Below are 144,179 nucleotides of genomic sequence, written 5' to 3' on the forward strand. Positions count from 1 at the left end.
AGGTGGGGCAGCGGCAGCCTTGGCCCTGAAACCTGTGTTAGCCACCGTGGGAAAGGAAAGGACCCCCCCACCGCACTGCACTATGGACGTTGAGAAAAATCAGACTCAGGTCCATTTCTGAGCAGTGTGGGTTGTCTGCATTTGCAGTAGGGCAGTTCCGGACCAGGAGGGCCCAGTGGTTCCTACTCTGCTTCTTCAAGGCTCCCCGGCTCGCCCAGCAGCCCCGAGGAACAAGGAACGTTGAGGGCCGGGCTGCGCAAGTGGCACTGATGGGGACGTGGACAGACTGGCCCCGCTCTGGCAGCTTCGGCCTGGGCTGGAGACGCTTCTGCAGCAGTGGGGACTCTGGCTGGGGGCGTGAGGGGGAGACTAGATCTGACACTTGGCATTCATCCGCACCTGTTGAGGTAACTGCCCTGCACTCTCGGTAACGTGATCCCCGCTCCACGGTGTTGACGATCAGTCATCCTCAAAAGCTTTTCTTGTCTCTTTAATCTGAGACTAATCACTCTGGGATAAAATTAGCTCCAATTTAATCCCAAATCAGCTCAAGACATCTCTTGTTACTTCAACTTCTCTGTACTTTTAATTCAATTTTACTGTCTCTCCAGGGGAAAGGGTAATGGATCGCATTGTTAGGCCAAAGTGAATCCGAACACAGCTCTTTTGTAAAGAACTTGAGTTTGTAAGCTGACCTTTCGGGGTCCTAGAGAATACCATACATTTACAAGCTTATTCATACATCACTAATTCTCTTTTCCCTGGGATGAATCGTGACTTCATTCCTCCTGAAGTTGCTGGTGCTATTTCGGCTCAGGAATTCGCCATCTGGGAAATGAGTTCCGCATGGAGACCTCCCTACTAAAGGGCAGACCATGTGCATGAGCTCTGCTAGTGCTTACACACGAGCGTGTGTCACAGTTAGTTTAAAATCTGCCTACAGGCTCTTCGGGTTACATCCAGGTCCACTCAGAATTCAGCTGTTACTATAGGTAAGCCACATATGAATACTTAATTCCTCCCCTTATCTTAAACAATTTCAAGTTTAAGGTCAATTCATACTTTAAAATTTCTGAGGTTTTGCTGAATGACTGTAGTAACAACTTGCAATGAAATTTTGATACGTTCCTCGAATCTCCAGAAATGTTATCTGGAGATTATCTTCATAGGAAATAAATGAAAAGCAATGGTTGAAGGACCAGTATTTATTTTATAAAGTTACATTCTCACTCTTTGATTATTTTTGTGCTAACTTCCCTGGTAACTAGAATAGAGATTTAATGGAACATATGAAAGGTTATGCCAATGGCATAGCAATAAAAGCATTAAAAATTTAGTTTCATTTTTCAGTGTCTGACCGCCGCAGCTCTCGTGGGATGGAACCAAAAGTATTACCAACACAGCAGAAGCCACTTCTCCTGACTGCCAACACTGGAAAGAAAAAACAAACAACAATGCCCGTATTCATCAGTGTGAGTTGTAAGAAAATATATTTATTTTTTCCATGACAATACTACGATAAAACTGTTAAATACATGCATGTTTTAAAAACAGACATAAGGAACATCTTTAGGAAGGAGTTAACAGCCAAGCATACTAGTTTTACATTTAAGGTTTCTTAGTGACAGGTTATTTATACTCTATATTCTTGCTATAAACATGTTTTCCAAAAGATATGGAAACTAATTTCTGAAATTATACAATGATATGAAATGACCAAATTTTCCACTGTAGTGCAACGTACTCTCCAAATTTTTGCAAGGCAGAAAATACTTGTCATCTGTGTAAATTGAGTTGTTTTATTCCATATATTAAACTCAGAATTCTGCAAATCAGACCAAATCACACAAATACCCTACATCCTATGGTTTGCTTCCTATATATGTGTTTAAATGTTTTCTTATATGATTAAGCATGATTTTTAGATACGGAACATCGAGACTGATCACTCGGGTCAGAAAAGAGGTCTGCAGTGACACCACCGCGAGAAATGAGAACGGGGACAGTCGTAGGTCTGCAGTTTCTCCCTGTCTTTCAGCTACATTTGCACACGCCTGACCAAACAAAAAGTAGTAAACAGCTGCTAGTATTTATTATAAAATTGAAAATATTCAACATACAACATCCCCTTTGAAAATAACAATCATTCTACAAACAACCTCATAAAAAACCAAAAACTTGTATCTGTTCACAGTATGCATATTTTGTAAACAGGAATTCACTATAATGCGATTTTGAAAGTAAAATGTGATTTCCTAGCATTGTAAGAACTTATGACCAGCTAAAAAGTAATACATTCCCACTAAAAGAAAGTCGAGTATTTGAAAATGATTTGGCCTATGGACATACTTTCTTCAGGTGGCACCGTCTCAACTTGAGGATGTCTTTCCAGGCCGAGCTTGTCAAGCAATTCTGAAGGGAAATGTTTTTTTTTTTTAAAGGCCGTGTCCATACTTTTCCAAAACGTGATGTTGGAAGACAAAAAATTAAATGGAAGGCTATATCATAAATGGGGAGAGGTATTTGGAATCAAACTGGGGGTACAATATTTGAAAAAAATACATGAAAATTATTGTTCAGTATTGTTTCCTTTGATCAAATGCAAAAACACCAACACCAAACCCAACAGCTAACTTGCCCGTGTTTTAATAATAATGGTGTTACCACCAGTAAATCTTTGGATGTTTTATGATACACCACTGGAATGCGTAGAGAAAACGTGAGTTCAGAAATTGGAAGTTACTCATTTGAAATGGAGTAACTCCAAAGAGAAGCACATTTTCAGTGTGTACGAGGGAACTCAATACTCCTAAGTGAGCTATCCAATCAGGTGCACAAAGTGTTTCTGGCTTATGTGCCGTGCGAGGTCTACACTGTTACCACTTTATTTTTAAAAAGTCCTGACTGGCTACTGCAAAGGTAATCTCAGCAGAGATATGTAAATATCATAAAATCAACTTCCTTTTTAATTAAATATTTATTTTTTTACTCATTCACATCTCTTAGTTTTTAGGGTGAGTTACTGCAACCAAAAAGTAATGTAAATAAATCACTACTGGTTTGTATTGGTTAACATTCAATAGGTTAAAATTTTAAATTAAAATTTAACTTAGAGGTTCTGATTTTTTTGTTTCTATGGTTCGTCAGCTAGGCACTTACACATAAAAACATTTGGAGGATTTTCTTCTTAAAATACTACTTTTAATTTTCATGAAAGTGTTGCGCAGTTAGAATGTGTCTTGCATAGGTAAATGGTGTATAACCAGGACACCTGTAATCCAAAATATTAACATTCTTAATGGAGAGACAAATAAACATGACTTGTGGTTAAAAATAACAGAACCCTGTCATGACTCAGTGTAGTAGCTACACAGACTTGGATATATTCTAGACCAAAGCGCATCCCCTAAAACGTCGCCATCCACAACAAAGCTGGGCACGTGACCTGAATGCCGCCCGTAATCCTCCAGACCGGCCTGGGTAACAGCCCTGGTACACAGTCCACCAAGACAGAAAGAGAGCAAAATCAAACCGAGTAATTTTCCATGATATTCTAAGGTCGTGCCTAAAAGGTGCATGTCCAGTAAGTCTGGCCACAGGTCCTTTTCTGGTGTGGGAAAGTTCTTTTGAATATAAAAGATGGGCACGGCACTGCGGAACCGACACAAGGGCCTCAGAGGGAAGGGTGCGCGCCTGCGTGCTGCTGGGTTGCTAGGACACAGGCTGCTGGGCACGGACACGCCCCAAGTGCACACCCACCAGATACGTCAAATCGGGGAGAAACAGGAAACCCAGTGATGCTGTCACGGGAGTCTTTCTCACGCGTTTGCTCGACCTGCGGTGCCAACTCTTCCAGCCACCAGTCTCAGGTCGCACGAGTTACGTCCTGACCGGTAGGACCCTGGGGAAACTCTGCTGCCTGTGCGCAGTCTGGGAGGGGATGCAGCCAACAAAAAACTACGCAGGGAACTTGCACGATGTGCCTATGCTTGGTAATCAGCCAATGACCCCACGTTACTCTTGAGATGTCCGATTTTACACTTTCAGAATAAAGAAGACTGAGTAAAAGATACACAGATTTTAACAGAAAACAGCAAAAACCACTTTAAAGAAACAAGCAAAAAGTCTTCTCAGATCACATGCTGGAGCACTAGATTTTGAGATAACCTTTTCTGCATATTGACATGTTAGGGAGTACTTCAATTTCAAAACAGCAACAAGTTGCTTTCCCATCTGTTCTGGGAGAAAATATGCCACAGTCTCCTTTACTAAACCACCTCTATTCAAATGCAGACAGGACAACAATGCTCTTTACGTATGGGTGGTATGAAGACAAGAAGTTATGGGACTAATTACCCACAAGAACACAAGTTGCATGGAAGTGCTAAGAATGTGACTTGGGCCGTGGTGTTTAGGACAGGCTGTTCTCAATGCCACCCTCCTCAGATCCATGAGACGTGACGGCGAGGTTGGCGGGAATACGAGGCTGGTGTTTCTGCCCTGGAATGTGCCGGTGAATGGGTCAGAGCTGCAGAACACAGCACGCCCACCCCAAGCCCTGAAACGCACCCGGCTCTGCTGTCCAGGCCTCAGGGCCGCAGCCTCAAACCCAGGCTCAACACACCGAAGGCCTTTGTTGTACACGGGCCCACGCCATGCAACATGTAACGTAAAGAGTATCTAGTGTCAAAAGCCTACCCAAGTCTTCTCAGACACTTGTATATTAGGCAGCGTCTGTTTAAGAGGGCCACTCACAAGAGAAGCAGTTGTAGGGACCGCCAGGACCTGCCTTCCTCACCAGGGAAGCCTGACTTGGCGCTGGCTGTGAGATACATGAAAATGTGTTCAGTGTGTAACACTGTGCAACAGACACAGTGGACGTAATTCTTGGACAGGGAGGAAGGGTTCAAGAGCCAAAGTGAGGTCACCATTAGCCAAACAGATGAATCATTATGTAGAAGGACACTGGGTTCAGATGTCGCGGCTGAATGCATCAATCACTCAGCCACCTCCCGTCTTTTCCCATTATCGCAGTTTAGTGGCGTTCAGACCAATACACTCTCGCCTTCGCCAGCACTTATCCTGTCTCTGAGAGATGAGGTTGAGGGCCTACCTGTTCCAATGGCGCACAAGGCATGAGTTGGGGACAAGAGGTGTGGTGATGACAAGCTTCAGCAGGGACAGATGGCGGCCTCAGGTCTCAGTGTCTTGGGTAAAAAGCTACGGGAAGGAGCCCAAGGGGAGAAGTTGAGGGGGTGAACTCTGTTAGGGGTGGCTCTGGTTTGATACCTGTTTCATTGTTGAAAATTTCTATGAGCTATTATATGGTTTTAATACATTGTGTGGGTATATAATTCTATTTCATTTTACATGTCCATATATCATGAAGCTCAGGAATTTAGCTGACTCTTAGCAGTTAAAAATCAGGGTTTATGACACAGTACCTATACAGACTTTGTCCTTTGTCATCCTGTGGCTTTTTTTCACAACATGGTTTTTACAAAGATAGCTACATTACCAAGTGGGAGGAAAACTGATCCGTTATGTACAAACACATTACAGAACCTCCGGTAATTTTAAAAGAAAAAAAAAAACAGGCATATTTTGACTTACTCAGCTATTTCAAAATTTTAAGTACTCTTAAGTATCCAAAGACAAAATGCATAGACAACCTGAGGGCAGGCGCACTGTAAGGTACACTTTGTAGTTTTACACCTGCTTTTCTAAGGACCCTGTTCCATCCAGACATCACTCGCAAACACCAAGGGTGGGCAGAGGGTGCTGGGAAGACACCTGACTCTGGATGGCCTACGAAGCAACTGTGACGGAGGCGTGCCTGTCCATTCAAATGGGCTCTCTGACATTTCATATAAAGTAGCCCTTGAGTAACTGTTCCTATAAGAAGCATTTTTCTTTCTAGTTTATATATTTTTTAAAAACAGCCGAGGTCGGATAGAGTAGTCTGGACTGATGATCATGTGAGAGACAGGAGAGGCTAAGAGGCACAATCGAGGAGCGACACCTGCCAGGAGGCGTCACAGCCCCTGCTGGGACACCGGGCTCCAGGGCGCGGTCTTCTCAGCAGAAAGGGAAGCCAGTCAGAACCGCACAGGCAGCTGATGCCGCCAGATATTGCTTAGTTGGCTCAAACAGTGAGTCACTAGAATTGACTGTTCATGAGTTATGTTGGTTTTGCTCACATATTTATATAACTGACACTGTAGAACAACAACAACGAAAAAAAACAACCCGGATTGAGAAAAAAATGCAAAACCCTAGATCTATAGTCTTAGGCATTTAAGATTGAAATATTAGGGCAACCCGGCACTGAGCATGGAAGTTATGAGAACAACAGTGAGGTCCGAGAAACCTACCGAGGGCGGGCAGGACGGTTCGGGGGAGCTGCCCGGAGCCGCGCTTGTGTTCCGAGTTTGTACCCCTGAGAAAACTGTTTGACGACCATTGTACAGTAGGCACAGAAGTCAGCACACTTGATCAAACACAACAGTAAAGAGCTGTCGCTACGCCAAAAACTGTATTAACCTTAGTGACGTGGAGAGAGGAGAACAACATTAAGAGGTTTCAAGTCTGTGCTTGGTTTCCATCCAGAAGGAGTGGTGCCAGGCAGGTCCACGCCATCCACCGCACCGGCATTTTCGCCCCCGCCTGCCGGTCGATCCCCTTGCAAAGTGCACACGTGAGAAGACCACAATGACAGAACCGGACACGGTGGCTGCGCATTCGCTTTGCCCATGTGGGCCAGACAGTGTCAGGCTCGAAGTGCTTCTCGAAGGTGGAGAAGTGGGAATTCTTTGGCTCCAACGACAAAAAGCTCCGAGTGTTGAGTTGGGTGCACTGATTTCCGCATCACTGTACTTTGGCTTTCAGACTGCGTTAGGAGCACAGGGACACCCTCAGTGTAACCTGCACACAGTGAAGTCCACCTCACTGACAATGTGTCACAGGATCCCGCCCCCCGCCCCCCAGGACGCCTGGTGCTCGCGCGGCAGCACCGGCCATGACAGCTTACTGAGACAGCAGACAGAAGGGACGCTGTTAGTCGTTTGGTTTGTTCTGAAAGAAGTTTGTGAAGGACCACCCGCCGCCTTCAGATTGCGGGGAGTCTCCGTCCTTAGGAGGAATTAGGAACTGCCGGGAGTTGATGGAGCAGGGGCTGCCGAAGGACCCAACCTCGCTGTTGCTGCCCGTCGACCTGGGCGAGTCTGGGGACACTAAGCTCCACGCACGCACACTGGCCTGCGGCCTGTAGCCTGCAGTTTTGTCCGCATCATCCTCTGCGGCTGTGTCCTCCACGTCGGAAGTGACGGGCAGGTGCATCTGGGGCTTGTAGCCTGCCCCCGCCACAGCGTCGGTCTCTGGCTCCTCCTCTGGCTTTGCCTGGGGCTGGTACATGGACTGGACGTCGATGTAGATGACCTGGGAGGTGCCCCCGGCTTCATCCGCTCCAGGGTTCGGCACCTCTTCCTCGATGACTGGTGGGCAGTAGGACACAGCCACCTGGCTCTCGGGCTCTGCCTCGGGGCTGTCCTCTGGACGCTCGGCAACTGGAGAGATTATCTCCGTGTCTTCTACTTTAGGAACCGCCACTCGAGTTTCCAGAACCTCGACGTTATTTGGGGTACAAGGGTTCATTTCCAGTGTCTTCAGAGCATTGTTTCCCTAGAAACCAGTTCGAAGACAGATTACAGAGAGCACCAAAGCCGTCGCAACGCCCCTCCTACACCAGGGGCATCACTGTATCTATCCTTTCCGTCTGCTTGTGGAAATCTGTCTCGCTGTTCTGTGGGGTACACTGGAGCCAAACGACTCTTGTCCCCTACACATCAATATCACTCTTGCTACGAATAGTAGTGGGGGAAAGATTTGATACAAATAATTAAAATGAATAATTTTAGAAAATCACATGTTAGAGCACTTTTGTTTTTTCAAATGGGTGACATCTGCACGTTAAAACCTTCTCACAGGAGACAAAAAATAAAAGAACAAAAGAGGAAAGCCAGTACTTCAAAGATAAATGTAAACAAAACAAAGGATTACCTCACAGACGCCCTTCTCAAACTGTAATGCTTTACAATTTTCTGGGTTTGGAATATCAGGGTAGAAGGTTTCTTTTATCCTTTAAATAAAGAATAATTAAGTACATTTAATAATTATAAGATTAGCAGTTAGACAACAAACAGTTAATAAATCACGAGGCTTACTCTGATATTTCATAAGAACACTGAAATGAGCGTGAGATGAAAATGCAAGGTCATTTTCAGTGTGATCACTAATTAGAACATTCTACACCACGCAGAGAGGTTCCAATCTTAAAACTATGACCACCACTTTCACTTCTAGGACTGCAACGTCTCACGTATCTTACGTAAGTGGAAAGCAAGAATTAAAAGGGTGATTGTCCTGTCGAGTTCAAAATAGAACGCAGGCCTTGCCCCTGTAAACAAAACGTGGGCGCCGCAAACTGCAGGAAGCCGGGCGGGTAACCGAGGGGCGTATTCGCACGAGGCAGTTCTCTGCTGCTCGGAACAGGCGCCGGGCTACCAGAAAAGGAGGGGCTGCTGGTCTTCAGCAAAAAAGAAACACAAACAAAAGCGAGGTTTGCTCAGTGCTGAACCATGCTTACCGCTACTCAAAAGAACACTATTCGAAATTCCTGCAGGAAAAAAGCTTTGTTAATGAAGTCTGAAATGCTCTAACTTCAAACTCTGTCCTTACTTATATATCTGTTTTTCATATTAAAATCAGTTTTAACCTGTGATTTTGGGTAATGAGAATATAGTTACCATGACAGGGAATTCTGTAGTTCTCAATTATGACCGTTTTGATTGATAAACCAGAATGGCAAGGACACATCCTCGTCTTTGTCATGAACGGCGGTATTTTTGAGGCTGGGAGGACTGTCTGCATGAACACAGCCTTGTGCTCCAGCTCCGTCCACAGCAGACCCTGCCAGAGGACCTCAGGGCACTCCATCCAGCTGACCCTCGCTCGGACACACAGTACTTCCCAGTTCCTCCGGACCATCAACCTATTTCCAATTTCTGGGTTCTCAGAAAAGTTGTCTTCTCTGTGTGGAACTTTCTTTGCCCACTCCTTATCCTTTGGGACCCTGCTCAACAGAACTGCCCCAGGGAGGCCTCAGCGGGCCACCCCCAGTGCCAGGGCTCTCCCCCTGTGCTCCTGGTGCTCGGGCTCCTGCCCACTGTGGGAGCACATGCCTACTGGATGGCTGTGGGCTTAAGGCCCAGCCCCGCTCTGCGCTGTGAGTCCCTAAGGACCAGGCTTGTTTCGTCACCACTGTAGATGCCCCTCTTCACCTGAGAGGGGCCGTTCATCTCTGTTCACTAAATGAATAAATGTCCAGACTTTCTAAATAGGGTACCAAGATGAGTGACACTTTAATCATTAAACTACACTTAATCCTGCATACAGCTATGGTCATGTTTACGCCTGCAAATATTTTTGAGTAAAAATGCTATTTTGTTAAATTATTAGCAGAGTAAGGAAAACATTTCTACTTTTCCTTTATTAATTTTTAAACCTTTAAATAATATGCCACCTTCTTGTCTAACATTAAATCCAACACTAATTCTGACTAAAACAAATATTTTTTTACTAACTAGCTTCAACCAATAACATGTACTTATTTGTTAAACATAAACTAAATAACCATCCCTGCACAAACAAAACAGCAAGAGTAAACTCGGGCACCATTACCATTCCCGTTTCCGGTAACAAAGGATGCTCGTCACCACGCCAACCACGACAGCCACTGCGACCGGGATGAGGATGGCGACGATTAACCCCACGGCTGAAATGAGAGCGGTGCCGAGACTGAACCACAGCTGTCAGTACGGAGAGCAGAATAAACTGATACTGGCCAATAGTTCAGTGGGCAGGTGAGAAGAAAAAAATCCTAACTGCTCCAGGGTTACTGAAGCACTATTCAAATAACACCTTCAAGTGTTTCAACAAATTTTACACAAGCACTGAAAGCTGCCGGAGCAGGTTTCTCAGGCTCAGTACTGCCAACTCCGAGGGCCAGACAGGGTCCGCGTGTGCGGGGGAGGTGTCATGAACACTGTAGGAAGGTGGGCAGCATCCCTGGGGCCCCGGCCACTGGATCCCAGCAGCACCCGCCAGTTACGACAACCAAGAAGTCACCAGACTCTGCCAACACCCCAAGGGGGCAACATCACCCCTGGCTGGGAACCACATTGTCTTGGCCATTTATGCAAAAGTGTGCGTGAGTTCCAGCTGTGAAGTAACACGTTGCAGTTCTTCGCTGCTGACAAAGAGTGAAGTTCATCACTCTTCCCTACTTTCCATCTCAAATTTGCAAGTTGTGCTTAACACTTTTTAAAAAAAAAAAATTTCTTTCACTCCTCTCTGGATATGATAAAAGCCACAGAACAGGGCAAAAAAATTTAAGCTGATTGGCCCTTATGTATATTCAACATGAATTTAGATCTCCAGACTTCAGATGTATCCTTAATTCATTAATTTCTCAGGAACTCATTAGGAAATAGCTTCAAATAACAAGAATAAATGGCCCTTTAACACTGCCTTATACTCACTATAAAAACGCAACAAAATGTGAAATTAGGAAAAGGGGATCCCTACACACACAGAAATTGCTAGAAACACTGTGCACTTCAGCACGGGGAGCATCTCCGGGGAACGCGACTCACAGTTCTCCTTCGTCACCACGAACATGCTCTTCCCCGGACCCAGGCCCGCGCTTGTGTAGGCACGCAAGACCAGGTGGTAGCTTGTCTTGCTCTGCAGGTCGGCGATTCTCAGTGTCTTCTGGGATATGTCGGTGATGTTCTTAACTTTCACGTCGGGACGGCCTGGTTGGAAAGTGGGGAGCGTCACTGTTACTGGTGGCCACAGTGATTTCAACTCGTGGTTACTCACAGCTGTCACCCCATGTCCCTGAGGCCTGCAGGGCCAGCCAGTGACAGCTCTGCCAGTGAGGGGCCCCGTGAGCTGGGCCTTTTATTTCAACCTCCCTGAACCTGAGTGTCTAACTAATGTGAAATAGGACATCAGAACCTTATCTCACGGGGCTTTAGGTGTATGTTTGTTTGTTTTTAAACTCTAATTGTAGTGACCTATCCACCATGTCTCACTGGAAGTCTAGGTGCTGGGTCAAGTGTAACATTCTCGAGCATTTGAAGAAAGTTACACTAGGCCCTGGAAGGCTGTGGAATTGGATCTGTAAGGCTTCGCTCCTCCCCAAGCCACTGGGAAGATTCAGGAAATGCAGATGCATGAATCTGGGTGGGAGGGGGCACACAGGTAAAGCAGCCCCATTTGGAAAGGGGCTTAGCTGATGCCCATCAGCTTCCCCACGCAGGGACACGCTCTGTGCTCATTCCACTGGCGTGTAGTCATCACAGTGGTTTCATTCTGAGGGGAGGTCGTCAAGGGAACTGAAAGCTCTCAAACTGATATGGTGATATGCTTGTGTTTATGTGGCACCATGGATAAGAAACATCTGACTGGGACAGAAATATAATTTAGGGAAAAGCCAGAAGTCTGCACACACGTCTCTGTATTTGCGAACTGGAGAACTCTCTAAAGACTCTGGGTGTACACTCACCAGTCAGGGACCAGCTGTACTTTCTAAGGTCTAACTTGTCCCCAGTTGAGTCAATTAAGTTTCTCGGCTCCTCAAGGCCGTGGCTAACCGTACAGGTGGCGTTTTGTCAGGTGACAGGGGAGGCTCCGGAGCCGTTCTCTGGGCTCCTGAGCTCCCACCCCCATTACTGAAAGTATGGGGAGACTTTGCTTTTAAAGTAACCTTCGCAAGATGCTGTGCCAGGGGTCATGCCAGACTAGGAAGAGGTGGCCCCTGCGCTGTAAGCTGAGAACCAAAGGCTTCAGAATAACCAGTTTACGTAACTTCTGAAATAGTGCCCTTCACTTATCACGTACTTAAAATCTTAAAATGCTCATATTCATAAAATGACAACATTTTCGCTGCCTTGTTTTTCAGACAGTTTTGGAAACCAGAATTAAAGCAACAAGCAGCACTTTTTTCTTCTTCTCGAGGGGGTGGGGGTGGATTAATGGAGAACTCCTAGGACGCACTATTCTAGTCACTGTGGTGAGTGACTTACCTGATTCCAAACCTTGCATCTTAGAGGTGTCTCTCTCTCCCTTTTCGAAGTAAAATAAATAGCCTCTTAAAAAGCCTCTAAGCTCCTCCACAGGGATATCTTCCCATTTCACCAGTATCGAGTCTGCGGATGTATCCTCAACAGTAAAATTTGGCGCAACGATCGGAGCTGTGAGGGAAAAAGCCAACAGTGGAGGAGAGTTTACTAACACAGAGCAAGACACCAACGGGTGGGGAGGGTTCTAGCCTCAGGAAACAGCTAGGCTCGGAAGCACAACTTTATTTTCCATTCAGTCACAAACTTCCCCAGATACTGCTGTGAACTCTTTTGCTGCAAAGCTACTAACCAGACACACAAACTTACCATCTACGGAAGCAACCTATGCAAAATTGTTAAATGGCTACTCATTTGTACTTCCCTTTTTTATTGATAGTCTGGAATAAGTGCAAAATAAGTATTTTGATTTGACATCCAAATCAAGATTTTGTTAATGAGCATACATTTGTGAAATACAAACATTAAACAAATGAAGAGTAAGTAATCATAACTAACTTTAAATTTATCATACAAATTATTTTTCCTTTCTTGAACCGAATAACCCAATTTGCTCTATTCTCAGAATCCAATGCTGTCAATTTATAATTTCTCATGTCACCTTGAACTCTAAGGAAACTTATCCACTGAACTTACCCAATTCCTCTACGTATCCAATCACGGAGCGTAACAGTTGATATCCTTGATTCCTGCACCCGTACAGGAAGAAATTGTATCTTACCCCCGGTCGAAACTGATCTACAGGATGGACACAATCAGTAAAATTTTGTAAGTGCACATTACTATGAATATCTGTTTCAGAAATATCAACTTTATAGTAACTTACTCAGAAATTGTCAAAGCTAATTTTAAACAGGTGCTTTCCTGTAAAAACACATCTGTATTTCCAAAATTGGTAAAGAGTCTGAGTGGAAAACTGATGAAACCAAATTCATTTTTTACTATAATAAAGAGTTTAGTGTCATAACATGGTGTCGTCACCTTCAAGAGGGGAGGAACGTGACTAAGGCTTTGATTTTGTTTTTTAAACCAGCAGTGACGCCTCTGTCCTGGTTCTGGTCCAGGCCCAGGACTGTGTCACCACGCTCCGAAAAGGCCCCTGACCAGTGTCAGTTCTGCGTGCGGGGGGCGCCGCTGCGATTCCCCTCCTGCACTGACAGGCAGGCACTGCAGTGGCCACTCCCTTCTGAGGCTCTGCACGAAGGGAACCAGGTTGGTCCTCGGCAACCAGGTTGGTCCTCGGCGTCTGCTCCTCCTTGCACATCACCACTCAGGCCCTCGAGTCCACTCCAAACAGGAGCAGCACCTTCACTTCACTGTGAAGCCCCTGGCAGCACAGTGCCAGGCGGGAGAGGTGGGGACCCAGAGGGGGACAGGCTGGAGACAGGTGGGGGGACAGATGAAAAGGACAAAAGGGGGAATCATAACACACTGCTCGACGAAAGGGACCTGTCGTGGGCTGTGGCACCTTCAAGGAGGGAAAATGCCACCAAGACATGACACTGAAGGGTGATCGGGAGCTCATCAGCCGTGGGCCAGGAAGAAGGTTCTGCCTGGGGGAGAAGGCCAGTTGGCTGTGCGCGGTTCTGCAGCCTGCCTCCTGAGCACTGCCCCACACTGTTCTGCCTTCCACACAAGGGCTGCTTACACCTCCGTTTCAGAGAGGTGCCCCCACTGACCTGTCCTCCTGTACGCTGCTTTCTATCATGAGGACCATGAACGACGCTGTGGTGACCATTCTCAGACAAGAATCTGGGGTGCTCATTGTTTCTTAGAATGAATTCCGAGGCAAGTAACTAGGATCAAAGGATCGGAGTCCCTTCCGGCACATACTGTCCCAACCCCCTTCCAGAAGAGCCACACCAATCCACACCTGGCCCCAGGGGTGGGGGAGCAGTCACTCCACTGCAACCAGCCACCCCGCACGCTGCTCTGTTTACGAACCCGTGTGAAGCCCTCGGAGAAACACTCACCAGATTCTACGACAGTCGCAGTGCTGTTTGCCGGGACTTTCTTCCAGTCCATGAGGCAGGGCTCCGCTCGAGAAGAGTTGCACCATTTAACGACGTAGTCGCAAGTCATGTTGGGGTCGTAATTCCATGTGAGGAGAACCCCTTTTCCCACTCCCACAGTCTGCTCTGTTTCGAGATCATCTTCAACAAGAAAGAAGGACACTTTGATGTTAAAACTAGTCATGTGAGGCAAACCTCATGAAAATGGGCGAGAGTCACACAAATCACTTCACTCTACAGAAGTGTTAAAAATGGTGCTCAAACTAGATAAACCTTTAGTAGAGTTTGGAAGTGTTGCTGTGACTATGCAGTTACCTGTACCTACAGGTCAACCCAACCGCTGGGATGAGGTGATCAGAAAGCACACAGGACCGGGTGGTGACGTGGGGGGGCCAGAAAGGCTCCAGTGTAGGGTGTAAGGGCACTGGAGGGGGCGTGGCAGCTGGGGGGCGGCAGAACACTCACGGGCAGACTGCACCCCTCCTCTGGTCACCGTCAGGGTGCGAGCCCCGGGGCAGCAGGGGCCATGTGAGCAGCCCCAGCCGGGCAGAGCGTGCAGAGCGTGCAGAGCAGGAGCACCATGGCACGAGGCGCGGGCGGGGGGGGGGGGGGGGGGGGCGCCCCNGGGGGGAGAGGGGGGGGGGGGGGGGGGGGGGCGCTGCAGCAGCCCCTCCTCCACTGCTGGAATATGACCCCCTCCCAAATGGGCTTTGGGGATTCGGGAGACAGGGCAGGGAGAGGAGGAATCTGCTCCAACAGTTTGGGAAGGAGAGCTGAGGGACAGGACAGCCGGTGTGGGCCCACAAGGAAGAGCCTGAACTGGGCCCGTGGGGGACACAGCAGGGAGGTGCAGAAGCTGGTGGGAAAGGGGCCAGCGTGGGGTCATGTCAGGTGTTGGCCTAGGTGACAGGGAGGCCCAAGGTGGGGGGTGAGACATTAGCATGGATGAGGGCGGCATGGCCAAAAGGGAGCGGGAAGCCAGAACCAATCTGTCCTGTAAAAGAGGCTGGGAGAGGAGGGCGCACTTGGGCAGAGGGGCAAGGCGGGGAGGCGGGGCCTGAGGGGAGGAGCTATCGGGGAGGAAAAGAGGCCGGAGCAGCTGCTGAAGACGCACAGCTTGAGGGGCTGCCTGCCAAGGCAGTTTAGGGGGACGGACTCCTGGCTGGGCACCCAGAGAATGCAGAGGCAGGCAGTCATTTTAAAGTCACACCATTTTTGCAAGTTTATGCTGAAAGTCTAATTCAGACTTTGAGAAGAATTTCTGATCAATAAAGGATTCCTACTGAAAGAATGCCCTTTCAACAAAGCCGCCATGTAAACCGAGTGTCCTTCCCTGCCAGGCAGGCTGAACACAGCCTAGCTGACCTAGCTGCCTCGCGTGGTGTCTGTCGAATCATTTCTTCCTAAGAGTAACATCCACCACCACAGCCCCCAACAGTGCGCATTAAAGTGACTGGGAACAGCGACTGTCCCGTCCACCAGGGCAGATGCTGCCAGTCGGGACCAAGGACCGCCGTCTTGGGGTGCAGCTGACACTCTCCCCCCTGTTTCTCCATCGGTGCCGGCTCAGCAGCAGCAGCAGCAGCAGCGGGCAGGGGACAGAAGGCAGCGGAGGTGCACGAGAGCACGCAACACCCTCAGAGCATGTCCCTCCAAAGTCCCGTTCTCCCGTTCACCTCCCCAACCACTCACCGTTCGGAATCTCCATGCTCGCTATCTTGGACGGGGGAGAAGGGCCGGCGGAGTTTTTTGCCACCACACTGATAATGTAGTCATTTCTATCAAGCTGTATCTCTGCTTTGTGCTGAGGGTCAGGGATCTCAGAGAGGGACTGCGTCCTCTCATCTGACGAGCAGGACACGTTATAGAAGAGTATCTTTCCATTAGCTTCACTGACAGGTAAAGGCTGTGAAAGACAGAAAGACACATTCGGTTACGAAAACCTGCAAAAGTGACAATGTGGTGGAGCGAGGCTGTCAGGTCTGGAGTGGACACCACCCTCATCATAAAGATGCCACCAAAGGAGATGAAGCTTCTCAGACTCGGAGAGACCTGAGCAAACAGGGACGGTGACTCTGAGGAAGAACAGTGTGTGCTGTGAGCACACAAAAACATACACACGCAGTCAATAAAAAGCCGCATTTAGCCTCTCATTTCCTCGTAACAAAAAGTTACGGGAAGCACTGTTCTATATAAACAGAAACGAAACGTTAAAAGTATGGCATCATCGTTTCTTTTTTAACATTTACTGCGTTCTCATTTTAAAGTAGTGCCTGCTCATCACAGAACATTTGTGTTATTTTCTGCTGGTCAACGGGCTCCTCGGGCCTTCCCAGTCTCACCCTCTGGCTCCTCCTCCTTTGCCGGCCCCTCATATGCAGCTCCCTCCCAAAGCCCAGCCCAGCCTCCTCCTCCCTGCACACTCCTGGAGGGACCCCCCCCGCCACGGGGGTGGGCAGGGCAGGGTCACCATTGTGAGTGCACGAAGCACGGGGCTTATTCTGGTACCACCGTCTACTAGCTGTTGCTTTATTTTCCCCACGAACAACTGCAGTCCTGCTTTTGCCCCACCCTGGAAGCCCCCCAAAGCTCTGTCTCTGGCTCCAGTCTCATTCCTGTGTGCCTACACCCCTTATCCAACCCCCCAGCTATGGACTCTGCTCGGGTACCCCAGTGACATGTGTTCAAAAACCTCAACACGTCCAAAACAACTTCATTTTCTACCCAAATAGGGCAGAAGTAATTAAGTCCCTTCCTTGGGACTGCAGTTGGACTCTGAATCACTTCAATAGTTTCAATCCCTGGTTAAACAGTCATCTACTTGGAACAACAGTCCCAACTCCTTCCACAGGGAAGTGATTTGTGTAATCGTCACGATGTTACTGTGAAATCTGACTGACAGCTCGGGGCAGCGGGGGATTTCCAAGCAGGAGGAAGAGGGGCTGCTACCGTCCCCTCAGACGACTTCAAAGCAAGGGAGCTCCTACGGAACATGCACTTGGACTTCACTTGACTCAAAGCTGTACTGACATCAAGGTTTTGTAAAAATATTATATTGTTTACTCTCTACAACAAAACCCACCATTTAAAGGAATCTGGTTATGACTGCTCTTATGAAATCGGAGGTAGAAAACAACTGTTGGTGTTTTTAATATTCATAAATCATATAAAAAACACAGCAACAAACATGTCTGCTCTACTAGGGAAAAACGGTAAAATAGAGCGTGATTCATGCATTATCTAAAATTTTACAAAACTATCATTGCATTGTATAATACAATTTATTTAAGGGAAACAAATTATACATAAAATACATAGAAAGTTGGTTTCCTATTCATCAAAGAGAAAAATGCAACATAAATAGCAGAATTGTAACTTGCAGCTTCTGGCTGCGTTTTTAAAGCTAGAGGGACTGAGTTCATGAAATCCCCCGGGGCCCTTCAGAGGCCTCATAAAATCAGAACACAGAGTGCTGAGGCCCCAGACCAAGCTCAACCAGCTGCCTGGGCCGCAGCTGCGGTTAGGAGGAGCCCGGGGGTGTCTGGGGCCAGGTCGCACTCTCAGCAGTTCCGCCCCTCTCGGGACCCCCAACTCCTCGATAACCCACGGACCCTCTGAGAGTTAGGTAGTTTATCAAATCAAGCCATTTCAATACTCAAGCAAACATGAGGTGTTTACCTTCCAATATATTATTAAGTTTTTCCCATCGGAGCGCCACTCTCTCCACGTGTCTGGTCCCTTTGAGGGAACTAGGGAAGAGAGATGAAAGTTAGTACCTGAAGTTGTGTGCTAGGTCAGTTGGTAAAGTCAATGATCGAGATGGTGGTGTTCGAAAATGTTTCGTGGTCTCTCCCCCACCACACCAGGGTTGGCCTGTGTGACCAATAGGGTCTGGCAGAATGAAGGTGTGTCCCTTCTGAGGCCAGGTCGTGAAAAACACTAGGTGGGCCGCCCCGTTCTCTCTGTGATCCCAAGTCCAGGAGGAGCCGGCTGCCATGCTCTGAGGACACTCCAGCAGCCACGTGAGGGGACCCATGGGACGCAGACCCGCTGCCCCAGGCAAGCCTGCAGCTCCCACCCCCGCGGTGACTGGTCTCAGCAGAGACTCTAGGCCAGAGCCACGCCACCAAGCTGCTCCTGGGTTTCTGACCCACAGACACTGTGAGACCACAAATGCTCGCTGTTTTAAGGTGCTGAGTTTTGGGGTAATTGGTTACGCGGCAATAGGTAACGAATGCACTCTTACTCTGGACTCACGCACTGGATTCGCATCTGATAACCCAGGTAATTCCTGCACACATTGCAAAGCTCCGCCCCTCCCCCAGGCTTCACGTGGGGAGACATCATCGCATTAGCACGCGTCACTTTTTATTTGACTGTTTGTTAGATGTGCTGGCAGAAGCTTTATATTCCCTACATCACATAATGCAAATAAAGAATTGGCTGTGTTTTGGTGAGTGAGTCCCGAAATTCACCTATTTCTACTTTCTGTTTTAAAGCTGACATCCAGTTAACCAAGGATAGTCTTGGTTCTGTTTGGAAATTGTACTCAGAAAACCAGTTACCTGATTTGCTGGCTATTCTGACCTAGGTATACCATGGAGACTGAAGTTCAAGATCTCAGCCCCATCTATGACTCAGCCTTAGGTCAGAAATAAAAACTCCAACAACCTCATTTTTAACGAAAAGGCAATCTAACTAGATTTTTGTGAAAAGTCCAGGCAAAAGAGGGAAGAGTGTGAAAAAAAACTGCCCCATCATCTCACCACGGCTGTGCCACATCACTCTGCCATCGACGTGACCACACTGCATGTGGACAGTGCTGCTGGTCTGTCCACAAAGCATGTGCCTCACACGCTACATGTGCTCACAAGACTTTAGAAACCAACATTTAAACTGTGTAATACTGTGCTAGCATACGCTGTATAATTTCAGTGTACCTAAGCATTCTATTTTTAGTTACTTGGGTGACATTTTTTTAAAAAACAGTTATAAAATTCCAGGACCCACAGTAATAATTAACCATAAACCACTTAGTTAACTTACTGGCTTCTGTGGTCAGATACGGTTTCTCACTGCTCCATCTGCTCCATTTCCAGAAAGTTTCGCCAGAACAGCGGACCCGAAAGCTGTACACAGTGTATGGATGCAGCCCGCCCACAGCAGCGAGGTAACTCGAGCCGTCCACCCCTTGGATGGTGACATTCCGCTGGCAAGAAGCAAGCAAGGCAACGTGTGCACATGGAACATCAGGTGTGCACCAACACACACACACACACACACACACACACACACACACACACACACATTTTTAAAATAAGAAAGCCTCCCAAATTCGCAACAAACCGACTCAATGTCTGCGTGGGTTTGCCTCTACACGGTCAAAGCCAGTGGACCCTGTACTGTTGTAATTCTCACGTAAATGCACAATCGGTGACATTATGATGCTCTGCAGTAGCAGGAAGCAAAGCTGAGGTGTCTTTAATCCAACTATTGAACCTAATTAATAGCGGCCAATTAAAGTATGCAGAGAGGAGAATATAAAGTTGGTAATCAGTCAGTGGCTAATGGCGAGGCAATAAACCTTAACATGTTGGTGTAATCTGAGACAGCCTAGAGGAGGACCTGGGCCACTCAGAGGATCCTTGGAAGCAACTGGAGGCTGCACCATCTTGGCCTTACATAGCACTTAGTGCCTCTGATATGGTGCTGAACACGCAGACCATTCAACAAATACTCAAACTAACTAAAGTTAAAATGAGGGAATTCAAAACAAATTTGAGGATCTGCGCATCTCAGGGAAACCTCCAAGCTTCCGATTACTTATTATGAAGGAGCTTCGGGGTTACATTTTGCAGTGTATTCTGATATTCTGGAAATCACCAGGAAGTTTCCAAATGAATATTTAAGTATGACATCATTTATTTTGGACTTACCACAAATTACAAGATGGTGCAGTATAAAAGTTAACCTAAGTATTTAAAATGTATTAAAAGTCATGTTTTGACTTATAATAACCAATTATAACTTGCTCCTGTAGCTGCGCTTAGCAGTTTTAAAAATCACATCTTCTTTCCAGTGCCAATGAGTCCATTATCTAATGCTAAAGGTCACAGCAAAACTACTCATTAATTCACAAATTTATTGAGCACCAGCTACATGCCAGGTGCACCACTAGACCTGGAAGCCATCTGAGATGTGAAAGTCAAACTTACATTCTATGGCAGCCAGTATGGTAACTGTAACTGTCTTTAAGAACTAAATACAATGCTGTCAAATTATATTCCTATGCAATACCTTGGTTCCTAGTCAATCTCTATAGTAATCAGAGTCTATGCACATAAATTGACTTAGTTATGTGGAAAGCTAAATGTTTTATCCAAAATAACCTCTAAGGAAGTTTACAGAAGAATCTTACTCACCAATTCTTGTGCTGAATTCATTTTGTTGATTTCAACCTGACACAACAGCTTAATCTTCGCAAAGTTGCCTGGTAAATGCCAGGAAAGTGTGACGGCTGTTGCATTGATATCTTTCACTCTGATTGAAGTAGGAGTATGGGGATAAACTGTAAACATAATTTTTAAAGATTAATTACTTCGAGAGCTATTTTCCAGTATGACTAATGAGAATCACAGGAGACAAAAAACAGGAGAGGTATCGTCGGTGCTGATCAACAGTATTTCACTCAGTTGGCGGAGACACGAGCCACACCGTACCGCTGACAACACGCCCATGGTTTTTAGGAACCGATCACACTTTGTGTTCCTCAATCAGTGTCAGGAACTCTAACTGAAAGGTGGTTAGAGTACAGCCTCTACCCCCAAGGAACCTCTAATTTACTTGGGGGATGACACGCAAAAAGAAAGCAAGTTTACAAGAGTATATATGCTAAGTTCAAAATGTATGGCACCCATATTAAGTGCTGTAAGAATTCAGATGATTTAGATTTTGTAAACATGGTAGGAGAAACCTGCAGTAAAGATGGGACTTAGGCCCTGGCTGGTGTAGCTCAATGGATTGAGCACTGGCCTGTGAACCAAAGGGTCGCCGGCTCCATTCCCGGTCAGGGCACAGCCTGGGTTGCAGGCCAGGTCCCCAGCAGGGGGCATGTGAGAAGCAACCACACACTGATGTTTCTCTCCCTCCTTTCTCCTCTCTCTAAAAATAAATAGGTAAGTAAGTAAATAAATAAGAAAGAAGGGACTTAGGATGAGCTTTGAAAGAATCAGAGTGAAGCTGGCAGAACGGATGCAGAAAAGCATCCCAGGCTGGGGTCCTGGCACAGCGAGGCATGGGGCACACTGCACTGGCAAGGACCCATCTGAGCGTGGGGTGCAGGGGACGAACCCTGTTGTACATGAGGCTGGAATGGTGGAGGGCGGACAAAGACACAGACACTGCCACTCAAGGAAACACAAAATGTGGCCACTTTGTCCTTAGGTAAAGTGAGGACATAAAAAGACGATGGGAAATAAAATACTTTTTTAGAAGAAAATATTTCACATATTTCCAATCAAGGGTTAATATCCAAAATATATAAAGAATTCATATAACTTAACAAAACTCCTGCAAACAACCTAATTAAGAAATGGGCACAGAATCTCAATAGATATTTTTTCAAGGAAGACATACAGATGGCCAACAGGCATGTGAAAATATGTTCAACATTACAAATTATTAGGAAAATGCAAATCAATATCAAATAAAATATTTGACGAAAGTGCTTCATGTTTAGCGAGCACGGCCGGCCTGCAGCAGAGTGCGTTTGGTGTGAGCCTTCCTCCCCAGACTGTGAGTCTGTGGTGCTGCAGAGCCGGCGTGGAGCCGACGCCCACGGAATGGCCACGGGAATGCATGCCAAAGTGCTGCACCATATTGCATTTCCATTCTGAGCTCTGTGTTAATAAGACTGGTAAAATTAAGAAGTCACCAGCAATAGAAAGGACTGCACTATTTATTGATCTGTACAACAACCTGGATGAATCTAAAGGTTATTACCTTTAGTAAAAAGTGCCAGCCTCAGAAGGCTGTATGCTGCCTGGTCCCATTTGCACGGCATCTCAGAATGACCAAGCAACAGGGAGGAAGAACAGATCTCTGGTGTCCAGGGACAGGGAGTGTGTGCTGGGGGTGGGGGCAGGCACAGCGACAGACCAGCCCGGTATCCTGACTGCGCGGGTTCCCTGAACCTTTACATAAATCCACCTGCACAGACCTACACGCACACACACACGGCACACACATACAACTGAATGCATGTGAAGACCAGTGCACGCTGAGCAAGGTCAGTGGCCTGGCCTAGATGCTGTGCAACAGCCACGTAAGATGCTGCCCCGGGGAAAGCCAGGTGAGGGGTCAGAGGGCTCTCATTTATTAGTTTTTGCAACCACCTACAATTATTTGAAAGTACAAAGTCTTTAGAGATTGGGCAAAATTTTCTCAGAAATAAAGTATTAGATGAAGCCACTGATGCTTTCTATGTAAATGAATATTTCAAAAATTCACTTGGGTTCAATAACATGGTGAGCCTGAAATCACACATTTTAAAGCTTTTGAAACAGAATTTACAAGATTAACATCAGGCAGTTATAAAGAAAACAATGAGGAAAACTTAGTCCAGAGGCTCACTCTCCACCCATCTCAAGACATCTCACCACCTCCTCGGGTGTGTGTAAGGTGCTGGTTCACCCAGCACTTACCTCTCTCGGTCACGTTAACCAGAATCCGTGCTTGTGACTGGCCCAGGGGGTTGTGAGCATTCAAAGTAAAATTATACAGTTCTTGGTTTGGAAGGATTTGAAAGAATAACTGATAGCTTTCATTTATGAGCGCTTCAACTCTCTGAAATTTAACATATTTTCCCGAGGAACTGTGAATTAAGAGAGGAATAAATAATATTAAAACAGTATCAAAATAGCAAAAGATAAGTAGTGCAGAAAAAATAAATGGGTAAATTTCTGATAATTAACGTTTTCAAAGCCTTTGTAATTACAGATGTGCTACATACTCGGGAAAGAAAATAAATCAGCCACAAAGCAGTCTCTGTTTCTACTTGAGGGTTCTTCCTCGCAGGCTCTGTGAAAAGGGGGACAGATCTGCATGCACTAAGTTGCAGTACTGACAGCACACCCAATTTTTAGGCCACACGTTTGCTCATAATATAAAAGAGATGGAGCATTTCCCTGTGTCAGGAGAAGTCCTTCTGACAGATGCCTCACTGTTTGTCTGACCCCCTTTCCTGGTCTCCTTTACCTTTCGAACAAACTGTAACTTGTCTTGCGTGGGCCCACCAGTGCCGTCGATCTGCCTGGGTCCCAAGTACATATAATCTCTTTTAAATCATACGTCTCACAATTCAGTTTTTGGGGAATATCAGGTGGATCTAAAAGGAAAAAGGGAAAAATGGAGTAACTTATTTTAACATGTATGTTCTCTGCAAATATTATGTCTCATAAATGTTAATTATATTTTGTACAATTTCACGATAAATAATGTATTGTTTACATTTTACTTTTTGAACAATACAGGAATTACCATTCTTTCTATAGCGTGTTTTTTTAGTTCATATTACATTAGAAATGAGAGATTAAAATATACTAAAGAGTGACTATTAGCTCATTTGAGAACTCCCTATTAGCAAATTGAAGAAACTATCACTTTTTCCCCCTTAAACACTACTTAAATCTATCAAATCTCTCAAAGGAAGGTGCACCCAAAAAGTCAGAAAAATCTACAAGTTAAAAGTATTATTACAGATCACCAATATATGCTTGCAAAGAAGTACCAAATCACATTGTAAGTCGACATACATCGTAAGTTTCAGAGTTCCTGAATAAATTACCAGGACTATTATTTACAGAGTAATTCTCAGCAAAATTCTGCATCTCCCTGTATGCAAAGTGACTATTGTTCTTCTGTCATTTTCTTTCTTTACTAAAACTACTCTCTCTGTGCAGGCAGGACTAGAAAGAAAGAGTTTTCTGAGTGTGTCTGTGATGGAAAGTGATGAGAAAACTCTGCACTTTGACACGAGTGCAGAAATTGATATACTTGTGACCCCATTTAACCAGGCATACACAGCAGCTGGTATTTCCTCCTGTTGCATTTATCCAAACTCTCTGGCATGCAAGATAAGCTTTTAAAAAAACAATGATCTACTTGTTGAAAAATTCTGTAAGTTTATTTTTAAAAAACTAAAATTTTTAATGTTTTTAGTTCATCAACCAAGACTTAGAAAATTTCACATACCTCCTTCAGAGATAAGAATAATGTCCTTCAGTGATATTTTAGGTAATGCCAGGAGGAGTGACAAGCATTATATGATAGTCTAACAATTGGATAATGAAACTGATATCGACATGTTTGTTTTAAAAACTATTTCAAATCTAAGGCTAAACTTTCAGTCATTTTATTAAAATGGCATACAAATTTTTTAGTATATTTAAAATGTTTATTATTTTAGTATTTGGCAGATACATTAGATTGAAATACTTAAGGTCCAAATAACAGGAGCAAACTAGAAGGAAGTGGAAGGAAGCAAAGACAGAAAGAAGAAATTCATGAGAAAGCAGTATTTAAAAGCTAATGTACGGATTTTCTTTTCCTTTCCAAGAAAAGGCAAGCTAGTTATAAATGACCTATATTTCTGTGTACTAACAAATACAAAACATATTTTTAAAATCAAAGCCATTTTTCTAAAAATATTTTCAAATGAAAGTATAAAATTTGACATGTGATATAAATATCTGTATTTTCTAATCCTACGTCACAGTGCATTATTTTAAAGTATCTTAAATAGGATGAAAGATTAACATCAAGGTCAACATTGAATACTGAAGTGGCACTATTGAAGGGGACTAAATGGTAATGGAAAAATATAATAAAAATTTAAATATAACTTATTTGAATGATTACTGCACAAATAATTGTTTATAAAAATTATTTGGCTTATGATTGAATTAGCATATGCATAAATACTAATAGGTACTATAAATAACTATTCTGTCTGCTAGATAATAAATTTATTTTCAATTACAAGAATAAACTGGAGAGAAAAAAGGCACTTTTATTGGCATAAACACCAAACATGGAGGAGTATCTTTTAAGTCTACTAAAAGATACACGAGACCTCACATCCCTAAGACAAACGAAAGAAGGCCCACCTCACTGGAGGATGTGCCATGTCCTTGGTTTGGGTGACCTGTGAAGACAGAGGTAATGTCACGCAAACCAAAGTCTGGGCGGGTTTTGACTAAGAATGTGTACAGGGGGAAGCTGACAAGCTGATGCTCAAGCTCCTTTCAGTCTCTGCAATGCCTGTGGGTTAAGAGGATGCCTGAAGGGCAAAGAAAGTGAATGAATCTTGATTCCCGACTCTCATCGTCAACTGTCCCGCAGTGAGTTCCTAACGAGCTCCCTCCGAAGGGAAATTCTACAGCTGCTTTTGAGTTCTCAAACCCTGGGCAATACCTGAACCTACTAGTGATAAAGGACTGGAGCCCTGTCTCCACTAACAGCGCCTGTGAGTGCTCTCGTCTCCGGTTTCACGCTGCTCTTCCCCACTGGCAGGTGGCTGCCTCCCTCTTCAGAATCACCTACCCACCGGGCAGCTTCACTCCCTGTACCACTGGGTCTCAACTCGGATGGCAAGTCATTCCCTAAGATAGCATTAGGAAGGAAAATTTAATTTTCCGAAGTTTGAATGTGAACGTGACCTCACCCTCACATGAATCCCACGTGCCTTCCTGGGGAGGCGGAAGGAGACTGCATGCACCTAGTCTCGGTTATCCACTCCCCTGGAAGCAGATCGGTCGCTCACCCTGGCTTCCTGTGGCAGCAGGAAGGAGGCCGAGGGCTGCTGGTCTGGAGCAGAGCCAAGAATCGTACAAGGGCAGAAGGAAATCACTAAGCTTGGGGGAGTAAACTCACAGAACCCACTCACTACGTTTCGCACACTTCATTTCATGAGCCCCTCAGACCCCAGGTAGAGCCTGTGAATGTGAAATGCAGGGGGACAGGCAGCTGGAGACAAAGCCACCAAATCAGAGTTACCATAGGGGAGGGGACAGAGAACCCAACAGACGGGGTGATCTGGGCACTGGCTGCACAGGCCACACAGGCTGCACATCCCACGCAGGCCGTGCAGGCCACACAGGCCGGGTCATTCCCACAGCCACTTCTGCACGCCATGGGCTTAGAACTGCTGGAGCGGCCAGGCTGGTAAAGCTGCCTGCGTTCGGGGCAGCGTCCACACAGCACAGCGCGAGAGGACGCATCCTCACCCCTGTGCCCTCCAGCTACCCTCTCCTCCGAAAGATTTTTTTCAAGTTGGAGAAACACATACTATGCTGCTGAAAGATTTTATGCAAAATCATTACAATTTCTTTAATGTGGGTACTTATTTTAAAAAGGGTACGCTACAGTTATACAGAAAATTAACTTTTATAAAATAATTACTAAAGAAAGTAGGATTTGAAAATACTAACTACCCTGACTCAACAAAGCTGTTAACCAAGAATTCAAAGTTAGCAGATGAATGCTTCAAATCTTGTTACAAAGCCTAGAAGTCACACAGATACATATATGTACAAAACAAGCTTAGACCTCATCTTTAAGTGAGTAAAAACTCGGGCGCCTTTTATATCACTTATATTAAAGAATAAAAGAATAAAAAAGAAATGGAATCACACCCCTGGCCCTCCATAGAAAAGGCATTCAGGGTTTCAGAGAGAGCACAAAATGATGGATAGCAACTTTTAAAAAATTTGTACTTACATCCTGCAAAAATAACTGTTCCATAAATGTTTTCCTTTGTTGTGAAAACGACATTCGTTCCACTGTCTTCAGAAACAGAAATATTATGGATCTTGATTGCGACATTCTCCCCATCGAGATGAATGAGGGGACATTTCACATAGCCGATCTGGGCTGATGACACTTTTTCTTGAGTCACACAACAAAATGTTATATCTGAGCCCACAAGTATCACTTTGTCTTGAGGAAAAACTTTGCCCTGAGAATCAGTGGACCCTAGAAAGAGGAAAAGAAATTACAAATACTCAGAAATCTTTTACCATAAAAATAACCCAGTGTATACAAAACATACTTGGGGTGCTTTGTAATAAGAGTGGCCCGAAGATATGGTATGTCCCCCAGGTTTCAAAGGAGCAAGACGTACACAAGAAGTGAAGTGTGTGGTTGTATTTACTTACGGTGCAGTGATGGTGGGGAACGGGACTGTAGGTCAATGTCTAAGGTCACAGATTAATGTCTCAGAAGTTCTAAAAATTCCATCAATGGGTTTATATCCACATGTGAAAAATCAACTCCAAGAAAAAATGCTGATCTTAAATAACTCCATTCCCCTGAGATGATTCTAGGTACTCAGGGCAGACTTCTTACTTTCCATCAGCCTAAATAAATGTTTGCTCCATATCATAAAAAGCACTGTTTCTTTAATCCCAACCCTGCAGCTGAAAGCCTACCTTTCGTTTTTATTCTCACAAATAGCCCATCTTTCAAATTACCTGTACTCTCCTTTCCACCCGTTTCCTCCTTCCCAGACTGCACTCTGGCTCCTGCCCCAACGGTTGTACTGAAGTGGCCGCTGATCGAACTGCTCAGTCCAGCGGCTGCTTCTGAGTAGCCTTCCCCTCTGACTTCCACAGCTCCTGGCAGGCTGCCCAAAGTCCTCCTCCTTCCACCTCCCTTCTCTCCGGGTCCCTCACTGCGCCCTCCCGGCCTCTCCTAGCCCTCTGGCGCCTGCCTGTCTGCTCCACTGGACTTTCTTTCCCCCTCCCCGCGGACACAAAGCTTCTAAGGAGCACGTCCTAGGTCTCCATTCCCTTTTCCCTGAGTCATGGGAGCCTCCAGGGTTAAAAAATTTTCACATCACATACACGCTAATGCTTTTCAAACACGCTTCTCCAGCTCCAACTAACCACCTGGACGTGCCACACCTGCGTTTCCAGCTGCTGACGAGACTTCCTATCCAGACGCTTCACACGTGCCTCAAGCTCAGTGCATTAACAATGAAATCAATCTTTCCCACTTAATTTGTTTACACGTTTTCTGTCTCAATGGAAAGCCGCACCAGCTGCCCAAACTAACAGTCGTCTTTGGCTCCGTTTCTGCCTTACCAGACACAGTGTCACCAATTCTGATTCTGTCTCCTGGGTGTTTCTGCACCTTTTCCACTTCTAACCCAAGTGTCCTAGCCACGCCTCCACTGTTCTCCGCTGCACTGCAACGAGCTTCTCCTTACTGATCCACCTGCTTCCAGTCCCACCTTCCTCCGACCCGTTTCTGCAGAGGGTCCCCAAACCGAATAATCCACAACCATCAGTCGTCTTTTCAGAACTTTGCTTCACTGTCAGTGCTTTGCTGGGCCCTCCCCCATACCGCCAGCGTTCCACCTGTAAAGGAGTTTTACTCAATGTACTGATAGTCTGGGGCATATCTGCAAATTCCTGTGTCTCTGCAAAAACTGTAGGTCACAGGGTCTCCTCTGTGGATGACAAACTGGGCACTTAAAAAAATACACTTGACCTCATTACCACCTACACAAAAATTTTAGATGCTCTTGGATGTCTACTACATTGATTTTCAAACCAGGATGTTTATCCAATCACTCGGGAAGTCCTTTAAAAACACAGATTCCTGAAGCCTATCTCAGACTTTTTAAATGAAAACACACTGGGATGGGCTGTGGCTGGGTAGCGCAGCAGGCAGAGCATTGTCCTGGTATTCACGGTTGCAGGTTCAGTCTCCGGACACACCACATACAGGAAGCAACCAATGGATGTATGAGTAAGTGGAACAGACCAATGTTTCTCTTTCTCTCTCTACAAATCAATTTAAAAAATACTGGGATGGAGGACTTGGAACATCCCCGGGTGACCCTCATGCAGACAAACAGGGATCCGAGAACTCAAAGCTTAAACTAAATCTCACCCTGAGGCAAGGGTAATCTCATTCACTTGAAATAAAAACTCATTAGGTAATAGTAGCTTACAAGAAATGTTCTTCAGGGGGCTCCAGTCGCTCCACTCTTTGCGACCAGAGAAATGAGGGTCATCGATGTAGCATCTGAGTCTCACAGAGTGCGTGGCGCACTCCAGGGGCATGTCGGAGACCCAGCTCCAGTGATGGACAGTGTCTTCGCCGTTCAGAGTTGTGTTGTGGGTCACCTGCAGCAGGGACAAGACAAACAGCATTCTACCTCCCAGCAGTGGTATGTTCTGCGTCCCTTCAGACTGTACCTAACGACCAGTGAAGTGGGGCAAAGGGTTGTCTTTTTATAAAACCATCTCAGCTTCCTACAAGGCACCATAGCAACAACCACCATGTCTCGTTTACGTTAACTTCAACATCAGACCCCACTCCTGTGCATTAGTATAAGTGTGGATTTTCCAAAACACTGAATGCAGTTTACAAGAAAATACGCCAATGGTTAAAATGATCTCCATTTGTCACGGAGAAAAAATAATAGATTTATACATCCAAGAATTAAAGTCAGAGAGAGAGCAGCATTTCAAAACAAAATAAATTACCGGTTTAGACTGACTTTGCTTTTATTATATATGTGTTGTATATTTAAATTTTTATTTTTAAATAAGCATATCATAATAACATACAATATTAATCTCAGTTATGAAAAGTGGACAATTTTAACCAAATATTGAAGATCTACTAAAACAGACAACAGATTTTAAAAAAAGTATTTTTTTTCTGACTTCCTGAAATCTCTCTAAAACAAGAGTACATGGATTTTTTTTAGGTGTAAATGCACAAGGGTGAAAAATAGAAGCACCACCAATAAAGTGAGCTGCTGGAGAGCAGCTGGATGACAGGAACTCACGCAGAAGACCTGCAGACCCTGAGCCTCAAGCCTCTGACGGGAGGGCCAGCACAGTCTGGTCCCTGCGATAGCAACACCTGCCACAGGGCTCAGGGAGGAGGGGCTCCCCCGGAAACGCACAGTGAAGGTGAGGTGCCAAGCAGAAAGACGGCTCCAGAGCTGTCTGAAGAGATCTCCTCTCACGTTCTAGGCTGCCAAAGCACAACCCTTCTTGACCTTGGCAGAGGAATGCAGATTTACGCACTAGAAAAGTGAGACAGCATACTCCTGGAATAAAGAACCTCAGGGAAGTTGAGAGTAAGGAATAATGCATCAAAAACGGGGGGATTGGTAACCAATGCATTCTTAAGGCAGGAGTGAGACTCCTGCCTTCTTCCCTACTCAGCTCAGGGCAGTGATGGCCAAGTTCATATTCACCAGGGGGAGTCTAAACAAACTTTTTGGGGACATATGAACTGGTCAAGATAAACACTAAAATATTATTAAGATTTTATCCTAGAATAATATTGATAATTGGATATCACATCTTAAGTACTCATGATGAGCTGTAGTCAACAAGCCGCATCTAGCAAACAGAAGTTCCCGTTAGGTTTTTCTTGTATTTTAAGAGCCACTCACTTAAATATGCAGCAACCAAGATGACCAGAAAGTGGAGAAAAAGTTCTAATGTAAAAGTCACAGATCAAAATTTTTTTTAAAAAAAGCAACTTTAAAGAAGCAGAATGTACAGAAAGAAAAACTTTAAAAAAAATTACTGATACCCCCAGAGATTAGAAGAGACATTGCAAGAACAGGACACATTTTTCAGAGGAACAGAGAACAAAAAGGGGATATTTTGTAAATTAAAAACATTAATAGAAATTAACAGCAGGACTGCAAGACAAAGCTTAGGAAAAATTGCTCAGAAAATAAAGCAAAATACAGATGGCGAGCAGGAGTGACAATTGAAGAACCAGTATAGAAGGTCCAATTTCTAAAAGAACAGAGGTTCTAAGAAAAAAAACAGATATGAGAAATTCAGACATAAAGTAACATTTCCCAAGCTGAGAGACATGTTTTTTCAAAGTGCCCAAAGTGAGCGTCCACCCCCACAACAGATCAAGATCCACGACAAGAAAAATTTGAACAAAGCCCTCAAAACCTTGAGACAATTTAGAATTCTATACCCAGCTAAACTAGCGAGCACGGGTGCGTGCAGAATAAAGACATTTTTAGGAACGTCAGGTCTCAGTGTATTCATCCAGTAGCATTTTACATTCCCGCCAGGAGCGTATGAAAGTTCCCGTTGTTTCACATCTTCTCAGTAGTTGACATCAATAGTCTTTTAAAGTTTAAAAAATAAAATGTATCTGCAAGCTCTCATCCTAAATAGCAGAGAGTATCTACAATGAATAGCAAATAACTACTAGAATATATGCTTTTACCAAGGAGAAGAAATAAAAGGGAGACTGGGAATTCAGGAAAAAGGGGATCGTCAAAAGACACAGGTGAAAGGAGTCCCCTGGACGATCGTGGAAACCCCGAGGACCTGACAAATGTGCCAAAAGACACAGGTGCTTGTCTTGAACAGGTTACAGGTGCACAGGGGGTTGAATCTGCCCACTCAGGGAACTGGTCGAAGCCGAGGATCCTGGAGGCCCTGAGACACCTCTGGCCCCAAGAATCCTCAACCATTCCCCACACTCTGTGCCACACAACTCTCGTCAGGATCGGGGCGAGCCCTCGTTTGGAAAGGGGTGGGAAAGAAGTCAGAAGGCCCTCAGAGGCTCAGTCACAAATACATCATTGCTAAAAATACCAGTATGTCTGAACATTCTGACAGGAGATCTACAGAACCTGGAGGGGCCTTGTGACTGAATTAAGGAAGCAGATAAATACAACTGACAATATAAGGCATTACAAGAAATTGGAAGGAAGGAAGCAAGCAGGGAAGGAAGAGAGAGAGAACAGTATACACTAGTTGGCTGAGTTGTAAATAGGGTTTACATAACTGTAATACAAACGGTAAATGCTGGTCTTCCAAAATCATAGTGAACAGTATTGGAGAAAGGTTTTTAAAGAAGTGTGTGGGAGACAGCAGAAGAGCATGCACGCAGACAGGCGCGTGTGTGTGCCAGGGGGCACTAAACTTTTGTCCTCTGTTCTCAGAGTTAACAAAGCATGGCTCACAACGAAGAGGGAGAGGAAAGTGGGAGGAGAGGAGGTGACACTGAATACCCAGGTGTTGTTCACGTGCCGGTCGGAACAGCACGCAGCTTCCAGGGCTGCGCGAGAGGCTGTGCACAGAAAGTGCCAGGTTATCAAGGAAAACGCTATGAATGAAACTTATTAGCAAGACGTTAATGTACAGTATTCCTGATCTTTAAACTATTATACAATGATAGCTAATGACCCATCACAAAGTGACTGATTATAAGCAAATCTAACAAGTACTAATATTAATAATGGATAATTATAAGTAGAAATGCCATATTTTTATGAACCTGGACCAGTCACCCCCTTATGTTACTTTTTAAAGTGAATTTGTTTTATCTCTATTTTTTTACTTCCTGCTTTATCTCTCCATATAAAGATTTTTCTTCAAAGATCCTATACCCAAAAGTAGAGAATTACTAGCTTGCCTTTGCCACATTCTTATGAGTTAGTCATATAACTTTAGAATAATGTTTCCATTCTTTCATGGTGGATTTCACTCACACTTCAAAGAGAATCCCTCTTATATTATAGCATCCCTGAGTTAGTTTTTAAAAATAAATCTACCCCACCAAGGAAGTAATGACAGCTAGTAATTGTTTAGCAGCTTTATAAACATCTTATCATCAACTAGAGCAAATAATAGCCTCACTTTGTAGATGAGAAAAAAAGGTTTCAAGACGTTACCCTAAACCAATAGGTCAGAACGCAGAGCACAAAATGTTAAGCCGTAATACAAAGCCACTCGATGTAATTTTAAATAAATAATAATTTTAGGACAACGCTATAGAGCTATATCATATCTACCTGTAAACTGGATTGGCAGGCAAGAATTGCCGTTAAAATTCAAGAAAAGAGTGAGCATTTTAGACTGAGGAAACTAGGAGAGCCTTTAAAACAAGGGGCAGGATTTTACATGAGTCTTGAAATATAGGCTCAGTTTGGATAAATGAAAAGAAAGGGAGGGCATCTTAGGTGAAAAAATATATTCTTACTGCATAAAATAAATTGTAGTGGTTAAAAGCATAGACTCTGGACCCCAGCGGCCTGGGTTCAGGTCCCAGCTCTAACCACTCACGTCTTCCTGTGACTCTGCAGCTTCACCTGTAAAAGGGGATGATGCGAACAGCGCCTCCTCATGGGCCCAATGTGTGGATGCAAAGAATTAGCATGTACGGAGCTTTTACAGCAGTGTCGGGAACCAGGAAGCATCAGATACATGCTAACCATAACCACCGTCTGAGGAAGGTACTACTTAGGAAAATGTAACACTCAGGTTGTTGTCAAAAGGAAAAATAAGACACTGCTATAAAACAAAATGTTGTATTTATTATCTTTACTATTTTATCTATGTACTCGGGCAAGTAAATTGTAAAATCATGAGATGATCTCCTAATTCTTAAATCTACACCAAAGCACTGTCTCAAATCCACTAAGGAAGAAAAGAGTAAAAGGATAAAAGGGAAAATTAGCATGTACCAGCTGTCAAAACTTTTCACTGCTATCATCCTTTAGATTAAGAGCAAACTGAACACAGATTGTAAGGAAACCATTCAAAATTGTATTAAAAAAATAAGGGGGGGGGGAAGCATGTGTTAGTAAATATAAGAATGTTATTCAGATTAAGATATGTTCAAACGTACAGATTTATACAAATTTTACCAACAATTACTATGGCTAAATGTGTTTCAAGACATTCCTTTTATATTTACTCTATTACATAAAGATAAAAATAAGACTAAGTTACATGTACACTTTCATTTCATGCACACAAAACAGGCCAGGCCAGATACACAAAGACCACGTTCACTGAGTTCGAGCAGTAGAATCCCATTTATTCCTCCCTCACTTTCCCTCTTATCATGGCCACACTTTTAACCGATGAGTGATTTCTGAGTCACGGCATATAGTTCTTAAGGAACCCTGCAAAGATACCTGATCTACTGCCTTAGTAATCCAAAGGCCCACTAACACCACCTTAAAAATTGTTTTAAAACATACTCAAGTTTCTGCCGTGGCTGGTGTAGCTCAGTGGATTGAGCACGGGCCTGCGAACCACACGATCTCGGTTCGATTCCCGGTCAGGGCACATGCCTGGGTTGCAGGCCAGTTCCCAGAAGGGAACTCCGGAGAGGCAACCATACATTGATTATTTCTCTCCTTCTCTCCTTCCCTTCCCCTCTAAAGATAAATAAATCAAAAATAAAATCTTAAAAAAGAGGGGGAAAAAACATACTCAAGTTTCTTTAACATCATAGGAAAAAATCTGCTTTGTTCAGACTTACTGATTTCACGACTTCCATGCTGTCTTTACGTAGGACTTTGACCTCCCAGGTGACATTTGCGTGGTGGGGGAAAAGAGAGCCCTTGTCATTCCACTTCAGGTGCAAGGTGGACGCCGGGAAGTCAGCAGACAGGTCTAAGATCTCCGGGGTGTCTGGAATGAAGGCTTCAAAGGGGAAAAAGATACAACTTAGTGAAATGAGTAATGACTTTTCATTTGCCAATTCCATTAGTCAGTTCATCTTAAACTCTATTACTTCCTGATAAAAAAATAATCAAGAATTAAAAGCAAACTCTTGAATCCACTACTAAAAAAAGAGACCAAGTTTGTGAATTTATTTGTATAAGTGCCTCCCAGTGACCCCCCAGCCACACCTGAGCAAGGCTTTTATCAGCTGCTCCCTCTAACCCACAGAGCACCACTCTGGTGTCATCTGGCCTGGGACCCACTGGCAGGCAGCAGCAGAGGGAGCGGCAGAATTTCTGTGTGTGGCCGAAGGTCAGGCCTAAAACATGGCCTGCACGGGGTATGGAAAGGCTGCTTTGCTAGATCTTTCTGTGTGTTTTCTCAGCAGCCTCCCCCCCTCATCTCAGAGCATCAGAGCCTCCCATGCTGTGGGACATCCCTCACACGAGGACATGAGGGGCTATTCCTGGTTACGAGCAACAGTAAATAACACCAAGACCACAGGAAAGACAAAGACTGGGAGGGAGGAGGCCAATGGGCAGGTGGGGATCTGGAAGTCCTCCTGGGAGGCGAGGTGAGCAGTGGTGCATGACTCGGTCTGCAGGGGACTGAGGCGGAGATCAGCTGATCGAGGAAGAGACCGCTGGGGCACGGCTGGCTACAGCAGTGAGGCTTGGCTCACGATGCCCTTTATGGGAAAGACAGGACACTATCTGATGGGCATTTCAAAGAAATGACTGGATCGGAGAAACGAAGGATTAGTTAGAACAACAAGGAGGGCAAACATCTAAGACCATCTCAAGCTCCTAGCCCAGAAAAGTACAGAAGTCAAAAGGGCTCAGGGACCACTGTGAAGAGACGCAGGAGGCTGCTGCGGGCAACCACGTGTCAGGGAGAGGAGGCCATCACCACACTCGAGTGCAGGTGGCGGGGCAAGACGGTGGGCAGATTCAGGAGGAGCCTGCCAAGGCCCTCCTGGCTGAAGAAATGAGCGTGAACGCAGAGGCATAAACCAGCCAAAGCTTGTCTGGGGCCCATGGTAGGGGGCCCCAGACAAGGCAGTGACATGTTGAAGACATCACACTCCAGAAAGGACACAGAGGCAGAAAAAAAGAAAAAAGAAAATCCAGGATCACTGAGACCAAAAGAAATGGGCTGTCATCTAGGCAAACAAAACAGAATTCGAAGAAGAGAGAGAAGGCTGGTGACACTGGGGAGGGGACTGTGGTGAGGGAGGGGACCGTCAGTCTTCAAAAAAGAATGAGGGGGGAGGTGGCAGGCAGTGGGCTCTGTAGCTGCATCACAGAAGGTGGAGAGAATGTAGGAGAAAAAGCAAGGGAACCTTCAAAATCTTTCAGTCTCCCCATGTCTAAGGGTCAAGTGACTGGATTTGGGGGGATCTGTGGGAACCATGGAAGGCAGGAGCCTGCTCCGCTCTAGGAACTAGGCTTGTGGTGTGAGGGCCAGAGAACCTTGGGCTCTTCCTTGGGTGTCCCTGCCACCCACGCCAGGAAGCGATGGGGAGCTAAGAAATGCACAGACAGGCCTTAGGACCCACCCTGGTGGCTTCCCCACGTAGCTCAGGGACCAACGAAATGAAGTCCTGACCAGAGGGGAGCAGCATATGCACAACCACAGAAATGACAGAACGAACCCATTGGGTGAATTCATCCGGGAACTGAAACAGAAGCCCTCGCTGAATTTAACTCCAGTCTGCCAACCACAGCGCTCCGCGGTGGGTTTGCACGGGGTGCGCAGGGCTGAACAGGAAACAGGACAGGCACATGGTGCAGTCACACTACTCAGTGAGAGACAAGGGCCGTGGAGGCCGCGTCCCCGGAGAAACGTGGAGTGGGATGATGCCGCTTCTAAAAGCGGAGCACCCGAGGAGACAGGAGCCGTTTTCGGGCCGAGAGAACGTAAGTTCAAGGTGCCACTATGGCCACACAGAGCAGAGGCTTCCAAGAATGTGGTTCTCTCAAACGTTTCAAGTTATCAAGATGTAGTAACTTCAAAATTACGAAACATGGGAGTATTTTACTAAGGCAACATTCGTTCACTAAAAGGCTTTCCTTCCTGGAAAGTCCACGGTTTACGTTTTATCTAAAAAGCAGGGGCTACTCTTCAAAACCTGAGCCATACCCAGGACTGCACGCCAAAGGAGGCGTTGCAAATGAGAGGAGCACACACGTGCGCTCTCTTCTTTCTTGACAAAATGCGCGGGAAGTTCCTCTGGGCCCCCAGAAACCGCCAGCATCTCCCTTGCTTTCCGGTTAAAACAGACACTTGAGAGCAATGTTAACTTGCTTTCTAGAAACTGGGACCTTTTCAGCGATGAAGAAAGTTCCATCAAGCCCGTTTATTTTTTTAAACCTAGAGCATCTCTTCCCTCAAACCTCCATGTTCTTTCTGCCTTAGAACATCAGCAGGGGGCTTCCCCCCCGTCCTTCACAGGGCCCACAGAGCAGGTGTCCTGCCTCAGCTGGGTCCCAAGTCTCAGATGATAAGGAACTCAGACGTCAACGTTCTCAGAAAGACTTGTGTTTGTGCCTGCCCTTGTCAACTAGAAACTTAGTCCGTGTACTCATGTTAAATAACGTGTTTGCTTTTTTGTATGTGCACTTTTGAAAGCATCTTAAGATCTGGAGAAAACTTAACTTCCCATATTTAGAGGCACACTGCCAAAGACCCCAGGCCCCCCACTGCACAGCAGCCTCTCATTCCACAGCTTCCCCGACACAGCAGGTGCCCGGCCATTTGCTGATGCATCCACCTCCCTCTCTCACATTCACCTGAACTGCTTTTCACTTTGTTTTATCAGTGCTATCTTAGTAGTAGTAACGTCTGAGTATTGGGATACCGTTAATCTCACACGGAAATCACAATGAAGCCATTAATAAAAAAAATGCTATCAATTACATCATGTGCAAAAAATATAAACTGTTAAATAAGTCAGCTAGAGTCTCTCTTGATTTGCCTTTCTAATTCTATCTGCCAACATCGTCTTTAAGTAGCTTCCCAGATGGAACTTTCTGAACTTCCAGAGGAGCCAGGCAGGCCCTCTGACAGGGTCCTGGGGGATTTTTTTTTAAATCTAGAGTAAAATTAAGTTACATTCCTCATGCCATACTACAAAATAATTTGTATGAATAAAAGACTTAAATCACGCATGAAAACAAAACTAAAAACTGCTGCTGAAGAAAAGCAGCAAGAAACTATGTAAAAATAAAAACCTGTGGTATGAAAAATACTACAAAGCCAAAATTTTAAACTTGGAAACATATTTGTAGCAAATATGACAGAATTAATACACACAATAATTTTAGCATGAGAAAACTTACAAAGGACACAAATTGTTCAGAAAAAATAAAAATGATTGCTCACTTTACAATAAATAATCACAGAAATGCAAAGACCGTGGTGCTCCAAGTTGGGGGCCATCAGACTGAAACGGCAAAACCTAGACGGACACGGCCCTCGCCCAGGCAGGTCGGGGAAGAGCCGGCACTCCCTGAGATGACGCCCTGGGAATGCGAAGGGATTCGGAATTTGGGGAGAACTGGCAATGGATAGTAAAAGTCATAAAAAGGGGGATTTATGTGCAGAAAACGCACGTAAAAAGTGCGTTTTCTGCCCTGGCCGGTATAGCTCAGTGGATTGAGCATGGGCCTGTGAAGTAAAGGGTCGCTGGTTCGATTCCCAGTCAGGGCACACGCCTGGGTTGCAGGCCGAGTCCCCAGAAGGGGACACATGAGAGGCAACCACACATTGATGTTTCTCTCCCACTCTTTCTCCTTCCCTTCCCCTCTCTCTAAAAATAAATTAATAAAACTTTTTTTAAAGTGCATTTTCTAATGCAGCATTGCCAATTCTAGAAATTTAGCCTAAGGAAAACATCACACAAATTTGGAAACACATATGTGCAAAAGATGTTCACTAAAGCATTGGTTATAATGTTGAAAAACTGGAAATAAAAATCCTGACATTAATAACCAACCACTTCAAAGTGACTGTGCGCCTCTGTTCGAGGTGACGCTCTGCAGCTCATGCTAAGATAACGGCTGGGAAACCTGCCTGCGTCTTCTGTTAAGCAGATCACAGATGACACTCACTGTCTACATTTCTACACACAGAAAATACACCAGAGTGTTCATGGTATTTCTCTGTGGCATTGGGACCACGGCTGACCCGAACAAAACAGCCCCACATGCAGCTCCGGGGGCGGGGGGAACATGCTTTGTCATTGCCCTTTCAAACTGTCTCAGACACGGACTTCACCACAGACCTCACGCATCCCTCCGTGAGACTGGACGGATTGCCAAGGTCATTGTATTTTCTTTCCTTTGCTTCAAAGTCAGCCATCCTCCTAGGACTCGTAATATTATCATGATGCCAATTCCGTAACAGTGGTCAGGAGACACCGAAGCCGTTTGCCCTGCCACGGAGAGTGGAGACTCCTGGGGTGCTCGAGGTCTCGGCCCAGAGCAAAGTCTCCCTCCCCGTCGGCCCAGGCTGTTCTGAACTTCCCATCCGTGTGCAGCATGCGTCCTGGGATGTCCACTGGACACGCGGACACAAGAAGCCGGCCACATGCAAGGCGTGGGCCAGGGGGTGTGGGGGCACAGTCCCTGCCTGACGGAGCCTACCTGCTTGTGAAAGAGATGAACAGAGACCCCTAATTACAGGACGGGTTATTAAGGCAATGGTGAGAAGTGCCGCAGAGGGGACGTGCAGGCTGCCTGAGGGGAAAGGAACTGGGTCTCCTCTGAGAGGGGAGGTCAGAGGTCACTGCCCGGAGCGGGGAGCACCCGAGAAACTCTGACGGCTGCGCAGGGGTCCACGAGGCAAAGGGACCGAGGAGGAAGTATCCAACTTAGGGAAGGATCCTGAATTCAGTGATGCCTATTTCGATGGACTCAAGCAGCAATTTTCAACCTTTCCCATCTCATGACACATATCAGCTAACGACTGAAATTCTGTGGCACACCAAAAAACATAATTTTTGCCAATCTGACAAAAAATGGGTATGGTTTTGATTCATTCACACTGACAGCTACTGCTGTGTTGACCGCTGTCACTTTCTGTGTGCCAGGCGACAGCCGCTGGCCTGGAGGGCCGTGTGCGTCCTCCTGCGTCACCACTGGGCTCCGCTACCCACAGGAGGGCCACTGGGAGAGCAAGAGCATTCCTACCCCCACTGAGCGTCGGGGCAACGGCCACTGTCTGCCAACCATGAAGCACCGCAAAACCAACAAAGGCACTGTTCTGAGTTACTTCCAAGTCCATTTTCTTTTCAAATACTTACAAACATCTTTTTCATTTAGGATGAATTTACTTATAGAACTTCCAAAATCATGTAGCGGGTTTATCATTATTTCGTGATCACCAGGTAGAAGAGCTGGGATTTTAGTATTTGTTTTCCCCAATTGATAACATGGAGGGGACCTGCAATATAAGAAATCACATTTTAATCGGCAGATAAAATTAACAGTATAATTTCCATTAAAACATAACACAAAATGCACTGGAAAATGCATTTTGCGTATGCTCTTTTGTGTACAAAAAACACCATAGGTTACATTGCGTTTGAAGACTGGAAAAAGGGAGGTTAATGGTGAGTGCATGGATGCAGGTGTGAAGGAAAAACAACCAGATTGTACCAGAATGCCGAGTGAGTAAGCACAGCTGACTTCTAGACTCAGGGCTGAGGCTCACTCCCCTGACCGCGCCCAAGTGCCCTCCGCAGCCTCACCTCGAGCAGTACCCGCCCACCTGCCCCAACACCCCTCGCATCTAACAGAGACCCGGCCACTGAAAGGAAACCGGCCACTTGACGCCCCTAAGAACACGCCCCCGATGGGCGGCTCCTCCCTCTGGGCTCCTGGTTCACTGCACAAACCTTTCTGGTCAACAGCTTTCAAAGGCTCCCAGCTCCCCACCCTCTGCCTCTCAGACAAAAAGCAGCCGTGGCCCCTGCGGTTCCATGGCCCTTCAGGTCCTTAGGAAACACCCGCACTCATTTTACTGTCACTCACGTACATTTCTAACTTCCCATAAATGTTTTTTCTTTTATCCTCACCTGAGAGCATGTTTTAATTGCCTTCAGAGAGAGGGGAAGGGCGGAGGGAGGGAGAGAAACACCGAGGATGAGAGAGAAGGACTGACTGATGGCCTCCCGCAGGTGCCTGCACCGTGGATCGCATGTGCCCAGACCAGGGATTGAACCCACATCCCAGGCATGTGCCCTGGCCGGGACGACACTCCAACCACCTGAGCGATACTGGCCAGGACTTCCCCCCAAATTGTAATTCAAGCAAAGGGCCTCTCGGCAGCTCCTGCATCCGTGGCCCACACCAGCACCTACCAGGGGCCTGTTCATGGTGCTCACGCAGGGCTGAGGACGTGAAAGGCTCGCTCACCTCCTCTCAGCTCAAAGGGTGAGGCTTCTTTTGGTGTCAGCAATGCAAAACTACCATGGGGAAGAGGCATGAGGACTGAACACATGGACAGAAGCGAAGCCACGTTGGACTCAGAGCCTGAGGTAAGAGTCCTGTGAAAAGCTTGTGCATACCACAAATGTTTACTCACAGGACACAAGAGAAAAAGACCACAGAGTATACCTCGTGATGGTTGGAGTGCACCCCAGCGTTTTTCTCCCACTCTCCCCCAACCAGCAATGTTCCATTGAAGCGGCAGATACAAGCTCAGCCTCCAGAGCCGCTGGGGTCCCCCTCCCTCACCTGTAAGGGGAGATGGCCACTCTGTCTCTCGGCCTCACTAACAAACTCTCTCGCCTCCACCTCCCATCTGGCTGAGTCTCAAGTCTTTCCAGAGCGGGGCCAAGCACCCTCTTGCCGTGGGGCTGCAGTGCCCCCTAGGGGCTTCCCCTCCAGCATCAAAGCTGCCCGAATTCCCTAAACTGAGCTATTCCACTCGTTCAGGCACTGTGGCCACTATTCTTTCGGCCTAGAAGGTCCTTTAGTCCTTTTCCCACTGAGAGAACCAAGGAGTCCCACTCCCCAAGCACACTTCCTCCAAGAAGCGCCTGGGAGCTGCCCACTGAACTCCTCAGCCCGTGCACCCTGCCCCCCCCCACCCCCCGCCAGTGCAATCCCTGTGGGCACTGAACGGCAGTGTGGTCAGCTTTGCCCACTTGGAACTCCTAGGCATCAGCACGAACTTCTCGGTATGGCCTGCAGCGCTCTGTGCCTGCTTTTGGGGGTTTTCCCCATATGAACTCACAGTAGGGCTGCACTTCCCCGCTCCGCTGGAGCGAGGCAGGGCAAGGTACCTACTTTTGTGGGGAACTCTGAGTGAAAGTCACAGCTGTCAGCCTGGGAAGAAAGCTGCCAAAGCCCTCCAGGTGGGGCTCCCTCTGCCCGGCCCCCACAGCCCTGGGCCAGGGGCCCTGAGGAAGAGACCAGGGCAGGGGTGCCAGCCAACCCAAGACGACACAAACCGGAGAAAATAGTCTTTTATTTTCGCAGCAGGAAAAAAAAATTGAGTTGTTCTGCAAACCAAACTCATCCACACTAACAGATGACCCCAGGGATGAGCACCTGTGCCGAGTGATCCGACACCTTTCCCACTAAAGGCCCCAGGGCTGTACTCGGAGCTGTTTGGGCGGGGACACTCCAGCTGCAGTGGCTGTGACCCCTCCAGCACAGGGGCATTTCCCTGTCCCATGCTGCCTGTGTCCCCCCTAGGGAGCTCTGCACCACAGGAGGCAGAGTGTGAACTCTGGAGCCAGATGACCGGGTCCCAGTCTGGTTCTGCTGCTACAAGCAGGTGACCTGGGGCAGGTGAGCCACCTCGCAGGGCCTCAGCCTCATCACTTCAGAATGAGGATGAGGGCACTCGCGTCACAGGGAAGGTGCGAGGATTAAACGGAAGAACATGGCTGACGGCACCAAACCAGCACCAAGTTCTCAGTAAAGACGCCCCCCGCAAACGAACGCTGAGAAAGTATCTGAGGGCTGCAATACACAGGTCAATTCACATTAGCACCCAGAACTCGTCAGCAAGCCAGCCTGGCCTGGGAGAGGCTGTGCGGATCCTGGGATCGTTCAGACAATGCCGCGCCCTCTGGGCTCCAGGAAAGCAGGTCAGGGCAGCCCAAGGGCCTCAGCCCCAGACTTCAGAGTGTCCAGCCCACTCCTTCGTTACCTGAGAGGGTACGGCGGTCTGTCAGCACCTGCCACTTGCCTCTGAATGTGCACTTCCCCTTTTCCTTTACTAACATGAATGCAATGTTCATTTGCTTGGGCCCGGGCCCGTGGCCGTCTGCCAGGAGCAAGCGTGGCCCAGCCTCCATGCAGCCAGGCTCAGCCGTCTGCCTAAGTGCTGCCCGTGAGCGGTGAGCAGAGGTTCTCTTCTTACAAGCATCCTCGAAGGAAAGCATTTTTCCTTCCCGCCTTCTGGAATGCACACGAGAGCTGCTCCTCAAGCCTCACCTTGAACCAGGAAATCATTTGCCAAAGACAGCAGAGCAGCATGAACAGAAGGCCCAGGTCTCTTGTGGCCATAAACCACCAGGTCAGCCTTGAACTCCCACTCCAGGCTTCGTACATGAGAGCAAATGGCTATCTGTTCAGGCGCTATTACTGACATTTTCTGTTAGGCCTGGGTGAAACTCCAACCTAACTGATGTGGGCAGGTCAGAGCCCACCGCACTGTGGAGGTGAGGTACCTACTCCCTCTTTACATAATAAAAGAATCGACCTTCTGGCCAGGAGAAAGGTTCCTTACCATCCTGACTGGTGAAAGATGCAGAATTTTTAGGAAAAGAGAGCTAAGATTTTGAATTTCATTAAAAATTTACAGAACAAAACTTTTACGCTCTGAAATTAAAGAGCACAAATAATTGTAGGTGATAGCTGTAGATTAATCGAAGTGTTTCCATTACCTGTTTTCAATGCAAACTTCGTAAAGAGCGCCGCGGCCCACTCTGGACGGCGCTTTCCAGGAACAGTCCCACACTCGCAGGTTGGCGGTTGTGCACTTCAGGTCTCGAGGAGCCCCTGGAGCTGGGGAAGACACACACGCACACACCCCACTTAGTCATTCAACCGCACGGTCAGCAGTCAGTAAGTTAAACTGTTTTCAATCTGAACTACAAGCATAAGTAGCTGTGGAGGGGCCGTGTTCTTTGTGAGGCTGAAATGAACCTGCAGTCACAGGAGGTGACCGGTTTTATATTTCTTTTTGTAGCTGTGGCTTAAAAAAGCTCGACAGTAACCTGATAAAGTGGGCCAACCGCTAAATCACTTAGGGGTTGCTGGGCTTCTATCAAAAATTCCACTTCCGGGCAACTAAGACAAATAGAGGGAGCACCTGTGTTGAATCAGTGATGGGACCAAGTGAGGGCCTAGGAGAATTTTCATCTCCAAAAGTCTCATTTGCAAAAAAGAAAGAAACACAAAAATGAGCAGTAGCCCAACTCCAGGTAAAAACGACGCTGTTCCCAGGCCCACGAACACGTCTCTCAACACCCCGAACACTGCTGCCTCGCGGCTGGCTCCCGGACTGCCGCCTACGTGAAATCCCATAACCAGCCTCCAGACTTTTATGAAGCGTATTAAATTTATACAGTAACGAGCTCACACAAGTATCTGAGAAGTGTGTATTTCATGTGGGCCTGGACAGCTGAAAAGTAACAAATAACTTAGATGATTACGATCTAACAGTACTTACTCACATCTATAAAACGACGTTACGTCATGGAAGGTGTGCGCACTACACGGAGGAGAACTCATTCTCAAAGGAGAGTGAGGAGAGGGGAAGAAGGCTACGGGAGAAGAGAAGGGGGTGCAGGGAAAACAGGAGGAGGGAAAAAGCAATTAAAGTGCAAAAGACGCGTTCCATCTCAGACTCAGGGATTTCCAGCCTTTTCCCCTCGCAGCTCACATCAACTAAACTCCTGCCGCACACCAAAAATATACTGTTTGCCAGTGTATCAAAAATAGACGTAACTTTGATTCAGCCACATGGACGGCTACTGTTGTGTTGGCTGTTGCCATTTTTTTATCTGACAATCTAAGGGAAAAGAGGTCAGTGCCCCTGACTAGTCAGGAATTGCATGTTTTAAAAATTCTTGCAGCACACTGGTTGAAAATCACTGTTCTATACAAATGTCTCTTAAAAGGTCTTTTTCTCTAATTCTTCTAGAGTTGGCACTATATATACTACAGCGATAAATAATAAAGCTATGTGTGTAAAACAAAACGAAAACATTAGAAGCACTCAGATTAGAAGTTACCAGTAATTATAATAAAGTTATTTAATGGTGATCTTGGGGGAATGAGAAGATGTGTTTAATTATAGAAATGATGTAAAAACTAAACCCAGGGGCAGACGGGTAATGTTTCACAGAAATAAGCTAGGTAACATCTACATAAACATTCTTAACGTTCTTAACATAGTTAAGTAAGATGAAAACAAATATTAAAGAGAGATTTGATTTTGGCTCCATGGCCCTCTGAAAGGCACTGCAGAGACAGAAGGCTCAGTGCAGGCTGCGGGGGGAGGGGCTGACCGGGGGGGCGGGGCTGACGGGGGGCGGTGCCTGTGGGAGGGGTGTGGGGGTGTGGCTGCTATGTGCCTTCGCTGTGCTGGTGGCTGCACACCAGTAGGCATCTGTCAAAATCCACAGAACTTGATCCTACAAGGGTGGATTTTAGTGTATGTAAATTATACCTTAGGTTTTTTTTAATGGGAAAAGAATGCAGATTTGTCTTTAAGAGCTGCTTGAAAAAGAAACCAAAAGCACACTGAAAAAAGCTTGCAAAGAAGTGGGTTTCGGCCACCCAAGCCCCGAAGGCTGCGGTGAAGACCCAGGACGGCACGGCAGCCTGTCCCTCCTCTGGGACCGATGCACTCACCCCTCCTCTGGCTGTTTACTGGACTCATCACATAGAGAAGAGCAAGTGTTGACAAGAACCGCCAGAAATTTGAAGTCATCCTCACGCTCTCACTGGCCACCCTCTGGGACGGTCGTCTGAGACGTGAGGCAATGTCCATCATCGTACGGCGTGGTCAGTCCTAGACGAGAAGAAGAATTTCAGACGCTGCTCCAGCCCCTGTGAGCACGCACCTCGTGCCGTGTGTGCTGAGGCTGGAATGGATCCGGACACCTGCACACACGTCCTGCACACACGTCCTGCACACGAACTACTTTGGAGATGCCAGGCTTCAGCTGACTTGGCTTTAGGAGACACCAACACTCAGACCCAGCTGTTGCTTCAGGGTCCACTACAGGGTCCGTTTTCCAATGACAGGCTTCAAGTTCAAGATTATGACTCAACAGGTTTATCAGCTCTCTGCTCTAATGCTAGTGGAATATAGAAAAGTAGTGCATAAAACTGGAGTTTTGGCAGACAACTTTAAGTGATATGTGTAACGACACTTTAAATTAATTAGTTTATACTGACTTTGATAGCCACTTGTTTATGACAAATAATATCAGTTTTTCATGGATACTGTGATATAAAGTTTCTATTTCATATAAATTTAAACAGTTTAAAGAGCAAAAAACGGGGATAATACAGGGGAGTTGCAGATATGACAAAAATATCGATAATGACACACAGGCGACTGAAGTTGAACATCACAGCAACTGTGCTGGGAAAGGGACCCTGGCGGACAGGCGCTCCGGTGCGTTTCTGCTGGACACCGAATGCACGCGGAGGCAGTGACTGGCCGGGTGGGTAGCAGGGAGGGGCAGTGGCCGTCTATCAAGTGCCAGCTCCCACTCCGGGCACTGGGGCATGATGCTCAGTGAAAGTCCCTGCCCTCAACGGCCTTAGACTGGAGTTCGGGGGTGGGGGCACAGCCCTAAACAATAAGAAATTTAAGATCCGGACACGTGCTTAAAAACTAGAAGTCTCTGTGTGAGTGCGGTGCCTATGTGTGTGGGTGCACGTGTGTGCATGGACGCTGGGCTGAGATCTGACTGAGGAGGAGAGGACCATGACAAGATGAGGGGACAGAGCAGCAGCAGCAGCAATGAGTACAAGACCCAAAGATGGGGGGCAATCTCTGGGGAGAGGAGGGAGACGCGGGCTGGTCAGGCCACAGGGGCCTCGGGGCCAAGGGGAGGGTGTGGAGGGTAACGGTTGAGACGAGAAGCCGCCGCGGTGTTTTAATCAGGGCGATCCTTGATCTGCTGGGCACTTTGGGACGGGCTCTCTGGCTGCTATGTGGAGGACAGACTCCTCGGGGTGGGGGTGGGGTGGGGGACAGGGCAGAGGCAGGGAAGCCGAAGTCAGGGAGAACGGCAGAGGCGAGGACTCGGTTCTAAAAGCAGAGGCAGTGTGAGATGGTGAGGCTGAGGCTCTGCTGCAGGAAGGGAGGGTCTCCCAACGCCTTGCAGGCAGGACAGTGGGCTGGCTGACACACAGATGGGGTCTGAACCCCAGCTCTGCCACCTGCTGTGTGGCCTTGACCTCTCCGTGCCTTGGTTTTCTCATGTGTGCAGTGGGGACCACACATAGGTTTGTTGTGGAGATTAAAGAAGTATAGGCTTAGAAGAACGCCAAGCACATGGGAGTGTTGTGTGTTCTGTGTGCGGTGGGAGGTGTGGGAAGACCCCATAAAGAGCAAGGACAGCTTTGGTGGAAGAACAGCAATGGTGGGGAGGGTGCCGGTTAGCCCCCTAGGGTGCACAAAGGAAGTGGCAGTGACTTGTGGGCTGAAACTAAAGGATTTGAAGATTAAGTCAACTTTGCTGTGTTCCTACTTCCAGTTCCACAAAGGCATTCTCCCTACAGACACGAATAACAGTCGAGGAACCCAGAGCAGCTGACACTGTCCCGGGTGCTGGGGGCCAGCGGGCACGCCTGGCACCGAGGGGCGACGCAGTAGCTGCTCCCGCCTGCTCTCGCTGAATGAAGCCCACACGCCGACATGGCCTTGCACGTACTGACCACTCCTGGTCAGTGAACCTAACGTCGACTCATTTTTATGTTGGAACAGACAACCACAGATCACAAAACATGCAGTGGCGGAAAATGCAGTTTACGAAAAGGACACATGATACAAAGGAACACTACAACGCTCAACGGATAAATAACGATACAAGAAGAGTTGTGAGTTGCTTCGAAAATTCACAACTACAAACCAACTCCTGCCCACCCCTGCGTGTGCAATGCCTACGGCATTACAGAGAAATTTAGTACGTGCTGGACTACCAAAAAGAAAGTAAAAGTTACCCCCTGAGGACCCAGGGAGAACGTGGAAAACGGGAAAACCAAAGGGAAAGGACAACCAGCAGACAAGTGCCTCTGAGCAGCGTTCTCACGGCAAACACAGCTCAACCACTAAAGCAGAAGGAAAAAGGATGAGTCAGGAATAAAATCAGCTCCTACAAGTTAAATATACTGCTCGACAGTAAATTTTTTCAAAGACAGATAAAAATGTTGAGCGATCTTTCAGAAAACAACAAAAGACAAAACAGAAAATGTCACAGGAGACATGAGAAGCAGTGACTCGACAGAAGAAAGGAAATCCGACACCTAAATGACCGGAGCCTCATACGAGAACCGAGAACCGAAAAAATGTCCTCTGCAGAGAAAGGAGAGGGCTTCCAGGAACCGAGGCCTGGAGTCCAAGCAGCTGAAGTGATTAGGACCCAGACATACACAGGGCCACACGTGTACACACACACACTTCCACAGTGCTCGGCTGTTTTCTGGACAAGGAACTTTCCAGTCGATTCCGGACCGTTGGAAGTACTTGCCACAGTTGGAAATGTACTCCTGGAATGTCTAAAATGCCGTTGCTAATGCTGCACAATTCCACAGCATGGAAAGGAATAACTGAAAGAAGGAGATGAAAATAATCACAAACTGTATTCACCAGCTGGTTAACCATTATCTCAAAGTGAGGCAGTCCCTCACTACAAGCTGACAGTTGTTCTGGAAAAGAGAACTATGTCCCCTGACATGGCAGGGTGGGACAGGGTGCCGAGGCCCAGCTCTGGGCCAGGTGCTGCGGACCCACACTGTCACCCTGGCTCCAGTACCGATGAGGGTGGGCTGAGGGCCAATCACTTAATCCTCCGGCTCTGGCCTCTAGCAGTGCAGTGGAGGGGCCCCAGAGAAGCTTCCCAAGGGTGAGCTGCACACCCACCCCTGCTGGCAGGCAGCAGGCAGAGGTCTGTGCCAGCAAGAGCCACTGATCGGGGACACCTCTGAGGAGGCCAGTGAGCAGCAGGTAGAGAAGAGTCAAAGGCAGAGCCGCCAATGCCCACTTAACTGAAAACACACAGGTGATAAAGAAGCCTCTTTGTCCTGACGTTTACAGAGAAAACTGAGCAAGTCACTTAGGTAACACACACGATGCTTGTAGAGACCTGCTTTCTCTCCCCTGCAGAACTTCCAAATGGACTTATCTGAGACCAAAACAGTATATGAACAGAGCCTTCCAACGTATTTCCAGAAACACAAACAAACACACACACGTGGAACAAGTCTGCTCCGTTCCGATCCGCAACATCGTCAGAATTTCCTTCTTCCCACCAGCGTCACATTCTTGGAGAACGCGTCACGGAACTCCAGGAGCTAACTGTCAGGAGGAGCGCGCGTCTCCTGCTTCTAGGCGGAATGCCCATGCCTAGAGGGCACGCAAGTAGTGAGCTGTGTGGGCAGCAAACGGCGTCTCAGAGGGTGTCAGCAACCGGCCACGCACCCACTCTCCGGAATTGACCAGAAGATGTGATTCACCCCCAAAATGCGGTAGAAAACGAAACAATGAGAAAAAATGACTTATGCAACTGGAGTTTCAACCCAGGGGAGAAGCCCGGTGGACACACCCCCCAATCTTATTCAAGTCACATTAAAACAGATACTGTTCTCCGAGATGCTGGATCCCTTCGTGACTCTGTATTCACACACATTTCCCTTCTGACTGCAATTCCCTCCCACTGCTTTCTGCCACCCTCCTCGGTTCACCTAGGAACCTGTAGGCAGGGTGTGGAAGAGCTCACCTCCACCTATGCAGCCCCTTCCGGAATTCCCTGCAGAGGCCCCCTCTGCCTCCCCAGGGCTTCAACCACACCCCTAGGCAGGGCTGCACAAACTAGGACCCAGGAGACAAATTCCACCCACCCAGGCTCTGTAAACAGTTTTACCAGGACAGAGTCATACCCATTGTGAAGCACTGCCCAGGGCTGCTTTCCCACAACAGCGTCAGGGCTGAGCAGCTTCCACCAGGGCAGCCTGAGCCCCACTTGTTTGCTGGCCCTGCCCAAAGGCATCGCTTCCCGATTCTGTCCTTCCTCCAACAGCTTGTAACTCCTTGGGAAGAGGTCACTGTGAGCCCCTGCCTCAACCCTCACGTCCAAGCACAGTGTCTAGCACTGAGCAGACACAGACAACTGGCTGGTGGGTAGACAAAATAGCAAGACACAAATGAATTTATGTCCACGCTCTAGGCTCTGAGGCTTTGCACTAGCCCAAGTACTGTGATCAGGGGAACTTAAGTCAGGGCTGTGGCTCCCAAACCCTGCACTGAGGAGCCCCAAGGCAAAGAAGCAAACGAACTGAGTGTTTACATTATAATTTTACTTTCCCAAAGCAAAGAAAGTGGTATATGCTCCACACAGTCAGAACCTTGAGCTCAGGACAGCTGCTGGCCTTCGAATGACGTCACATCTCAGTGATGGGCAGGGAAAGGGTATTTGCTGGGCGCTGTGACAAACACAAGCACCATCCAAAACTCAGTGCAGAAATGGAAACCAGGGTGGCAGCATTCAGTTTCCAAAGCCTGGGGAACTATGACATCCCCAAGGGTTCACACGTGTGGCTGTTTCCCTTAAGTTGATATGCATTATTTTTTTAACTGCTATTAATATGGCAGGTCAGTTGTTTGGACCTGACTACTCCACAGAAGGAACTGCTAGTTATTTCTCTTGACCTGGGGCGGGGCAGGGTGGGGGCACACAGACAGGAACGGACGCCGGGGGCCCTGTGCACCGAGGAGCCCGGAGTCCAAGCAGGGCGCTGAGATCCGTGTTGGTGCGCGTGCTGACTGCACGGGAGGACAGAAAACTGACAACGACTCGCGCCCTGTGATGAGAATACGCCGCTGTGGGCTCCGCAGTACAGTTGCCCCAGAGGAACCACAGGTGTTCGCGGTCTGCAGTTCAAACAGAGGCTTCCCGTCGTTTTCACACTTTCCTGCGGCTCCAGGGAGCTGTTCGTGCTCTGCCACGCAGAGTTTTTGTTTCTCAGGACCCTACCACCAGCTTTGTCGCCTTCGCTCCAGCGAGGCCTTGCCTGGTAATTCGAGAGCCTGTCCCTTGATCTGAATCACCATCTGCTGATGGTGACACCACCACTTCAATGGAAGTGAGTGCATCGCTCCAGGGCAGACGGCCCCCCCCCCAGGCTGCCACTCCACCTGTTCCCTCCTCCCTGCACGTACGCGTGCGTGCACACGCACACACACACTGCAGTGGGGACAACTGCTACAGCAACCCTGCTGATTTCCCCACACTGCAGTCCTTCCCGTCCCTCAGTCCCTCAGTCCCCACAGGAAGCTTTCTTGCACCGGAGAGTGACATGTGTCCTCATCTGTCACCTCTGCCAGGCTCTCAGAGTGGCCAGAACGCAACCGTCTCCGAGAATGCTCAGGAATGCCCATCAAATACAAGGACCTGCTGGCGCCCACCTCTGCCACAACGGTGGACACTATCGTCACCGTGAAGAAACCACCCAAAGAACATTCCTTCTGGTTCAAAATTAACTGAAGGTTTTTTAATGAAGAAAGCATGACAAAAGCTAACCTTCAAAAAGAACCAGGAACGGCAACATTTCCGGTGTCTGCTTCCCCACACCCTCTCCAAGACTCAGGACACCTTTTTTTTTTTAATGTTAATCTCTTCCAACTGGAAGGCCAGCAATGTGTCCTTGACTGTGTGGGCAAAACACCCTTTTATGTGTTTATTGGCAATTTGCGATGCTGTGTTTATAAACTGCTTATTCTACCTTTTCTCTGGTTTTTCTAATTAGGTATTAACCTTTTCCTTACCGCTCGGTAAGAAGGAAACACCCTGAGGCTCACATTAAGTCCGTTATATACATTGCAAATACATTTCCCACTGAGGTTCCTATTTGACTTTCATTAAGTCAATTTCTCAATTTTGTCCTTTATAGTTTCTGACCAAAATTCCTCTCATTCCAAGACTATAAATTGTCACCTATATTGTCTTCAAGTACACTTAGGGCTTTGATATTTTAAGCTTTAATCCCCATGAAATTAGTTTTGGTGGACAGTGCGAGTCAGGGACTCGTCCCTCCTCTCCCCACCAAATGGCTACCACGCATCCCGACGCCATCTGTGAAATTAGCCTTGCCTTCCCCCACTGACCTGAGAGGCCATCAGGATGCCATTCCTTGTCAGCTTCCGTGGTGGGGCTCCTCGCCCCCGGCTTCGTCACCCCACATTCCCTCCCTGACAGCGCTGCCTCCTCACCAGCACTCCTAACTGATGACTTGAGTCGGTGCTTCCTGAGCTGGCCCCTCCCAGTTACAGATTAACTGTCTGCTGGACAGCGTCCTGCCTTTCTGCCCAAGTCCATCCCAACGAGGTCCTTCGGGAACGACAGAATGTTTGATACGACATGTCCACTTACATATCCCAGAGATTCCTCCGAAACTCTGCACGTGCAAAACTAAGCTTTCCCTTCCACACAGGCCCTAGTGCGCCCCGGCCCCTTCGTGGCCCCGATTCCTCTCCCTCCTCACCCCTTCCACCCACTCACCTGCTTTACCACCAACACAGGCCTTGGCTCCTGCCCTGGCCTCCACCTCCATGTCCAGGGCTCTGCCCCGGCCCTCGTCCGCATCCGCACAGGTAGTCTCTCAACCACACCTTCATTTGACTCATGGTCTCCACTGAGCAAGGGCCAGGACGGCCTGTCTTCCACAGTGACTCACCTGACCTTAAATCACGTCTCTCTCTCTAGCCCTCATCTGTTCCAGCTCCAGGCCAAATGCCCAGAGGCTCTCCCACCAAGTGCTCCGACTGTAGGTGGGACACACTCCAACTCAAACTTGGACCCCCGACTTGGGGGCATTCTGCACTTGGCTCTCTCCCAGGCCGTCACCTCCAGGTCCCGGTGCTCTCTTCGTGCTCCCGCTGCGCTTCCTTACCTTCCACTTGGGCATTTATCACAGCACAGTAGGGGTGCCAGAGGTCATCATGCTTTCCCGTCCTGCCACCACCCCAGACTTTCCCCTTTGGTTATGGCCCCTCTAAGAGCAGAGACTTGTCTTGCATCTGAGGGGGCTTTACGTGGGCTGCATCGTCAGTACGTATTTAGTGAGCTACACAGATCCAGCCCTGTGGAGTCTTTGGAGAAAACTTAAAATACTTTGCTGACACCCAGTTGTTTCTTTACATTCTGGAGAGAAAGCTGAATGGCATGCTTTTGACTGCACTGGTTTGCTACTGAAAAATTTATGAATAAAAAGACATTATCAAGCCAAATTGCTAGAGGCTATTTTTAAACATGTGAAGTAAAACTACCTTTACACTCTTTCTACGTTCCAAGAGGGGAAAATATTAATTATGTAATAGTTTTGTGTAGTTGACACACTGGTGTTAGCTAAGTCAACCAGGATAACATACAGTTCATAAATATTATTTTCCAGATATCATGCATTGTCTATGTTTATGATGAGCAGGCGCTGTTTTACATTCTTTAAATCCAATATTAAATTTAATCCCATTACAAAATAAAGTCAGCATCATTATTCTCTCCTTTTTATGACAAGGAAAATGAGGCAGAGAGAGGTTTTTGACACTTGATTGAAGTCACTCAGCAAGTCAGGGGCAGAGCTTGGATTTGAACCCAGGTCTGACTCTGAATCGCATTCCGAGGCACTAGACTGGAAAATGTGGACACTGGACCAGAGTTGGAGTCCTGGGCTCCAGTCCCTATTCTGCCAATGACTAAATGGCAGGTATGTGACCTGGGACAAATGTTCCTGGGAACAAATCCTCTAAGAGCTTGAAGATGACACAACTCTGACCCGGGGCCTACTTCCCCGCTTCAAATGTCATAAAGATGTTACCGCTATGGTACTCACAGAGGCGGCCCCTTGCCCGTCATCTCAGTGAACTAGCAGAGGGTGAGCATGACCAGGAAAGCGATCACGCCCTGACACCCCCACTGACACCCTCCTCGGGCGGGGGGGGGGGGGGGCCCANCCCCCCGGGGGGGGGGGGGGGGGGGGGGACACGGCACCTGCCTCACCACGCACTTCCACTCACCACGTCACGACAAGGGCCCGGCAGGCAGTCCAAGGGACAATGACAACCACTACCGGCCAGCACCTCGCCACTCTCCTTGCAACTCTAAGCATGCTTTCCACTGCCTCGCTCTCAGCGCAGCAGGTGCAAACGCCCACGTGCGGGGGGGAGGGGGGGGGGCTGCCCAGGCAGCTGACCCACTGAGGAAGCTGGTCCTGGGAGACGCAGAGGACTGGCGGACGGACGGACGGGCAGGCAGCCGGCCCGCACTGCTGGGTTGCCCTGAAGCAGCAGCAGGAGTCCACTGTAGGCACAGACCTTCAAGGTTTTCCAAAGGGGCCGGCAATGCAGGGTGGTGGTTGTTGAAAATGTAAAATCGCCTTATTTTTAAATGCTCGCCACTAATTCCCGTTTTTTGTTGTTTTTTCCCCCCAGAAACCTCACGCAGGCCAAACAAAACAGACGTGCAGGCCAACCCAGTTCTCAGGGCGCCAGTTAACAACCTGTTTCAAACACACTGGCACTGACAACTCTGGTTTTGCTGTTGAAACAACCTTAAAATATAAACCATTTGAAGACTTTTATTTCAGTGCACGGATTTTTTTTTAACCAAAATGTGCCAGAATCCTTTCTTAACATTCTTTCGGGTCTGAATCTGAAGCTCTCTTCTCCAAAAGCACTTGAATAGCTTTTAACTCTTTATAGTATTGTTTAATCCCAAACCTTAGAATACAAATGCTTCTTAAAAAGAAACAACTTTGAAATGTTACCTTACATTTTCTTGAACCTTCTACATAAGAGCGGCATACACATCCTGAAATAACTGGCATTTGGCAGAATTATTTAGGAAAGGGACACTCTGACAAGACAGCAGATGCCACGGAGCGGTGACATGTGAGCTGGCTGCTGCCCCTGGATGCACCGCAGACGGCACTGGGAAGGGGACCCTGGAGAAGTGTGCCCCGGCCCCACCTCCTCGCCTCACTCAGCCAGCCGCTGCATGGGGAAAGCAAGGGTCAGAAACAGCCAGGACGTGTCTGGGTCTGAACAAGGTCTTAGATCTAACACTTGAGAAATATTATGAGCAAGATGCAGAAATACAGGTTGTGCCCTGACTGGTGTGGCTCAGTTGGTTGGACATCATCCGGCAACCCAAAGGGTAGCAGGTTCGATTCCCAGTGAGAGCACATGCCTGGGCAGAGGACTGGGTCCTTGGATGGACCCAGTATGCGAGAGGCAACCCATCTATCTTGCACATGGATGTTTCTCTCCCACTCTTTCCTCCTTTTCTTCTTTCTAAAAAATAAATTAATTAAATCTTAAAAAAAAACAGTGAAGGGTATTCTTTCACCACACGATCCTGACTCAGAGGGTGCAAACTGACGGACGCTGTCGACTTGGAAAAGGTCATGGACAGACGTGACAGAGCTCTCGGCACTGTGACGAATGAGTGGGGCAGAGACACAGGAGTCACGTTCACCAAATCTGCAGATCAAAACATGGGCAAAACAGCAACTATGTTGGATGGAGTAATGAGGACTCTGATGGATTAATCCAGCAAATAAATCCAGTAAGATTAATTTAGCATTGATAATTTCAGCATCCAAAAATCAAATGATGACAGCAGTAACACGCAGAAAGTGAACAAATACAGGCTGAAGGAGACAAAAGGCTGGTCACTGAAATGCGCCAATAATGTAACATAACTGCCAAAATAAGAAAAAGAGGCCCTGGCCAGTGTGGCTCAGTGGGTTGAGTGATGGCCTGCAAATCAAAGGGTTGCTGGTTCGATTCCCACTCAGGGCACATGCCTGGGTTTTGGGCCAGGTCCCCAGTGGGGGGCACACAAGATGCAACCACACAATGATGCTTCTCTCCCTTTCTTTGTCTCTCCCTCTCCCTCTCTAAAATAAATAAATAAACAAACAAACAAATAAATAAAACCTTTACAAAGAAAAAGCAGGCATGCCCTGGCTGGTGTGGCTCAGTTGGTTGGAGCGCCGTGCCGTCCTGTAACCGGAAAGTTGAGGGTTCAACCCCTGGTCTCAGTGTGTGCAATCCCGGTCCAAGCAACCGTTGATGCTTCGCTCTCCCATCAACGTCTCTCTCTCCCCCCCTTCCCCTCTCTCTAAAGTTGTGGAAAGATGCCCTTGGGTGAGGACAAATAGAAAAAGAAAGAAAAGAGGGTATGTGTTGGCTCCTCACTTCACCACAAGGTGCGTCTAAAAGCCCGTACTGCAGTGGCGTTACAAGTAGAGGACCTTTTTTAGTCTGAAAAATTCCTAAGTAGGTAACGCAACATGAAGGTACTAATAAGAAACAGAAGCTATTATTGTCTTTATGAATGCCCAAATTATTATAAATTTTCACTTCAATAAAGATCTTACTCAAAGTATTCTTATTCCATCTCTCCATAGGTGCAACCTACTCTCCCCCCAGCTTTACCAAGGTATGAGTGACAAATAAAACTGTGTGTGTTCAGTGTACAGCGTGACGATCTGCTACACCCGTACACCGCAAAACGACCACCACAATCAAGTTAATGACCACATCTGTCACTTCAGTTACCTTCTCTGCTGTGTGTGGGGGAAAACCTTCAGATCTACTCTCCCAGCAAATTTCAAGTGCACAACGCAGTGTTATCAACTAGTCACCACACTGTCCATTAGACCCCCAAAGCCGATTCACCCAACTGCAAGTTCGTACCCTCTGACGGGCACTAGCTTTAGCTCTACTACTCTGTCACTCCAGCCTTCACTGCCTCCTTTTTCCTCCCTACTTGTTTTTTTAATCCTTACCCAAGGACATTTTTTCATTGCTTTAAGAGAGAGAAGGGAGAGAGGAGGGGACAGAACCAGTGAAAAAAGCACTGATCAGTTGCCTCCCATGTGGTCCTGGACCCAGGACTGAACCTGCAACTTCGGCATGTGCCATGACCAGGAACTGAACCCCCAAACTTTCGTTTAAGGACGACGGTCCAGCCTACTGAGCCACACCAGCCAGGGCGTTGCCTTTCTCTGATACCACCCGCACTGGGGGACACCTTGCACGTGTAGCCGCTTAACGGGAAGGCATCACAGGTTTGTGTGTGAGAGCTCTGAGCACATCAGCGCTTCGTCAGTGAGTTTAATCAGCAGCTTTAGGGGCGGGAGGAGCTTGAGGTCAGTACCGTGGCCTGTGCACCAGTGCTGCTGCCCCGCCATTACTACGAAAACACAGACAGGCTTCCAGCCCAGCCTGGCTGCGGTGGGTTGGGGGCTCTTCCCTGGACCTGCTCTGCCACTCCTCCCTGCCTCCAGACCCCAGGTCCTCTCCAGCACAACTCACAGCCACTTTTCCAGATGTCGGTCTCCCGCGCCAAGTGCAATTTTCGATGGCTGTCCCTGGCCAAGCAGAAACGAGGCTCCCACTGTCTCTTGGAAGTTAGGCGCAACTTCCCGGTCCCACTTCTCCCCACAGGCCCTGTGCAGAGTGCCCCCGACACACCAGGCTGTCGCCCCCCTGCCCCTGCACACAATGCTCCCCCTCTCCAGATGCCCTTGTCATCCACGATCCCTCATCCGTTCAACCCACACCAGCTGGTCCTTCAAAGCTCAGCTGACATTGCTCCTTCCCCATCTTTCCTTCTCGGGGGCCCCCAAAAGGAGGCGAATTTCAGCTGCCATCACCGCCTCTATCACCGCTGTCTGTCCTTTAGTAGAATTAAGGAGCAAGCGAAACAGCCGTGGCTGTCTCTGTGGAAAGCCTAAGGACGAAAGGCAGATGGACGGCTGGGCTCTGCACAGGACCCCCAGGGCGCCTGCACGAGGGCCTCTGCTCCCAGCAGCAGAGCCTCGGTGGCGAGCTCGCTGTCTGCAATGTTAATGGAGCCGGCGTGGGAGAGAGGGCAGGTTGGCACGGTTCTTCATCCAGCCACAGCCTAACGTCTGCATGTCAACGCAGCGTGGCTGCTCTCTTTGCCACGACGTACTCAGTCAGTACCTCTCACAAAGGGGAATAAAGAGTACTTCCTCGTAAAAGTGACTTTTTAACCAAAAAAAAAAAAAAAAAAAGGAAGCTAACTGGTGGTTCCAACGGGGACAAGGGGAGTAAAGTGGGCCACAAAAAACAATGGTGGGGACAGGAAAAAAGGTGACAAATACGAAGAACAAAACGCTGACTTCGCTGGTGGCCCCAGCCCGTGATGTACCTCGCCACTCGCTATGCAAGCAAGAGCGAGGAAAGATGACGTGTGAGACAGGCCCCTTCCATCAGGCTGCGTGGGAGAGGGACGTGAGACCCCAAGCCCGTGTCTGTCCTGGGTGTTCCAAGACATCTTTCGTGACCACTGAAGGTCTACTTCATATCAAAATATTTACGACTGTTGCCAACTCAAGAAAAACTGTCCCTGCATAAGGAAATAATTATGAAATTAATGTCAGATACTGTCAGATAAAAACATTATTTTAAGCTGAATGCCTTACTGCTCTCATCCTCAGCAGGATTACGTGCTGGAATTTCCCAAGCAGAACGCCCGTGATTTCCATTCACCCTAAATTTATTGGTAGGCACCCACCTCCGTAGTTTCATAAAAGATAATCTCAAAAAGGCAAGTCCCTCCAGAAGATATATAGCAGCAATTTTAAGACTATTAGCCTAGGATATTCGCACACATGTATAATATAAGGCATCACTAAATCATCGGTGAATGTCAAGGAGAAATAGCCTAGTCTGCTCCTCTTGTAATATGTGGAATAAGCAGGAGAAGTGTTTGTGTTCGCTGAAAAGTAGGATGACAACAAAGTCTCTCTTAAAATTTCAGAGGAAAGGAGGCCTCCTTGATGGTCAACTGTAACATCTTTATTTTGGGTGTGCCCCTGGCTCTGAATGGTACTGGTCACTTCCCATGTCATTCAAGGGGTAGGGCATGCCCTTCCTGGGCACTGCTGCCTGTCTGACGCTCACCCACTGCCTGGCAAAAACAAAACAAAACACACACACACACACACACACACAGGCCCTTACTAGTTCCTGATGAATGAATCGCACTGCATTCTAACACCTTTCTAAAAGAAGATCCAACCCTGACCTTCAAGAACTGACCATACAGGATTACTGAAAACAACAGCAGGAGAAAAAAATGCCTTCAACTCAAAATAAAATTTCTTGGAAACGGAAAGTATTTGTTTTAAAGTAAATAAAAAGTCAACAAAATATTTCCCAGTGACCAGAAGCAATGGAATATTCTGTCGGAATGTCCAGAAATGCTTTTCATAACAGTTTGATGGTACATTATAAAACAAAGTTATTCTGCTTAGAAATCTTGTATTAACAGGAATAGAGGGTGGGACAAAAGTAGGTTTGCAGTCCTTTGTATGAAAATAATACAATAACAAATAAATAACGGTACAAGAATAAACTGTGTTTTGTTCCCAACTGCACAGCTACTTTTGCCCGCCCTGTAGACTGGGGGCCTCGATCATCACCCCAGACCCGTATCTGCCTCCACGTGTGGGCACGATCAGCTGGACGTCACTGCTCCCATTTTCCAGATAAGGACACAGACACAGAATGTGCCCAAGGTCACACAACCTGCAAATGGGAAACAGGATCTCATCTCACTCCCTTTAGAATATACATGCTTTTCAGGTTGGACATCAGGAAAATAAAAAGAGTAACAGTCATCTATAATTTCAACACACAAAGATAATCTCATCTAACATTCGGTATATAATCTTCCTGCCATATTCTCTCTCTCTCTCATACACACACACACACACACACACACACACACACACCAGCTCTCTCTCTCACACTTACCCTCCAAAACCAAAGACCTTAGATCAACTTACACACACTGTCCTGTAATCTGCTTTTTCGGTTCACAAGCTCTGAGTACCTTCCCACATCAGCAGACGTTCCCCTATCTCACGCTCGGTGCAGACATGGCTCTCCATTACACATGTGTGCCACCTTTGGTGTAGTCAATCTCCCTATTACTGAGCACTTAAGTTGTTTCTAGTTTATAATGGTTATCACATCATAAATAACAAAGCCACAGAAATCATTTTTTAAATTAGAGGTGGTTCTTTTGCATGCACTTTCTGTGGAGGTCACCAGTTCTGGAGATGAGCCTTCCCCAAACTCTCAGACAACACACCCCTCCTAATTTCAAGACATTCACTCCGCTAAGCGGACTCCCACCAAGGTAAGAGTCAGTGTGCCGGGGGACGACGCGTGGGGGACTACAGGAATACTGTGTCCGCACGCCCTGTGTAGGTGAGGATCACTCCTCTGGCCTGGTTTCTGTACTCATGCTTTGCGGTTTTTTTCCTTAAATTCCTAGTGGTGGAAATGCCTAAGGGACATGGCACATTTTTGAGGCTTTCGATGAGTGATACAAAACTGCCCTCCTGGAAAGTTATGACAATTGAAACACCCACCAGCAGCATTTGGAAGTGACAATTTTCAAAACTGTCTAGTTTGCTAGATTCGTATTTAAACAATCAAATCCCCCTATGGCCCTAAATCTAAAAAAAAAACAGTGTCTCTATTAGTAAAATATATCTAGAAAACAATAAACAATTTGACAACAAGTGCTAGATTTTAAAGTATATATATTTTCAAATACTAAATATAAAACTTTAAAGGTGTCCTACCTCACCAGACAGAATTAAAGGGATGACTGTTAGGAAGTCCAGTGACACCAGGCTCGGAAAGATTCCCAAGCTTGCAAATAAAACATCAACTCTTAATGTGTCCTCCTGGCAGAATGAGGCTGAACAGTTTGGGCTTTAGTAGCAACATGCCCATTTTTTAACAAGAAACTCAGGAAACTGTATATTCCTTCAAATTTTGTCAACACTACCTTCTAGCTAGTGTGCAACCTGAAGTTCTCAAAATCCTCTTCCCTCTTCACTTATCTGACTCCTGCCTGAACGCCACCACCTCTTGGTCTCGGCTGCTTCATCCATAAACTTCACCAGAGGACGACGGGATGACCCGAGGTCTCCCCTGGTTCTCAGACTCTATGTGTCCTCTGGTTTTAATATAATGTTTCAGTTCCTACTAATCATAAGAGCTCTGCATTTCAAGCTCTGTATTGTTCTTCCATGAAATCAGAACCAGGCTTTCAAAAAAAAAAAAAGTTAACTTTTACAGCTACAGTAAAACGCTGACAACCCCGGTGTTCCGGAGTGACTAGACACAGGATGAGGCTCTAATGAGACACAGAGGAAGATTTATGTTCCTGACTTCATCACTGTTTCTTAGAAAAGATTTCTGCGCTGTGCCTGCCTCCTCCGCATTTGTGCTGGGCTGTAAACGCTACTGCATGAAACACAAAACAGGCATGGCAGGGAGCCTCCAGGCCGGTGGGGGGGAGGGGATGACGGGCACCCCAGCTTGAAGGGGGCACGCTGGCACCCTCGGGGCTGCAGCACTGAAGTGCTGGTGGGGAATTTCTACTTCTCTGCCGCTCCCTCCACCCCGAACTCAACAGACTCAACAGACACACGATTCTGTCCACAGAATGTTTACAACTCACTGCTCCATTAGCATTTCTAATATTAGAACTGGGAATCACTGCTTCTGCCACCACGTGTTCCTTGCCACCGGATTCTCCTGCCACCACCACTTCAACTGGACCCAGGGTCTCCTGGGAGGACTCTGCTGCTTTCAGCAATCTGAGGAAGGCAGAGCAAGGGGCCTCCGTACCACCGCCCCCTATAGGGAAGAGCCACATGAGGACTTTCAGGAACTAATATCGCCTCCTTGTGGTCTTTCAGGATATTGCCACCTAATAATGTAGGAAACACACGCACTTTCACCTACAGGCGCAGAGAATGATTCCAAGTCTTCCTCCATACATGCTCTACAAACAGGTAAGGACCAAGAATGCATCATCTCTGTGCCAAAGTACATACAAAATTTGCCCACCAGAAGTTTTCCCCTCAACTTGCAACATAAAACCATAAAACACAACCTCTGCTCCCATGAGCAACAGCAGCAGTGGCTGGTGAGAAGGTGTGCTGTGATTTCAGACAGTGTAAGACAAAGGGGCAAGTCCTCGTCTCTACAGTTCACAAAGGAAATGCACAGGAAGTTGTGAGAGCACTGGACCCCAAACGCCCAAGTCCCTACGGTCACCACAGCCAGTTCCCCAAACCACAGGTGCTTCCAGCGTCTGCTCTCAGCCCGGAGGGCCTTCACTTCAATGACGGTGACAAAGGTGACTGAAGAAGAGCTCGGAGTCAGAGAACCCACCCCTGATGGTGCTTGCACAGAGCCTGTAGCCTGTGAGAGAGGGATGGAGGGTAAAATCATCTCCCACGGAAACAACTTGGGGGGCCCTGGCACCAACCAAGTAGAACGGGAAATCAAAAAATCAAAAACCCTCATTCTGCAAGATCCCCGGACTCCTGATGTTGAACAGGAGCCCAAAGCCACCGTCAAGGCAGATAGAGCAGATGCTTATTAGATGTCTACAACAATTGCTTGGCACAAAATTCATTTCCCGAGCTTCCAGTGAACATAAAGGAACATATATTTAGAATGACAGCTTGGACGTGGGAAGAGGAAGTACCATGGTTCCTGACATTCCCTGAAATAGAGCACGCACACACTCCTTCCGTGAGGACAGCAGCACCAGCGCACAGAACATATATGTGCTCATCGGCCTGGCATCGGCCCAGAAGAATGAAACATTCGGTACAAAATGTGTGTGTGTGTGTGGGGGGGGGCATCTTTGAAGATTTTACAACTTAAGCAAATGGCTAATCCACTGAAATCAAGGTAAAGTTCTGACTTAGAAACCACTATAATGTCCTGGAAAATGAGGTATGGTCTTTAAGGCTTCATACTTTAATTTCAGAGAAGAGCAATCAAATGCGAGTGACTTCAGCAATAATTGGAGAGGCTGTGGCAACAATGTGGCGGATCTGGTGGTATCAAGGGCCGGAGCCCAGGTGGTAAGCTCAGATAAAGGACTTCTGAATCTAAGTGTTCTGGCCCAAATCGAGCAAGACTATTTTTTAACTCTTTGATTATTTATTAATTCAACAAATATTCCCCGCCCATTGTGACCGAGGCTGTTCCTGATGCTGGGGAACCAACCCTGCTGGAGCAAACAACAGGTGGAGAAATTCCACCGTCCAAGGTCTCCTTTCCACTTCTGTAAACATTCTTTGATATATGCAAACGTACAGGGCATGATCCCAGCGCCTGCTGCCTGCTCTGTCCAGCCTGCCACTCGCCCCCTTCATCATAAACTCCAGCCACAGGGGCAGCCTCTGTTTTGGGCCCCTGAGGCTCGGCCCCACCCCAGGGCCTTTGCACTTGCTGTTCCCTCAGCCTCAGCTGCTCTCCCTCCAGATCTCCAAAAACACAGGCTTCTTTTCTGTCCTTCAACTCTCTGCTCAAACCTTTCCCTCTCGGAGAGGTTTCTAGAGGCACGCAGTCTAAACCAGCAGCACCGCCCCTGCTTTACCGCCCTTCCAGCACTTAGCACTCTTTGATGTTATCTCCTTTATTGCTCCTCTGCTTTCTGCCTCTCCCACTACGAGGTGAACTCATTAGAGTGGGGCCAGTCAGTCACGCCCTGCTGCATTCTCAGTGCCTATAAAGTTGCCTGAAATAGTATAACAAATGCTCAATAAATACTTACTTAGGAAGAGCGAATATAACCAATACTAGCCGTTTTGTACCGTGAGGACAGGTACCAAATAATAAAGGAAAAGGCAAACACCTTAAGTGCTAAAACGTGTTTGATCAGTTAAAACAAAAAGGTCATTATTGCTTGCACTAGTCTTAGAAACAGTCTCAAGAATAAATGTGATGGAAATATGAAGCTCACCAGCGGCTAATACTCAAATTTTATGATGTATTAGGCTCAACTTCTAGCATTAGCACTACTTCCACAATTTATTGTTCTGAAAGCACTCTGAGAATTTAATTTTTAACTTAAAATGAAAGAGTCAAATATTTTCTAAAAGCATATTCCCCTTTAAGACTTACCAATAACCTCCCCCCAAACTGTGCCATCCGTAACAACATCAGAGCAACATTAAAATTTGAGACATTGGTGAACATGCGCAGCAGGGAGGGATTTCAGTGCCTGGTGGCAAACTAGTTTCATAAAACAAACTGCTGTCGGGTTCAACTTAATCGATGGTATAAGTCTTTTCTCCGTGTTCAAGAACATTTAAACTCTAAAGAATTTTTCTTGAAGATTATTCTTAAAAATCTATGTCTCTCCTTTTATTCCTTGTGTTAAAACAAAGCGCTAAGGTGTTAATCAAGGAATGTGACTTTAGTTCCTGGCCCTCGCCGCTTCATCACAAAGACACCAAGGACTCTTATGGATCCCTTGGAAATTCCCTAAAAACAAAAGGTGTTCGTTGGAGTAAAGAGGCATTTATTTCCTGGAATGTGCTGCAAAGAAGTAAATTACTTCTGCGGGCCTTTGGCAATGATTGAAATCCACTTAAAAACCTCAAAAACTAATGTTTTACAATTTTATACATTACAAACAACCTCCACCTATCTCTATAAAGAAGAGGTTAAATCAATTATGGTTTCTCCTTAATGGAGTGCTCAGCAGCTGCTAGGGAGTGAGACAGCTCTCTTAGGTACTGACGGAGAGACTGCCAAGATGTTGTCCTCCAAGGGGAGGGCGGGAGCTGGTGCGGAACAGAGTATACCATGTGTCGTTACTTGTGGAAAGACAAATAAAAAGAACACATACTAAACGTGTATACTAACATATGCCACATCTGGAAAGACATAAGCAAGGAGCTAGTAACCCTGGTTACTGGGGAGAACAGGGTGCAGTGGGGCACTGGGGAGAGGTATATGCGTTCCATTCTATACCTGTCTGCATCTTCTGAATCTTTCACAGTGTGCACGGACTGCTTGTCCCACACATTAATAGGATAATTTGAAGTATTGAAATATTTCCTGTCATTGCAAACTTATTATTCAGGAATGGCCATCAAAAAGCAAAAGCATTCAAAAACCACAAAAGTTTGTTCTCTTCAACTGCACCATTCCTGATCCTTAATTCCCAGAAGAGAGGCGTGCTTGCTGTGACCTATTACAAAGCAAATAAGCCTCCACTGGATTCTTGGGGGAGAAACAGCTGCGCAGTTCACCTAAAAAACATACCTCGGATTTCAGCTGAGCGTGTGCCTACCTAATGAAGCCTACAAAGCAACACTGGTTCGACCTGGCCACAAAACAGAAAGTCCAAGTAAGAAACAAGTGAGGGGACTGTCTCCTGTTTTACAATAAAAACACTCCATTCTCGGGTTTCCTTTCCTCTGCCAGGCTCAGACAAGCAACCCTCTGATATCAGTGAAATATGACTTCAGATCTGCAGCAAAATAATCAGGTAAGGGGAGGGGCAAGCATCATTTGCACCAAACGCTTTTAAAGCGTTGTCATTTGTGGGGGAGGGGAGATTGCTTTACATGTAGGTTAGGGATCATTTTCCTATCCCTGACTGACTGATTCTATTAAGTCACATTAATTTCACTTCAAGTAACTGTTTAAAACTAAATCTGAAAATGAAAATGAACAAATAGGAAGGAAAGCTTTAAGCAAACTTTTCTGTTGAATGTAATTTTAAAAAACACATAAAAAGAAATGCTAAAAAAAATAACTTCCACACAAATGCCACTCGCAGTGTATCAATAGTTGACTGTATTAAACACAGGCATATAAAAAGAAACACAAAGATACCCTACAGTAAGTAAAAGACTTCATATATTTTTGCTAGCAAAAGATGAGGAACAGAAAGAATCGCGTTATTCAAGCCTAGATGTAAATCCGCAACCCTGATATGCAGTTTTCTGTAGGACAGGACTCACGGTTGCAGCCTGTGCCGTTAGACAACACGCCAGAAGTGGCATTTGTCATGAAGCCTAACTGTAATTGCGAAGACTTTAACTTTGGATTTAATCAATATAGCGCCTGGGATATGAGCATATAAAAATACAGACAGAATAAAAATTAAATCTCCTCCCCACCCCCACCCCCCACTCCCGATATCCTCTGGCCTCAGAACTTAATGCCCTACGTAGGGGCAGAAGTTCGAAGCCCCGTAGTCTGCGCCCTCCCGGACCTGAGAGTGGCCTCAGGGCGCGCACAGAGCGGCACGACTCCGAGCGCTTCCCCCTCCCCCCACCCAGGTCACCCGTCTCGGATGCTCTCTGAGACCAGAGACCAGAGCCGACCGAAGCGATGCCCCCACCGCTGCCCGGGCCGCCAGGCGCTCGCCGCGACGCGCCCACGGGACCGGGCTCCGGGCTCCGCAGCTCCCACTGCCCGCGCCGCGCCCACCCGCCCCGGGCACTCACGGGCCGTTCTACCGCCGCTATCTCGCCATCCCCCGCCGGCCGCTCCGCTGCGTTGGCCGCAGCCGGGGGACTGCCCGGAGTCCGCAGTCGCTCCGGGCTGGAGGCGAGGAGGGCCGGGCACTACCCGCCGCCGTCTCCTCGCCCCCCTGTCCCAGCCCTGACTGCTAGAGGTGGCCGCGGGCCAGGGGCTGCCCGCTGCCCTCTGCGAGCCCCGGGAGCCGCTGCCGCCGCCAGAGCCGCGCGGAGGCAACGGTCACGCCACGGCCACGGAGGAGACGCTCCAACCCGGACTGCGGCGCGCGGGGGCGGTGCCTGCAAGCCACTCGGCTGGGGGCGCTGCGGCCCCGGCCCCGCCCCCCGCCCCGCCCCGCCCCGCCGCCGGCGCCCCGCGCGCCCCCGCCGGAAGCTGCCCGCGCGTGCCCGTTGCCGACCCCGTTCTCCACCGCCAGGCCTGGCTGCGCTGGTCCGGCGATCGCCCGCTAGGCCTCCTCGGAGAGCCGGAGGAGAGCGGCCACGCGCCGGGCCCGAGCGCCAAGAATGGTGCTTCCGCGGCGAGGCCAATCCAGAGGCCAGTCTCGGAAGGTCGTGGGAGAGCCGGAGAGAGCGGAGCCGCAAGGCGGGCCGGTGCAAATCCTCACGCAAGGCCGGCCTAGCGCGAGGAGGCCCCGCGGGAAGGAGAACGCCTGCCCACACGCTGTTAATGCGCTTTGCAAACAGTGCATAGCACAGAGGAAAACGTGGCGCCTTGTTTTAGCTTCTTCAGTAAATACACACGAAAACCAGCTTGTGCGCCGCGAAGTGGGGCGAGGGGAGGGTCTAGTACATACACCTAAAATGCTCCTAGGGCCAGGGCGCTGCTGCTCAGGCCACCTTCCTCCTTCCCAGTGCAAGGCTCCCTCAGCACAACAGGGCCCGCGGGGCGTTCTAAGAATATCCTGGAGCCTTCTAGTCTTGCCTCCAAGGCGTGGTGGGCTTATTTGTGCGGAGGAGAAACGGTTCCTTTAATGGGGTGAGATTTTTCCTCCCTGCATTGTTCCCATTTCCGCAGTTTCACTTGGCTTCGATTTTCTTTCATAGTAATGCACCAAATGAAATTAGCTGGAAAGCGTTTGATGGCACAGAATCATGGTTTGAAGATGTTTACTCTGTGTGCCGGACGCGTTTGATGATGTTCTCTTCAGCACAATTAATTTTGCAAAGTTCAGAAATGTGCCGGATAAAGTCCCTGGCACGCAGAGTCACGGGGCTCTGCAACCACACCTTCAGTAAGAGGCCAGCTTGTTTGTTTCATTTGCAGTTTATTTGATGCACCAGCACCAAGGCCAATGTCTGTTTTTCAGAGACCTTTGGATGAAATTCCGAAGCCACTTCTAAATTGGCAAAATGAAGCTTCTTTTCTGAAATAACTTTTTCCCTGTTGGTAATGTAACTAAAATGGGCAACAAAAACACCTGCCAGCATGTTGATTACAAAGTCCGCTCCCTGGACGAAAATGTTTCACAGTGACACATGGTCCCTGCCAGTGCCCTGATGACCGGCTCTGTCCAGTTGCACATTTTGAACACTCAAATGAAATGCTTTTGTTATCTGTATCTGTGAGTTTTTATTTGTTTGCCTTGTTTGTTTGTTGCCAGGGGGAAAGGAGGGTGGAGAGGAGGCAGTAACGGGTAAAAGGGGTCAAATATATGATAACAGGAAATTTGACTTTGGATGGTGAACACAGAGTGCAATATACAGAAGATGTATCGCAGAATTCTGCACTAAAACCTACATAATTTTTTAACCAATGCCACCCCCTATACATTTAATAACATAAAAAAATGCTTCTAAGGAATAGAATGAAGAAATAAAATGAAGCCATTATAGTCACACTGCTTTAAATTACTAAAATCAAGTAGGCTGAGGCAGAGGAACTCATACCTGTAAGGAAAGTTCTAGAAACGAAAGGCTTCGTTCTCTGAAAGGATCAATCACACAAAAATAGCAAACATGGCGTGATGGGGCTTTGTTATTAAATTACATCTTGGCTCTCAACAGGCTTCCTGGGGTGGGTCCTAGAGCGTGGAGCAGAGTGCTTGTCAATCAGTGGGACACCGCGTGGCTTTCTTCCTGGAAGAAATTTTGGAACCAAATAAAAATCTACAAATTAAGCAGAGTCATTCACCAGTGAACAGTTGGAATGAGTGGAGCTCTTCTTCATTTTAAGCTTGATGGATAAATGTAGATTTAAATTAGGTTATTTTAGAGCACGTCTTTGGACAAGATTCAAAATGTTAATTAGATCCCTGTAAGAAGAAGACATATGAGAGTAATTAGCTAATTTTCTCTAGATGTGATGTTCTTTACCCAAAGTGGTGTGGAATGCTATCTGAGAGGCATAAAAAATGTGATAAACACCATGAACCATAGTGTCTGCCCAGGATTCTGTTTAGAATACTCTTCTTGGAATAAAGAGTTTTCAGGGTGTTATGTAAACTATTTTGGTAAAGTATTAGGTCCCTAGTGTGGTCCCAACAGAATTGTATTTTGTTTGTCTTTTGTTTATTTATACTGTACTTTCTTCCAAAGAGACTTATATAGTTTGCCATGAAATACAAATATTAAAAAGAAGAAAAAGATCTTTCTGAGACTAACGAGAGCATTTGAGCACTGCCCTTGGTTTCAACCTTCCTCACGGCCAAGCGACAGAGGGAAAATGAAGATTTTCATAAGTCTCATTACCAAGTGCAAGGAATCACAGAGTTGGTTTGGGAGCAAGGCTTTCCTGGCCCAAGTAAGCTCTGAGAGAGGACTTGGTTGTCCGGGCCTGTGCCGGGAGGGCATTCAGTGCTCCCTGCTGAGAGAGACACTGCACAGCATCGCTCCGGCCATCTTTTGGTGGCAGGCAGAATACGTATTTTTCTGCCTGATGAACAGCTTACAAGTTGCTATTGTTGAAAATAAGTAGCCAGGCTCCTACAAAGTTTTCTTTCTTTCTTCCTTTCTTTCTTACTGGCCTTTGAAGGCAAGCCAAGGACACAATGTCAAATCTTGGTTTTTCCAGTTTCCTCCTCTATAAAGAGGGGCCATCCTATGAAAAAGAAAGCAATTTCACAGGATGGTGGAGAGAAAAAAGAGTTAATCTCTCTAAAACCACTTACTGCTGAAAGTGTTAATTTTGCTACAGTTCTCAGCCAAGGTGTTTGTGTATCCTTTTTCCCTTCCTCTCGTTCTTTACTGTAAATCACCTCAAATCGCTTCTGGAAGACTGCATGGTGGATGAACCTGCTTTAAAGTAAGCAATACATGTTAGCTGCGGCCATTACCACTACAATTTTCCGTCACCACTCCTAAATCGATCAAAGCAGATAGATGAGCCTGCGTTGGGGCCAGGCGAGGGTGTGAGGTGATTGTACACTCTAGTTATCCTCAGTGGGTGAAGCTCAGAGGACTGGGGAGTAAACAGGTATCACTAAGACTCCCATAAAATTGTCTTGTTCTTCTATTCTTTTTCTCGTTGGTCTGTCGTCTCCTGCCCTACGTGCTGGCACTGATTGTTTGACCAGGAGCAGACCACCCATTAACTCCCTGGGCCTTTAAGACCTCTGACCTGAAGGGTCTTGCCAGGTTCTAACACTTTTGAGAGGTGAAATGCCTCAAGGTGTTAACAGTGTTAACGCCAACTCACAGAGCCAGCAGCCAAAGGGTGAGGAGGGGGAGACCCCGGAATGTGGAGAGAGCTCCCAAAGGGGGCAGAGATGGTAGTGAACCCTCTTCCTGGAACAAACCTGCCGGTCCCTCGGCTCTGCCCTCTTCTCCATACCTCCCATTGGACCCCAACGACCGGCTGTCTGATTAGAATCTTCGTTTCAAGACCTGCTCGTCCTCACTCAGCGGTCGTACAGTTTTTCTCCCCGCCACTCCCATCTCCTCTTCTCTGCGCGTCTCCACTCAGGCCTCCCTTTTTCCTAGGGTCCTCCACCCCTTCATCTTTTCTCTCTTCTTTGAACACCCCAAGCCCTTTCTTCTGTCCTTGCTTTGCCATTTCTTCTGTATACACTTTATCTGTTGTCGAGTCATTAGGGACAAAGCAGGGCATTAGACTTGATGCTACCCTACTCCTTCTAGTCCATCATAGACCCGGGATCCTGGGCTAATATTCTCAGTCGAGCTAATGGATCCTGCGGAAAAGCAATTTACTCCACTCTCAGTGACGATGTGAAGCCCATTACTTAATTTATTCCTCCAGCTGTGGCACTCAGCGTGCGGCCAGAGGCAGCTTGGGCAGGTGGAGGAAGAGACCAGAAGATGAAGGAATGGAGCTGAGGTCAAGCCTAAGGTAATGGCAGGGCTCAAAACTGGACCCAAATTCCTTAAATCCTTGACTGTATTATTCTATCCAATGCACTTAACCCACAGTCTTCAATGGTCTGAACAACACCTAAAACCAGAAGAGAGTGGGTTTCTGTTTCCAGTTTCTGACTGTGAAAAATTGTCAACAGTTACACCCTTGCCAACAGGCTCCTTGTTCAAGGTCTCAGACCTTGTTCAAGGTCTCAGACCCTGGGTAGCTGAAGGTAACCTCGGGGAAATCATCTCAAAACCAGCCTTGTCCCAAGGGTCTCCTTCAGGTACCTAATCTGGCCCACTGCCTGAGTGGCTGTCACTGTGGCAGCTCCAGTCAACAGGGACATTTGTCTTCCCTGCGGGAACTGAAGGTAACTACGGACACCACTGACACAGAGAAAGTCTGAAGCTCTGAGCATCTTTCCGAGACAAGCCCCAGAAACCTTAGGTTTGGGGCTATTTTGTGTAGCTGCAGAGTGGTACTCCCCCACTGCTGATAGAATGCGTACACCACCTAACTTACGGCACCGCCCCCTGCAGGCTGGAGTGCTCTTGGACTCTCACTGCGTCCACCCGGGCAGGCCTCGCCTGGACTACACCAGTGAATCTGAACTCACCAGATTTTTTTTCTTGGCTCTAGGAAAGATAGTTGTGCATGTGACCCTCTGGTTGGGAGAGCAATACTCACTGGTTATTAACATAACAGGGTTTCAGTATTGGGCACAGTTTTTGTGTTACAGGCATTAGCCCACCTTTAGAGATGAACAGACCAAAGCTCAAAGAAGTAAAATAACCAAGATCAAACACAGCAGTTTAACTCCAAAGGCCTGACAATGATTTGGAAGGCAGTGGCTAGAGGCAGGGCTCGGAATGCCCCGTGGGTGGCGACAGCGCTGACTGGTTTCTGAGGACTCACCACGCCCGACACCCTGCACCAGCGCCTTCTGCGCTCTCTGGGGCTGTGAGTCGCCGGGAGGGTTGTCGTCCCTCTTTCCAAAGGAGGCCACAGGAATATCGACACCAGTGTGATTCAAACCACTGCCCTCTGGTCCCAAACCCACACTCCCGATGCTGGGCTCTGTGTCCCAGGGTTTGGGACATCCAGGAAACCTTCTGCCACTTCTTATTTCAGGAGCTTTGCTAGGATCTCGCCTACAACTTGCTGCCCCAAAAGGGTTGCAGGGGAGGCTGTGACAAAGATGGGTTTTCTCCCAGAGCCATACAAAGCTCTCCCCAACCTGGGGGCTTGCTCTTCAATCTCCCCTTTGTCCCATCTGCCCCTCAGCTTTGCCTCTGTTGGCTTGAATCGAATGCTTTCTCTTGCACACCCCTGTTGCAGATTTTCTCAGTCACTGAGGGAGATGACGTGCCATTCTGTGTGGGGGTCCTTTGAGTTCTGCCATAGTGTATAGCACAGTGTTCCTGCAGGGCCTGGCTCCCACTCCCTGTCCCCAAGCTTCTCTCCTCTGCACTGAGAGCCCATAATCATGTTTTAACACCATCACTTACCTCTGTGGGGTGAGTGCTTCCTTCAGTGTTGAGAACTGCTCTGCCTGGTTTCAGGAATTGTAACTATGTCCCCAGGGCTAAGGAAGAGCGAGTGACCTCCGGAATGCGAACCACAGAAGATAAAAGCTTGTCCCTTGTAGCAAACGCTGCCTCAGTTTCCTCTCCCTGCCCCTAAAGCATGGTTGATGTTGTTGATGGGTAAGACTCCTCACAGCAAGAGGCAACCTAAGCCAGATTCGATCACTTGGGAGGCCATCATGGAAGGACTTGGGGGGCTGCAAGAAAGCGAGCAATAGACCCTTGCCGCCGCCCCCCTCCCCCCCCAGCCCCTGGCTCTGTGGCTTAGCCTGAGTCCCCAGGTCCTCTGGGAGAAGCATTTCCTGGCTCTAATCTACTTAAGCCTGAAAACCTGATGGGGAGGGGCGCAGCTCCCTGCCTTGCCAGAGTGATATTGGGGATAAATCTGGCATACAAAGAATTCCTAAAAAACCTGTGAAACCTGATCTGCTAAGAGTGTTTTCATTCCTATGTTAAGGGTCCGAGCAGGAAACCCTAAAACTCTCTTCCTGACAGACTCTGACTCAGACTAAGCCCTCAGGTTTCTTTGAAATGTTATCTACTGTTTGATCCTTGCCACCCCATATTCCTGTGTATTACAACCCAATAAAAACCCCTAGCGGAAGGGCCTCCAGGCCTTTCTCCTCTGAGAAACTGACCACCTCTCCTCTCCAAGCAGATCATGTCTTGGAAGTGTTTACTGTCATCCGTGGCAGACGGGGGGACTTGCGGGCAAAGTCACCCCCACCCTTCAGCATGGAAGTGTCTTTATCTTTAAAGCCCCCGACAGCCAGGAGCGCCCCCGCATACTCACCCTGCTCTCGTAGAGAGTGCTCTTTTTACATTGGCCGTCCAAGGTGTTCGGTGGCCACACGTAATCACACTCAGTGTTTGAGCCCCCGTGTTTGATATACTTGTCTGTCTTCAGAAAACGAAAATTTCCCGTTGGGGAACAAAGAAGAACTTTGCGTGTTGTACCGTGTTTAGTGTAACGGATCTCCGTGAAGACTGATGGAGGTTCCATCCCTGCGAGTGGCAGAAGCGGCACCCTAACAGTCTGCCGTGCAGGGCCGAAGGGACGGGGAGGGGTCCGGAGTAAGCACAGAACCTTTCAGACGGCGGCTGCGTGGCTTTGTGGTCTGGGCTGCGGGACAAGAGGCCGGTTCCCAGGCGGGTTTATGAGGATGCAGAAGGAGAAAAAATGTACCTGAGTCATCATTATCTGGTTTTTAAGTTCATATTAAGCAAGTAATCACTGACACTTACTATACACCAGTGAGCAGAACAGAGATTTTATCTTCATGAAGTTCACATTTTCTGACCCTTTTAAAACATGGTCAAGAGTGTACTTTATTGGCCTGAGTTGCCAAAAACAAAAACAAAAAGCTGCTTTAAAATTCATTAGTTTTTTATTGTTCTCTGCTCCGTTTTTCTTTTGCTTCTCCCCCTGCCCCCACTCATGTCATGGCACTAGATAAAGTTGTAGACCTAAAGGTTTAAAATGTTAACATTTGTTTTGTCAAGGGCCAGAAGTTAATCACAGCTCATGAAAAGTATTAGAAACTAACACCCAGTATTCAGCCTAAATGATGCAGGACATGGGTTGTTTCTTTGATTTTAAGTGGCTTATCTAGTGGCTAAAAGTCAGAATAAAAATATGCAGGCATATCAGTTGGTTCCAAATCAAAACTTTCTTCACTGTAGATATTTTTAAATTGCTATTCAAGGGAGAGGGGAACACAAAAGAATCATGTTTTTCCCAGTCACCAACACAGCAACAGATCTACGTATTAATAATACTTTCCTTCTGCCCTGGCTGGTGTAGCTCAGTGGATTGAGCGCGGGCCTGTGAACCAAAGGATTGCAGTTCGATTTCCAGTCAGGGCACGTGCTTGGGTTGTAGGCCAGTTCCCAGCAGGGGACACATGAGAGGCAACTGTACATTGATATTTCTCTCCCTTTCTCCTTCTCTTCTAAAGATAAATAAATAAAATTTAAAAAGTAATACTTTTCTTCTTCGTTCCCTCATCTCGTGTGTCTGTACTTTGATCCACTAGTTTCTAAAGGCATTGGGAAGTTAACCAGTTTGGTGAAAAAGGGGCCCCCTAATCAGAGAAATTGGGTGATAATGAGATAAATAAACCCAAACGGCTTTTAGGTGATAGGCCATTTCAGAGCCGTTAGCTCATTGTGGGTCTCCAACTACAACGTGATGTGATGTGATGTGATAATATAACCTACGCAGGGTAGAGGATACTGCCCGATGTTCATCCTTTCGGTAACAATGTCCCAATTGCCCCTTGGGGACGCACCCCTCCCCCTTTCTTAGTCCTGGAGTTCTGGTGGGTTTGTCCCCATTCTCTGACTTTAGAAGTGGTTACAGGACTAGGGGTGTGGTGGTTAACGTTTAACAACCAATTCATCTAAGAAAAATAGCCTCAATTTACATTTGCCTATTTCCCTGGTGTAAATACTGCCCCCACGGCCAATGTCAAATTTCCAAGGTGAGGCCATGACACACGGAGCTGGGAAAAGACACACAGTCAGCTCCCGGGGGCTTGGCTCAGCACGTCAGATATGTCCCGGACGCGGTGCACCAGATGGCTCATTCCTCTGGGTGCCCAACTCAGGCCAGGCTCGCCAGCTTGTTGGGCGCAGTTCCTTGCATAGTTTTGGAACTGTTGTGGAAGAGTCGTGTCTTAAGCCGAATGTGACGCGATGAAGGCACTGGACATGGTCCTGGTGATCTCCTTGCTAGGTGACCTATTTGGAAAGAGCCTGGCTAAGAAAGCAATTGCCTCAGAGAAGAGCAAAGCTGAGAGGTGCAGAGAGACCAAGTTCCAGCGCCACTGACAGAGCCCCCAGGCCCAGTCCAGACTGACCTCTGGGCTTTGCACTGGGTGAGCCAGCTCCCCTCCTCTGCCCTCTGCGGGCCTTCGTCCTCTGTCTATCTACCTTCCTCTGCCTGTCCTGCTTACTCTCATCTCTATGTCGGCCCCTCTTTCTTTGCTTGCTTATTTATAGATGTATTTACTTCTTTATTTATTTATCCTTCATTAAACCTGTTTGAATTGGGCTCTGTTCCATCGATACTGTATTTTGCCATATATGATGCATCCTTTTTTGCCCAAATTTTTGAGGGAAAGATAAGGACGCATATTGTACACGAGTAGCACTAATTCCATACCTATATAAATGTTTTTAATGCTTTCATTTAGGCTTATGCATTAAAATTGTTACTCTAAAGAGCAATAATGATCTCCATATGCAAAACAATACCCTGGAATATGATAATCAGTTTTGTTTCTAAGTACAAATCAATAAAAATTGAATTAAAAATTAAAATAATTTTTTTTTCCTGAAAGTTTGGGCCAAAAACGTGGGTGTGCATCACACACAGGGGCATGTTATTCTTGGCTAAATAAGGTAAATGGGGACATGCTATTCTTTTTATTCCCAAGAAGCCGCACTTTGGGAACTGTAGTTCCAACTCATTCTCCTCCACACTTTACAGAGAACTCGGTCTTTACCTGGACACCTGAACTGGCTGTTCAGACGCATCATTTTCAAAATGAAATTCCTATTTTCTGCTGAAAATACATTCCTCCTATGCCCCCCAACCTTCATTCATGTATACACAAATTATGCCTCTGAACTTGTCATCACAGAGCTCTCATTCTAGAGAGAGAAGCAGCAATAAACACATAAGCAAATAAGCAAATAATACAATTTCAATGTCAACTCGAAATGAGTGCATTGGGAAAAATAAAAGGTATAAAGGGGAGAGAGTAAGAGGAGGCGCTGTTCTAAATGGGGTAGTTGGAGAGGCCTCCCTGAGTAGTTTTTGAGCAGATGGGCCTACACGAAGTGAGAGATGGAGCCTTGGGGACACCTGTAGGTTGCCACAGGTACGTGGCTGACATGTTCCTGACCTTCAAGGAGGCCGGAGTGGCAGGAGCACGGGGAGCAAGGACAGGCATCTGGGGCTGGGTTGGGGGGGGGCGCTGTAGGATGATGAGGACATCTGATCTCCTTCTGTATGTGATCCTCCTGGCCTATGTGTGACCAGTAGTTTAGAGAGGCCAAGAAGAGAACCATGGAGGCCACCAAGGGGTCTGTTACTGTTGTCCAGGTAGAGGTCGTGCTTGCTCAGACCACCATCCCTCTGCCTTGGTCGGGCATCTTCTCTGACTCACGCTCCTTCACGTGCTGCGTTCCTGCATCAATGCCCAGCGGTGGGTTTTGTTTCTATGGTGCACCATACAGTCACTGGAAAGAGGATAAGATTCTAAGGCAGACCAGCATGGAGGAGGTATATTAGGGAGTCCTCTCGGGATAACAGCCTGTTGAGGAGAAGGGCAGGAGCAGGCTTGGGCAGAGAGAGAAGTTCATGGCAATGCAGTGAGTTCAGAATCTGTGATGATTCTGCTAAGCTTTCCTGAGCTATGGTGAGAGGCAGGGATCTTTAAACTTCCCTGCAATACACACACAATAATCAGTCACTGGATGTCAATGCCCCCCAGGAAGAGGGCACGACCTCAGGTAAAGGGGGCATGAGCCTGGGTAAGGGGGCTGGAGAGCTTTGCTGGCAGCATTCCCAGTGACCTGGACAGTGAGACCTTTACTCTTGAAGAGGGGCTGGGCACCATATTGCAACACCTGCCACACTACCCCTTTTTCCATTTGTCTCTGAAACTGCCCTGGTCTCATTTCTCATCCCTCCTGCTTCGACTGCACTCTACCACGCTATCCCCAGAATTAGGCTCCAAGGGGAAGGCCAAATTGCTCCTTACGGACCATAGGGCTACATTTCGGTCCTTAGCATTCAGGACATAAGAGCCACCCATTATGTCCCTCCCCACTGCAGGTCTGGGCAAAAGCACCTCCTTTGCTCACCCTAAAATGCATGCTGCTGCTTGAACCTGAAATGTTCTCCCCAGCATTTCAGCCTCCGAATCTTATTCTTAGAGGCTGGCTTAAATTCTGCCTTCCTCTTTCCCTAGAACCTCTGTCCTGTGCTCACTTCATTCTGCCTGGAGTGAGTTCTTACCTGTTCACTAGGCAAGGGCACGGCCAGGGCCAGCATTTTACCCCCTCGGTCCCCAACAGCACTGGGTGTGGTGGGCTCCTCACACATGCTGGGTGACTGGTCCATTTCAGCTTTCGTCAGTGGCGCAGGTGAAATCCTGAGGTGGCGGTACAGCAGCAGAGGAGTCAGGAGCAGGGCTTCTGGATCCATACGGCTTGGGCTCAGATTTGGCTCCACCCCTTACGAGGTCCATAATCGTGGGCAAATGTTACAGGTTATACCTGAGTTTGCCCATTTGTAAAACAAGGAGAATGACACCACCGATGTCACAGGGTCCCTGTCAGGATGAAATGAATTAGTATAATGAGAGCATTTAGAACAGTGGCCATCACCTCGTAAGCACATGTAAGTATCAGGTCACAGAGATCACCAGGGGACCTGCCCTGTCACCAGTCGTCATGTTGAACCGTGTCCCCGGTGCCCACCAAGTCTGCTGCAGAGGAGGCTAAACTCACGAGCTCAGTGAGGGGGACTGCCTACACCTTTTTCACAGGGAAATCTGTTAACGGAACTCTTGTTTTCCTCTTATGAGCATTGCTTTAATGAGAGGATATTCTTGCAAAACACTGCTTTCTTGCTTCCCTGGGGCCCTTGGGATCTGGACTAAGGCTGATTTTATGAGGAGGGTTATGCACCTTTCCAATGGCGCAAAGAGGAATCAAGCCCAAGCCCCACATTTCTAAGTGAACAGATTCACAGACACTTTTGAACTGGAAGGGACTTTAGAGATGACCTGGTCCAGGAGACAAGAACACAAGGAGGCTATGTGACGTGTATAATGCACACAAACTTATCCCATTTATCTATTTTCTTTTATGTTTTTAGACAGAGGGGAATGGAAGGAGAAACAAAGGGAGAAAAATGTCAATATATGGTTGCCTCTCACACGCCCCTTACTGGGGACCTGGCCTACAACCCAGGCATGTGCCCTGACTGGGAATCGAACCATAGACCCTGTGGCCGGGGCTCAATCCACTGAGCTACACTAGTCAGGGCCTTATCCGACTTCTTAAAGAACAAAGTTCCTCAATAAAATTATCCAGTTTTTTTCCCAAAGTTGTTATTTCCTTCAGTATGCATAATTCAGACAAAAGCAGATCGAACTTGCTACACCTCCACAGAATAACAAAGACATCCTGTTTATTTCTCAATCTTACTGTTTTAGTCAATATTTCTCCAAGGTTTGGCATAATACCCACTGGGTTCATAATTACCTTCTCTTGTGAGGACAAATAATGACCATAATTATTCATTCAGTTATGTTTTCATTCATTTACCCAAAAGACAGTTGTGGAGTGACTTTTATGTACTGAGTGCCGAACTGCAAATGTGAAATGAATTTTAAATCACGTTAACATGAAAGAGCCCCAGCGTTCTGCGATCGGCCCCATCTGTGTGACCTGGGTGACGGCTGCATAGTCCAAATTCAAGCAGTTTCAGAACATGGGCTCAGGCGAGGAATTGATCTTCGTCGGCCCAAGGTGAAATGTCACAGAGCTGGTCAGTCGCAGAGCTGGTGACTGGACTCAGCAGGGTCATTGCATGTACAATTCAGGATCACTACAGTGAGAACGGTTTTTCTAAAAACAAACGGACACTGTGTCCTGGTCTCCTCCTCCCTCTCTCTTTCTCCCACTGACCGAGCTCTACAAAAGGCCAGACCAGAAAGGGAGGGGATTACAAACTTTGTAGCACAGCACCGTGCTATTATAACACAATATTAGTGCAGATGTTACTATGTTTCTCTGAGCTGTTGATGAGTATTAGGTGTAAAAAAGTTTCCACAGTCAAATCAGTGTGGAAGACTCTTTAGTGTGCTTGCTTTTCTGAATGTTTAACATGCTAATCTGCATTATGGATCTCTGAAGTGTTTGACTTAAGTCCAACTAAGCTGCATGTAAAACACTGTGTTTACAGTGCATTGTCCATGAATATTTCCAAACCAAGGCCAATTCAGTAAGTTTCTATAATCCACCATGTCAGGCATTGCTTTTTTCTAATTAAAGAAATCCTTTTATAGTCTAAGCCTACCTGTCTTTAATATCATATCATATGTCACATATTTTAATTTTTTTTAAAAGATTTTATTTATTTATTTATTTTTAGAGGGGAAGGAGAGAGGGAGAGAAACATCAATGTATGGTTGCCTTTTTGTGCATCCCCTGCTGGTAGTTAGCCTGCAAGGAACCGGTTTGCAACCCAGGCATGTGCCCTGACTGGGAATCGAACCGCGATCGTGTGGTTCGCAGGCCTGCGCTCAATCCACTGAGCTACGCCAGCCAGGGCTAATATTTTTATATTGAGAAAAATGACTCAAAATCATCTGTATGAGAACCTTGTCTTTATTGAACGCTATGGTTAAGGCACCCCTCGGCATATGTGCTCTGAGCCACTGTCCCAAGCTGAGGGCAGACGTCTCTCATCCAATACACACCCTTTCCCTCAGGTCTGGAGGAGTTCAGGAATCTTCCTCACTGCCATGTTGTAGGCAACAGTTTCTAATCCATAAACTTGGCCTGGCAGGTTGACTTGAACTTGCCCTCATTGTTAACAATAGCCACCCCGTACAGCGTGCCCACTATGGGCCCAGCGTTTCCCGAGGCCTTTTCCTTAGAAGCTCCATGTCATCTCTGTTGTAACTGCTCTCGCCCTGGTCTCGGTGGCCAGCATCTCTCACCCAGGCTGTTGCAGTCACCTCCTAACCAATCAGATCCCTACACCAAGAGAGCCGTAAAAAACATGTCTGTGCTCTACAGGGCCTGAGCCATTCAGGCCCCATGGACCTCCCCAAGCTCCAGCCATTGATCCACAGCTGGATTTGCAGGTTTGGAAGCTCAGCCTGCTTAGTCCACTGTGAGGGGACGAAGCCCTAGAGAATCAAGTCGTGCAAACAACTCACAAGATTAATGTGCAGTGCGCCATGCCAATTAACTAATTTGCAGTGACAAGTGGAGCAACCAACCCAACCAGATGTTTTCGTTGGCTTGTCTGTGACCCCTTTCTGGAGGCCGTGAAGAGAGGCCATTGAAAGCTGCCCGGGTGTGAATCCTGCTTGGCTCTCTGCTTACTAACTGAATGATCTCAGGCAAGTGGATCAGGGCGCTGTTTGGTGTCTACCTCCCCATCATTAACAGACAAACCAAACCTACCTCCCTGGACTGTGAGGGACATTAAAGGAGAGACTACACCTGTTACGAACTGCTTAGAATGAAAGCTGGTGTATAACAAAGACACAAGAAATATTCGCTGCTCTTCCTAGAGTGGAAGTCTAATTAAAGAGCCAAGTTAGTACCAGAGCGGAGTTGTGTTCACCCCATGCATTACTATTTGTGTATTCACTGAGTGAACCCAAATAATGGCAGACATTACCCGAATCACTCGGTTAATCCCTCATCCCATAGATAAAAGTGAACTCTTGCATGAATGCTGAAATGCCAGTTCACAAATCAACCCATATTTTTGCTCTCACCCAATTCTATCACCACTCTTGCTCCATCCCTGCCCCCTGCTCGCTTTCCGTTTGAAATGCTTCAGAATCAATGAGGGCAAAGCCCATCGCTGACAGGCCCTGCCTGCCCCTCCCATTTCCTCTCCCTGTTGCTCTTTTTTTTGTGCTTTGTTTGCACACTCTCTACCTCTTTTCCTCACACACGCCACGCTCCTTTCCCTCCTGAGATTTCCCTCGTGCTGGTTCACCTGCCTGATGTTTTCACCCCCAACTCTTGGTCTGGCTCATGTCTGCTTAGGCTCAGAATAGCTGCCTGGGCTCCCAGCCTAGGTTAGATCCTTTCAACCCGTAACTGTAATCAAGTGATCATTGTTCAATGTTTTCTTTCCCGGTAAAATCAGTGAGGACAAGGAACCTTCCTTCTGGTTCACCACTGAGTCCCCAGCACCCTGCACGTGGATATGCATTCCATCAGTGGTTGTGGCATGAACACAGTTAATCGTCTCAATATCCTATGTTGGCTGTGATAGGAAGCCAGAGCTGTGCATCCAAGTCTCACAGTTCAAACTCAGGACGTTTTGACTCCTACCCATGCCCTTTACTACCCCTCATGGCTGCCACTTGGTTTCTGCAAGCTGCCTGCCTGTCTACACGTGTCAGGGTTCCCTCGGCTTCCATTGCAATCCACACCCTCACCACCACAGCCTCATCTACCCGAGCCCTTCTTTCATTCTCGAGCCTGTCCAAACCTCCCCTATTCTATCTGTATCATTTTCACTGGTCTAGTTATGCTACATTTCATCTTAGCAAGATTTTTTCTTCTCCCACAACCCTTGCGATTCCATTCTTAGATGTGCATATACCCAGCAGAATGTGTACATGACTTCACCAAAAGGCATGTCCTGGAACTTGCATAGCAGCCTCACTCATAGTAACCCCAAACCAGAAACTGTGCAAATGCCCATCGGGGTAGACTAGACCAGCTGTCATGTGTTCACACAATAGCCTACGACAGGACAGTGAGAATCAGAGGTCTACAACTTAACACAACAATGTGGATGAACCTCACCAACCACGTTGAGGGAAAGAAATCAAGTACGTGCTGTATGATTCCACTTATAAGAAGTTCGAGAAGTGGCAGGACTGCTTTGTGGTATTAATAGTCAGACAGTGGCTCCCCTTGGAAGAGCATCGACTGGAGAAGGTGGCGTGGGGCTGTCAGGGTGCTGACAAGGTTCTTGCTCCTGACCTGGGTGCTAGCTGAGTACTGGCATTTTGCTTGGGAAAATTCACCAGTGTTTACTGTTGACTTGTATGTGGTTCTTTGTGTATGCTGTCCGTTAATAATAGGTTCTACAAAACAATGTCGTATTTCTGTGTTCCTGACAACTTCAATCTACAGCCAGTTCGAAATCTAACACCCCTGTCCAATGCGCTGGTCATCCATGTGCCTGGAGGGGAATTTCCTATGCATGTAGAAAGTTCATTTTGAATTGTTTGAAGTCTAAATAGGAACAAACAGCCCCCAACCGTGACAACCAAAAATGTCTCCAGACATTGCCAAAGGCCCCCTAGAAATGCGCTGAGCCCAGGTGAGCGCCACAGGCCTGAAGGGCTTAGATGATATCCTCACCAGCGTCATTTTCGTGCTTCTCCTCTCATCTCCCCTCTGCCCCTCACCTGTGTGGGTCCAGCCACTCTGGTCCCGGCTTTTCATGGAATACACCAGGCATGCTGGCATCTCATGACTCCTGACCCTGGTATTTCCTCTGCCTGGAATGTTCTTCCTCCAGGAATGTGCCTGGCTCACTCCCTCACCTCCTTCAAGGATTTACCCAAAGCTCGCCTTCTCAGTCGAGGCCTTCCCTGACTTGGTTTAGAATTTTACTACTCCAAACTCTCCATCTCTCTACCTGGCTTTGGTTTCCCCCAGAGCACATATTGCCCTCTCATTAGTATACAGCTTATTTACTTTGTTTACTGTCTGTCTCCCCTTTGACAAGGTAAGAGCCAAGGGGGCAAGGATTTTGTTTTCTTCGCTGCTCTCCCCCCCTGGGCCTCGGGCAGTGCTGGGCACATAGTAGGTGCTCAACTAAGACCTGTGCAATAAATAGATGAATGGAATCTGTAGCCCATTTTAGAGACAGGCATGCTTATGGGCAGCGGTCAGTGAGTGAGTTCCCTCCCTGTTCTATGGCCAATAGTCACCGTCGCAATCAGATTGNAGGATTTACCCAAAGCTCGCCTTCTCAGTCGAGGCCTTCCCTGACTTGGTTTAGAATTTTACTACTCCAAACTCTCCATCTCTCTACCTGGCTTTGGTTTCCCCCAGAGCACATATTGCCCTCTCATTAGTATACAGCTTATTTACTTTGTTTACTGTCTGTCTCCCCTTTGACAAGGTAAGAGCCAAGGGGGCAAGGATTTTGTTTTCTTCGCTGCTCTCCCCCCCTGGGCCTCGGGCAGTGCTGGGCACATAGTAGGTGCTCAACTAAGACCTGTGCAATAAATAGATGAATGGAATCTGTAGCCCATTTCAGAGACAGGCATGCTTATGGGCAGCGGTCAGTGAGTGAGTTCCCTCCCTGTTCTATGGCCAAGTCACCGTCACAGTCAGATTGCTCCAAGGTTTAACCTCTGTGCTCCGGTCCTACCCCTGTCTGTATAAACTCCACCTCCAAAATTAAGATCTGGGGGTGGGGTGGTTAACTAGTGCTCTGGATCCTGACTCCCTCATTCCTTCCCACCCCTTCTGCTCAGACTTAGCCCAAATCTGACAGCACATTCACATGCTCATACCGTCCCTGACCTCCCTAGGGCAGATCACCTGTTTCGAGTGCCACCTTCCTGTCCCCAGACTCTCCAGGTGCTGTGCCCCCAGCTGGGCCCATGCACTGTCCTCACGCCTCCCCTCCTGCCAGAAGCACCCCACCCGCCACCCGCCCTGGAGTCAGACGCAGGCCTGGTCCCCAGTTCTAACACAACCTGCCCACTTCCCCAATGCCACAGCTTCTTTCTGTCGAAATCTGGAAAAGGCGAGGGAGACTACATCTCCTTCTTCTCCATTCATTTGCCAAGAAGCCCGACATCACGGCAGGCCCATGTCTCCGTGGAAGGCTTGCCCGGGTTTTCTTGCTCCTGCTTGACTGTAATGTAAGCCAGCACTGGAAGCCATGGAAACCTGACACGGTTCGGCAAGCAAGCAGCCGTAAATGCCAAGAGTCAACATGCCAGTGGAGCGGCGTGCGAAGGAGGACTGGCAGGGGGTCGGCATCTCTTTCACCGCCTCAACGTGACGTCAGACCACTTCACTGGCGGGCCTCCCAACAGCGTCAGCTGGGACTCACGTCCACGTGGCGGTTAGCTGCCTGTGATAGGAGGAGATCAGGTGACCAAACACCTACCATTTCTACCTCAAGTTTGCTTGTGTGCCTGTTTGGGGGAGGGGTTGGAGCAAAATCCGGATCCACACAAAGCACAAACCTGTGAAAATTGGTAAAGCCACAGGCTGAAAATGAAAAATTTTGAACTTGAAATTGATCTATAGGCAAAATCCCAGAGCGCTCACATAAGCAAAACAAATGATTGAACCGTAATGCACTTGTCTGAGATAAAATGGAAGATCTTTTATCAAGCTGTCTGCTTCTGAAATCTGTGGTGGGAACCAACACTGATGACATAAACAAATATTGGAAGTTATAACAATTCCACGACTGGCTCCAGGAATTCAAGGACACCCGTTACAAAGACTATTATGATTTGGTTTCTGAACATCTGGTCGTCGTATCCAGGCAACTCACTCTCCCCCACCCTCGTCTCTCTTTTCCATCCCTACTTCTGACAGTTTTCCTACAAGCTACCAAAGGGAGGGCCTGATGTGGGGAAGCCCTCTGTGCCCTTGAACTCCTTAGGTCCCAAATGCTAGATGGGATGGCAGCCATCTATCACCTTCGCAATGGCCCACGGGCTGTAGGGGCACAAGTCTGGCTTCCTGGCTGGTTTTGTGTTTTCTACGACGGTCTGAAAACAGTAAATACACTTGTTACTGGACCAGCCTTGCAGAGGAGGAAATACTCAGTGAGAGAGGGCGGAAGGTGCGCGACCTGAGAGCTCACCTGACTCATACGTGGGTCACACACATCTGAGATGTCTCTCCGCACAGTCAGATGTTGGAACCTTGAGGCTGAAGCTGTCAACAACTAGAGATTCACAGTCTTCTTCAGTAAGCCTCATTTTATTAATGGTACTGTACTTTATATTTTGAACATGGACAAATACACATAGCTGTTGTGTTTTGATTTTTTTAAAGCCACATTTTTTTTTAAATTTTATTTTTGGAATTTCCCAAGTTTTGGTAAAGTACCCAAGTATCTAGATTTGGGTGAAACTCCAAGTCATCTCAGAAATGACTCCCGACGCTTCAGCGAATGGTGGCAAAGAGCAAAAACATGTGGGTTCTGTGCTGAGTCACTAATTAGTGACATTTCTCAAATACTAGTACATGAGGCGTCATCCTAACATGTTACATAAACAAAGGTTTCAAAAAGGGAGCCTAATTATAACAAAGGGGCGCAGAGGAAGTTTTCTTTGGATAAAAGCATTGGGTCAATGGAGAAACACCTTTACTTGTAAACTTCCTCACCCTGAAACTGCTCCATGACAATACCTAAGTGAAAAATACGAGCTGCCCCTAGAAAGCCACCACAGAGTCCAAAACCACTGGTTTTATTTTATTTTATTAAAGATTTTATTGATTTATCTTTTAGAGGGGAAGGGAAGGAGAGAGGGAGAGATATATCAATGTATGGTTGCCTCGGGTGTGTCCGCTGCTGGGAACTGGCCTGCAACCCAGGCATGTGCCCTGACTGGGAATCGAACCGCGATTGTCTGGTTCGCAGGCCCGTGCTCAATCCACTGAGTTACACCAGCCAGGGCTAAAAAACCACTGTTTTTAGTACAGAGACTCAATGTGTAGCATCTTGGTTACAAGTCACAAGTGAGTCAATAGAAGTCAGAGTGGAGACTGCCCTGCTTTTCTCTGGGTGATTTTGAGAACTCTTTGCAGCCAGTGGCTCTGATTCCAGCCTTTAGTAATTGGCTTAAAGGGGCAGGAGGCTGCCAGCATTTTCCTCATTCAACCTCATGCACGTGCAGAAAGTGTGGCTTCTGTGCAAACTAAAAATGGTGAATTTAAAGTGAGGTTAACTGGTACGTAGGTTCAACATATCTAGTGGGAAATTGTTATCAACAGGTGACCTTGACGTAGGAAGCACAGGTTCCTGTAGCTGCAATTAGACCTTAAGGGAGGTCTGTTCCTCTCTGACATTTTCTCAGAAAGGAATAGACACCATTGCTTACTCCAAACATTCGGGAATAAAATCACCAGCTTAACTTACTTTAGGAAAACCTCTCCTTTGGAGGGGAAGTCCAGTGTGTGAGTTCCCTTCTTTGTCAGAGTGCTGGTCCGCAGTAGGAGAGATGTCACCAAGCCTACAGTGGAAAGATCGAGTTTTCCCTGCTCAGTCTCCATTTCCCCCTCGCTGCTGGCAACAGCGCCCCAACTTCTTCTGGGGGAACAGTTGTGGTTCAGGTAGTGGTAACATCATCCCTGGCCCTGGAGCTGGGCACATGGCCCAAACAGGGCTTTTGTGACCATAGAAATTGGGTCAAAGGTTGGCCTTACCACGCCAGACCGATGACACCCAGCTGGGCATCACCAGGTTGGTGGCAGCCATCTTGTTCCTCCCGGGACAAGTCCCTGAGAATGAAGCTAACGTGGAGCAAACATGGGGAGATGGAAAGGCTTCAAAGCCATCTTGTGATGGCTATATCCAACTATAAATGAATGTTGTTGATTGATACCTTTACTCTGTCTACGTCCTTACTTCCCACCAGGGGTGTTCGGCCTCTTGGTGTCTGTGGGCCACACTGGAAGAAGAAGAGTTGTCTTGGGACACACATTAAACACACAAACACTCATGAAAACAACAAAAAAACTTAATAATGTTTTAAGTAAATTTACAACTTTGTATTAGGCTGCATTCATAGCCATCCCGGGCCATGTGTGGCCTGGGTCGTGGGTTGGAGACCCCTGAGCCCCTGGTCATTCCCTCCTCAGCCGCCATGGCTTCTGCCACCACAGCTTGCCTGATGAAAATCACTGTCCCCAGCCTCTTCCGGTCCCCTTGCCTGCTGGGTCTTCCTTCCAGGGAAACTTGCACACCAATCTCATCTTGTCCTTGTCCCACTCTGGACACCTTCCCGAAGGCTGACCCCGTGTCTACTTCTAGTGTGACCTGCTCATTCAACCAGCAACTAAACTTCATTCTCTTAAAACCATGGACATTTTGGTTCTGCAACCACTTTTTTTCTCTTAAGGATGTCTGAATTAGGTTTCTGTCACTTGTAACTGAAATAACCCTTGGTAACAGAAGTTATTCTTTTTAGAGAAGATTGATTTTGTTGTTTTTTTTAAAGAGTCAAGGGTCACTTAGAGCCAGACTTTTTGAATAAGATAGATTTTCAAACATGAGAGTACCGTTTTGTGCATACAATATTTTGCATTATGCTATAATGAATATAAACCAAAATGCGATGAAACTAATCTCATACATGCCTCTACTAATTCAAAAGAGGAGTCTCCATGGGGCCTTCTGAAACTGGAATGGCATTTATTTAAATATGGTATCACACAACTGTTAATCAAATGAGCGGCTTTAGAACGCAATACTCTCCAAGATGTAGCAGACTGACCACCTGCATTGGTAATGTCCTGGGAGGTAGGTTTAAAAATCAGATTCCATAGACCCTCTCCAGGCTCATTTAATCAGAATCTCTGGGAATTAGACCCAGAAGTGTTCATTTTGTCCGTATATCAGGTAATTTTCTAGGCACACAAGAGTATGTGTACCGTTACTTTAAAGTCCTATTTCATATATATTTTTCTAGTTCACTTTGTGTTACTGCCTGAACCTAAAGAATAACTCTACAAATATCTCTTCACTTATAGGATTAAAATGGAATGTTGTACCTGCAATAAAAAACAAAAACGAAAATGACACTTAGGTAACAACAGTAACACTTAGGTAATTTAGAAGTGCTCAGAGGCAGGTTGTAGTCAGTGTTGGCTGTTTTAGCTGTGATAACAAATAACTGAAATATCCATGGCTCATGATTTTAATGGTTTGCTTCTTATACATTTATGTTTTCATTACATGGAGCTCCAGAACTCTGGCTTCTGGGTACATTCTCTCTCACGTACATAGCTGGTCTCGTAGAAGAGGGTAGGAAAGATGGGTGTACTACAAGCTAGCTCCTAATGCGTCCACTCAGAAGCGACACAGGCTACTTGTAGCCATATGACATTGGCCAAAGAAGGTCAAGTGACCGCTTCTGTGTTCAGTGGAGTAGGGAAGGATAATTCTCTAGAAAAAGGACAGTGTAGGGAGAGGCAGGAAATATTTTGAACAAAAATGTGCTCTACCACCTAGGACATCTGTTAAAATATGTCATGGGTTCTTAAAAAAAAATGAGGACTGCATGGTCACATAAGACTGAAGATTCCCACATACGATTGTGATGTCTGGAGCCACACAGTGTGAACTATGTATTAAAGGCCCTTAGACACCCTGCAATAGAAAAAAGTTGAGATTGTGTACCCCATGATTTATGTTGTTTGTTAATGCTCTAGGCTTTTCCTTATATATTAAGTTTTGTTTCCATGGAACCCTTTTCAAACACCATCTCAATGCACCCCAACAACCTGAGGTACACTGAACAAAGGCATGATTTGTATCATGGACAAGGTGACGTTTTCTTCTTCCCCTATTACAAAGCATGCGTGTGAGATATTCCTAGTAAAATATTGCATAATAGGCTCTGTGTAGCTTCAGGCTATTCATATGGAAAAGAAAATTCTGGTTCTGTACTGAGTCATCAAAAGCTAAGGGAATTCTATGCAAATGTCTTTACTATTATCCTGACTGGTTACAGGCTGCTGAAATTTAATAGTGTTACTGGAGAGCACGTAAGAACTGGATCTAATAAGCTGGTTGTCCCAGGTATGGGAGTGTTCCAGAAAAGATTTCACTTTTAAATCTTTCTCATTACCATGCTTGGAATTAAGTAATTCCTGTAAATTGAAGTGATGCACTCCCTCCCCCACCCCATTTATGGGAACCTGTCATTTTCAAAGTTCGTAAGCAGTTCTGTAGTTGCCAGTAAGCACACAAGTGCCCAGCTCTCTGAGAGTCGTGACTGGAGAAGCTCATGTTCTCTGCCTCCACCCCATGCAGCCTTGCACCTCTACGGGGGTGGTGCCGGCGATTTGCACGCTGATACCGCTGGGTCAGCAGAGGTTCTTGGTTCTCAAGGTCATTCACTGTGTGACTCGATCATGGCAGTCACAGATAGAAGGGGCAGTGGTCACCTCCCAGTTTTTCTAGTTTGAAGTTGCTGCTGGTGAACATGGGTTTGAGAGCCCACCCTCTGTCTCTGACACCTTCCGGGCCTTGACCGCAGCCTCTCCGTCTTCCTGCAGCTCCTCCTTCTCCATCTACTCCTTGAACAATGGGGCTCTCCTGACTTCTGCCCTGGGTCTTCTTCTCAACTCACTCTCTGCATCTGCCGGTGGAATCCGTCTGCCTCTGGCCTTCTGCCCCACCTGGATCTGTCCCCACCCCACACTGTACCTGAGCCTTGCGACCATCTTCTCATCGCCACCAGAGCGTCTGTACCCGGTGTTGCAATTTGCCTGAAAATTAATATTTCCCCAAACTCTATGTTTTGCTCCCCAAACTTGTGTTTTCACTCACTGTTTCACCACCTGTTTCATCTCCTAGGTTAAAAAAAATGGGGCCTCCTCCCTGGCCCTTCCATTTCCCTCCCCCCTAGGCTCTGACTCACGCTTGTAGGTATGCAACCTCAGAAGCAGGAGACCTGAGACCTTCTTCCCCATCTCATGTACTGACTCCATTCTGATGCCGACGCCCATAGCTGGGCTGTTGACAGTGTGGTACTGTGGTGGTTTGTGTGGATTCTGGCTCCCAGGTGGCTCGGGATACAATTTGGACCCTCCCACTCATTCTGGTAGAGTGACCAAGGGTAGTTGTGAACCCTTTCTGTGCCTCAGTTTCCTCACCAATTAAAAAAGGATCATTATAATACCTACCAAATGGGGTTGTATAGATTACTTTGGTAAATATATACAAAATGCCTGGCAGGTAATAAGTACACAGTAAATATTGATTACTAGTATTATAACAACTCTTCACTCTCTTTCCATTCTCAATAGAGTCCTCTTTCTAAGAAACAAATATTGTCATGTCCCTCCCCAGCTTCTATGGGCTTTCTACCAATTAAATAATAAAAGTCAATGTTCATAGCAGGACCTTTAAGACCCCTCAAAAACCTGTTCCCAAGCTACCATTCTGGCTTCATTTCTGCCTGCTGAGGCTCTAAACACTGAGTCTACACCCTGGGCCATGCAAAAGTTCCCACCGTCCCTCAACACTTTGTAGCCAGTCATAGTTCCACACCATTGCATATCTCACTTCTGCGTGAGTCAGCTTCCCTTAGTTGCTGCTAGAACAGCCATCCCCAGGTCTCAGTGGTTTTCAACAACACAGGTTTATTTCTTGCTTCCATTACTCATTGCCTGCCTCTCTGCTCCAAGAGCCTTTACTCTGAGAAGGCCCTTTCTGAAAACTTGTTTTTTTCACGTGGCAGAGGATAAGCAGACATGTTGGAACTGGGGAAATATCAACATCTCACAGGGAGGTAAGCAAGTAATTGGAAGCAATGGTATCATCTCCCATTTCCCTGTGTTTGAAAAGCCATCCTGTGTCTCCCTTTGTTCCCATTCCTCAAAACCTTCAGAGCTGTATGTATCGTCTTCTCCTTTGTGAAGTTTTTCTGTTGGCACTAGGCAGAGGTCGCTCACTTCTCTGCATTCTCTGAGGACTCTGGCCCCACTCCTAAAAAGGGCATCTGTTTACATCTCCCTTTGCCTCATGGGCCAGGACTACCATTTTTTGACTGTGTTTCCCCAGTTCCAAGCATCCCAGCACTCAGAACTTGTCAGTAGAGTGAACGATGGGGGAGGCCTGTTGCTTCGCTGCTGATCCCTCAAGGTTGGGAAACCTTATCTCCCCAAACACAGTGGTAACTGGACAAGCAAAGCCTTCACGCAGGCAGGCCAGAGACTCCCAGGCCAGTGAGAAAGCCAGTTCTGCTCTTTTCTCCACTCCCACCAAATGCAGACGCCACTTCCTTACTTCGTTCAGTCCATCGCTGTGTACCAAGAACAAACATCTCAAAAAGATACTGTTTATGCCTATAGCCTTGAGCATTAATGTCCATGTAATAGTCACAGGAAAACAGATTATGCCCATGTAGCGTATGTTAAAACGCTGCCTCGAATCAGGTTATCTGTTGAAAAGACAATACCATCAAAATCATCTTAATGAACGATCAGTAAATTTCATGGTTGGTAGACTTTTAAGAAGACATGAAGTCACATTGCTGAGGCATTCAGCTTAACCTCTTAAGTGTAGCAAATCCATCCCTGTCATCACCCCACCCACACCGTCTCAGTTCACAGTCTCTTCACTCCTTCCCTGCACCCGGCGGCACGGTCCGAGGCGGTCTCTCTCGCCCAGAATGTCCGCCCGCCACTCTCCGGTGCCCTCCCATCAGGAACTTTGCATCGGGCATTGCCTTCCCTGTTGAACTCTCTCCAATGCCCTCTACTCACCGACCCTGAACAGAGTTAAATCCTGCCCAGTGTACAGTGCTTATCATTGTTTTATCACACTGCACTGTAATGATTTGTTTTTGGGTCTGTTTCCTCTGAATGGACCAAGAGCTCTTGGAGAGCAGGTACTGGGGTGTCCAGTTCCCCTCTGTCCTCGCAGCAGAGTGCCTTTGCACACACTTGAGAGGCTCGGTTCATGTTTGCTACATTAAGTCACTGCTGCACAGAAGGAAGGCATATGACTCACGTATTTTGTGGTGACATGGAACAATTGAAAATGCTTCAGGAACTGCTGTTTTGACCTAAGCTAATATTTCCATGATTTATGGAGAATGCAGTGTTTCTAGTATTAATTAACCAATAAGTTTTGAGCTGATGAATGTGAATTTTAACTTCCATGCATAAGCACCATGCAAAGCCCTTTGTAAATGAACCAGTTCTCTTGAGAACTCACTAGAACACTAAGAAAAATAAAGTCTTTAAAAGAAATAGTCTTCATAGGATATCATACAGCTAAAGGAAATTTAGAAGATGCCATAAGTCTGCTTATCATCTTTGCCACAAAAAAAGAGACAAAGATGAAAGGTATGCTGAGACAAAGAAACAAAACAAAGTGAATTTAAGTGTGCCCTAAAAAAACAAACAGTACAATATGCTAATTTGACCAGGTCTTCTGAAAGAAAATCAGCGAAGTGCAAGTGACATCCATTTAATTAGTTCAAGAAGCAGATCTTCAGCTTGGAGATCGTGTAACACAGGTTATGTAAGAGATCATGAGTGTCAGAGGCAGAGAAAGAGGACCAAAGAGGTTGTAATTAAAGCGAATCTTCCCAGAACCCTGGATTGCACCAGGAACGTGGCCAGAACAAGCAAGGCCACTGACTTTTGCCAGGGTCATGTTTGGAGGTTAGTTTATCATAGCCCTTGCTCGAAAAACATAACTTGAGCACCGAAAGGTTCCCAGCGTTCAGCGATCTCCATGTGCTTCCCATTAGGGTCAGGAGAAACGCTGTGGTGGCTTTTGCAAATGGAATGGAGGGGGAATTTTCAGATCTCTTTCCAACTTGGCAGAAAAGGCTGTGTGCCAGTCTGGACATCCGAAAGCCCCAGTTCTTTCTAAAGCACAGTCACCCACAGTCATATGGAGTCACCTCTGAGCCATGGAGGATGACTACTTCGTCACTTATTTCCTGTGTGGCAGAGCATCTAGCTCAGCTCAGAGTGACTCCCGCCTTCTTCTAAATAACAGCATGACTTTAAAAGTATACATTAACCACTAAATATTATTGGGGTAGCTGAGCTCTTACGGGTTGGAAACCACCAGAAGTGGCCTGTCAGATCTTCACTCACTCCCTCCCTACCGAGAGTGTGACCGATCGCCTAGGCCAGTCAATCCCCTGCCCCACCTGCCACCGGCAACCAACCTGTGAAGACTAGGTCAAGCATAGCATTCTTGTGGTTATTTATCCAATATCCACTTCCACCCTTTTCCTCACTAAACACTTGTCCAACCAAATGCTCATTTTTGCAGGCAATAAAACAGAAGTAGATGTTTGCCTGGGAATTCTGGTAAAGCCCTTAATTTCTTATTAAAAGGAAACAGACACCACTCTTTTCCTGCTCTCAAAGCAGATGTGCACTAGGGCAGCCACCATTATAGAACATGAAGGTCTAAGGGTAGCAAATCAGAAAGATGGACGGACCGGGGTCCTGATGGCGTACAAACAATGCTGGCAACCCCCTGACTCTGGGTTTAAGTAATGTGTGAAAAATAGTCTTCTATTCATAGAAGCCACTCTCATTTGGGGTTCCTGTTACTTGCAACCAAGTACATTCCTAACTAATACGCTGAGTCTATTAACAGAAGCTCATTCAGGGATGCTCAGAGAAAAGCCAGTCTCAGGCTACTAGTACAGGGGGCTTCTAGTTTAGAAGAGGTAGGAGTAGTTGGGTTTTCCTTCCCTTTTCCAAATGTCCCTCATATCCACTCCTCCCCTACTTTCTCATGCAATGCTGGGCCAGTCTTAGAAGTCCATTTTATAACAACAGTCCTGATACTTGACAACATTAAGTCAACATTATGACTTTATTCCTATTCCTATCATGAAGTTTCTTCCAACATTGAGAATCATTAACCTCTATCCTGCCCATATTCAGTTTTCACCAAAATTGATAATGTAAGAGACATGATCAACTGAAAATAAAGGAAGTGTCACACTTATTCATAATCTTTAATGTAAAGAAGATGCAACTTGATCACATCAGATTTTATATAATATGGTCTTCATTGTTAAATTCCTACCTTAAAATTCCAGTTTCAGGTACAGTGTTTACCTTTTATTACTCAGGAAAAGACTCGGATATTGACTTTCCCTAATTACCTTTTGCAAATTGTATTTTTAGGTGCTATTTGTTGCGGTCTTTTTCTGAGTCCTGACATGTAGGTTTCTCTAAGCATAGATCACATTTCTGTGTTTCTTTGAAAAAACAAAAACTCCCCAAACTGGTAACATCTGGTTGATGGACCGGGCCTGGGCGTTCGCACCTGGAGCACAGCCAGACCTGAGGCCCAGGCAAACACCCAGTTACACTGGAGCCGTCCGTCACATGAGAGCCAGTTTTGGTCCTGCTCTAGTGTTAGGCTGGACACATTGTTTCCTCTCGTTCTGCTCTAAAACTCTCAAATAGTATTCAAAGAGGCAGTGTGCTTGTCTTCCTTCAGCTCTCCCGTTTGGAGACGTGCCCACCAGAGAAATGAAGCACTTCATCCCTCCCCATTCTTATTAGTGGCGGTAGTCACCGTGGACTGAGCCATTGGCCCTGCACTGGGCTGGATTCTCTCACACATCCTCTCCTTTCCCCTTCGCCAGGCTATGGGTCGACATGAGTCTCCTGATGTTAAGTCCTTCATGCATCCGTCAGAGTGTTAGGAGCAGCTACTGGGCCAGACTTGGGACTGCAGTAGTAACAAAAGTGGACCTGATGCTCCGCCCCCTGCACCCTGGCCTCGCCCTCTGCACATACACAGATACCGCATGGAGTGGAAGCAGGAAAAAGACACCACAGTGCAGTGAGTACAGAGGAAGAGGAAACTAAGGAGCATATAATGGGGCTCTAGATGCAGGTAGGAGGGACAATCTTACTGAGACATGTTCTAGCCTAGACGTTCGTGGTTCTTCATGCACCCGGCGAGGAGTTACTGAGGCTGGGGGTGGAAATCATTCCAGGCGGAAGAGACAAGATGTTGTTCAATATCACAGGGGCAAGAAAGCGCCAGCTAGCCCTTCTGAGCACCCGAAAACAAGGCCCTGCTGCTGAAGCAAGAGAACTGGGGTAGAACTGGAGAGAGAATGACAAGAGCAGGGACCCGGTCTCGGGGCCGGGACTGGGGCTTCATCCTAAAGGCAACATTCAAAGTGACAGATGTTGTCATTGGGCTGTGTGTGTGTGTGTGTGTGTGTGTCAGGAGGGTGGACAGAGAGACTAATGAGCAGACTTGAGCTGAGATTCAGAGAAATTGGGCACGTTTGTCCAAAGTTATTCTATAGCTGGAATTTGAACCGAAGATGCCTCCCCTCCTCCCTTTGCTCTTCACTCTTCACTCTCTGACATCTTCTGGTTCCACCAGTTTCGTTCCAGTCGGGGCAGCTTACCTCCACCAAATGCACCAAGAGACCACTCAAAAGCACTCATGCCTAGTGCTTTCTATGAGCCTGGGCCCACATTGGGTGTTGGGGTGCAAAGGCCTCGGGCAGGAGCCATACCCCGCCTTCTGTTCCTTCTCGGTGGCTGCAGGAGAATTTAGAGTTCTGACCCCATCCATTTACAAATATCCCAAGGCCCACTTTATTTGTAACTGATAAATACATTTTATCAGAGAGAAATGGGCTCAGGAGCGGAGAGGAAAACCATTTTCCTTCTGGCAAAATCCCCACTGTCCAATTTGGTTATGAGAGCAGCCCTGTCACAGAGGAGGGGACTGAGGTTCAGAAGGTTAAGCTACTACTCAAGAGGCACAGATAGAATGTTCTAGAACCAGGAGATGAGCATCTGACCCCTGGGAAACAAACCTCTCAGAGCTACACAGCCAGGCAGGCTCTGTTCTCCCAGATCACCTGCCCGATCACCTGTGCAATGCCTGTAGGAGTTCCACCCAACAGAATGAAAGGGATCAGACCGTACACGTATTTCTTAGCGTTTATTGTACTTTCGTATTGAGCAGCTTTATAACACTATTCCTGTTTTTTACAGTCCTGTTCTTTGGGATACTGCCTTCTTCAAGTGTCATGCTAACCCCTCTCCCTCATTTTAAAAAATAAATTAACTATTAGATCTTGCTAGATAACGTTTAAACAAGAAATAATACTGCACATTACTATGGACATTAACGTGTTTCTTAACTGTGAAAAAAAGAACAAAATAAGTCAATATGATTTTGCTTTTAAAAAATAATTTGATTTTAACAACTGTCAGTTCTCAATTAAATTAAATTAAAACCCAAATATGGACAAAATCTGGTTCCTGAAAATGCAATAAAATTCCAATCTAGTGTCATTACATCCAGGAAATTGAAGGAGAAAGGTAAGTACAAGATTTGATAACATCATTCTGTTCAAGAACAGTTCATGAACAATCCTGGAATGGAACCATAGCATTATTCAGATTTCAGTTGTGCATTAGGGACGTGTCCAAAAGCAAAGAAGAAAGTGTATTTGCCTGGGCAGGTGCGTGCGTATGTCCTTCCTCCTCCCCCACTTGTCCTCAGATGGGAGGGGGCCCACCACTTAAAAAGACAGTCCCTAGAAAAAGAAAAAAAATCCTTACCTGAATCTCCTAGATCAGTTTGGAAACTCAGAATGGCTAGAGTTGGAAGGGTGGGAGGTGGTACAATTTCTACTTATCACAATTTAGAAGCTCTCTAATCTTGATTGGAACTAGGTCCTTTTACATTTTTATCTCATTTAATTTTCATAAGCCCAGGAGGTAGCTCACACATGGATTGTTCCCACCTGAGTGATGTCATTCTGAGACTCAGTTCACAAAGGAACTTAGTAGAGGTGACTCCGCTGGTAAACACAGGATTCAGAATTAGCCTTAAGCCTTTTATTTTCCCTTCTTGTCCTGAATATAAATAATATAGGCTTCTATCATGGAAATAAATTATTTCCACAAGAGAACACGTTGTTGAAAAGCATCCTTTACTGCGGGCGATGGTAGAGACAGATTGTGTGGGGAAGGCTGATGTTCAAGCCGGGGACTTTCTGGGAGAACTGGTCAAATGGAGACGAGAGGAGGTACCAGGATGTAAAAGAGGGATGGGTGTGGGGGCTGGAAAACCATCTCTAAGTTTTCCTTGGACCCTAGAGACCCCTGTACCACCACGAACATCGCGTTGGTGACTCTTTTAACACGCCGTCTGTGCCAGTGTGCCTAGCAGAGCAAATAAAGGGAAAGCAGGAGTCCTGTTACAGTGCCTGTAGCTGAGGACCTGCACTTATCCAACGCTCCGAAGGGCAAGTACTCTTTCAGTAGCGACAGTGTATAACAAACAAACTGTCATTTATGAAGGTGCATATTACACATTAACTTTCATCGTCATCATCAAAAATATTAACGTTCATTGAGTCCTCACCATGTGCCCCTGTTGTGAGCTCTTTGTGTGCATTATCTCACTTAATTTTCACAAGTGTTCAATCAAGCAGACACTGTTATAACCCTCCCTTACAGAAGAGGAAACTCAGACACAGGCAGGACAGCTGCTTGTCCAAAAACACAGGCTCCAGGCTCAGAGGTGTGAATCCAGTGACTGCAAATGGCTTACACATTTCATTCAACAGATCTTCGTTGACTTTTTGCTGCATGCTCCAAGCAAAAGCTGACCCACTCCCCGCGCTCCTGGAACTTGCCGTCTAGGAATTTAAGCCTAATGGCGCTGGAGCCGGAGGCTCTGAAGGCAAGGCTTGCCACGAGGGGCCCTGGTTTCATGTTGTCACCACAGCACCACGCACTGCATGTCCTCTGCACACGGGCAGCAGAAGCAAGGCTTCAGGAGAGACAGAGAAATACTTGGGTGCCTGGCTGCGAACAATCTCTTCAGACTCTCCCGAGTCATGAATCAATTATTCCGCTCTGCCTCATGTCACATTTTAGTAGCCATTAGCAGATCAGTTAGCTTGGAAACCTAAGAGGTAATTATGTGCACATTAAGAGTTCCAAAATATGGATTTTACTCTAGCAACAACTCCCCCGTTTTTCTGTGCAAAAACGTGCTACTGCTTATAGAACAGAGACCGGGCATTTAGCTGACCACTCGGCAGGCACACAGGAGGTACTCAGCCAGAGTGTCCACACTTACACTCTGACCTTCCATCTGTTTGGTGGAATGTAGAATTTGGCTTAAAGGCTGTATTTATTTCTGTTCAAAGCACTGGAAATAAAAGGCTTCTGCAGAAGTCTTAAGGAGACCATATAGACTACTCACAAACTTGTGTGGTCCATTTACAGACTGTAGTAGGACCAGTGACTCACTCTGAACTAGGTTCTATTGGTTCTTAAGCCATTGTTCTGGTCGTGTCCTCAGTGCAGTTGATGTGTTCATCACCAACACTGCTAGTTGGGGAAGGGGGTGGTGGGGTGGCATTGTGTGAAATATTCTGGGTGACAAAACTTTGTTTCAACTTTCCCAATTATTCCCAGGCTACTTTTGACACCAGGAGCATCTTAATCTGAGAGGCACCTTCCATTAGGGTATCTGGTCAAAACCCTGCATTGTAGGAAGGGGAAAGCTGAGTTGCTGGGAGATTAAGAAATAGGACCAAAGTCATGGGCCTGCTGGTTCATGGGACAGTTGTACTCAGAACCCCAGCCCAGTCCAGCTCCTCGCCCCAGGCTGACTCCTGGACGGAAGCCCTTTATGTGTTCTGATGGCATTGTCTCTGCTCTCCTTCCTTTTTCATCCTTCAGTGCCTGGCCACTTAACCCGCTTCAGTGGCATCCCTGACCCACTGACAATGACTTGTCACCATTGCCAACTGAGGCATTGGTTATGCCCTTCCCCTGTGTTTTCTAGGAATAGAGTTGTGAACAGATAACATTTTACAGAGGAAGACATCAAAAAATGGATGGGAAAGGAATGCAGAAGAGCTTCGTGAATTAAAGGACTTTTACAAGACACCTTAGCGTGATGTGTAACAGAAGACGCGTGCGTGTTCGATGGTGATGAATGTGACAGGGACGGGGGCCGTGCATTCCGGCGATGGGCTCAGACAGAAGAACCCTGTGTCTTTTTTCGTTAGTCGGGGAGGTTCAAGAGGAAGGGAAGAAGTTCAAGTATGAAGGTGAAGGGAGAGCGTATGAACACTGTCAGAGTGGGTGGCCTGGGAGAGGCAAACACCAAAACCTGTGTTGTCCAACACGGTAGCCACTAGCCACGTGGGGCTAAGCTGAAGTTATCAAAACAAAATAGAATTTTACAATTCAGTTCCTCCAACTCGAAAGCTGCATTTCAAGTGCTCGCTGGCCACGTGGAGCTGTTGGCAACTGCGCAGCCACAGAGATGTCGAACATTTTGGTCCCTGCAGGAAGTTCTCTGGGATAGCCTCAGAATAGAAGATGCCTCGCAGAAGAGAAGGGATGGAGCAGTGGGAGAAGGGGGAGCAGAAGGGAAGGCTTAGCAGGAAAAGGGCGCCTGAGAGACAGAGACACAGGAGGTGGGCTACCCAGAAATGACCCCAGGAAAGACCCTGAATTCGGTTTGATTTTAGATTCTGGGCATTCACTGAATTAAAAAAAAAAAATGACACACCTCTGGGTAGAAACAACCCCGTGGTTTTGGTTGGCACTTATTCCTTTGTACAAAGGATAAAGCGTACCGTCTGCAAAACTGTGAAGCAGTAAAAAGCCCAATGGCTCCTGGGGCCTGGGGAGGACAGAAGAGGGTGGGAGGGGTGAAGAGGTGAAGCCCAGGGCATGGTTAAAGCAGCGAGGTGATTCTGTGTGATCCAAAAATGGAGACTCCATGTCATGATAACGTCAAAACCTATAGAATGTCCAACACAAGACAGCATCTTCATCTAGACAGTGGGTTCCAGTTTATCACAGCCCTTTCAGCATCAGTTCATCCATTGTAACACACATACCACTGCTCTGCAAGGTGCTAATATCCGTTTCACAGGCCCTCGCTCAATCCACTAAACTCCACTAATCCAGCCAGGGCTCGATTTTTCTGTAAACCTAAAACTACTCTAAGAAGTAGAATCTATGGGTTAACTATTTCCCATAACATATTTTCAAGGGCTCTAAAGCCTTCATTGTCATGTAATCAAGATGATAATAAAATATAAATTTTGTCTCAGCTGATAATCTAATGTAATTATAGATGTAAATATTTGTCATGTAAAATAAGCAGCACACCCTCTCCGGTGTCCACGACGCAGTGCCAGGCACACATCCCAGTGAGCAGAGTGTGAACTGGCTTTCTGTCCACACTTGTCTTCGTCCTCAGATGACTTTGTGCAAGTGCCCAAAATGTGCAAGTGTACACAGTGGCACTACTGGAACTCCACCCGTTACTACTGCGGGGCTCCCAGCAGGGGCTGGTGTGCTTGAATGGCTGGGGACAAAGGATGGCCATCTCAGAAGGGTGTGAAGGACAGATCGAGAGTCATTAAGAACAGATCACAGTCCACCTTAGGAGAAGGGCTAGTTTCATTAGTGGAGGGCTAAGGATAGAGCTCCAAGGGTCCCTCAGAACTGACACTGAAGTGGGGTAGGAAGAAGTCTGAAGGGAGAAGGGGGACGAGGCCAGGAGGGCAGCAGGCAGACCGTCTGCAGCAACACAGTGCCCGAATGCTGACATCTGAACCACATTGTGTGCTCTCTGAGCTGGGGCTTGGAAGTGGGAGTGGTCCTTGTGAGCGCAGTTCTGTAGGGTGAGGGCTTGGGTACCTGGTAGGCGAGACAGCTTTTGAGAGAGAGGGTTAGGATCTGGGGCTGTTCCTACCAGAAGCCTATATGCGCGAAAATCACAAAGTCCGGGGGCTGGAGGGAAAGAGGAGAAGGAAAATGCATCTCAACAATGACTGGAATGCATCAGCTGTGCAAAACGAAACTCCTGGGAAAACCAAGCTGGGTCTTGGATTGTGGTTCAAGGAACTGGTAATGGGATAAGAGCTTTTGCTCCCAGGCCAGGAGTGTGAGCCCAGCCCAGGTTAGGAGTTAGATAAGTGCTTCAGATGTCAGCAGCAACTGAGCTGACAGGGCCAGCCTCACCTCCTGGAATTAGAGTAATCCTGAAAAGAGCCACCTGCCACAATAGGTAATCAGCCCTAGCAGCCAGCTCCACAAATGACTGGGAGGGAAGCTGAAATGTGACACCTCTTAGCCAGGAAGTGGGGCTCCTCAGAAGGACTGGAGAGCAGTGGAAATGTTTACTGCCCCTGCACATATAGGTCAGGGTTTCCCCTGGTGGGGGCCCTGGACCCCTCTACCCAAATCACCCTGGGATGTTTATTAATGAGGCAGAGGCATGTCCAAGGTGGTGGCAAGACCATGAACTCACCTCTCCCGTAGACACCAAATCCAGACCCCCATATAGAAGAGTTCCTCCGGAGAACAACTGAAGGCTGAGTGAACAGCTTTTGCATAATCAGTGAGAGACAGACCATATAGAAAATGGTCAGGAGAGGCAGAGAGAATAACTGTGGGAACCCCACCCACAAGGGGATGACCTGCACTGGGAGGAAGATCGCTGAGGGGCTTGAGCATGCGTGCCTGCTATACGGCACAGTGATAAATCGGCCGTTTCAAGACTAGACTATACGTGCTCGAAACAAATCCACACTAACCCCAAGGTGCCTGCCAAAGGGATGGGGAACCGCAGGGAAAACTAAGGAAATAATCCCAACTGCAGTACAAAAATAAAATAAAATACCTGGGAATAAATTCAATCAAGGAGGTGAAAAACCTGTATTCTGAAACCTACAAGACATTGATGAAGAAATTCAAGATGACACAAATAAATGAAAGGATATACCATGCTTATGGATATACCATGCTTAAGGCTCAACATTGTTTAAATGTTCATATTACCAAAAGCAATCTGCAGATGCAATGCAATTCCTATAAAAATATCAGTGGAATTTTTCACAGAAATAGAACAAAGAACCCTAAAATTTTTATGGAACCATAAAACACCCGAAATTGCCAAAGCAATCTTTAGAAAGAAGATCAAAGTTGGTATTATTATGCCCCCTGATTTCAAACTATCTTGTAAAACTATAGTAATCGAAACAGTCTGGTACTGACACAAAAACAGATACACAGGTCAATGGAACAGACTAGAAAGCCTAGAAATAAACCCATGTTTATACAGCCAGTTAAGCTGTGACAAAGGAGGTAAGAATGATAAATGGGGGTAATGACAATTTCTTTGATAAATGATGTTGGGATGACTGCACAGATATAGGCCAAAAAATCTGATTATTTTCTTGTAAAATATAAAATATATGCTCAAAGTACATTAAAGACTTAACTATAAAACGAAACCACAAAATACCCAAAAGAAAACCAGCAGTAAACTCTTTGACATTGGTCTTAGATATATATAGATATATAAAATATAAATATATTTATAATATAATATAATTATATATAATATAATTAATTATATTATATATTATATATATAATATATATTATATAAAGGGATCTGTGACCCATATCTTTTGGGACACTTGCATTTAAATCAGCTTCCTAAGAGTTTCTCTGTGTGCCCTGCAGCTGGAGGGTGTTGACATGGGTTGGTGGTTCTCTAACTCCGGCAAGCCTCAGAGTCACCCAGAGGGCTTTTTGGCACACTGATTGCTGGCCTCACCTCCAGAGATGCCAACTCAGTATCTGGGGTGGGGCCTGAGAACTGACTTTTGCTGCACGTTCCCTGGTGATGCAGTTGGATTCAGGAACCACCCTTTGAGAACCACTGCTGTAGATGGAGGATTTTTCTGGACCCGGTGATTTCTTAAAACCAAGAAAATGTAAAATTCCACTGACATTCATCCGCAGGACTGAACTAGCTTCCACTGCCCTGTGATTCACACGACCGACACCCGTGACCTTTTGTTCATCTTGTTAAACAACTTGCGCGTTTGGAGTTGGCAATGTGAAAAGGGATCTCACCTGGCTAGCCCTAATCCTGCATTTTGTCCTGGTTCCAAGTGTTTATGCTATCATCAGTCCTGCTCTTTACTTCTGTTTGGCAGTGACCTGCAGAAAACCACTCAGCTGTGTGTTACGTGGAACTTCAAAAACCCAAATCAGCCCCTTTCTTCACTTGCCTTAAAGATACCCAGCAAGAAATGCTCACAAAGAGACAGAAACCTGAAAATAGTCTGAAATTAAGCAAGTGTTATTTTGGGGAGCTTTCTGGGACAGGACGTGCCCATCATTAGCTAAAGGAAGCCCAGCTTCTGAGAAACACTGCTTTGCCTCGCACACATCAAAGAGAGCCATTTACTGAAGGAAGGGATGGAAGTATTTGAGGAGGCCCTTTTGCAGACTCCAGTAAACAGGATTAGCCCTATCGATGAGAGTTTGCCCTGGGCCAAGCCAGCGTCCCCAGGAACAATGGAGCAGCAAGAACCCTCCGTCAGGACAGGATTGTTCTGCCAAGAGAACAGCTGTAAACAGGATTAGTTGTGATGGGATTATCAATTTGGAACCGGAGGTCTGCGCTGGAGAGTTCAGTGTTGCATAAAGGGAAGACGCAGGAGCTGTTTGTAGGGGAGAGGATGACAAAGCCAGGGCCAAGGGCTTTCCCTTCCCGGTCCTGCTGACCCAGGGATGCCATTGGACTGGGATGAAAAATTAGTCAGGGCAACTGCAAACACTTCTGTGCAGGAGAGGAGAGCCAGCAGTGAGAGCACCGAGGATGTCGCGGTTCTCAGTCAAGGGACAACGGCAATGTCTGGAGACATTTCGGTTGTCACAGCTGGGAAGGAAGGTGCTCCCTGCATCCGGGGGCAGAGACCAGAGGGAAGCCCCCCACAATACCTCTTCTGGGTCCTTTTCTGGGTCCTAAAGTTCACCCGGGCCTATAGACAGGAAAGAGAGAATGAGCGGGCCTCCCGGTGAAAGAGCCTTACTTAGAAACAGGCATGGAAGAAAGCAGAGAAAGAGAAAGTTAGTTGGAGATACGGGTTTTTTATAAATACAAGCAAGACCTTTCCTTTCTCCTTTCTAAAAGATAAACCAGGAGCCAGGCCTAACACCACTGCCTCCAAGTCCTAGAGCTGAGATAAGCATTTTAGATAAAGTAGCCCCAGACTGGACTCTCAGTGTCTGGCACCAGCACTAAGGGTCAGCAGCTCTGTGACTGGATCCAGGCGAGTAGAAGGAGACTAGCAGAGATAGAAGACCTCCATTTGCAGGCAGAAGCGTGGATCTGGTGATTGGAGGGCCAGCCGGGACCTAAGGCATAGCTAAGGCTGGGAGCTAAAGCAGAATGGAGAGGGCTTATGTCACAGGTGGTCTTTAAAAATTATGTACATATATGTATATTTCTTTTACTGATTCCAGAGAGAGGGGAGAGAGAGATAGAGGGGGAGAGAAACATTGATGAGAGAGGAAAGCATCAGTTGGTTGCCTCCTGCTTGTGCCCTGACAGGGACCAAACCCACGATCCAGGCACGTGCTCTGACCAGGACTCACACCCATGACTTTCCGTCTGCGGGATGACGCCCGGCGCACTGAGCTACACTGGCCACAGCCCACAGAGGGTGTTTGACGCTGTGGCTGTGGATGAAATTACAAAGGGGTGAAAGCAGAGCAAGAAGAGGGCTGAGTATGGACAATGGCAAACGAGTCCACAATGTCTTGTATTTATTTTCACTTCTATTCCCAGTTCTATTGCAGGTTTCTTGGTGTTGGAAGAATTTTTTTATCAGTTTAGTGGTTTGGACAGAGTAGATACTTATGAATTAAGCATGTTAAGTGAACTAATTAAATGCTTTCTCCATCATTCCACTTCAAGACAGAATCTTCTTTTGGCCTCCATTCTTCCTACTTTTACCTGTTTGAGTTCTTACTTTTATCTGTTTTAGCCGCTGAAATGAGTCTTTAGCAAATTGCCTGACTTTGGCATGGTCAAATCTGCCGGCTTCTCCTCCCATCTCTTCCTGCCAACTATGCAGCATTCACCGCTGCGGACACCCCTCCATCACGTACCTGTTCCCTCCCGTGGCTTCCACATCACTGTTTTCTTGTTTCCCTGCCCCCTCATTTCCTTGAATGTTACTTTTCAGCCTCCCTCACTAGTCCTGTTCCTCCCTTGGTCCCCTGAAAACAGAGCATTGCTCACAATTCTTGTTGTCTCATTTCTCTTCTTTACAAACTCTACCTTGACGATCTCACCCACAGTCTCGGCTAAATGGTTTCTGTGACGGTAACTTCGAAATCTAAGGCTCAAACCTTATGTGTTTTCTGATCCTTTAGGGCCTGGTCCCCTGGAATTGAGAGAAGGAGCTGAGTGCGGGCGCCTTTTCACGAAGCGGCCAGCAGCCGAGGGCAGATGCCAGAAGCCAAGACTGGTCCGATGGAGAAGCAAGGCTAGAGGTGGAGCAGGGGACAAAGCAGGGAGGGTGACACTGGGGAGGCGGGCAGTCAGCCAGCAAACGTGAAGGACTGGGGTAAAAATAGGAAGATGGAGATGCACAGGACAGGCAGGTCTGATGTCAGTGCCACCTTTCTCGCAGGGACCCAGAGTTCTGATCACAGGATGGCTCTTCCATGGGTCCATGCGTGGACTCCTCGTGAGATCAGGAACAACTCGTGAGTACGGCTCAAAGGTACGGGGTTCCAGGCCACATTTCCTCGGGGCTTTGCCACATCCCTCTGCTGGGCCCTCCTTCCTCTTTTCTCCCGTCTCCCTGGCGTTTGTTCTCCAGGGTTCAGCACTGGGCTCGCTTCTTCTCCTTCTTCACTTTGTTGGGTGATCTCACTCTCTCCCAACGGCTTGAGAAACTATTTTTAGGTAGACAACTCACCAAAAGGTAACTCCAGCCTAAACTCCAGCCCTGTGGTGCTCCCTGTAGATTCCACAAAACCCTAGAATCCTCAGAATCCTCCAGACTGTGTCTTCTCCTCCAGACTGACTCTGCCCCTCTGCCTGTATTATCTTCCCTGATAATGATGTGAGCAGCTACCCAGTCGCCCAAGCCAGAAATGGGGGACTTATCTTTGACTCACCTCCCTCCACCTGAAAGTCAACTTTGCCTCAATCATTTCTTCATTTGGTCACACTTCTCCTTGTCCACCGCCAGTTTCTGGCTATTTCAGCAGTTTGCCAGCCAGTCACTTGTATCCAGTTTTATAAGCCCCCAAACCACCCCCAGGCCTTTCTGTAATTTTCTTTCCAAAGTGGGAAGCTGATGATCTTCCTCCACGGTTCGATGACTTCCCACTGCCTACCCCTGGGGCAAAACGTGAACACAGTCACTGGCACACAGTCTGCTTCCTGATTCGCCGTCTTCCTTCTCTGTTTATTGACAGCCATTTTCCCAATAGTACCTCAAGCTTCATCGGTTGCCAGGGGCGACCTCCCAAACAGCTGTGCTCGCCTCATTCCCTGCCTTTGTGCAGGGGTGCCCAAGGCTGGAATGCCCTTTCTTTTCTTTTTTAACATTGTTTAAGCACAATTTTCTTATTAGGAACTTTAAAAGTAATTAATTTCTTTTTTTTTCTTTCCTTTTTTGCAGATGTAGTCCCCTATTCAATCTGGGCTGCCACAAAGACAGAAAGTGCAGGGTTTTTTTTTCTTTCCCACCCTAGTGTAAACCAAAAGAACAACGTTAGATTGTTCAAGGTCTATCAGTGGCTGCAAGGTAATTAATTCTTCAAAAAAATTTTAGTTACAGCTAACATTCAATATCACATCAATATCAGGCATTTTTTTGGGGGGGCTATGTCTCCTTAGGCAAGGGAAACAAAAGGAAAAATAAAGAAATGGGACCACATCAAACTAAAAAATATTTCACAGCAAAGGTAATCATCAACAAAATGAAAAGACAACCTACTGAATGGAAGACAATATTTGCCAATGATATATCCAATAAGAGATTGCTATCAAAATATATAAAGAACTCCTACAACTGTTCACCAAAAAATAAACAGTCTGATTAATAAACAGGCAGAACATTTGAAAGGGTATTTCCCCAAAGAGGGCACACAGATGGTCAACAGATATATGAAATCTTGCTCAACATCATTAATCTTGAGAGAAATGCAAATCGAACCCACAATGAGATTTCCCCACCCACCTATCAGAATGGCCACCATCAATAAATGAACGAACAAGTGCTGGTGAGGATGTGGAGAAAGGGGAGCCCTTATGCACTGTTGGGAGGAATGCAGATCAGTACAGCCACCGTGGAAAAAGTCATGGAGCTATGTCCAAAAACTGAAAATAGAACTATCGTAGGAGCCAGCAATCCCACTTCTGGGTATTCATCCAAGAAATCCAAAACACTAATGCGAAAAGAGATACGATCTCTGTTCATTGCAGCATTATTCACAATAGCCAAGGTACGGAGACAAAGGCCAACTCATCTTTGGAAACTCAGTTCTTGCATCAGCTTCTCTTTGAAGGCTTCCCTGACATTTTCTTGTTATTTTTTTTCCTAGACCTTTCCCCTACCTCATCCCTTGGGCCTACCTGTCATCTAGCACTTTGTGGACTGAGTTATAATTCTTTGCTTAGGCTTTTATCTTCCCCACTACAACCTGAACTCCTGGAGGGCAGAGCCTTGTCTCGGGATCGCCCTCTCCTCTGCTGCTAGCCCAGTGCTTCTACAACTACGCTGTTTGAAGTTCTAGTCCCGGGAGTTGTTAAAAGGCGGTTCTCACACGAGAATCTGTGGTCAATATGTTTGAGGAAAGCTGTATGTTGACAAAACACATGAGCTCAGGAAGTCTTTGAGCAGAAACCCGTCTCACCTGGTTTAACTCGGTCTCTCCAAACCCCAGGGCAGGGGAAGACCCTTAGCAGACGGTACAACGCACATGCAAGGGGCCCAGATGGAGATGTGCCCAGGGTGACCTGGGGGAACAGAGGAGGGCTAGCCCGGGCTCGGGGGCTGCTCACAGCACTTCCAGAGGAAGTGATCTCCATCACTCACAATGGGACAGTCAGCAATTTAATCCCAGGAGGGAAAGACTCTGGTCTAGTACTTCCAGAGCCTGAACTTCAGGATTGGATGTGAACATCAGATGAGTTTTATTATGTAAAGAAATTCAAGTCTTCTAGGATGTTCGGGTCTCATATTCATTCCTGTGGTCAGACTCAGCTTTGAACTGGCCTGCATTGGGCTGAATCACATCTCTAAACTCAACTCACTTAAGGCCTCACATCTATTATCCTATTGTTGGTCTTTTCCTGTGTATGGCCTCATGGTCTGCGATTACAATACTCTAGGCCTCCCAAGGCAGACCCCAATTCTCCCATGGACTCTGAGAGTCCCAAGCACAGGGGGCACCAAGCAAATGTTTACCAAATGCAGGAAACACAAGTATAATTTAATCTTTGCTATTTGCATTGAGGCCGTAGAGGCACAGATGTGATGACACAGCGCTTGAGCTCCTGTGTGTCAAAGTCAAAGCCTTGGGGGGCATTTTCTGCAACTGCTGAGGCTGAGGGGAGCAGAGAGTTTTACTTCACTTCTACCCAGAACGAAGTGAATTCAGGTTCCTCTCTAATGCCTAGACCCAGACCTGTGAATGGGAGAAAGGGGCCCATTAGCATCTCTGACTTGAATATCCTACCCTTCCCCCAAAGAAGGCCAACTGTTTTAAAGACATCAAACTATATTTCCAGTTTTTCACGAGGCAGCGCCGTGCAGGGGGTGAGGGTTAGCACTGTGTCCAGTGCGTGGACCGGAATCCTGGCTTCACCACTTGCTGCCTCTGTGCCTCTGTTTTCTCATCTGGAAAATGGGGGTAATACTATGAAGTACCTACCTACTTGGATTCTGATGAACACTAAACAACTTACAACACATGTGGGACATAGAAGAGTGCCTGGCAGGTAGCAAGTGCTGTATGTGTTTGTAAAATCAACTACTATCAACGTTTAGGTTGGGGCAGATCTTGGATGAGGCAATCGATAACAGCCTAAGAGTCGAATTACCTCTAGTGCCAGCACCTAACAGTTAAAGGCAGAAATAAAAGCTAGGACTTCCGTTGTCTGCTTCCATCCCCCTGACAGCTACAAAGGGGTATCATTTTCCTGCTTTTCGAGGAGTAGACTCGGAGGCAGACATGCTCCGTGCTGTGCAGCTCCACATTAGGTGAGGGAGCCAGCCCTCAACTTCATGCCTGTTTCTCTCCCAGGCTCAAGCCCTTCTCACCAAGGGACACTTTCCCCCGTGCGGGTGTTTGGGTTCAAGGCTACCCAGTACTTCTCTGACCCTCTGGTCGGGAAGTGGTTCATAAACCTCTTAAAACACACAATTCATGACATAGCCCACTTGTATGTCTGGGACTAATTATCACCTTCATTAGGAGAATTAAATTTGCGCATGACCTTTTTATTTGTTGCACTCTACAATAAAAAGCACGCCTCTTTCCTCCCCCACCTTCTCCATTCCCCAAGTCTTGGGCAATGTTTCACAAACAAATGCATAGATTGTTTTATTTATTTGATGATTTACTGTGCATTAACTCTACAGCTATCTCTCAAGAGGATGTTTCGTTCAGAAATGATTTATGCACTTAGACACACTTTAAATATATATACGAAAAAGGTGATTCTTTCCTAGTGTTACAGGCTTCCCCACTTACATCCCCAAAGCACAGAGGAGGCAATGGAGGCCCAGGAGAGATGCAGCATCACACACATGTCTCCCCTGGATGTCTGTCTGTCTGTCTGTCTGTCTCCCTGAGCCGCTTGGTTACGTTTCTATTCAGTATTATTACTGGGGTCTCATCATTAAGAACATGTTCTTTGGTTTTTTTCTTATCTCTAAGTTAAAAAAATGTTTTGTTCTCTTTTTCCCATTTGTTTTTTCAACCTTCAGCTTCCATGACCTTATTAAAAAAAAAAAAAAAGGTAAGCGCAAGCCGAGCCGGTCTGAAAACAGCCTGCTTGCAACATGATATGGGACCTGGATCGTCACCAGCTAAACCTTGGTGGATGATTCTCTAAACACTTTTCAACAATTCTTCCAAGTGGCAATTGGTTTATTTCCACTGAGACACTCCAAGATGCTGAATTAACAGCACGTCTCCTAAATGCTGGAATAAGCAGTGGTAAAATCGTAGTTGCACATGTCAGAAGGGAAGCTAGAGAGCTCATGAAGCTTTTTTTAACTTTGAAATGTGGGCACCATTTAGCATTCTTGTATTGAGCCAAATGCATTTTTAAGACTCGAATTGCTTAATACCACATTCTAATAGCCTCTAGTTTTTATTGAGATTGATATTTGATGGACCAGATAATCTCTAACATCACTTTCTGCTTTAAGATTTATGATTATCTATAAAAAGAAAGTCATTTGCTCCCTAAACCTGGAAAACCTGGTGAATTACGTAAACCAGCTCTGGAAAGTATTTCTGAATTGTAAAAAAAAAAAAAAAAAAAAAAAAGGCATTGCATTACACATTGTTTGCCAAAGCTGTGTTCCTTTTGTCACTGTAGACGTAACCGGTGATCTTTCTGCATGAGACATCGGGGAAAAACACAGATGAGAAAAATGATGGTCCCTTCGGAACATACACAGCAGAATTATGTGCTTTAAATTGTGAAGTCAGGACTAATCTCTGAGGCTTTGAAAATTACTCCCTCTCATCCTCTCTAACTCCCTTCCCCTCTTTCATGTAAGGAGGGAGAGTGAAGTAGGTAAATATGACTTTTAAAGGCCTAAATTAATGCCTCTGACTAAAGAAACATTAATTATAGTGTTAAATAAATCTCTGAGGTCTCAAAGCCAAGTCATTCTTCTCATTCTGTTAACTCACTCTCCAGGAGTCCCACCTTGTCAAGCATCACTGCTTCTCCTTGGCTGTTCTCAATAGTCCGATCCAAAGGTGACATTTTAGTCCTTCAAAAGTGGCATTCAGGTCCCCTCCAAACCCTTCGAGACGCCTCTTCCTTCTCCCAGCCCCAGTCTGGGTTTGAGGAACAGGGTCTCTCTGCTTGAAGCATCCACAGCTGCTCTGGCCTCCTGGCCCCCTGACGCCACTCCCTCGACCCAGAGCCTTCGTGCAGCCAGGGAGGTCTCTCCTACCACACCGCCCTGGCTCCAAGTCTCGGTCACTACAACTATGGTTAGGGTTCTACTTGCTGCCTTGTCCCCATCTCCACAACTGTCTTCACTTACACGGGAATTCTTGCCTGCCTTCCTCTGCCAATACTTAACAAGAACCGTTCCCCCCAGTCACCACCAAATTCTCCCACAGGCCTTCAACTGCAAATTCTACACTATGTCAACTGAGCAATGACTCTCCCCATGGGGGTCATTTTGCAATGTCTGGAAGAAGCTGCTGGTTGTCACACCTGGGGAGGGGAGGGCCACTGGTGTCTAGCAGGCAGAGGCCAGGCCTTCCACTGTACACTCTGTGCCGGGCAGGACGGCCCCCACAATGAAGAAGCACCCAGCCCTAAATGTCCACAGAGCCCAGGCTGAAACACCCTGCTCTAGCAGACAGTGGAAGCCTTTATTCTCTCTCTGTGCTTTTGGCAGGAAGACAAAAGCAAAACAAAACCTGTCCTCCAGGCACATACCTAGAGCCTGCTGTTCTCTTCCTCAGGTCCCAACTTGGGACTGGAGAAAATGACAGGATCTCGGAGACCCAGCCTTTCCGTTCCCCATGCAGGTCCTCCTCCCGCCCGGTGAGGGCCTGGGCAGAGGGCTCTGTCTGGGCAGACAAGCTTTTCAGATCAGTGGCTCCAGTCTTGGCTGCACATCCTGTTCCTGTCATTTCAGATGTTTAGACTATTTAGAATGCGGATACTCTGAATTCAAGTGAAATCGGCCTGGGTTGGGGTCTGGGAGACATGTTTTAGACACGCCCCAGATAATAACTGTAGAGCAGAGCTGCTAAGGTCCAGGACTGGCACCCAGTTCGCTGGGGGCAGAGCCGAGCTGCCCCAAGTCACCCTGAGGTCCTGCAGTAGTAGGGGGCACCCCCTCTTCCAGTGGGGGAGAGTCTCCTAGCCGTGTGGTCAGCCAGGGTCACCAGGGCAAATTCGGATTCCTTGAGGGTCTTTGTTTGGAGTCTTTCTATATCTCAAACTGGGGCAAACACTAATTGTGACTATTTATCAAAATCAGTAGATGAGGGTAAATCAAAGGTTAAAAGCTATCTTCTTAATTAAGCACTCTCTGCTAGCTATTTACTTGTCTGGGGAAAAATATTTTTATACTCTTGTAGAAAGATAAAGTAACCCTAAACTACAGCTTTGAGATGAATTATGGTTTATGAAAAATAATGGGATAGTATCATAAATCACAAACATTGTCTCTATGAAATATGACCAGCCTAATTCTGTACATTTCCTCCCTGTTTCAATACAATGGAGTCTTTGTAAAACAAATTAATCTAGCATTAACCTTGGAATCATCACTCCACTTTTCCTAATGAAACTGATAAAAAAAATAAATACTTCTCAATGTTTAAGAATCTCATTAAGTAAGTTGTAACTTAAGTAAATCCTATCTTATTTCTGTTTTTTTTTTTTTAATTCTTCTGAAGCCACACACAGCCTCCTCCAGCCGAGTGCACACCGACCCTGCGCTGAGGGCCTGAGGTCCAGTTCATGCCATGGAGCCACCGCAGAGAGTTGCTTATCTTCCCCAGACTGTCTGCTTGTTGGGAATGTCATGGTGTCGCCAGGTGATATGTAAAGTTATTACACATTTGAATTAGCGAGAAGGCAGATTACCAAGCTGACAAGCCTAAATAACAATTAAGCTTCTGGTTTATTGCCTTGGCTTTTAGTGTGGAGACGTGCTGCGGATCAGCCCACAAAAATGTCCCGAGTACGCTCTCAGCAAAAAAAATGTGGGGCATCGCTATGGAGAATTGAGAGAAATAGCAATTACATCTCCATGGTTTTACTATCAATACAATTATAACTTAGCTAGAGAGATGCAGTACATCGATAAAAATATTCAGAAGTGCCAGCTGGTATTTCATGAAATCAGTGAAGATTTATTGGGAGCCTATCGCATGAGTTAGCTCCTGAGTGAGTATCACAAATAATAATGCTGATGTGTCTTAGGGAAAAGTTGTGACTTTTCTCCATTCGTGGAAAGTCTAGTAATACACTGCATTAGCACTTAAGTTAGTAGTGGGGGGTTATCTACTATCAAAAGTATCTACAAGTACCTATATTAGACCTTTCTCCTTATTTAAAAAAAATTAATGTGAAACCACACCCTGGCTGATGTGGCTCAGTGGACTGAGTGCCAGCCTGGGAATCAGAGGGTCACCAGTTCCATTCCCAGTCAGGGCACAGGCCTGGGTTGCGGGCCAGGTCTCCAGTAGGGGGCACTCAAGAGGTGACCACACATTGACGTTTCTCTCCCTCTTTCTCTCTCCCTTCCCCTCTGTCTAAATATAAATGAGTGAAGTCTTAAAAAATAATTTGATAGCTAATTTAATTAATTACACATTGAATACTTCGCAGGGTAGATGTATCTGGAGCACAATGTTAAATGCTGGCAATGCAGACAGGAAATATTATTTATAACTTGCATATATAGTTCATAGTCAAGCAGGGAAAGATACATGGAAATAATTAAATTATGGCACACTGTGATAAATGTACAATCTTAAGGCCTGTTCAATATCACAGAGGGAACTCATCCATTCATTCGTTTAACAAATGCATATTTAGTGCCTGTTTCCTCCAGTCACTACCCAAGCAGTGCAGTAAACACTGGGGAGAAAGAGACACTGCCTCCAACTTATGGAACCTGCAGATTAATGAAAGAATAGACAATAAACAAGAGGACAAACAAATAGCAAAAACAGTATGTAATTTCCCAAGACACTAAGTTCTACAAAGGAAACAAACAGGGCACGGTTGAAAACAGAAGGGGTGGACCTCTGCTCTTGAAAGTTTCTCCAGCATCTCAGCTGAGCCCGGAAGAACAGAAGGACCCATCTCACAAAGGGCAGAGACGAGGGCCCTGCCCACACACCTTGCCCCTGTCCTAGTCAGGGGTACAGCGTGGGCTGAGGTGGGGCAGGGTGGGAGGGGGCAGGAGTGAGCCAGGTGTGAACCCAATAAGAATCCTATGAAGGGCATTAAATTGGGGATGACAATAACCTATTGGGGTTTTAGAGAATTACTCTGGATGCTAAACGGAGACTGTATTGGAGTGGAACATTTGTGGTTACATGGAGACCATCCCGGAGGCGGATGTGACATGGGCCAGGCTGGTGGCAGCATGCATGCATGCAAAAAAAAAAAAAAAAAGGTTGGATTCAAGGTTTATTTTGGACTGTGGTGGATGTGGGAGTGAGGGAAAGAGAGGACATCTGTGAAGGGGACAAGCAGGCCACTGCACACACAAACCACGTCTTGCAGAAGAGTACAGGGCTGCGGATGAAAATGAACAAGCTCTGTCAACTGCAAGACATCGAAGGACAGGCACAGATGAAATCACTCCAGGAATTAAAAAGACAGGGAGCCCTGTCCTGAGTCACTGAAACATTCACAGGAGGTAAACAGGCGCTATGGGCAAGGTCCCTTTAACAGCTTCGTGTCACCTGTGTATATAAAGCAACATAGTGCAAACGAATGGGCCTGGGCATAGCCTAGATACACCAGGGAGGCAGTGGGGCCGATTTCCCGGGAGGCTGAGGAAGCACGAGCTGCAGGCTTCTTCTCTAGCAGGGGCTCCTTGCAAGGCCCTGAATATAATTTTGTGTTTATGGTTTAGTACTTTTTTTTTCTAGAGAGACTCCAAATTCCATAAGGTCAGGCCCCACAAAATCTGTCTCTGTCCCCAGTGGAGAAGATTAAGAAACAGAACATGCAATTAAAAGCCACCAGTGACTTAACAATGTGGCTGCCAATGGGGCCGTTTTAGTCTCCTCTGTGCTGGGTCAACTAGAAGTTGTGGGCAAACGTGTTCTTTGAAGAAAAGCTCTCTTGTTCAAAGCTACTTTCTGGCCTCTTCACATGGGTGTTAACCAGAAGATGGGTCACAGCTCTGTGCTGGAGAAGGGCAAGGCCAAGGCCAAGGCCAAGGGCAAGGCCTAGGTCTTGGCCGGGAAAGTGGAGTGGAGCTGGGGGCATCACTCTGGCCATGGGAACGGCTTGTGGGAGGCCGGCAGGATGAACCACCCTGGCAACAAAGAGCACCTGTAGTTCTTCAAACCCAAAAAGTTTGCAAAAAAACAAAAAGAGTAAAAAAAAAAAAAAGAATAGGCAGACTGGCTACATACTTTGCAGGGCCCAGGGTAAACTGAAAGTGTGGGTGGGCCTCTGATTCAAAAAGTGTTAAAAATATCAAGATAATGACAGCAAAGCACAAAACCAAGAACCAGGACCCTTTTAAACAGGGGACCGGATTTGGTTCCACAGGGCCGAAGTCAGCCCTGGGGACAGAAGAAACCTTAGGGGCAGGGGTCTCACCTTTATCAGGCATGTGCCGTATTTCAGGCATAGAGCAAGACACTCACAACTCATTTTACCTTCAGAACAATGCTGTGAGAGGAACATCATTACCCACAGTTCACAGGCGAGAAGAAGTCCCAAAAAGGTTAAGTGATTTGTACCCACACATGCAGGTAGAGTGTTTATGCCCTAAAGGTGAGGGAGAGAAGAGACCCAGAGTCACTGACCACGTACTGTGGAACCGGAAATGTGCGGGCTGCTATTGTTAGGCTCAGTACACAAAGCCAAGGTGTTGAAGTGTCTCGACCACCATCACTGTGAGCCATAGTGGAGGCCCTGGACAGGAAACCGGAAACACTATGGTCCTGTTCCGTCTTCTTGGACTGTTTAGCTTTGAACTAATGCTAGGAGGCTGCTCTTCCAGCTGGAGCAGGCTCGCTTGCTTTTGCAAAAACCTCCCAGACTTTTGGGTTTTGTATTCAGCTGCTCTTGTTGGCATAGGGTTAAATGACTACTGTTTTACTTGCAATTTATTTATATTAAAAGTGAAAGGTCAAATTCACACAGGGTGAAGTACAGGACTCTTTATAAACATGCAAACAAATGCAGTGCTCGCTGCCAAAAAAATATCCAAACAAAGCAAACCAGAGACCAGAGATATGCCCTCAGTTCAGATGGCTCTGCTCTTCCACACAGATGAAAGGAAATCCTGAAGGTCAAGACCAAACACAATCAAACACAAATTCAGCGTTGCTCCTTAGTGGACACCAAAGGAATCGGAACCTTCTAGTATTTTACTAACAGCCTTCAGAGTCCCTGGATCACTGTCCTATCGTCACTCATGCTTGTTTCTTTACACACATCTATAAAGCATAGTTAACATTCCTTTTATAAAAAGAAAAATTATTTACCCAAGTTCAAATGTACAGACACATGCTTACACATAAACTTCAAACGTGTTCTTTGCCTTCATGATGTTTTAGTAAGGAGTGGCACCTTCATACTCCTGACTCCCAGGAATGACAGATATGTGACTTTGAAAGTACATGTGGGTCCAACATGATTATCAATCACAAGGAGACATGGCCTTGGCCCCATACAAGGAACTGGACTTGAGCCTGCAATTGGCCTGTGCCAACTCTGTGGCCCTGGAAACTGGTGAAACTGGTTTCGTACTGACTTTGATCTACACATATGAACCTCAGGGCTTCCACTGAGAGGAGCGTTCACAGGGTTGTGGTTCTGGTACCTTTTCTGAGAAGGGAGGCACTGGCCTCTCTTCTTTCACCCATCGCCCTATCTGTAAATAGCAGGCAAGCTACAAGTCCAACCGCTCCATGTTAGGAGACAGTCCAGCAGGGAGGATGTTACGCTAAGTGAAATAAAAGAGGAGAAAGACGAATACTGTATGCTGTCACTCAGACGTGGAATCCGAAGCAGCTAAACTCCTGGAAACAGAGCAGGGACTGGGGGTGGTCAGAGGCTCGGAGGTGGGGGAAATGGGGTGATGGTGGCCAGAGGTACCGATTTCCAGTTATAGGCACCGGGAATCTACTCTGCAACGTGATGACTATCGTTAACAGCACTCTGTTATAGATTTGAAGGCTGAGAAGAGACTAGAATGTTTTTGCCACGAAAAAAAGAAATGGTAGTGATGTGACAGGAAGGAGGCGTAAGCTCCTTCTACGGAGGCAATCGTTTGGCAATCGATAAATGCTTCAAACAAACTCATTGAGTTACCGAATCAAAACCTTGAAATTACACAATGTTGTATGTCAACTACATTTCCATGAAGTAGAAAAAGAAGACTCATTAAAAAAAGAAGAAAAAGGAGACTTGTAGACTGTTTCGCAGAGTGGCTGGCTGCTCCTGGTACATTCCCAGGAGCAGTGCACGGCAGGGCCTGTGTCTGCCCATCCTGGCGAATACTTGGTTCGGTCTTTTTCCCTGTCGCCGATCACGTGAGTGTGCTGTGGCATCTCGTGATGTTTTCAATTTACATTTCCCTAAGGACGAATCAAACTGAGCATGTTTTCATGCCCTTATGCACCATGCACATATCTTCTTGGGTGAAGTAACTTTTCAAATGTTTTGCTCATATTTTTTTTAATCGGGTCAGTTGTTTTCCCATTGTTGAAATTTTTAACCTGTAAAAAGATATTTACTGTGCATATATGCAATCTACATCTAGAATTTTATTTTTCTAGAACATTTTGGATATTGTCTACAAATTAATTTTTAAAAACCAGACTAATAAGAGAAATGGGCAAAAACTTTATCAGGTACTTTACAAAAGAAGATATTCAAGTACTAAATAGCCTATGAAAGTTTGCCTAATTTTATTAATATTTAGGGACATGAACACTGAAATCGCAAACTATGACTTCCTGGGTATCAGGAAGAAGACAGAGCAATAAGAACTCCCATAAACTACTGCCGAGGGCTTGTATGTGTTCAGCTCGTTTTACTGAGCCTTCAGCATGTTTACGCATTCTGGATGCCAGTCAGATACAGACTTTGTAGCTATTTTCTCCCAATTATGCCTTATCTTTTCATTCTCTTAGCAGTGTCTTCTGAAGAAGCCTAAGTCTTAGTTTTGATGCAGTCCGAGGTCTCAATCTTTTCTTTTATTGATTTCGGTTTTGGTGTTATATCTATAAATACAGCTAACCCAAGTTTGTGAACAATCTATCCTATGTTTTCTTAGAGAATATTGTTGTTTTTATATAGGTCTCTGATCTACTGGTATGTGGTATGAGGTATGCACTCCAATAGTTCAATTATCTTTGCATATGAATGTCCAATTGCCCCAACGCCATTTGTTGAAAAGACTGTCCTTCCTTTGGTGAGTTGCTTTTTTACCTTTGTTGAAAATTGTTTGCCCACATATGTGACTGAAGTGTATTCCAGACTTTCTAGTCTGTTTATTTCATCGACCTGTCTGTCTATCTTTACACCGAGACCACACTCTCGATTACTGAAGCCTTATAATAAGTCTTGAAATCAGTCGATAGTTTTCCAACTTTGTTCTCTCTCAAATTTATTTTGGTTTGGGATTTAACTTGCTTTTCTTCTCCTAGGGTCGCAGGTAAAAACAGATATCACTGATTCGAGATCTTTGTTTTCTCCTAATACAGGTGACTTTGTGCTATTAAAAAATCTCCCATGTATTGCTTTAGAGGTATCCCATGAATTTTGATGGGCTATTTTTAATTTTTTTCACTTCAAAATACTTTCTAGTGTTTTTGATTTCTTCCTTGTTCCATGTGTTATTTAGATGTGTTATATAGTTTCCAAATATTTGGGGAAATTTCCAAAGGAGTTCTGTTATTAACATTTAATTTTAATTTAAACTAAATTAGTTTAATTCCATTATGGTCATAGACTACACACAATTATACTGAGACTTATTTCATGGCCCAGAATATAGTCTATCTTGGATAAATGTTTTATGTGCACTTTTAAAAATGTGTATTTTGTTGTTAGTTGGAGTGTTCTATAAATAGCAATTAGGTTAAGTTGATTGAGGGCATTATTCATGTCTTGAAATCTCCTGTCTACTTGTTTTTCTAATTATTGAGAGAGTGATACTGAAATCTTGGCTGGTTATGGATTTATCTATTTCTCCCGGCACTTCTACCAGTTTTTGCTTTGTGTACTTTGTTGCTCTGTTACTAGGTGCAGAAAAATTTAGGATCGTTATACTCTTGGTCAGTTTTCATAGATATGAAATTACCTCCTCTGTCCCAGGTAATATGCTTTGCTTTAATTCTACTTTGTCTGATATTAATATAGTTACCCCAGCTTTCTTTTGATTAACACTGACATGATATATCTTTTCTATTCTTTTACTTTCAACCGATCTGTGTCTTTCTGTTTAAAGTGAGTTTCATTTAGGCAACAAATTATTGAATCTTACTTTTTTGTGCAGTCTGATAATTTCTGCTTTTTAATTGGAGGGTGGGGGTTCAGACCATTTATGTTTTGTAGCATTACTGATAGGCCTGGGTTTAAATAACTCATTTGTTTTCTACTCGTCCCACCCATGCTTTTCTTCTCTCTTATTCTGCCTTCTTTTGAGTTATATATTTCTTATCATTTCATTTTATTGCATCTTATCTCCTTTGCTGGCTAAATAGCTAACATTCTTGTTCCTTTATCGGCTGCTTCGGGGTTTATTACGCGAATCTTTAACTTATCACAACCCAGCTTGTAGGCACGTATCCCTTCCAGAATAGGTCATTTCTCCCCTCCTGTCCTTTGGGCTTCTGTTCTCAAGCATTATAATTTTACCTAAACCCCACACTGAATTGTTATTTTTTTGTTTAAATAGCAAAGTATCTTTTTCACATGATTTAGATATTTCTTAAAATCTTCAACATTTACCCACGTACTTCGGATTTCTAGTGCAGATGTCCATTTCCATCTGGCATCATTTCCCCGCTGCCTCTGGGATGTCAGCTGACATCCTCATGATGCAGGTCTGGTCTTCCATCAGGAAAAGTCTCGACTTCACCTTTGCTGTGAAACACGATTTTGCTGTTGACAGCTTTTATCCTCCGGAACCTTAAGGTATGGTGCTGCTGTCTTCTTGCTCGTATATTTTTTCTGACAAGAAATTTGCTGTCATCTGTACCTTTGTTGGTGAATCTTTTCTTACTCATTACTTTTAACATATTCTCACCGCTACTTGTTTAGAGTAATTGGAGAATGATTGGCTTTACTGTGGTTCTCAGCATTGTTCTGTGCTTGGAGTTCACTGGATTTCTTGGATCTGTGGTTTATGGTTCTCATCAAATTTGGCCATTATTTCTATAAATATGATTTCTGTATTAGTTATATTATTATGCACCAAATTTCTCCAAAATTTGGCAGCTGACAACAATAGAGGTGTATTATGTCACCCTTCCCCTGAGTCTGTAATCAAGGGGTTGTCCTGTAGCTACTGGTGGGTCTCAGAAGATCCATTTGCACCTGACTCACATGCATGTTGGCAACCTTGGTTCCTTGCCAGGTACACCACACTGCAGCACTGCCTTGTGGCATAGCATCCGGCTTCCTCAGAGAAAAGGGAGCCATGGGTGAGACAGAGCACCCAAAATAGTAATCAGGGGCTTTCTGTAATCTACTATGGGCAGGTACATCCCATCACTTCCGCCCTGCTTTCTTCTTTCCAGGTGAGTCAATAGATCCTGTCCACATTCAAGAGGTGAGGGTGTAAGAAGATTATGAGTACCCGGAGTCAAGGATCATGGCAGCTGGGGGGTGGGGAGGCTGTGGGGGTGGGATTTTAGAAGCCGCAGGCTACTTCCACCCCTCCCTTGGCAACTGCAGTTACATGGGTATCAGGACACTTGAAGTTCTCCCAACTCACTGATGCTCTGTTACTGTTTTTTAAATTCACTTTTCTCTCTGTACTTTATTTGGGATAATTTGTTTTGCTATGACTTCAAGTTCATTAATGTTTTCTTCTGAAATGTCTAGTCATTAATCTAATTCAGTGCATTTTTCATCTCAGACATTATACTTTCATCTTTAAAAGGTAAATTTGGGGCTTTATTATATCTTTCATATTTCCACTTAACTTTTAGGATGTAAGAATAGAATTATGATAACTGTTTTAATGTCTTTTGCTGTGATTCTACCACCTGTGTCCATTTCAACTGATTTTTTTCTCATATTTTTCTACTTCTTGGTATTTTTTTATTGGATGCCAAACATTGTGAGTTTTACCTTGTTGCATGCTGGATATTTTTGTATTCCTATAAATATTTTCTAGTTTATTTTGGAACAGAGTTAAGTTACTTGGAAACAGTCTCATCATTTTGGAAATGCTTTTAAGATTTGTTCAGTGGGAATGGAATAGTGTTCTGTCTTTAATAATTAGACCTAATTAGTTCCCACTACAGAAGCAAGACTCATCTGTGTCCCCTACCCTATTCCCCATGTGTCTTGGTGGTATTCCATCTATATTGTGAAAACAGACATGATTTCTGGTCCTATGTAACAGCTGAACATTGTCACCTCTTCTCCTTTCAGTGGCTCTTTCTCTGGTCTCCAGCGGGTCCTCACACTCGTGCACTCGCCAGCTAAATACTTACTCAAAGGAGCAGGAATTGTCTCTGTGAATTGCTCTCTCTCCTCTATAGATTCTTTCCTGAGAATGTAGTGGTCTTGGTCTCTTCACTCTTTCAACTTTACCTCCTCATTTCAGGACTTTCTCCGGGTTCTGTCCCTGCTCTATGCCTGTAAGTGATCTCAAAGCAGTGAGCTGAGGCGATTGTAGGAGTCACTTTGATTTTTCCATCTCACATAGAGTGCGATCCGTTCTTGCTATCAGCATCTTGAACGTCTTCCTTCCTCCCTCCCTCCCTTCCTTCCTTCTCTCTCTCTCTCTCTCTCTCTTTAAGTTTTTAGTTGTTTCAAGTAGGAGTGTAATTCTGGCTGGAAGCAGATGTCTGGTCTCCAGATAAAACATCTTTTTTTTAATATATATATATTTTTACTCTCACCCAAGGACATTTTTTCACTGCTATTCAGAGTGAAAGGAAAGGGGGGATGGACAGAAAGACACACAAACAAACAAAGATCGACTGGTTGCCTCTGGTACACACTGGGGACTGAACCCGCAACTAGGTATGTGCCCTGACCAGGAATTGAACCTGCAACCTTCTGGTGCATGGGATGACACTCCAACCACCTGAGTCACACCTGCCAGGGCTCCGGGCAAAACACCTTGAGTGGCCATCAGCAAGCTTGCTGAAGTAACATGCCAAGCATTTATTCCTCTTTCCCTGGTGTGTATGGGGACAGGTTAGGGGAGAAGGAAAGGGAGGATTCGTTTCTTTCCCTGCAGGTGTAGATGCTGTTTTTCACACCCCCAACCCATATGTCCCTTCTCTCAGACAACTCCCATAGTGCCAGTGGATTTCCATTCCAGGCCATCCAGTCAGGGTTTGAAGCCCATAGGTGCTCAGTTCTTTTGCTTAGAACCTGGAACTGTGTTAAGACCAGACTCTGGCTAGTGTCTTGGAAGATAATCTTTCTCGGTTCATGTCTAGGAGGTTAAATTAAGACGCTGATTTATCTCTAGCAGTTTCACCAAACCATTTAGTCCTGTTCACCAGCAGCCGTTAATGTGTCAGTGGCTTCGCCGTATGAATCCCATCTTCTGCCTGCAAAAGGAATACTGATTAATTTGACTACACCAGAATCCAATTAGCTTTCCCTCTTCTCATCTAATTTTTAAACGCAATTTGGTTAATGTGAATTTTAATAGTGATTTATGGCAACAGCAGGCCTTTCCCTTCTCATGTAACCAGGTAACTTCTCCTCTGAGGCCAAAGTGCAATAAGAGCTTCCTTGCCCATAATTCTCATTCTTCTTCATTTCCTGTTGTAACATTTTTTGTTACACTTTTAATCTTCTACGTTTAATCATGTTTAACTGCACCCCGCTCTCTGGCTGACTTGCTGCACTCTTCCTGTCAGATTTTACAGGGCGCACGGTTCCTGGAAAGGCTGCTCTCCGTTAGCTGGGAAGGGCCGGAAGCGTCCATGTCAGCGCGCTGAGATCCATCGTCCCCCAGGCCAGGGACAGCGAGTTCACCCCAGTTATGTAACCCCGAGGGCCCATCAAATGCCTGAGTTGGGGTCGAGGGACAGTATCAGCTTGAGAGCAGCTTGGACATTTCTAAAGAGGGTGGTGAGGGGAAATGAGCTTTGATAAGCACATATGATTAAATGTCTTCTGCCCTGGAATTTGTTATGAATCCTGACATTCCCCAATCCGCACAGATAAGTACCAAACAATTACCAGAAAAACGGTGCTGCAGTGTGGGAAACGGCACCCTCCCAGGCCCAGGGGGCTGCTGTGCCTTCGCAGGAGATGCAGGAAAGAAGGAGGGGGAAGCAGATGTGCCGGCCTCCAGGCAACTTCTCGGAGCTCCGGGAATCCGAGGCAGTCAAGCTGGCTGTGGCCGAGAGCATGGATTCCAGAGCACGACAGCCTGGTTCAAACCCGACTCTGCCCCTTTCTCGTTGTGTGGACTTGGGCAAATTACTCGACGTCTCTGTGCCCCCATTTTGCCTTGTGTAAATTGGGGCTATACTGAGTTTTGCTGTGTATGATGTGCTCCCATGGTTTTGGCCCAAACTTTCCGAGAAAATATGTTTCATTTTAATATTTTGGTTCAATATTTCAGTTTTTATTTAGATACTTGTTTTTCATAGTATAAAGGAATTTTAACATTTATTTTTGAACACAGTATGGTACAAAAAATTTATGTAATACGTAGTTACAAAACACAAGAACAGATACAAGGTATTTCAGGTACTATCTATGTATAATGGGCATCCTTATTTTTCCCTAAAAAATTTGGGCAAAAAATGCTCATCGTACACAGCAAAATATGGTAATAGTATCTACATAGGTTTGTTGTCCTGTGACAACTCAATTAAAATCAGGTAATACATGGAAACAGTTAGACAGAGCCTGACACATACAGTTGTTGGCTGCTACTACGCTTCTCTCCCTAATTGAAATATATCTGACATACAACACTGGACCCATTGAAGGTGTACAACAAGTTAATTGGACTCTTTCGTGTGCTGCAATTTGGTGGCCACGGTAAGGATAGTTAGCACTCTATCATGCAGCATACTCATTATCCTCCTTTGTGGTGGGAATAATGAAGACCTGCTCTCTTAGCAAGTTCGGTGATTACAACGCAGTGTCGTTCCTGTACCGTGCGTCAGATCCAGGACGTGCTTGTCCACGAGGTGCGAGTGTCTACCCTTAAGCGAGGTCTCTCTATTTCCCCACCCCTAGCCCTGCTAACCTCCACCCTACTCGTTTGTTTTATGAGTTTAACGTTTTTAGATTCCACAGAGAAGTGATATTGTCGGTGCTGTCCTCTCTGTCTGATTCCTCTTACCTACCGTAATGTCCCTGAGGTCTCACTGAGGGTGTGACCACGGGCCAGACCTACGTTCTTTGTTACAGCAGCCACCAGGCACACGTAGCTGTTAAAGGCTTCCATGCGCCTCATGTGACAGAATAACTGAAGTTTGAATTGTGTTTGATTTTAATTAAGTTTAATTTAAACCAATACCCGATTCAGTTATTAGAATAATTTAAAGTATGTTTGAGGAATTTGGGTGCATGAACTTACTCTTTAAAGTATAAAAATTTTATGAAATCTAAGTACAGATTAAGGATTTCTGAGAGAATTTTGGTGTTTTGAAGATGAAGTACAGGAAAAAAGACTGAAAGATACCTCACCGATATTTTAAAACTGTGGATTGCATGCTAAAATAATAATAGTTTGAATATATTGGGTTAAATAGAAGACTAAAATAATTTTCTCCTGTTTCTTTTTACTTTTTGAATATGGCTACTAGAACATCTTAAAAAATATATGTGGCTGACATCACATTGATTGGTGCTGGGCTAGACTGTAAGGTTATTGCTCTGCTAATATGTTTGGATCGTATGCTAAGAGCATTGGCAAGAGACAGGACCAAATTTACATATTGCCTGTTTACGTATCAGCAAATTTACCCTGGCAACTGTGCAGGACATGGATTTGAGGGAAATAAAACCAGACCTACGGCGATCAACCAGTTGCAGCAATGTCTGTAAGAGAAAACCGTGGCCTGAATCGTGGCTGGCAGCGTGGATGGCCCACATGGCATCTTGGAGAGGTGGGTTCCCTCAGTTAGACTCAGGGAGGCGGGTCCAAGTTGACGCCAGGGGCTGTGACTTAGGGAACCAGATGGATCCTCTGAGACAGGGCCTAATGGACAAGAAGCCTTCAGAACACAATTTCACCGTCAGACTAAGTCTTTTTTAAAAAAACTACCCCTATCTTTTCAGCTCCATTAATTGAGCCAAAGAGGCTCCCACAGCCAAAATATTGCTTTTAGGAATTACTGGCTCTTTTATTCTTTCCCAGATCTGCTCCTAAATGAAGAAGCCTGAAATGAAGTCCGAAAACTGTCTTTCTCTACCTGTCCTTAAAAAAAAAAAATCCACGAAGCCGACAAATCCTGACATGATCGTTGCCAGTGGGTGAACGTAGTTAGCAGTCCTTACTTGGCACTCAGAGAGCTTCCAGAACTCAAAGGGAATATTTGTAAAATGAGGGTGAAAGAGAAGAGCCTCTGGGGACATTCCTCCCAACGGGGAACAGCGCAGTTCAACGGGAAGAGGGCTGGCTGGGAATCCAGGCCCATCTGCCCGGGCTCCAAGTTCCAGCACATTCCGGTTCCCCGTCCTCGAACATGAAAGGTTCGCAGTCACTATCTGTTGAACAGATGAAGTTTACTGAACACCTCTGAGCCTCAGTTTCCTGATCTGTACAGTGGGATGATTTTTTCCACTGTGACGAATAGTTTTGCAGAACATCATCTCATACATAAAGTGTCTAGCACTGAACTGATATTCATTCAATGGTAGTAATTATGATTACAGCTTGCACTAAAGTTAAAGCAGTGGGGGGTGGGGGGGTGGAGCTCTTCTCGGTGCATTTCAGATACTTCTGTGGCCCGCTTTCCTTCTTGACTAGTATGCTGTGTACTTCCAGTGCCATTGGGATGCGGCTGGTGCACACCTCCTAAATCTGGAGGGAATCCTAAACCCAAAACTTTCATTCTGACTACAGCCTTCAACCTTCTCTCCAGCAAGTCTCCAAGCAGGTTGGTGTGACCACTAACAACATCGCCTTTGTTAATTGTCTTCTTTCCTTGTTCTTCTTTCCTATCCTGCGTGCCTCTTGGGAGAGTGATCTTAGAGACTCAAAATGGCGAAAAGAGGACAGGAGGGATCTGAGCCAGAGCGAAGGTCTTGGACCACATACTGATTAACCAAGGTTGGCTGCTCTTGAAATGGAAGCCGATGTTACTGTGTATTCACCGAGATCACCGACGGACCTGCCCTCCTTTCCACGCCGAGTGCATAGTCTCCAAATTCCGCTTAGACAAATATTTATGTAACACAGGACGAAAAGGAGGCGGGTTGATCTTCTCTTCTAAGAACAATGCAGTTCTTCTTCTTAAACCTTTTGCCAAGAGCTAACACGTGCTCACCAACAGGGCAGAGAAGGGAAGACTGCAGAGCCACTAAGAAGCATGGGGCGGGCCGTGTGGCGGTGCTGGGGAGCTGTCTGAGAAATAGGAAGGTCCTCCAACTGGGGACACTCGGCATGTTCCCAGGGAAGCAAGGTCCTGAACTTTCCAGCTATCAAACCAGTGTTTGCGGAGTGGCTCCACTCTTTCCTGCTATGTGGTGTCCCACTGCAAGATGTGACCCTGGTCTTCAAGGACCATGTCCTTCGTCCAGATCAACAAGACACGTCCTTGGGATAAACAGAAATCCATGAGCACTTAACTGGCTGATGCTGACGAGAAGTGGAAGCAGGGTTTCCAGAAAGGGAGATCAGTGTGGGATGACGGAGTGGGAAAGACCCCGTGAGAAGGTGGAGGTGGAACAGGGCTGTGAAGGCTAAGTGAGGTTTCAGTCCAGGAGGGAAGGAAGGACATTGGCAAGTGAAGACGAGGACGACGGGGGAGTGGGAGTCCAAGGCAAGGAAGTGCTGATACATGAGGTGCACGTGAGTCCCTTGAAATCGTCACCCTCGCTCTGCAGTACGTTACTCATTCCTCTGCTTGCTTCCCCCACCCCCGTCTCGAGCCCCACCTCACAATTCTCTTTCGTTAACTTTAAAATCTCTCTTTTCTTGAATATTTGTCCACCATCCTTCCTAACATATGGACCTAGCATTATTTCTAATGTGTTACATAGAAAGTTGTAGCTTCCAAATCAAAGCAGAAGACCCCTGTGAACCCCTGGCACAGGGTTCCCGCCTGCTGCGTAACTGCCCCCCGGTGGCTGCACTTGACCATGTTTCTCACAGCGGCAACCCTCTCGGAGCACCAGAGAGCCATGTCCTGGCGTTTTAGAGAACAGATGTGGGGGACCAAATTACTGCTAACGAGTCAGAGAATCCTCGAGGGGGAGACTGGCGCTCTGAAATTGTAGGGTTATTTGATAGCTAGCGTCGAAAAGACTTATTTGTCTAGCTTTTTCTTGCTTTCCTTCCTCGTATTCTTTTATTTCCAGAATTTTCCACAGAGGGGTTCATTTACAAAGAAGCCAAGTTTTGGCTACAACACCTTCACAAAATGAAGGCCTTTGACGACGCTGGTCTGGAGGAAGGCACGGCCCCACCCCCACCCCCACCCTGTCCCTAAATTACTCCCTGTAATTTGTTCAGCTTGATTCTACCCTGAATGTCCAGGCGGTTGAAACCCACAGCGCCTTTGGCCCGTGAAGGGGAGGCATCTTTCCTCTCGCGTCCTGTCGGAGGATCTGAGGCGGCTGGCCCTCTGCCCGGGGCTGTGCCAGAAAGTGGCATGACCACCGGGTGACCGTGGTCGAGGCAGGAAGAAAATCCCCGTATTCACGGCTAAACGATGGTTTGAGAAATGCTGGCGACTGAGGGCTGGCGGGGAGAGGAGCAAGAATAGTAGCAGAAATGCCCTCGTTGACTCTGCTTCCCCCTCACGCAGGTCCTGAAAGAACCAGAGAAAGGATCCCAATGTGTGCGCCTGGACAGGCCCTGGGTCTCCCCTCCCCCACAGCGAGAGCCTGTGCTGGCCCAGCTGAGGACACTGCTTTCTTTGGGGTCTTTCTGGGTAACATAGGAATTCTCTGGGCCCCTCCCACTTCTCAGTAACATCTTTGACCCTGAGAAAGAGCCCGTGGAGCCCAGGACTTTCCAGTCCAGTTCAAAGCTCCAGAGGCCGTGGAGGTAAGGAGGCAGCTCTGTTCCTATGACTTGAGCTCCAGTGGCCGGCTTGTGCTGGGGAGGCCGGGGAGCTGCGTCACCCTGGGGAGGAAGGGAACGGCCCAGTCAGCTGGAGGTGTTCCTTCCACGGCTCCTCTTCACGGTGAACAGGAGGAGGGCGGGCTTCTGTCACGGAACCTGTGTCTGGCTTCTGGGTCTCTACCTTCTTCTGTCCCAACTCACCACCTCGCACAAGCCCCACAGGTCTGGGAAACAGAGAGAAGGGCTGTCCTTGGCTTCCACCTTTTCTTTAAAGCAGATGGGCGTGGACACTGGCGACCATATTCGTAACGAAGGAAGGACTGCACACTGGAATAGGGCCACATGCTCTAGGCTCCTGGATTATTTTTATTCACTTAAGGAAACTGGAAAAGCACAGAGCCCTCAGGACACGCGAATGCGAGGTGGCTGCGGAACCGGTATCTCAGGAGCGGCTCCTGCAGGCGGACTCCCTGCAGCCACGCTTGATGGAAAGGAGCAGCGCTGCTCCGACGACCCGAAGGGCACCCGGGGAGCAGTTTAAAAGGAGCAAGTCCCCTTTTCTTCGGCCCAAGCTCGTGCACCGTCTTCCGGCTGAAGAGAGCGGAGCATGGCAGGCTTGCTTCAGTAAAGGGCAGTTCAACGTGGATAACCGGTTTTTCTTCCGCAGAGACTGACATTTGAAGAGAATCTTGGCAGACTCGTTGCAGTCTTGTTTGTACCAGAGGAGGAGAGCTCTCGGTTATAAATAAGCAAAGCATAATGGAAAGATTACGGCTGGCTCCGTGGCTGGAGAGCCAATCGGCCTGGGCTGTTTACTGCAGGAGGAATGTCTCCCGCCCACCCTTCTCTCCCAGTGCGACCCCCCCCCCAAAGAGGGGACTCCATGAAGGCAAACACCTCGCCGTGTCCCACTTCACTGGTCCCCAGGGTTTGCTCCACTGTGGCCTTGACCCTGGGGAAATGAGTGTGCGCATCTGGACAGGAAGGGCAGGTGGAGGCAGCAGTGAGGGTAAGGCCCCTGGATGCAGGACTGGCCAGCCTGTGGGGGCCTCCTCTGGTTCTGCATGAATTTTGGCTCCTACAGACAGACAGGGCTGGCGTTGGGCTGGCCGTGAATGTGGGTCTACATCCTTGACCTCTGAGAGCTAAGAGGAGGTCGGGTTGAATTTCCCTAGGTCCACTCTGGCCTGGATATGCCTCCTTAGGCCCAGGCCAAGTCTGTTCTAGAAGAGGGTGATTAACTAGGTAATAAGTCCCAGGTTTGGAATTCTTGCCCAGTCATTTACGAGCCCTGAGTCTTTGGGCAAGTCACTTGGCCCGTGTCCTCACACCAGCTTCCTCTGTCCCGGGGAGCTGAAACGGACCAATGGGCACAAAGCTCCACACGGCTGGGACCTGAGAGGAGCTTAGCCAGGGGGGCTGCCCCTGGAACAGAGACACTCCAGGGACAGAGAATGTAGGAATGGCCATTCACGGCACTGTCCGTCTGTCCGTGGCTCCCTGGGAGCCCGAGTTTACTTAAAGGCTCATTCCTGGCTTTGCCCTGCAGAAGCCTCTGGTTTCACACTCCCGTCCTCCTGGGCCTGCTGCTACCTGCAGCCCCGATTGTGCCAAGTCTTAGTGCTCACCACCCTCTCTTCACGGGCAGCTCAGCACTTTGGGATCCTCTCCCTTCCACACTCCTGCCCGGTCACCTTTTGCAGGATGACAACGCTAGCACAGCAGAGCCCTAGCGTGGGGCAGAGGACTTCCCTCACTGGGTCCAGAGCTGTGTGTTAAATCAGGAACACCTGATCCGAGGGTGTACTGGTCTAGAGGCCATTTGCATGTGGATGCTGAGCTTGTCCTGTAAGAGCCAGGTCCAAAATTTTACCTCCCTTTGAAGGAAGTAGAAGGAAAATTCCCTCAGGGCCCTAGCAGGGGCACACTGGGATTGGCCGGTGTGAGGGTTGGATGAAAAGACTGTTGACAAGGATGTGAGTGGGTGCTGGGAAACCCTAGGGAGAAGCAGTGCCTCCTAGCAGGTAACAACTTGGGGTAGTCGGCACCCCTGAGCGAAAAGGGGCCGGGCCAGGGAGCTGTCACCAGATGGTGGACGCATGGAGCTGTGCAGGAGGGGCAGTTTGACAGGGCCGGTGACTTCCAGCGGAGGAATGCATCCAGCCTGCGGCACCCTCCTGGGCAGAGAGCGAGGAAAATCACGGCCTCCCTCCCCTCCCTCCTCCCATCTCCTCCCGTGCCAAGCTCCCAGGGGCTCAATCCGAACAGAGGCTGGAGGGCAAGAGACGCCTGTGGTCATGTCTCCTGTTGCCCTCCTTTGCAGGCAGAGCGCGGGGTGGGGCAGGCAAAGAGAAGGCGAGACGTTTGTGGGGAAAACCAAAGTCCACAAAAGGACTGCTCTGATCTCAGAAAGTGTAACTCTGGGTACATGTGTCAGCGAACCCTCGCCCTCTCCACCTACCACTTACTGATTCCTGCTGGTCTCTCTCTCCTCGCTCAGCACGTCAGAGTTCCATGAAACTGTTTCTTCTTTTAAAAAGGCCACAAGTTGTTTAGCAATGTATTGATGGAACTTACAAACCACTAATACTTATACTATAGCAACCACAACAGACCGAACACTGCGTGACAACACTGTCAGTAAAGATGGCGAAGAAACCGCCTACAGTGATTCTCACTCAGCCCCTCGGGGAAGCTGAGGCACATGAGTATCCCTCCCCCAGCACCTCATTCTTTTCCATGCCCGTCTGTGGGGGGGAGCAGACATGAAGCCCCCAGCCACTTCATGCTGTGAGGACATGCTCAGTGTCTCTTTGTGGCCATGGTCAAGTCAGTCAGACTTCACCGATGCCAAAATGTTCTCCTTCTCCTCGCCTTCACGCAACTCATTTGTCCTGTGTCACACACCTTCATGACCACGTCCTTCTAGGAAACTAGTCAACTAACTGTAAGCAAGACTTTAGGTCTTATAGTGCTTTCTGTAATATCGTCTTTAATCAACTTCCCCCTATCTTCCTAGGGCCTGTAACCGTTAGTTTTCCTGTCCAGGGGGCTAGTGATGAAGAGCATGGATGTTCCTCTGGCTTCATTTTTTTTTCTGTGTGGACTGAAGTTTAAAATCCCTGTAGGGAAGCTTTACTGTTAGGACTCCGTGGAAGCAGTGTCTGAGACAGAGAGCTGCATGCAGAAGGTTTGGGGGTGTGTCTTGGGACATACACCTATGAGGACCTGAGGAAGGCAGGTGGGGAAAAGAGGAAGCTGACCCACAATGCAGCTGCAACAGGGGCCTCGGCCATTCCCATGGGAAGCTCTGTCCTCATTGTGGCAAATACACCCACCTTTGCATCCTTACACCAACCAGTCATTGGCCACCAGCTGTCCCTGGGAGACAGTATAACTGCAGGTAAAGTAGTTTCCTGTAGCCAAGGGCAATCCTCAGTGAGTCACGTAGCTATGACCGGTCAGCAGCTGACAGTCCAGCCACTGAGGCATGAATACAATATTCCTAAAGAGGGACCTCAGTAGGACGCTGTAACATCCACCGTAGGCTACTCAGATCTACTTGCATCTAATGGTAACGTGTCCCCATCTGGAAACAATGTGTCCAGGGTTCTGGTCAGTGTTAGTTCTTAGGAAACCTGAGAAGCACCTGATGAGCAAGGGCCCTGCTGCTGCAGTTGGTCTCGCATTCATAACTGATGCTTGTTGGCCCGATCCTCCACCACCCACCCTAGGTGTCCGTCATCCTTAGCCATCAAGTCTGCTGCTCTCGGTGGGGACCTGGGGGGCCCTAGACCAGCCTCCCCAACTCACCAAGTCCTTCTGAAACTGTGGCTACTTGTGCCTGTGCATTAACCACTAAATCCAGGCAAAGGGATACCAAAGACATTCAGCCAAAGCACTTTGAGCAACAAAAGCAAACCCATACCTGGACTAGGAGTCAGTCCTGGTCAGGATAAATTGGTCCTTCTAGAACTGAAAAGATTCATAGAAATTGATTTGCTACCAAATGACTGACTGGGCTCCTTGAGTGAAGGTGCCATTGGAGACCCGCGTCACTCTTTGCTGCTGGAGGTTGGACGAACATTCCGCAGCACTGTTCGCGAAGTCAGCCTTTGTGAGTGTGCTGTTGGTCCATGCATAAGCCTTCGCCTCTGCTGTCCTGGCTGCTCTGTGCACAAACCCACTGTACAAGCACTGGGTGGGGGATGGGGACAGAGGCTGGCTAATAACTGCTAGCTGACTCACATGGTTATTTAACTCCTTTTTTACAGTACATGCTAGTGGTCTCCACCCACATAGGCCCATCCAAGTGCCTCCTCCCCAGACGTCCTTACCCCCATTGTTTAAATTGCTCCCATCCTGGGCCCTGGCAAACCAATCAGGCCATCTGCCATACGTTCTGCTTCCAAGGACCCTTCCAGGTACCAACCACGTCAGGATGAGTGCCCTGGAAGCTTGACTCTGAGATAGGGTCAAACATGTAGAAGGTTTATTTGGAAAGCATTCAGGAGACACATCTTTAAGATATTGATGGAGGCAAGGCTGGGAAAAGGGACAGATCGAAGGAAGGGTGCTAGACATTTTTATTTCCACATCAGTTAGTCATAGGTCACAGGTTGCCATAGGCAAGGGCCATAATTTTGGATAAAACATAACTTCAGCTGAGACCAATTTCTACTGAGGGACACAGCTTTGTGTTGTCACAAAATGATATTTTCAGGAGATGGGGGAGGGTTACATCAACCCCAAAGAAGCAATCTAGGCAGTAACTGTGGTATTCACTACTGTGTTAGAGCATCGATTTGTTCTAATTCAGATTTCAGTGTTATTTATTGCTCTGTAAGAAAATACCCAACACTTAGTGCCTTAAAACAACAGTAGGCATTTGTTATCTCACAGTTTCTGTGGACCAGAAATTAAGGAGCAGCTTAACTGGTTGGTCCTGGCTCAGGCTCTCTCACGGGGCTGTAGAGAAAATGTTGGCTGAACCTGCAGTTATCTTAAGACTTGAGGAGGGCTGGAGAATCCACTTTCAAGATGGCTCACTCATGAGGCCAGCAAATCGATGGAGGGTAAGAAGCCTAGGTGGCTGATCACACGGACCTTTTCATAGGGCTGCTGGGAAAGTCCTCACAGCAGAGTATCTGGTCAAGTGATCCAGCAGAGAGTAAGGCGGAAGCCACAGTGCCTTTTATGACTCAAAAGTTACACACTGTCCCGTCTATGAATCCTATTTTTGTGCATGTCAGCCCTGTTCACCATAGGAAGAGACTCTACAGGAGCATGAATGCCAGAAGGCAAAGACCACTGGGGTCTTCTGGGAGACCAGGTACCACAAAGAGGTTTCATAGATCTAGAGAGCTTGAGCCAGAGGTCCTTCTCAAGGGGTCAGGTCTTCTTATGGTCTAACTCAGTCTCTGAGAGGAGCTAAGGAGCTAGAAATATGCAGAACTTGGGGGTGGTTGAAATTCACTCTACTCGAGGACAGACCATCACTTCTCTCCCTGCAGCAGATTATGCCCCAGTTTAAAAATACACTCTTCACTGTCCTAGAAGTCAGTGGAAAATCGTGTCAGTGTTTTGCAAAAGCGTGTGCCACAATTGCTGTCTTTATCTTATATGTCATCATCTTGTAGATATAGATACTAAGGGTGGTTTTAGGATTATTTCTCACCACTGCTCAAGAAAGGTATCTATATTTGTGATTGGTAACTCTATTCACACACAATTATCAACATCTGTTAGCCAGCACTCTGAGAGTAGAAAGCTAAGCTCAGCTTGAGGGACACTACACAGAAGAAAACCACATGGTTCCTGCTCTTAAAGACATTTGGTATCTTGTGAGGAAAACAGCATGAACCCATAATGAGCCAGTAAGAACTACACCGAGAGCAACCAAACCAGAAATTTCCATGGGAATAAAACTTTAGCGAAGTTCTCTTTGGCCTCCATCTCTCTGCAGATGCTTTTCTGACCTAGAAAAAACCCCAACTGAAAAACCAGAAGAGCTGATCCCTTCTGTGAGCATCATGTCAGGGACGGAATGAACGAGAGGAGAGGAGGGATTCGTCCTCACAGCGCATCACCTTACTGGTTCGGAGGAGTCAACAGCAGTTATAAATAGAATGCTGCCTCCAAGACGCCCTCTCTACCCACCAGATCACACCACATCCCCTTGACTGAGGGATGCCCTTTTGCCCAAGGCTGTAATTCATTTCCATGACTACCAGGAAGGCCAGAACAAACACATCACTCCCAACAGGAACCACATTTATTTTGAAGATAGAAAATCAATATTCAAGGTATTTACTTTGTGGGGAATTGCACTTGGTTTAGAAGCATTGTACTCAGGTATGATAGGAAAAGTCTATGTGACCTGAATTTGGTTTACTTACTGGACTTGGAATCAGGAAGAATGACGCCTTTCATTTATTCACTCATTCATTCAACAAATTCATTGCTCATGCAGGCACAGTGTAGGCATGGAGTCTACAGAGCTTACAAGAGTAAATAAGTGAGAGTCCTGGTCTTAAGGAACTCAAACTCTAATGGGAAAAATGAACAAAAACACTGTAAATTAATAAACCCTCTGATAGAAATGGATGAGGAGCAACAGGAGAAAATCTTAGAATTTGTTAGGTAAAGAGCGGAGAAGAAAGTGTCCTCTGAGCAAAGGAAACAATGTTTTCTACAGCAAGGAAGCCAGAAAGAGTGGGACTTGTTCATCGACTTGCTTACTTGAACTGGAGTTTAGAGAGGTTGCAGGGAAGGGGACAGAGACGAAGCTACAGGGGGGTGTGACCAGGAGCGGTAAACCCTGCCCAGGAGTCAGGATTTACTCTGAGGGTCATTGAGAGCATCTGAAAGGCCTTCGGGAGAGTGAAAGGGTTCTCTTTGCCCCAAAAAGAAAAATCGCTCCGGGAACAGTGAGGAATGACAAGAACACATCAGAATAGGTCCCCAGGGATCTCCCACATGTACGGGGGGAAGCAGAGCCAAGAGGAAGGCAGACAAGGAGAAGCCAAAGAATTCAAAGGAAATCCAAAAGCAAGTGGTTTTGTGGACTAGAAGGAGAGTGTTTCAAGAAATAGGAAGAGACAAGAGTGCCCAATGCCACAGAGAGGTCAGGAAAGGCAAGGATTGCAACACGTCCAAGAGACGGGCCAACAGAAAGCCCTGGGAGCCCTCAGGGAGAGTAACGCCTATGAGCCTGGAGAGGTGGGCTGTGAGGAAGGAGACATGGGAGGAAGGAAGGGAAGATGCCACCTCTTCTAAAATCCCAGCCCTGAAATGATTGAGGGCCCTTGTTAGAGGAATGTACAATTAAGGGATTTTATTTCACTTTTCTAAAGATGGGGAGATTCAAGCACATGCTTTTGTAAAAGTATATTTTGTTGATTATGCTATTGCAGTTGTCCTGTTTCTTTCTCCCCTTTCTCCCCCTCTGTCCTGCACCCCCACCCTACCCCATGGGTCATACACATAAGTTCTTTGGCTTCTCCATTTCCCATACTATTCTTACCTCCCCTGTCTATTTTGTGCCGACCAATTATGCTTTTTATTCCCTGTGCCTTTGCCCCATTCTCGCCCATCCTTCCCCCAGCGGATGACACTCCCTGTGATCTCCATTTCTGTGATTCTGTTCCTGTTCTAGTTGTGTGCTTCGTTTGTCTGTGTTGGTTTTTAGTTCAGTTGTTGGTAGTTGTGAGTTTGTTATCATTTTACTATTCATAGCTTTGATCTTCTTCTTTGATCTTTTTCTTAGATAAGTCCCTTTAACATTTCATATAATAAGGATTTGGTTATGATGAACTCCTTGAACTTGACCTTATCTGAGAAGCACTTGATCTGCCCTTCCATTCTAAATGACAGCTTTGCTCGATAGAGCAATCTTGGTTGTAGGTCCTAGCCTTTCATGACTTGGAATACTTCTTTCCAGCCCCTTCTTACCTGTAAGATTTCTTTTAAGAAATCAGCTGATAGTTTTATGGGAACTCCTTTGTAGGTGACTGTCTCCTTTTCTCTTGCTGCTTTTAAAATGTGAGCAGAGGATACAGGAAAGAATATGGATGAGTAAAGGAGAAAATTCCTGTAGATGTGGGAAGACATGCATGTAGGGTCCAGACTGGATGGCTCTGTGACACTGGAGGAAAGTCACCTGCCTGATTGTCTAATGACAGCCCAGAGAAAGAAGATGGCGGTAGCCAAGTGGAGGCGGTTCCCTCTGAGGCTTCTCTATTACCTGTGAGGTAGAAAATTCAGTCCTTGCAGGGGTGGGTGGGGAGCTGTCGGTAGGCTTGAAGACGTGGGAGAGAGAGGTTGCCCAGGTAGACCTGGAAGAATTCTTGTGTTAAGATGAGGGCTCTTCTCCCCAGGGCCCAGGGAAGAAAAGAGGGTCCAAGGTTGCCAGACTCTGTCACCTTGGGCAATGCAGATGACTTCCCACACCTCCCTTCTTCCTTGTGTGAATTGTCTTCGAAGTTCCTGTAGTGTTAGCTCTTGATTCTGTGTTTGTCTTCCTTCTTTTTTTAAAAAAGAAGTAAGTCTACATCCAGAAACTGGCCGTGTGTCATAACTGAGGGCAGATGGCACTTCCTCTCCATGTGCCTGAGAAAACAAAGTGATTCAGCTTCTGGTGTAGGAATTAGCGTCCAGTTTACTTCCATGGAAACAGAGCCTATTGTATCATCTTGATATATTTCAACCTGTGGTGCCTGCAGCTCTTGGAATGCAGCCAGAACAAAGTGCTGGTGAGCCCCCCGAGCCACTGCCGTGCTTGTTTATGGAACACGCAAATGCTGCTTTCGATCCAGTAAGGATTTCTGAAGTACTGTCTGTACTCCTGCAGCTGTCTACCCAGTTTTCTCGGGGGTGGGGAGACACAAATAACAACTCTGCCGCTGTATTGCCTGTTTGAGAAAAGCGTGATGACCGCAGTCATGGTATAATTCTTCCCATTTTCTTTTTCCCCCATTTTTTTCTTCCAAAAGTCTTCTATGATTTATAAACAAAACCAACCCCCAGCTAACACTGTTCCCTCTGCTGACGGAGTGAGGCTGGGGCAGGGGGAAGAGGCTTGAAGTTGAAATCAGTGAGAAGGGAGAAGAAAACATTAGCCTCAAACCCCCAAACCAATCGTCTCTCAGAAGCTAAACTTGCGTCTCTCTGGCCTTGATCTTGTTTGGGGAACATGGCATCCCTGTGCATCTGCGCTTCCCTTTGACTTGATGCGTGGCCACACTGCCTAAGAGCTCAGGGAGCCAGCACAGCCATTCCCCTTGCCTTTGCGGAGCAGGCTCCTGCGCAGGGCCTGAGCAATGGCGGCCCCTTGCTGTGTGCAGCCTGCAGTTGCTCACTGTACTCGTATGAAGGGATAAAGCATGCATGGTATGGCCCACGGAGCAGCCTTGGTGCTGCCTCCGTGCTACGGTCAGGATTGGAGAATGGGCTCTTGGGCTTTTTCTAGTGACCTGGGTTCTATGGTTTGAACAATCTATAAACTATATTTCACAATATGTTAATGCCTAAGCTTTATCATTAACCTGTTCACTTGTTGGGTTCGCTGTCTACCAGCGAAACTGTAGACCAAGAAGATGGGATTAAGTCTCTTTCCTTTTTAAACCATTTTTATTGAATTCATTTGGGTTACATTAACTAACACAATTAAATAGGTTTCAAGTGTACAATTCTATAATACAGCATCTGTATATTGAGTTATATGTTCACCATCCAAAGTTAAGTCTCCTCCCGTCACCATTTAGCCCCCTTTACCCTCTTTTAGTTCCCTTTGCCCACCTTTCCCTCTGGTGATCACTGTACTATTGTCTGTGTCCATGGTTTTTTTTTAAAGATTTTATTTACTTATTTTTAGAGAGAAGGGAAGGGAGGGAGCAAGAGAGGAAGAGAAACATCAATGTGTGGTTGCCTGTCCAGGTGCCCCTAACAGGAGACCTGACCCACAATCCAGGCATTTACCCTGACTGGGAATTGAACCAGTGACCCTCTGGTTCACAGGCTAGTACTCAATCCACTGAGCCACACTAGCCAGGCCAAGTTTTTTGTTTTTCACTTAATCCTTTCACCTTTTTCACCTAGCCCCCTATCCCCTTCCCCACTAATAACTGTCAGTCTTTCTCTGTATCTATCAATTTGTTTCCATTTTTCCTTTATTTTGTTCATTAGATTTCACGTATAAGTAAAGTCATATGGTATTTGTCTTTCTCTAACTGCCTTATTTCACTTAGTATAATACTCTCCAAGTCCATCCATGCTGTAGCAAAAGGTAAAATTTCCTTCTCTTTTACAGCTGAGTAATATTCCATCACGTAAATATATAACAACTTTTTTATCCACTCATCTACTGATGGGCACTTAGGTTGCTTCCAAATCTTGGCTGTTGTAAATAATGCTGCAGTGAACATAGGGGTGTGTATACTCTTTCAAATTAATGTTTTGGGTTTCTTCGGGTATATTCCCAAAGTTGAATTGCAAGGACACAGGCAGTTCAATTTTTATTTTTTTGAGAAAACTCTGTATTGTGTTTCATAGTGGCTGAACCAATTGCATTTCCACAAGCAGTGCATGAGGGTTCCCTTTCCTCCACATCGTTGCCAGCAGTTGTTGTTTGTTGATATATTGATGGTAGCCATTCTGAGAGGTGTGAGGTGATATCACATTGTAGTTTTAAAGTTGTGTTTCTCAGATGATTAGTGACATTGAGCATCTTTTCATATGTCTATTGGCCATCTGTATGTCCTCTTTGGAGAACTGTCTGTTCAGATATTTTGCCCATTTTTTATTTGTATTGTTTTTTTTTTTTTTGGTGCTGAGTTATATAAGTTCTTTATAAATCTGCCAAACCAATATTACAAGAAATATAAAGCATTTTCTTGGAGGAAGAAGAGGAGGAGGAAGAGGAAACAGAGGAACATAATCATGAAGAATAAACTAGCAATAAATAAATGCCTATCAATAATCATTTAAATGTACAGGGTTTAAATGCTCCAATCAAAAGATATAGGGTAGTTGAATGGATAAGGAAATATGACCCATATATATGCTGCCTATAAGAGACTCACCTCAGAATGAAAGATACACACAGACTAAAGTAAAGGGATGGGAAAAGATATTTCATGATGTAAAAGACCTGTCCTAGGAAAATTATGACAGTAAAGAAAGGAATTGAACAAGATGCAAATAATTGGAAGCATATACTGTGTTCATGAACAGGAAGAATTAACATCATTAAAATGTCCATACTGCCCAAAGTAATTTATAGATTCAATGCAATTCCTATCAAGATGGTAATGGAGTACTTCACAGAACTAGAACAAATATTCCAAAAATTTATATGGAACCACAAAAGACCCTACATAGCAACAGTGATCTTGAGAAAGAAGAATAAAGTTGGAGGAATCATGTTACCTGATATCAAACTATACTACAAGGCCATAATAATGAAACCAGCATGGTACTGACATAAAAACAGACGCCTAGATCAATGGGACAGAAGAGATAGCCCAGAAATAAACCCACACCTTTATAGTCAGTTAATATTTAACAAAAGAAGAAAAACATACAGTGGGGTAAAGACAGTGTATTCAGTAAACGGTGTTAACTGGTGTTAACTGTTTCCCATTCAGTTAATGGGAAAACTGGACAGACATGTGCCAAAAAAAAAAGAAAGAAAGAAAAGAAAAGAAAAAGAAACTAGACCACCTTCTTGCTCCATGCACAAGAATAAACTCAAAATGGATTAAAGACTTAAACATAAGATTCAAAACCATAAAAATCTTAGAAGAAAACATGGGCAATTAAATCTCAGACATTTCTCACCGCAGTATTTTTTCTGATATATTTCTTCAGGCAAGGGAACCAAAAGATAAAAGTAAATAAATGGGGCGACATTAAACTGTGAAGTTTTTGCACAGCAAAGGAAACCGTCAACAAAGTGAGAAGACAGCCTGCTGAATGGGAGAATATGTTCGCCAACGGCACATGTGCTGAAAGGTTAAGTCTTTTTTCTTCATCTTGTTTACCCAGCACCCAAGACTGGGCCTCACACATTCAGGTGCTCGGTAAGTATCTGCCGAATTACTTAAATGAGAACTCAATTTACAGACTTATGTTGATTCTCTTTCCACAATCATGCATTACTAGAAGTAGGAAGAATATGAGAATACATGAGGGTCTTAATTCCTGAGCATCTAAAGACTATGAAGTTCCCAGCTTAGGTGGTAGAATGAGGTTTCCTCTCCCTCGAGGTGCGTGGCTAAAAGTACACGCTTTGTTCTGATTTGTGTCTGTTTCAAATGAGGCTGAAGATACCGTGGGTATTTGCTCACGTCACTCTCATGGGATGAACAGTGGGCGTTCTGGATCATTCCAGTAATGTCACAGGATCATACATTTTCAGGGCAAAAGATCACCTACGTAGAACAATTTCCCCAGTAATAGAGTCTTTTTAGCTACTTTTAAAAGAGGTGGCCAATGAGATCCGTGTGTACATTTCCAAAATCAAACCATGCTGGTTCTTATTAGGGTAACCACACACCTTATTTTTCTAATGGGATATTTAGAGATTGAAAAAGGAAGCACTTAATATTATACTGAACAAAAGGCATAAATCGAGACTATTTTAGAAAAAAACAAAAGGGAATGTATGATTATGAAGTAAGTGGAATTGATTGACAGAATTTTTCAAAACCTGAGCTCCATGGAGAGAAAAACAACTAAAAATGATGAGAAGGTAGATTTAAGGAGTCTTTCTTCTACTCTCAGGCACAGTTTTTCATAAATTACCCCAGACTGGGAAGACCAACCCTCAATCACCGTTGGAAACCACCCCCATCTCAGCAAGCGCCTCGACCTTCCCACTGTCCCTTCCGAGCAATACCAGCTACCAGCGATTCAGAGCAGCCTTTGTTTTCCCCTGAGCTAAACGATTCCTAGGCCTTTATATCAGCTTCCTTCTTATCTTACTTTCCCATCCGATTTAATGAGGTTTCTGTGCCCTTTCCAGGGCTGTCTGTGGGTCTCACCAGCACTGGGCGCCCAGACTTGAGCCCCGTGTTGGAGGGAGCATCCAGTGGACGTCGCCTCTGCTGCAACGTAGCTGCAAAAACTGTCTTCGCCTTGATGTGCCACCTTGATTGCAGGTCAACCTCTAGCCTCGAACATCCCTTTAAGAATTTAAAACATACCAGGGCAACCTATTAAGCCTCCATTACTGTGTTGGAATCTTCCGGAGAACAACTGCTTTTTTAAAAAAATTTAAGTGTTTTATTGTTTATGCTATTACAGTTATCTGGATTCCCCCCCTTTGCCCCTAACACCCAGCCTGATCCCCACTTTCTCAGGCAATTCCCCACTGTTGTCCACGGCTGTGTACCATTCATACACGTTCTTTGACTAATCCCGTCTTGAACAATCTTTTAGTGACAAGCTAACACAAAGACCTCCAGCTTATCTTATCTAAAGGGTAGCTCTAAGTGACTTCTCTAATTCTGCAATTGTAGAGTGCTCCTTTCACGGGTGTTTTGGTGTGAAGGAGTCAGCAGGCACTGGAATGCCACAAACGATGTTGAGGATGATGTTGAGGAATGGGAATCACCTTGTGCGGGGACAATCAGTTCCCAGGAGGTGCAGTTGGCAAGAAAAACCCACTGGTTGAAGGCCCGCCTTGTGCCAGCTCTGATTCTTGCATCGTGGACCCAAGTGCACAGACTCCAAGACTGGTAGGGCCGGAAGGGCCCCAGGTGCAACCTCCCCTCACTGCACGGATGAGCGAAGCAGATAGCAGCTTCTTCTTGTCAGGACAGGCCTGGGAGAAGATGGAACAGTGTGTCTCCAAACATCGTTTTTGTTTTAACAAAGTCCATGGCTCTTTCATCTGACATGATTCCTTCCCCAAAGCAAGAACTCTTCCTACCGTCCAGATGTCTTTCAAGGCAGTAATTTAAGTAAGGTGACAAAGAAAAATGCATCTAAGATCTCTTTCAACCGAAGTCTTCTACTAGGCAAATAAAACCAGCGCTCCACATTTTCATTCAAGTTTCAACAAGCAGCTAAACCTCAAATCTCACATCTGCCTCCTTTTACAGAGTAGGTGGGCTCCAGAAAAGTTGGGGGAGCGTGGAACCACCTTACAAGGCTAGGGGCAGTTTGTCCTCGCGATACCCCTGCTGAGGTCTTTTTGGAAAAGAAGGATTTCCTTGCTCCATCCCCTTTACTTTCTGTCATTGCTGTTTTGCAAATTATACAGGGGGGGCAAAAGTAGGTTTGCAGTCCTTTGCATGGAAAATGATACAATAATTAATAAAGAATAACACAAGAATAAACTGTGTTTTGTGTACTCATACCCGCAAACCACCTTTTGCCTGCCCTGTATTTGCAGACACCAGGGTCATGCAATGCGAAGAATATTTGTACTGCTCATAAGTCTGAAGTGTATCCTTAAAAATAACTGGTGGGGCCAAAGGATGTGGAGGTCTTTCTCCCCGCCCCCACTCTCTTTCTGCAAGGTTTCATCTTCTTCCCTGCCTGCCTCCCTCTCCCACCCCAGAGGCAGATTGAAGACAGACTTTCTCAGATGGCAAAGTCGGGGCAGGAATAGTCATTTTTGCTGTGTGCCTCCCGGCACCCCTGCCCCATTCATTCTGAGCTCCCATGTGCAGATGTCTGAGAAGCAGGGGTCCGTCGCACGGCCTGCAAGTATATTTGAGCCCTGTCGTGGACCAGAAGCTTACTCCTGCCAGTGGGGATGGCCCCAGATCTCATCAGAAACAGAAACATAAACACTGAAATCGTGCGGCCTCTTTCGGTAGTTTTTCAATCAGACCAAGAAGGAACAGGCTCCACACTTGAGCAGCGTGTCCGCTCCTCCAGGAGGCCAGTCCCTCACTCAGCGACACCTGGTGCTCCTTTGGCAAAAGATTGGCAGGGACAGGCAAGTCCAGCGAGGGACGTTGTTCCTCATTGTACAACCTTAACACTATGCTCTGGCAACCCCAGGCCAGGAAGTTTCCTCGGTGTGAGTGAACCAGACCCGAGGGGGCTCTGCGTTTGCCTACAAATCCAAGCGCGTTTCTTCCTTTGTCCCTGCCCTCCTTGCTTTCCTCCCTCCTTCTTTCCTTTTCTCTCTCTCACCTTTCCTTCTTTCTTTCTATTCCTCTTTGCACTTTTTTTGAAAGAGAAAGTTGTGATGGGCAGAGAATGGAAAGAAACGACAGTGTCTGGAAAACCTCCTTAGTGCCATGGCAACACAAGAATTCACCAAATTCTGCAGAGGCCAGAGGATGCCAAAGTTATTGATTGGTTCCTTTTGTTTTCTCCAGGATAAAACTACCTAAAAGGCAGAGAACAGCTCCCTTCTACATGAGACTCAATATGAGCTGATTGTAGGAGGTTGATAAATAAAGTCTGTTGGGGTTCTAGAGCATTTGTTGGTAGCTTCCCAAGGTCTCGTGGACTAATTCCACCTTATCAGCTTCAGTCTGGGGACCCCTATCACCCCAGGGCAGTTAGCCTCTGCTAATTTGTGTGTCCAGGAGGTGATGGTGAGATTTAAGTCCGTCTAGGCAATGGTACTTAGGACTTTGGTTGGGAATGCTGGGACAAAGATGCTCTCTTTCCTCTGGATGTGAACAAGGATACACACTTTGTCCCAGGAAGCATTAACAGCCATCCTGCAACCAAACAAAAAAAAAATCACAGGATACAGCCAGTTTCATGGAGAGTAAGCAGAGCAACAGAAAGAAACCAGGTCTGTTTTGACATCCTTAAGCCCCTGGATCAAACCTCACTTGAATCCAAACCAACAACCAGATTTTGGGGGTTACACTGAGCCAATAAATTCCTTTTACTGTTTAAGCTGAGTTGCATTGAAATTGCTGGTATACACAACCTAAATACTATTAATTTAGATGAACCATATCTTTGATTAAAAGAACCAGTTGGCGGTGGGGTAGGGAAAACACACACAGCAACTCCATCTCCGCACAGTGCATGGAAACTCTCTTTGGAGGACACACAATGGGTAAGACACACTTGGAGGTCTAATTGTGACATAAGTTGATGCATGTGTAAGTGTTAGAAAATCACATTCAGATAGCAATCAGTACAAAATGCAGTGCTTTTACATGATCACTGAAGGAGGATAGGGGGCTTCATGGAGGAGGTGAGATTGAGGCAAGAACATGCAGGAGGCAGCTGGATGA

General features: G+C 46.5%; 1 protein-coding gene, 1 long non-coding RNA gene and 1 other non-coding gene across 6 annotated transcripts; 1 reads left to right on the forward strand and 2 right to left on the reverse strand.

Annotated features, from left to right (window-relative positions):
- The first annotated feature begins 436 nt into the window (after positions 1-436).
- On the forward strand, positions 437-1,739 carry LOC118998790 (uncharacterized). Its single transcript, XR_005068948.1, has 2 exons — positions 437-992; positions 1,351-1,739. It is a non-coding gene; the product is annotated as an uncharacterized LOC118998790 (long non-coding RNA).
- Positions 1,740-1,811: 72 nt separating this feature from the next.
- LIFR (LIF receptor subunit alpha) lies at positions 1,812-67,649 on the reverse strand. Of its 4 annotated transcripts, none has more exons than XM_037063210.1 (20): positions 67,159-67,649; positions 45,621-45,780; positions 43,646-43,766; positions 40,046-40,185; positions 34,556-34,719; positions 29,232-29,406; positions 26,993-27,247; positions 23,471-23,600; positions 22,918-23,087; positions 20,638-20,783; positions 19,262-19,424; positions 17,894-17,964; positions 15,908-16,121; positions 14,177-14,356; positions 12,840-12,941; positions 12,150-12,317; positions 10,713-10,874; positions 9,739-9,832; positions 8,059-8,137; positions 1,812-7,680 (listed from the first exon to the last, which is right to left on the reverse strand). In XM_037063210.1, the coding sequence occupies exons 2-20, from the start codon at positions 45,760-45,762 to the stop codon at positions 7,057-7,059; spliced, it is 3,300 nt and encodes a 1,099-aa protein (XP_036919105.1). In that variant the 5' UTR covers positions 45,763-45,780; positions 67,159-67,649; the 3' UTR covers positions 1,812-7,056. The 4 variants fall into 4 exon arrangements, with proteins under 4 accessions (XP_036919105.1, XP_036919102.1, XP_036919103.1 ...); XM_037063207.1 differs by lacking the exon at positions 67,159-67,649 and adding an exon at positions 66,342-66,635; XM_037063208.1 differs by lacking the exon at positions 67,159-67,649 and adding an exon at positions 66,330-66,635.
- A 38,609-nt stretch (positions 67,650-106,258) lies between these two features.
- On the reverse strand, positions 106,259-106,385 carry LOC118998926 (small nucleolar RNA SNORA31). The gene has a single exon (XR_005068996.1). It is a non-coding gene; the product is annotated as a small nucleolar RNA SNORA31 (small nucleolar RNA).
- Between the last annotated feature and the right edge of the window lie 37,794 nt (positions 106,386-144,179).

The sequence above is a fragment of the Sturnira hondurensis genome, unplaced genomic scaffold, assembly GCF_014824575.4.
Source record: "Sturnira hondurensis isolate 20B ecotype Veracruz unplaced genomic scaffold, ASM1482457v3 Scaffold0014384, whole genome shotgun sequence".
NCBI classification, from domain to species: domain Eukaryota; kingdom Metazoa; phylum Chordata; class Mammalia; order Chiroptera; family Phyllostomidae; genus Sturnira; species Sturnira hondurensis.

Excerpts from the sequence above, each read along its gene's own strand:
- LIFR (XM_037063210.1), bottom strand. The coding sequence starts at position 45,762 with ATGATGGACATTGCCTCACGTCTCAGACGACCGTCCCAGAGGGTGGCC. Across the intron at positions 12,942-14,176 it reads TGCGACTGTCGTAGAATCTG|ATCAGTTTCGACCGGGGGTA; the intron begins GTGAGTGTTTCT and ends TCCATCCTGTAG. Across the intron at positions 10,875-12,149 it reads GATGCAAGGTTTGGAATCAG|GCCGTCCCGACGTGAAAGTT; the intron begins GTAAGTCACTCA and ends CTTTCCAACCAG.